This window comes from Mustelus asterias, chromosome 25, assembly GCF_964213995.1.
Source record: "Mustelus asterias chromosome 25, sMusAst1.hap1.1, whole genome shotgun sequence".
In the NCBI taxonomy this organism is placed as follows: Eukaryota; Metazoa; Chordata; class Chondrichthyes; order Carcharhiniformes; family Triakidae; genus Mustelus; species Mustelus asterias.
In genome coordinates this window covers 47,236,698-47,380,876 of record NC_135825.1, presented here as the reverse complement: position 1 = coordinate 47,380,876, position 144,179 = coordinate 47,236,698, and the positions used below count along the sequence as shown (strand labels likewise).

Genomic DNA, 144,179 nt, shown 5'->3' with positions numbered 1-144,179 from the left:
TTTCTTAAATCTCGTGACAAAGGTTTGATCTTGAGTTGCAGAGTATCACCATCAATGGAATTGGAATGGAAGACAAACGATCCAAATTTAACCGCACATGTTAGTTATTAGTCTTGTTTTTTTCTCTGTAATTTATGAGCTCACTGTATTTCTTCAACATTCATAAATTGCACAGATGTCTAGGTAACGTCTTCCGTAACCTGATAGAATTTGTAGAAAGGGATCACAAACCAAATCAAACTGTTTCCATGAACTGCAGTCTACGTTACAAATATATAACCATCAAAAAGGACCTTTTGCAAACAAATAATCTTTAACAGTTAATGGATTGTCCTATCTTGAGCAAACACGCACTTCACCACTCCTATGTGTCCATTTACACAGTAACAGCTTTATCTTGTGTTGCTCCCAAGCTTACATCACTCCATTGAGGGCCTCTGGGCTGCTTTTCATTCACATCCACCCAGATCCCAGCATTTAAATGGAAAATGGTCAATAATTAACCACGGCAACAAGTTTCAACTTCCGAATACATGGCACAAACCCCAGAATACAGATCTCCTAAAGCTTCAGCAAACATTGGAATCCCCTCTGACCCCGTCAGTGTAAACACATCAGAAAAAGCAAGTGCCGAACATAAAGACACGATCGATGAAGTTTAGATGGGGAAATGGTGGTATCGTGGTATTGTCTGCAATTAAAAATCTAATGATGACCATGAAATGTTTGCCATAAAAACCCAATCTGCTTTGCAATCCTTTAGGGAAGGAAATCTGCCGCCCTCGCTTGGCTTGGCCTACATGTGACTCCAGACCCACAGCAATGTGCATGACTCTGAAGAATGACCTCTGAATAGCCTATTAAGTCACTCAGTTCAAGGGCATTGAGGGATGGGCAATAAAGGTGGCACAGTCAGCGATCCCCTGAATGAATAAAAGACAATGGGTAAAACCTTGTTGGCGTGGGGCTGGTCACAGCAGGCCCTGGTGGGTAGATTTCCTTATGCACCTATGTTCAGAGGCTTTAAAGGTTTTTGCCCGTAAGATTGCTGGAACAAAGGTAGCTGGGCATCTGAAACATGGATGACCACTTGGGCAAATGGGCATCTGCTTTACCAATGAAAGTATAAAATTGAGAAATGGACAGAGGGTGTAGGGTCCGTTTATTCCTCAGAATTGACAAAGACAGCACTGATACGATGAATGTCTTTTATTGAGCAGAATTTAAAATTAAAACATTGCAGAAAGTGAACTGAAAAGAATTACTGGGAGAGAGAGAGATAGAGATACTGGCAAAAACCAGTCCTGTACTGGTCAAAGAACTCAAAACATACTGACCAGGCCTCGTAAACAGACTGCTAGCTACATATGTTAATCCTTATCTCATATTGAAATTGTTTGGTACATGCTGTCTCTGTCTGCAAAAGCAGGTTTTTGCAGCTTGTTGTGAAATCTTGCAGCTGTTTATGAAAAGCTTTGTTTCGGTTTGAGAGAAAGCCTGTTTCTGCTTGCATTGTACTTTCAAAGAATACAGTCAATTTTTCTCGCTAATCCCAGCATGCCTGCTGAGTCTTAAAATGTGGTCAAGTTAGCTTGAAAAGCTTAGCATTTAAATGTGATTGCATAGGCAGGAATATCTTAAAATGAAGCCTTTGCATTAATGAAGCAAACAGAGCTAAACATGCATAGGATCCCTCAGAAGGAATCATAGAATCTCTACAGTGCAGAAGGAGGCCACTTGGTCCATCAAGTTTGCACTGACTCTCTGGCAGAGTATGTTGCCCAGGCCCTCTCCCTGCCTTATCTCCATAGCCCCACACATTTACCATGGCCAGTCCACCTAACCCACACATCTTTGGACACTAAGGGACAATGTAACATGGTCAATCCAGCTAAACTGCATATCTTTGGACTGTGGGAGGAAACTGGAGCACCCGGAGGAAACCCACGCAGACACGGGGGGAATTTACAGACTCTGCACAAACAGTGACCCGAGGCTGGAACTGAATCCAGGTCCCTGGCACCCTGAGGCAGCAGTGCTAACCACTGTGCCACCGCACTGCCGTGAATTAGATTAGGTGAATTCAATATCCAATCGGGTACAGAGAGAAATAAACGGGAGAAAGGAAAGATTGAAATAACAGATAAAAGAGATTGAAATGAAAAGTAAGAGAAAAAAATTAAATGTGAAGTTTGCTGCAAACAATTCACAACTTTATGAAATGAGACACCAATACTTTATAATAAAAACAGAGATTCTGTTTTTAGATTAGTGTCGGTGACGGTGTCAGGCGGTGTCAGGTCACACAGCACCTGTGGATCAAGCTGAAACATCAGTGCTGATTCTCTCTGCAGATGCTGCCAGACCTGCTGAGGTTTTCCAGCACTTTCTGTTTGTATTTCAGATTTCCAGCATCCGCAATGTTTTGCTTTTCCCTATAATCATTCACTTTCTGGGCAAGAGAAGGTAAGTTCCAGTCACTAACCATTATCATGTCATTAAAAGAATAATTAGCCTGTTAATTATTAGACTCAAATCTTTGCAGTGAGTTTAATGAGCGATTAACATGAATATGCAACACCTTCAATCAAAGTCACAAGGAGGTTAAGCATGTGATGCTGTTTCCATGAGGCTAACTGTTATGATGGCCATAAAGGCTAAGGGGGATAACTGATAGATCTCCCTGGGGGGGATCATTAATAGATCTCCCTGGGGGATCATGATAGATCTCTCCAGGAGATTATCAATAGATCTCCCTGGAGGATCGTTGATAGATGATCCATGCCAGAGAAGGTTAAAACTGAACTCGGGCACCTTGAAAGCTTCAGTATAATAAGGTCTGTGCAATTTGCAGAATGGGCTGTACCTGTAGTCTCTGTTCTTAAGCCGATAAATCAGTTTGTGGGAATGATAAACTAACAGTCGGATCTCCAAACTCGATAGGTACCCCACGCCCCGAATTGAAGATTTGTATACTAAGCTAGCAGGACATTCTCCAAGTTGGACATGAGCCAACCTTATCTTCACCTTGAATAGGATGAGCTCTCTCTGAAACATGTGATGATCAACACACTAAAGAGACTCGATGAGTATACCCATTTGCCCTTTGGCGTCTCATCAGCGTGTGCGATTTTCCAAAGAGTTCAAGGGGTACCCACGGCAGCAGTATACTTAGATGACGTCTTTGTCACGGGGCTTCAGAATAGGAACACCTGGCCAATCTAGAAAAAGTCCTGCAGAGATTTTCTAGAGTATGAGTTCACTTGAAGAGGGAGAAATGCATTTTCCAAGCGGCTGAAGTAACTTATTTAAGTTACCGAGTAGATGGCAAGGGGTTATGTCCAGTAGACATAAGGGGTTATGTCCAGGGGTTATGTCCAGGCAACTGAAAACAGATGGAGCTCTGGAGGAATACAGAGAGAGTAGGAAAGAACTCAAACGGGGAGTTAGAAGGGCAAAAAGAGGTCACGAAATGTTCTTGGCAGACAGGATTAAGGAGAATCCTAAGGCATTTTATTCATATGTTAGGAACAAAAGAGTTGTCAGGGGAAAAGTTGGACCTCTCAGGGACAAAGGAGGGGAATTATGCTCAGAACCCAAGGGAATAGGGGAGATCCTAAATGAATACTTTGCATCGGTATTCGCAAAGGAGAGGGACTTGTTGACTGGGAGTGTCTCAGAAGGAGGTGTTGACCCGTTAGAGAGAATCTCCATTACAAGGGAGGAAGTGTTAGGTTTTTTAGGTAACATTAAAACTGACAAATCCCCAGGGCCTGATGGCATCTATCCTAGACTGCTCAGGGAGACAAGAGATGTAATTGGTGGGCCTCTGACGGAAATCTTTGTCTCTTCGTTGGACACAGGTGAGGTCCCTGAGGATTGGAGGATAGTGAATGTGGTACCATTATTTAAGAAGGGTAGCAGGGATAACCCGGGTAATTATAGGCCAGTGAGCTTGCCGTCCGTGGTGGGGAAGTTGTTGGAGAGGATTCTTAGAGACAGGACGTATGCGCATTTAGAACGGAACAATCTCATTAGTGACAGACAGCATGGTTTTGTAAGAGGGAGGTCGTGCCTTACAAATTTGGTGGAGCTTTTTGAGGAAGTGACAAAAGCGGTTGACGAAGGAAGGGCCGTGGATGTCGTCTATATGGATTTCAGTAAGGCATTTGACAAAGTCCCTCATGGCAGGTTGGTTAAGAAGGTTAAGGCTCATGGGATACAAGGAGAGGTGGCTAGATGGGTAGAGAACTGGCTTGGCCACAGGAGACAGAGGGTAACAGTCGAAGGGCCTTTTTCTGGCTGGAGGTCTGTGACCAGTGGTGTTCCGCAGGGCTCTGTACTGGGACCTCTGCTATTTGTGATATATATAAATGATTTGGAAGAAGGTGTAACTGGTGTTATCAGCAAGTTTGCGGATGACACGAAGATGGCTGGACTTGCGGATAGCGATGAGCATTGTCGGACAATACAGCAGGATATAGATAGGCTGGAAAATTGGGCGGAGATATGGCAGATGGAATTTAATCCAGATAAATGCGAAGTGATGCATTTTGGAAGAACTAATGTAGGGGGGAGTTATACAATAAATGGCAGAGTCATCAAGAGTATAGAAACACAGAGGGACCTAGGTGTGCAAGTCCACAAATCCTTGAAGGTGGCATCACAGGTGGAGAAGGTGGTGAAGAAGGCATATGGTATGCTTGCCTTTATAGGACGGGGTATAGAGTATAAAAGCTGGAGTCTGATGTTGCAGCTGTATAGAACACTGGTTAGGCCACATTTGGAGTACTGCATCCAGTTCTGGTCGCCGCACTACCAAAAGGACGTGGAGGCGTTAGAGAGAGTGCAGAGAAGGTTTACCAGGATGTTGTCTGGTATGGAGGGTCTTAGCTATGAGGAGAGATTGGGTAAACTGGGCTTGTTCTCCCTGGAAAGACGGAGAATGAGGGGAGACCTAATAGAGGTATACAAAATTATGAAGGGTATAGCTAGGGTGAACAGTGGGAAGCTTTTTCCCAGGTCAGAGGTGACGATCACGAGGGGTCACGGGCTCAAGGTGAGAGGGGCGAGGTATAACTCAGATATCTGAGGAACGTTTTTTACATAGAGAGTGGTGGGGGCCTGGAATGCGCTGCCAAGTAGGGTGGTGGAGGCAGACACGCTGGCATCGTTTAAGACTTACCTGGATAGTCACATGAGCAGTCTGGGAATGGAGGGATACAAACTAATGGTCTAGTTGGACCAATGAGCGGCACAGGCTTGGAGGGCCGAAGGGCCTTTTCCTGTGCTGTACTGTTCTTTGTTCTAGACGATAAAGTAAAGGCCATCATGGTTTGTTACCCGTGCCACGGGATAGTGAGGAGAGGAATAGGGCGAGAGAGCAGTTGAACACGTGGTTACAGGGATGGTGCAGGAGGGAGGGTTTCAGATACCTGGACAATTGGGGCTCTTTCTGGGGTAGGTGGGACCTCTACAAACAGGATGGTCTGCACCTGAACCAGAGGGGTACCAATATCTTGGGGGGGAAATTTGCTAATGCTCTTCGGGAGGGTTTAAACTAATTCAGCAGGGGGGTGGGTACCTGAATTGTAGCTCCGGTGTACAGGAGGTTGAGAGGAGTGAGGTCATGGATGAGGTTTCAGGGTCGCAGGAGTGTACCGGCAGGCAGGAAGGCGGTTTGAAGTGTGTGTACTTCAACGCCAGGAGCATCCGGAATAAGGTGGGTGAGCTTGCAGCATGGGGTGGTACCTGGGATTTCGATGTTGCGGCCATCTCGGAGACATGGATAGAGCAGGAACAGGAATGGTTGTTGCAGTTTCCAGGGTTTAGATGTTTCAGTAAGTGCAGGGAAGGTGGTAAAAGAGGGGGAGGTGTGGCATTGTTAGTCAAGGACAGTATTACGGTGGCAGAAAGGACATTTGATGAGGACTCCTCTACTGAGGTAGTTTGGGCTGAGGTTAGAAACAGGAAAGGAGAGGTCACCCTGTTGGGAGTTTTTTATAGACCTCCGAAAAGTTCCAGAGATGTAGAGGAAAAGATTGCAAAGTAACAGGGTAGTTGTTCTGGGGGACTTTAACTTTACAAATATTGACTGGAAAAGCTATAGTTCAAGTACTTTAGAGGGGTCAGTTTTTGTCCAATGTGTGCAGGAAGGCTTCCTGACACAGTATGTAGATCGACCAACAAGAGGCGAGGCCACATTGGATTTGATACTGGGTAATGAACCAGGCCAGGCGTTAGATTTGGAGGTAGGTGAGCACTTTGGTGACAGTGACCACAATTCGATTACGTTTACCTTAGCAATGGAAAGGAAGAGGTATATACCAAAGGGCAAGAGTTATAGCTGGGGGAAAGGAAATTATGATGCGATTAGGCGAGATTTAGGTGGCATAGGTTGGGGAAGGAAACTGCAGGGGATGGGCACAATTGTAATGTGGAACTTGTTCAAGGAACAGCTACTACGCATCCTTGATAAATATGTACCTGTCAGGCAGGGAGGAAGCAGTCGTGTGAGGGAACCGTGGTTTACTAAGGAGGTTGAATCTCTTGTGAAGAGGAAGAAGGAGACTTACGTTAAGATGAGACGTGAAGGCTCAGTTAGGGCACTTGAGAGTTACAAGTTAGCCAGGAAGGACCTAAAGAAAGAGTTAAGAAGAGCCAGGAGAGGACATGAGAAGTCTTTGGCAGGTAGGATCAAGGAAAACCCTCAAGCTTTCTATAGGTATGTCAGGAGTAAAATAATAACTAGGGTAAAATTAGGGCCAGTCAAGGACAGTAGTGGGAAATTGTGCGTGGAGTCTGAAGAGATAGGAGAGGCACTAAATGAATATTTTTTGTCGGTATTCACACAGAAGAGACAGTGTTGTCGAGGGGAGTACTGAGATGCAGGCTGTTGGACTGGACGGGATTGAGGTTCATAAGGAGGAGGTGTTAGCAATTCTGGAAAGGGTAAAAATAGATAAGTCCCCTGGGCCGGATGGGATTTATCCTCGGATTCTCTGGGAGGCTAGAGAGGAGATTGCAGGGCCTTTGACTTTGATCTTTGTGTCGTCATTGTCTACAGGAACAGTGCCAGAAGACTGGAGGATAGCAAATGTTCAAGAAGGGGAGTAGGGACAACCCTGGTAATTTAGACCGGTAAGCCTTATTTCTGTTGTGGGCAAAGTTTTGGAAAGGATTATAAGAGATAGGATTTATAATCACCTAGAAAGGAATAATTTGATTAGGGATAGTCAGCACGGTTTTGTGAAGGGTAGGTTGTGCCTCACAAACCTTATTGAGTTCTTTGAGAAGGTGACCAAAGAGGTGGATGAGGGTAAAGCGGTTGATGTGGTGTATATGGATTTCAGCAAAGCGTTCGATAATGTTCCCCATGGTAAGCTTTTGCAGAAAATACGGACACATGGGATTGAGGGTGATTTAGTGGTTTGAATCAGGAATTGGCTAGCTGTAAGAAAACAGAGGGTGGTGGTTGATGGGAAATATTCATCCTGGAGTTCAGTTACTAGTGGTGTACCGCAAGGATCTGTTTTGGGGCCACTGCTGTTTGTCATTTTTATTAATGACCTGGATGAGGGCGTAGAAGGATGGATTAGTAAATTTGCGAATGACACTAAAGTCGGTGGAGTTGTAAACAGTGCGGAGGGAAGTGGCAGGTTACAGAGGGACATAGATAAGCTGCAGAGCTGGGCTGAGAGGTGGCAAATGGAGTTTAATGCGGAAAAGTGTGAGGTGATTCACTTTGGAAGGAGTAACAGGAATACAGAGTACTGGGCTAATGGTAAGATACTTGGTCGTGTGGATGAACAGAGGGATCTGGGTGTCCATGTGCATAGATCCCTGAAAGTTGGCACCCAGGTTGATAGGGTTGTTAAGAAGGCGTACGGTGTGTTAGCTTTTATTAGTAGAGGGATTGTGTTTCGGAGCCAGGAGGTCATGCTGCAACTGTACAAAACTCTGGTGTGGCTGCACTTGGAGTATTACGTACAGTTCTGGTCGCCGCATTATAGGAAAGATGTGGAAGCATTGGAAAGGGTGCAGAGGAGATTTACCAGGATGTTGCCTGGTATGGTGGGAAGATCGTATGAGGAAAGGCTGAGGGACTTGAGGTTGTTTTCGTTAGAGAGAAGAAAGTTAAGAGGTGACTTAATAGAGGCATACAAGATGATCAGAGGATTAGATAGGGTGGATAGTGAGAGCCTTTTTCCTCGGATGGTGATGGCTAGCACGAGGGGACATAGCTTTAAATTGAGGGGTGAGAGATATAGGACAGATGTTAGAGGTAGGTTCTTTACTCAGAGAGTAATAAGGGCGTGGAATGCCCTGCCTGCAGCAGTAGTGGACTCGCCAACATTAAGAGCATTTAAATGGTTATTGGATAAACATATGGATGATATTGGAATAGTGTAGGTTAGATGGGCTTTAGATTGGTTTCACTGGTCGGCGCAACATAGAACATAGAACATTACAGCGCAGTACAGGCCCTTCGGCCCTCAAGGGCCGAAGGGCCTGTACTGCGCTGTAATGTTCTATCAAGGAAGCACCAACTCCAAGGAATACTATGGAATTTGAATCCTTCTTGGGACTAGTAAACTATTTTGGAAAATTTATCCCAAACTTGGTTTCCATGCTGGCCCCTTGCTCACCCTACTGTGAAAATACCAGAGATAGTCCTGGGGAGCACCGCAGGCAGAGGCTTTTTCTAATGTTAAAGTCAGCGACTGTATTCTAACCTACTGGTCCATTTTCACCCCAAAAAAGGACTTACATTGACTTGACCCATACAGAGTTGGTGCAGTGCTGTCACATTGCTGGAAAGACTGGACAGAAAAGCCCGTTGCATATGCCTCCAGGACCCTTTCGGATGTGGAGCAAAGATATTCTCAGATTGAGAAAGAAGAGTTAATGGTCATATTTGGTGTGAAAAGGTTCCATCAATTCGTCTACCGTCGACGGTTTTTTTATTGTTACCGATCATAAACCGTTATTGGGCCTTTTCAAAGAGGAAAAGGAAATCCCCCCCCATGACCTCCACTTAGACGCATTGAGTCTCGTTATTCCTGGCCTATAAATATCTTCTGGGACACCGCCCTGGAACCCGGATAGCTAATGCTGATCCACTGAGTCGCTTCCCATTGCCCACAAGTCTGCCTCCTTTACCAGCATTAGAAGAGATTGTGATGACTCTGACATTTTTGGAGACTTTGCCAGTGTCTGCAAAATAGATAAAAGCCTGGATACAAAAAGATCCAACCCTACCTAAAACAAGGCACATGATCCTACACGGGGGGATTCCAAGGATGACCCTCTGAAGGAATGAAACCCTACCTCATTAAGAAAGGTGAACTTAGTGTTGGGGACGGGATCATTCTGCAAGTGTCCCGAATAATTGTTCAGCCTCCAGGACGATGTCCAATATTAATGTGGGCGGCACGGTGGCACAGTGGTTCAGGGCGGCACGGTATCACAGTGGTTAGCACTGCTGCTTCACAGCTCCAGGGACTTGGGTTCGATTCCCGGCTTGGGTCACTGTCTGTGTGGAGTTTGCACATTCTCCTCATGTCTGCGTGGGTTTCCTCCGGGTGCTCCGGTTTCCTCCCACAGTCCAAAGATGTGCGGGTGAGGTTGATTGGCCATGCTAAAATTGCCCCTTAGTGTCCTGAGATGTGTAGGTTAGAGGGATTAGCAGCTAAATGTGTAGGGGTATGGGGATAGGGCCTGGATGGGATTGTGGTCGGTGCAGACTCGATGGGCCGAATGGCCTCTTTCTGCACTGTAGGGTTTCTATGATTCTATGATTCTACATAATGGCCACCTGGGAGTATCCGAAATGAAAATGCTGACCAAGAGTTACATCTGGTGGCCAATTTTGATTCTGACCATGTGATCGGTGCCAGGAAAAACAGTCTACATCCATGAGAATGGCCCAGCCATATGGTTCACATGAGAAACTTCGGGATGGTCCCAGTTGGGTCCCTGGGATTGTTATGGGAAAAACAGGATCAATATCTTACAAGGTCAAAGTCCAGGGTAAAATCTTAAAGAAGCACTTGGACCATCTCAGAGCCAGGGAGTCCATGGTTGATCTGGTTTCACTACTGGCCGTGGAGTTGGTTGCCGCCGGTGTCAGCCCTCATCTTGAAGCTGACTCCGCATTAGCCCCTCCCGACAGAGAAGATACAGACTCGGAGATGGAAGCTGAGGAAGTGGACCCTCCAGGATGAAGTGGAACCTGAGGAGGAACCCGGTAACCCTGCAATGCTTCATCTGGAAATGAAGGTTCCCTGTCCAGTTTACACCGCCTGAACCAGCCCTGTCTTCGATGGACCTCCAACCAACCGCTAAGCAACAAAAAGACGTTCTTGCAGTGGGAGTGCTGGGAGAGACATGGACCTGATGGGGAGAGATGTTATGATGGCCACGAAGACACGGGGGATCATTGCTAGATCTCCCTGTGAGTTTCATGGAATGTGAGCTTTCCTCATTGAGCCAGCGGAGGCTTGCCCAATAATAAGACATCAGCAGGGATTTGAATAGTGCGACTCGACCTGGATTGGCGTTGTAGGTTCCAAGGTGTACATTGTCTAGCTGTAAGCCTCAGGCAATGCCCTTCTCTTTGGTACATAGTAGAGGGTGTTTGGTGATGGGAAACTGGTACGTGACTGAATTGCTATATTAACAAAGCAACACAAATCACCTAGCAGCATGGGGTAATTCCAGTTCCTGGACAATCTCTTTCTCGCTGCAGGTTGAGGACTGATTTTCTGGCATGGAACCGTTATTCCACCAAAACCCCGGCAAACTCCAAATGTTCAGATTGGAGCTCAGAGTGTGCCTTGAACAGCAGAACCTACCATCCACGTGCTGTAAATGTATATAACCATAGCAATAATGGACTCGATTCGAACCCTGTGTAAGTGGATGGGTTTAAATAAGGTAAAAATCTCGTCCTGTGTGCCTGATATTGCTTTCCAAAAATATAGTCTCTGCCTTCCGAATGTCCCCAAAGGCTGCGTGTTGAAGGAATATTGTTCTCTTATCCACTTTGATGATTTTTGAATTTCATCGCAATGGTCAACAGTAATCAACTGACTTTGTCTGGATCGTGCAGCCAGCTACCCAGATATCAGCTGTGGCTCATTGTCGCTGCTGTTACAGCTGTGGCAGGAGGTCACGGGTTCAAATCCGACATCAGAGCCAATATGTCATTTTTTAAGAACAAGTTTGAAAAGGACTTTTAAGGGTTTGTATAAATTGTGAAGGGATCAATGAAAGTTTTTTTGTAATAAGAGATACCCGTTCATGTGACCTCCTTGACCTGGAAGCAGTGCCAAGAGGAAGGAAGTTAAACACACACGAGCTGATAGCAGACACAAAGATGAGAGCTGGAGAAACAGAGGGGGTGGTCAGCAAATGGAGTCAGAGGTCTGGATTGGAGACGTTTAAGACTGGTGCCTCTGCTTCTTTCATCTCCGAGTGATTGAATGTCCGGATTCAGCTATACTGATTGGATTTATTGTTGTCACATGTATTAGTATACAGTGAAAAGTATTGGTTCTTGTGTGCTATACAAAGCATACCGTACATATGTACATATGTACAAGGCATGCAAGACAGCTCAATCATTTCCACATGACTTGTCTTCGTAGAATATCACACATCAGATGGCAAGACAAAGTACCAGACACTGACGTTGTCTCTAGAGCAAGTCTACCATCAGTCCACACACTGCTGATGAGAGCACAGACCCGGTGGGCAGGTCATGTCATCCGTGTGCCGGACGAGCGCATCCCCAAGCAGCTCCTTTTTGGGGAACTCTCTGCTGGAAGACGCTCGCATGGAGGGCAGAAGAAACGTTACAAAGACACACTCAAGGCCTCCCTGAAGTCGCTTGACATAGACACGACCACCTGGGAAACGCTGGCACAAAACCGCCCTACCTGGCGCAGCCTCATCCACAAGGGCTGTCAAGCTTATGAAGCAAGGTGCAATGCTGAAGCACAACTTAAGCGCGAGCTGCGCAAGTCCAGAGCCACCAGTGCAACAACTGCAGCGCCTACACAGGTTTGCCAATATGTGCCAGGACATTCCGTGCCCGAATTGGCCTGATCAGTCATCTTCGGACACACCGCATCCAGCCTCATAATGACTAATGGTATCGAGGTCCTCATCGACGACGATGGACGAACAACAACAACTATACATAGGGAAGGAAAGGAGAGGGTGCAGAATGTAGTGTTACAGTCGTAGCTAGGGTGTAGAGAAAGATCAACTTAATGCAAGGTAGGTCCATTCAAAAATATGATAGCAGCAGGGAAGAAGCTGTTCTTGAGTCATAAGAACATAAGAAATAGGAGCAGGTGTAGGCCATCTAGCCCCTCGAGCCTGCCCCGCCATTCAATAAGATCATGGCTGATCTTAAGTGGATCAGTTCCACTTACCCGCCTGATCCCCATAACCCCTAATTCCCTTACCGATCAGGAATCCATCTATCCGTGATTTAAACATATTCAACGAGGTAGCCTCCACCACTTCAGTGGGCAGAGAATTCCAGAGATTCACCACCCTCTGAGAGAAGAAGTTCCTCCTCAACTCTGTCCTAAACTGACCCCCCTTTATTTTGAGGCTGTGCCCTCTAGTTCTAGCTTCCTTTCTAAGTGGAAAGAATCTCTCCACCTCTACCCTATCCAGCCCCTTCATTATCTTATAGGTCTCTATAAGATCCCCCCTCAGCCTTCTAAATTCCAAAGAGTACAAACCCAATCTGCTCAGTCTCTCCTTATAATCAACACCCCTCATCTCTGGTATCAACCTGGTGAACCTTCTCTGCACTCCCTCCAAGGCCAATATATCCTTCCGCAAATAAGGGGACCAATACTGCACACAGTATTCCAGCAGCGGCCTCACCAATGCCCTGTACAGATGCAGCAAGACATCTCTGCTTTTATATTCTATCCCCCTTGCGATATAGGCCAACATCCCATTTGCCTTCTTGATCACCTGTTGCACCTGCAGACTGGGTTTTTGCGTCTCATGCACAAGGACCTCCAGGTCCCTCTGCACAGTAGCATGTTGTAATTTTTTTCCATTTAGATAATAATCCAATTTGCTATTATTTCCTCCAAAGTGAATAACCTCGCATTTGTCAACGTTATACTCCATCTGCCAGATCCTTGCCCACTCACTCAGCCTGTCCAAATCTCTCTGCAGACCTTCTACGCCCTCCACACGATTCACTTTTTCACTTATCTTTGTGTCATCTGCAAACTTTGTTATCCTACACTCAGTCCCCTCCTCCAGATCGTCTATATAAATGGTAAATAGTTGAGGCCCCAGTACCGATCCCTGCGGCACGCCACTAGTTACCATCTGCCAACCAGAAAAGCACCCATTTATTCCGACTCTCTGCTTCCTGTCGGATAGCCAATCCCCAATCCACGCTAACACCCTACCCCCAACTCCATGTGACCCAATCTTCTTCAGCAACCTTTTGTGAGGCACCTTATCAAACGCCTTTTGGAAATCCAAAAACACCGCATCCACCGGTTCCCCTCCGTCAACCGCACGAGTCACATCTTCATAAAAATCCAACAAGTTCGTCAAGCACGACTTTCCCCTCATGAATCCATGCTGTGTCTGCTTAATCGAACCATTCTTATCCAGATGGCCTGCTATTTCTTCTTTAATGAGTCGGTTGGTACGTGACCTCAGACTTTAGTATCTTTTACTGTGCAACGGTAAAGGTGATTCTGGTAGATTTAAGTGACCTCGACTAATGGAAGCTGAAAGTTGAGAAGGTTCCAGAAAGGAGTGTGCCATTGTGTAGAAGATTGCGGTGGTAGAACCCTGTTTATATGGAAGCTGTTGCTTGCAGAGAATTGGCTAAGTCCTTAGAGGAAAGGGACTGGAAACCTGCCCAAGGAAGATTGGAGCTGGGAACAACTGTGAAACTAGGGCCATACAGGCTTATAGGAAATTCTGTAGGTAGTCTTTATGGTATCTACTACTCCATGTGTAATTTATAGACTGATTTGCCTGTTAATCTATTTTTAATTTACATTGATTCTGATTTGTATTAAATTAAAAGTTACAAAAAGTGAAACTTTGGTCATTTCTGCCTTTGGGGAGGGGATAGTTTGGTAAATTTGGTCATTTTGGATTATGCGTTCCCACAGGGATCATAACACCTGCCACTTCACTGCCTCTGCTGTCCCTAATTAGACTGTGAATGTGTTTCCAGCCACTGATTGGCTGCTTCCTTGTAAATTGGGTTGGATGTCAGGCACCGTGGTGAGGGACACCCGGAAACAGACTCTGAAATGAAGATCTGGCCTGATATTTCAGAAGTTGCACAGCACTTTGAGACATCCTGAGGTCATGAAAAGCTTTATATAAATGCAAGTTAATTTTCTTTCTTTCCTAATAAAACGAAACCTTGTGAAAATGACAATTCTGTGTCTGATTTTCTGGTGTCATTACGGTGCATTGTGACCATGCTGGCTGGCTGTAGAATATTCCACTGCCCATCTACAGTCTATTGTCGGCTTCAATATCCTTCCCGTAATATTATCCACAGCTCTATTACCCTTTGGGTTTTATTAAAAAAACTCTCCCGCTTGGTATTCTTACTGCCAAGTTCCTCATTTTAACTTTTCTCCAAACTGAACCATTTTCCCGGAACAATTGTTGTCTAATGAGTCACTCTGAAGACTCTTTTATCTTTCCAAAACAAAACGAAGCCAAGTTCTTGAAGCTACTTTAACAATTTAAATCCATAACTCTCATTCCCATCTTCGACACTTGGCACTGACCGTGAGCGGCCCCTGTCCCATTATTCTAATTAACTCAAGGAAGCTCATTTTTAGGGTAAGTTGCCATGCGGAAACCAAGAAATGAAACATTGGGAGTTGACGGTTTATTCATCGCGTGATATTCACTCAACACAAGTCTGAAGTGCTGGCCCCTTCCACACAGTCACCTTTCATTTGGCTTGCCAGAGCAATATTAAACTCACCCTGCCTAATATAACAATAACTTGCATTTACATGGCATCTTTGACAGGATGTGGAGATGCCGGCGTTGGACTGGGGTGAACACAGTAAGAAGTCTCACAACACCAGGTTAAAGTCTAACAGGTTCATTTGGTAGCACAAGCCACTAGCTTTCAGAGCGCTGCTCCTTCATCAGGTAAGTGGGAGTTCTGTTCACAAACAGGGCATATAAAGACACAAACTCAATTTACAAAATAATGGTTGGAATGCGAATCTTTGCAGATAATCATACAAAATAATGGTTGGAATGCAACAGACACTTCCAGACGCTGAAAGATGCCCTCATAAGAACAGGATATGGCACTCGACTCATCGATCGACAGTTCCGACGCGCCACAGCGAAAAACCGCACCGACCTCCTCAGAAGACAAACACGGGACACGGCGGACAGAGTACCCTTCATCATCCAGTACTTCTCCGGAGCGGAGAAGCTACGACATCTTCTCCGGAGCCTTCAACATGTCATTGATGAAGACGAACATCTCGCCAAGGCCATCCCCACACCCCCACTTCTTGCCTTCAAACAACTGCACAACCTCAAACAAACCATTGTCCGCAGCAAACTACCCAACCTTCAGGAGAACAGTGACCACGACACCACACAACCCTGCCACAGCAACCTCTGCAAGATGTGCTGGATCATCGACACAGATGCCATCATCTCACATGAGAACACCATCCACCAGGTACACGGTACATACACTTGCAACTCGGTCACGTTGTCTACCTGATACACTGCAGGAAAGGATGTCCCGAGGCATGGTACATTGGGGAGACCATGCAGACCTACACAACAGATGAATGAACACCGCTCGACAATCACCAGGCAAGAGTGTTCTCTTCCTGTTGGGGAGCACTTCAGCAGTCACACGCATTCGGCCTCTGATCTTCGGGTAAACGTTCTCCAAGGCGGCCTTCACAACACACAACAGCGCAGAGTCGCTGAGCAGAGACTAATAGCCAAGTTCCGCACACATGCGGACGGCCTCAACCGGGATCTTGGGTTCATGTCACACTATCTGTAACCCCCACGACTTGCCTGGGCTTGCAAAATCTCACTAACTGTCCTGTCTGGAGACAATACACATCTCTTTAACGTGTGCTTAACCCTCTCTCCACTCACATTGTCTGTACCTTTAAAACTTGATTATCTGTAAAGACTCGCATTCCAACCATTATTTTGTAAACTGAGTTTGTGTCTTTATATGCCCTGTTTGTGAACAGAACTCCCACTTACCTGATGAAGGAGCAGCGCTCCGAAAGCTAGTGGTTTGTGCTACTAAATAAACCTATTGGACTTTAACCTGGTGTTGTGAGACTTCTTACTATCTTTGACAGGCACATGGGGAGATGGTGGTGTGGTGCCAATATCACTAGACTCGTAATCCGGAGGCCTGGGCGCATGCTCTGGGGAAAAGGATTCAAATCCTGCAGCTGGTGGAATTTTAAATTCATTTAATAAAAGGTGGAATTGAAAAGCTAGTCTCGGAAATAGAGACCATGACAACTATCAACGGTTGTTGTAAAATAAAAACACTTCTGGTTCATTAATGCTCTTCAGGGAAGGAAATATGCCAACCTTACCTGGTGTGGCCTAAATGTGACTCCCAGATCCACCAACAATGTGGTTGATTCTTAAAAGCTGTCAGGGGTAATTAGGGATAGGCTACAAATGCTGGCCTTGCCACTGATGCCCATATCCTATGGTAGAATTTTTAAAAAAGTGTTAACAGACAAATCTTGACACCAAGCTAAAGGAGATTTTAGGACCAAGAGTGAAAAGTTTGGTCAACAGGGTTGGTTTAAATGATGGTCATAGTGGAGAAGACTCTAGACTTCAAGGTTTGACTGTTCAAATGAGCTCCTGGCTACCCCAATATTCAACATGCCATAAACTTGAGGTCTTCGAAAACTCAGGGAGATGGTGGCATCCTGGTATTGTCCCTGGACTCATCATCCAGAGAACCAGGCTAATACTCTGAGAACGTGAGTTTGAATCCCACTATTGTGGAATTTGAATTCAATAAAAAGCTGGAATTAAAGGTCTAATGGCAACCATTGTTGAAAACCCATCTGGTTCACTAATGCCCTTTAGGGAAGGGAATTTGCCATCCTTACCTAGTCTGGCCTACATGTGAGTCCAGAGCCACAGCAATGTGATTGACTCTTTAATGACTTCTGAAATGGCCAAGCAAACCACTCAGTTCAAGGGTAATTAGGGATGGGCAATAAGTGTTGGCCTTGCCAGCGATGCCCATGTCCCATGAATGAATAAAAGACGATAATTCCTGTTCACCATCACTCCTGCGTTTGCTGATCTGCACTGGCTCTCAGTCAAACAATGCCTCCGTTTCAAAATTCTCATTCTTGTTTCAAATCTCTCCACGGTCTCTCACCCCCGCCAAGCCCCCTAACCCGAGCAAACTCTTCCAGCTCCGTAAGCCTCCAAGATATCCGCACTCATCTCATTCCGGCCTCTTGAGCATTCCTGATTTTAATCACTTCCCTCAGTCCTGTGTGGTGGCTGCGCTTTCAGCCAGTCCCTCCCTCCTAAGGATGGAGTCCTCTGAGGCAGGAGACATGTAGGGAATAGCTGCAGTCATGTGACTGCTGAACAATCTTTATAAATAAATCCTTCTTGTGTTCATTAATGATGTCTGTGAAAGTGCATCATTCCAACCTCTCTACCTTGTATTCCGCCAGAAGGTGCTCCGAGCTCTGTGACCAACATTTTAGCCATCTGCCTAACTACATTTCAGGCCGATGATCTTTGTCAGAGTTCTGAGGAAAGGTAATTAACTGGAAATGTTAACTCTGTTTCCCTCTTCACAGGTGCTGCCACAGTGGTTGAGTCATAGTGTCACAGAAGTTTACAGCATGGAAACAGGCCCTTCGGCCCAACTTGTCCATGCCACCCAGTTCTTACCACTAAGCTAGTCCCAATTGCCCGCATTTGGCCCATATCCCTCTGTACCCACCTTATCCATGTAACTGTTGTGGTGAACCATAGATGGTTATCACTATGGGTACTGAACCATAGATGGTTATCACTATGGGTACTGAACCATAGATGGTTATCACTATGGGTACTTGTACATATGTTACTCTTGTTACTGTTGGGGTTAGGGTTGGGGTGTTCCACCTGTTGGTATTGTTCTGTGGTACACTCCGGTTGGCTCCGCCTTCCTGTAGGAGTATAAAGGTCACTGCACTTCCTAGTGACCCTTTAGTCTGGGATTGTATTGTTAAGCAGTATGCTCTATTCTTGTTGCTAATAAAAGCCTTTATTTCCCGGGTACGATCCAGCCTCCCAAGTGAATTAATCACGCATCAACTGTCTAAATGCTTTTTAAAAGACAAAATTGTGCCCACCTCTACTACTACCCCTGGCAGCTCATGCAAGGCACTCACCACCCTCTGAGTGAAACACCACTCTTCTGAGTATTCTCAGAATTTTTGTTTTCATTCTTATCATAGCATGGTTCTGTATTGGTCATTAGTGTGGTCTCTTTGGCCCACGAAATTCACAGGATCGAGGTATTTCACCAACTGGTGGAATCATTTCCACTGTGAGTTAGAGTTCCTTCACATTCTCTTTACTAAAGGGAAATCAGATGCTGCAAACATGTCCGAGGCCTTCCTTTAGGCAGTTGCATCTCCAGATACCCTTGCCCAATCATCTGCTTTGGCTAGCATGGAGTGCCTTTCTCTAAATTCCTTCACAAACTCTATTCCAAGGGTATCTGAACTAGCATGCAAGAGACATAACCATGTTAGGGTCATAGAGTTGGATTAATTGGAACCTTCAAGGCTAAGTTTGATAGATTTTTATTGGCTAAGTGTAGAAAGGGACATGGAATAAAGACAGGCAAAAAGGGTTGAGGTACAAATGAAACCCTGATCCAATTGAATGGTGTAGCAAGCTGGAGGGACTGATTGGTCCACACCTGTTCCTATGTTCCCAAATGAGAAATCATTAATTAATTGATGCATTGTGGAATCATTGCCATGAAAGAAGTGACAAGTGCGATACTGACAGGGCATAGCCTTCTCTACAGGAAACCCAATTTCGACAGTCAGCTTGCAAGTATTTTAGCAATGATTTTTTAAGAACTAAAATATTTTCCAAAAGCTTTGGCCTGATTGGGCCTAATTTGTGTCGCCCAGATTTAAAACCTCATTATTAATTGGGTGCACTCCCTCAATGCATCTTCTCAAGTGAAGATCTGATTTTTAATAACTTCTCGTCTGGATTCTGCTATAGGTTAATATTGGCCAACTCACTATACAGCAAGATAAAAGGATGAAAAGATTGTTACATGGTGGGTAACTTAACTAGTTAGCGCCGTGTTATTAGATAGGTGTTGCTTGCTTACAACCCAGCATGGGAGAGGAAAAAATCTCCCAAATGCCTCTGATGATGTCACACTAACACAGAGATGCATCCCTCCCCCTTCTCTCCAATATCATAGAATCATAGAAACTCTACAGTGCAGAAGGAGGCCATTCAGCCCATCGAGACTGCACCAACCACAATCCCACCCTAGGCCCTATCCTCACAACCCCACACATTTAGCCCGCTAACCCCTCTAACCAGCACATCCCGAGACACTAAGGGGCAATTTAGCATGACCAATCAACCTAACCCGCAATCTTTGTACTGTGGGAGGAAACCGGAGCACCCGGAGGAAACCCATGCAGACACGGGGAGAACGTGCAAACTCCACACAGACAGTGACCCAAGCCAAGAATCGAACTCAGGTCCCTGGAGCTGTGAGATAGCTAACCACTGTGCCACCATGCCACTCAGTACTACGACAATTAACATTAACTTCAATTCTTACTCACTATAATAATTGGTAAAACAATAATTATTTTACCAAGTATCATTATATACAGTTTAATATATTTAGACAATCAATACATGAGTCTTTCAGCTGGACATCGGTTCCGCTTAGGCAGAATCTGTTGTTAAAGAGTATTTGCTTTCATGCTCTCAGTGGTCTGTTCACCATTTGGCTCAGCCTTTATCATCTGATAAAGTTGGTTCTTCTTCAGCTTCTGCAAATGCTGTTGGTTCAACTGGTATAGAATCTGAGTTTGACTCAATCGTGATCATAGGGATTTCCAGACCTTGAGTGTCAGACATTGGCCTTTCAGATATCAACTCCACAAATTCTCTTTCTGAAGCGAGGATTTGATTGGTGCGTCTCTTGCAATCTTTCTCACCATTGAATTGCACCACATAAGAAATGGGCCCCACGTCTGTGATGATTGTGGCAGGTACCCACTTCTCACTTGAAGAATAGTTTCTCGCTAAAACTCCTTCTCCTTGATCAAAATGTTTTGGATTCGATGTCTGTTCACAGTGAGTGACTTGGTTTTGTTGTTGTCACTCTACACTGGTAGAAATATCCGGCGGTAAGGGCGAACCAAACTTGGTTCTCAACTTCCTTTATAAAAACAATATTGCCGACAAGTTTTGAGTTGTTGCATGGGCTATGTTTCTGTAGGATATGAGAAATTTGTTTGTTCTTTTGACTAACAAGTGAAGTTGTTCCAGTATATGATCTGCAAGCATGAATGATCACTCTAACCCCCCCATAGAGGTACTGCATTTTGTACCCTTATTTTAAGTTCCCTTGTTCAGTACAGCTTGAATTCTGGATCCCTCCTCTGTTTATCCAGTGGTTTGCTTTCAAGATCATGTCCCTGACCTGCCGCAGCACCAGATCTGACCTTGTGCGTCTTTGCACTTGAGAGGCTGTAATAGATACATTATCAACCTGGAAAAAGTACAAGAAGTTCACATAGTCCTCCTCTTTGACCCGAATTGGTAGGTATGATAGAGCCTTGATGTCCGCATGTTGCTCAGATCTTCTGTATTTAATGTCATTATTACGTGCTGATAAGATGAGGGACAATCTCCACAAATGACTCATAGCTAGAGGTGTTATTCCCTTGGATGGACCAAAGATCGCTGTTAGAGGCCTGTGGTCTCTTAAGAAGGTAAAAAGTCTTCCATACAGCGAGAGATGAAATTTCTTGATTCCAAAAACCATACTCAGGACTTCTGTTTTCCGCTTGAGCATCATTTTGTTCAGCGCTTTGCAACATTCTTGAAGGAAATCATAGAATCCCTACAGTACAAAAGGAGGCCATTGGCCTATTGAGTCTGTACCAACCATAATCCTACCCAGGCCCAATTCCCATAACTCTGCACACTTACCCTACCAATCCCCCTGACACTAGGGTCAATTTAGCATGGCCAATCTACCTAACCCGCACATCTTTGGACATTGGGAGGAAACCAGAGCATCTGGAGGAAACCCACACAGACACGAGGAGAATGTACAAACTCCACACAGACATCGACCCGAGGCCGGAATTGAACCCGGATCCCTGGCACTGTGAAGCAGCAGTGCTAACCACTGTGCCGATGAGCTGTTGGTCTTGGTCTCCATTTGGCATTACATGAGAGACAACTGTAACAATCCCATTGGATGATGTGTTATGACCCAGGCCAGAAACTCCAAGGTGTTTTATGGAGTTAGCCTAGACCCTAGGTCTTTACATTTAATTTTGGCATGGGTGAGCATAAGGTATTTCACTCCAGGTATGATTCAAGTGACCCACTAGGAAACGTAATCAAACAAAATTTATTTAAGAACACGGTTAAAATATAATAAAAAGAATTAGCATAACTTTTACCAATTACAAGATTCAAACATGATACAATATAAGCTTTAACAGCTAGCTATCTATGATGTTCCAAATCAAAAAATATCCCATAGACATACTCTTTTTCTGGACTTGCCACAAAAAGCAAATATGCTCGTGTGAAACTGAATCTTCAGTTTTTTAAGACCCGCTGCGAATTGGTTTTTTGAATGTTGGGTTAAATCTCTGAGGCTTCCGAGTTCTTTGGCTTTCCAAAAAGCCTCTGAAGAGAAAGGGACTGCTTCCACCAGCTTCTAACAGCAACTAAACTGAAACTAAAAATTTGGACTTTTCAGTGGAAAATAATTGTCCCCAGGTATCACCTGATCTGTCATCCTCAAATCAAGCTCCACTCATCAATCCCCAAAGGACCATAAAACCCCATAACACTGCATTAGCCCAAATTAAATTAAGTATGAAGACCATTATATTGCTTCAGTAACAATTAGAGGACACCGGTTACAAACATCTCAGTGCCAAAAACTTCCAGCACCTGCTAGAAACATCCTGCAAAGGAACATGATTCAAATATATTTCTTAAAGGCATAGTATCACCACAGATGTGTCACATGTGAATTGTATTTTTAAATTATCGAAATGAACTAAGGTTTCTGATTTGTTGAGCATATTTTTGACTTCATTATATGCCTTTTTGGCAGTCTTTTGTCCAAGGCTGGTGCTAATGTTGTTCCGAATGGTAGACAATTATACCGGAATAACCCTTTGGGTGTAACAATCGTTAGCAATGGTTGAGACACCATTTGGAACAAGTCAATCTTACTGAACTGCTAACTCCTGACAATCCAGTGAGTATGTCCTCAATTAATAGTAAGGGGTACTAATTGATACACTGCACTGGATTTATTGTCATTTTAAATTCACTGCATATTCTTATGGAACCATTTAGTTTAGTGACTGGAACCATTGGAGTTACCCAACCGCTCATCATCACCGACTCGATCACTCCCTCTTTCATAAATTTCTCCAGCTCCACTTCAACTTTTGGTTTGGTAGCGTATGTCACAATTCTTCTTGCCTTTAAGCATTTTGGGATGCTATCAGATTTTATCTGGAGTCTTGCCTCGACTCTGGTCATTTCCCCTAAAGTATTTTCAAATACTTTCTTGTATTTTTCTAAGAGTTTCTGTAATGTGTTCCTTCCATCATTCAGTTAGGTAGCTGCTTGCCAATTTAGTTTGATTTTGTTTAAACATGCTCTTCTAAGAAATTCAGAAAGCTTTCCTTTCACAACATATATTGGTTATTTTTCAGATTGATAATTTGTTTCAACTTGCACCATGATGTAACCACCCCTTCCATGTAAATTCTCAGGATTATATTAGACGGCTTTAATGGTCTGTTCTTGAGCTTTATCTAATATAAATTTTCAAAGACAAGAGAGACAGTGGCTCCCATATCTATTTCCATTTTAATTTTGTTCCCGTACAGTTTCAGATAGATCCAAAATCTCTGTACATCACCCTGCATTGATAATACACCGAGCATGAGTTCTTGAATCTTCCTAGACATTGTGTCTCCCTGGGAATTTTCACTGTCTTTGGTCATTCTATAGACTTGCATGGTGAGAGATTTTCTTTTCTCAGTATTCATCTTGTATATTTTGGCACCAGCTCCAATTTGGGAAGCTTCTTTAGTGGCCAATACCATGCGATCTCAACAGAGAGGTTGTACTCAGGAGCTTTCTGTCAGCAACCATCTCTGAATTGCCCCATTTCTCAATCTGCACACAAATCTGTCTCGCAGCATGTCCTCAAGGGTTTGTCCAAACTCACAATTCTTTCCTAGTTTCCATGGTATGGCTACAAATTGTGGAATAATTACACCCTCTTCTTGGCTCCATCAATGAAATGTGAATCTCTGCGCAATGATTAAAGGTTTGTGCGAGAAGTGTTCTTCAAAAGTCTTAGTCAATTCCTTGTAAGGTTTTGTACAAGGCTTGTCAGGATGGACAAGGCTTTGTAATAGAGTGAGGGTTTTCCATCCTATTACACTCAGGAAAGTTGCTGCTTTAATTTCAACCAGAATCCTGTTTGCAGCAAAATAATATTGAAATCTCTTTTCATAGACACTCCACGATTCCACATTATCACCGAATGGTTCTGTGGTGCCACATTTTCCTGCCATCGCAGTTATCTGTTCTTATGTTGGATTACTTTCTTTAACTTTTCCTCCCCTCTAATTTCTTTTCTCTTCCTATTTATTTTGTTATTTTTTTCTCGGTTGGACTGTAGCTTTAAGAACATTTTTTTAACTTGTGTTTGTAAACACCAATTTGTTTTAAAACCAGGAGATTTAAGCTTTAAATCTGCCTAAACTTGGTGCTTATCTTGTTTTTTTTCCCCTTTTGAGCAGTTGTTTTTCTGAAAGCAGGTTGCTCTCTCGTTCTTCGAGGGACTAGACTCTACAGCCCTGCCATGTACAAAGTCCCCCAGCTGGAAAAGGTACCCCCCTCCCCCTCCCCAACCCCACCCCACAGCTTTGATAAGTAAATTTGTTTTTACAGAGTCTACTCCCTTATTTTCTTACTTTCCTCTTTTCGAGGAGATTTTGAGCCCAGTGATTTATGTTAATCAATTAGTACTACCATCGACCCGCTGGCTGGAGATCTTTTTCTTTCTTTTCCCACCTCCGACTCTCTGAGAACTTCTGAGCATGGTGGCACAGTGCCTAGCACTGTTGCCTCACAGCGCCAGGGACCGGGGTTTGATTCTGGCCTCAGGTCACTGTCTGTGTGAAAGTTTGCACATTCTCCCCGTGTCTGCCTGGGTTTCCTCCGGGTGCTTCAGTTTCTTCCCACAGTCCAAAGATGTGCGGGTTAGGTTGATTGGCCATGCTAAATTGCCCCTTAGTGTCAGGGGCTTAGCGGGGGTAAATATGTGGGGTTACAGGAATAGGGCCTGGGTGGGGTTGTGGTCGGCGCAGACTCGATGGGTTGAAAGGCCTCCTTCTGCACTGTAAAGATTCTATGATTCTGAGGTTATAGTCGAATGAAAGAAATTAAGGAATGGTCCAGAGTTCTTTATCAATTTTATAATGAATATACACCCTTAGCAAAGGCTAAAAACCCATTTCCAATGGCCAAATTTACTGCACTTCAATCGATGATGGAGTGGTCTCCTGAAAGTCGATCCTTGACTTGAGGGCCAGGTCTGAATTGTTTCTTCTGACTGTTTTTACTGAAAAACTATCTTCATCACCAGTTTTCTCTTCTGCTGCATATTAATGTGGTCAGCTCACTTGTACAAAGAGAACAAAGAACAAAGAACAGTACAGCACAGGAAACAGGCCCTTCGGCCCTCCAAGCCTGTGCCGCTCATTGGTCCAACTAGACCAATCGTTTGTATCCCTCCATTCCCAGGCTGCTCATGTGACTATCCAGGTAAGTCTTAAACGATGTCAGCGTGCCTGCCTCCACCACCCTACTTGGCAGCGCATTCCAGGCCCCCACCACCCTCTGTGTAAAAAACATCCCTCTAATATCTGAGTTATACTTCGTCCCTCTCACCTTGAGCCCGTGACCCCTCGTGATCGTCACTTCTGATCTGGGAAAAAGCTTCCCACCATTCACCCTATCTATCCCCTTCATAATTTTGTATACCTCTATTAGATCTCCCCTCATTCTCCGTCTTTCCAGGGAGAACAACCCCAGTTTACCCAATCTCTCCTCATAGCTAAGACCCTCCATACCAGACAACATCCCGGTAAACCTTCTCTGCACTCTATCTAACACCTCCACGTCCTTCTGGTAGTGCGGCGACCAGAAGTGGACGCAGTACTCCAAATGTGACCTAACCAGCGTTCTATACAGCTGCATCATCAGACTCCAGCTTTTATACTCTATACCCTGTCCTATAAAGGCAAGCATACCATATGCCTTCTTCACCACCTTCTCCACCTGTGTTGCCACCCTCAAGGATTTGTGGACTTGCACACCTAGGTCCCTCTGTGTTTCTATACTCGTGATGACTCTGCCATTTATTGTATAACTCCTCCCTACATTATTTCTTCCAAAATGCATCACTTCGCATTTATCCGGATTAAATTCCATCTGCCACCTCTCCGCCCAATTTTCCAGCCTATCTATATCCTGCTGTATTGCCCGACAATGCTCATCGCTATCCACAAGTCCAGCCATCTTTGTGTCATCCGCAAACTTGCTGATAACACCAGTTACACCTTCTTCCAAATCATTTATATATATCACAAATAGCAGAGGTCCCAGTACAGAGCCCTGCGGAACACCACTGGTCACAGACCTCCAGCAAAGATAAAAGAAAGAAAAGGTTGCCACACAGTGTGTTACTTAACCAGAGAGTGGAGCTTTATCAGATAGGTGTTGCATGCTTACAGTCATAGAATCCGTACAGTGCAAAAGGAGGCCATTCGGCCCATCGTGCCTGCACTGACAACAATCCCACTCAGGCCCTATCCCCATAACCCCACATATTTACCCTGTTAATTCCCCCTGACACTAAGGGGCAATTGAGCATGGCCAATCAACCTAACCCACACATCTATGAAGTGTGGGAGGAAACCGGAGCACCCGGAGGAAAGCCACGTAGACACGGAGAGTTCAGGATGGAAGAGAGGGAAAATCTCCCAAGTACCTCTGATGATATTACCACATAACCATGTGACACAGTAAACCGAGATGCAATGGTTTACAATACATAACAGATTCTCATCAGCCCCATCCCCTCATTGACAAACCTGATGAATCTAAATTGCACTGATGTCACCCGAGCTACATAATAAACTTTCCATGCTTACTGGAGTATATTTTATATATCTCAGAGTAATCCAGAGATGACACTAGTTTCGAAGTGTGCCACAGGTTTATTTACAGGAGGTTAAGGTATCTCTGCAATCATAAAATGTTTGCACTCATGCAACTCAGCTCATGTGATGTAACTTTACTTTGCTCGGGGTCAATGCCCAGGCTTAACTAATCAAGCACAGTGGGCATAGATCAGTAACCAGACTCATATAATCAAACACAGAACAATTGAACGCTACACTGACTACTCCTCCCCAACCCTACACCACAAAAATCTCCCAGGATTAAAGTAATACTCTCAGTTAATGCTCTCAATTTCCAATGTTACAGCACAAGTTGTTCCTTTACATTTTTTCCATTTGGATACGAACTCTATCTTTTGGTGTTAAAGACTGAACTCAGCCAGCTTAGATACAAGAGACAATGGGTCCTCAATTTTCATACAGTCTTTGATTCCAAAACTTGTTGAAGCTGAATTTAAATTCTCAAACAGCCATGGTGGGCTTTCAATTCACAATTTACTGCATCAATCGTCCAGGGATCTGGAACCAATTAACAGAACCGCTGAGCAGTAATGAGAGATAATATGATGCAGCTGATGCCAGCTCAGCAGACGTCAGGTGCTTGGGAGCCAGAGGAGTTTGCTTACTTCAGCTGGGAATGAATCTGTGGAAGAATTCTGTTGGCCTCCTGCCTAGGCCGCCCTACGTCCAAGAATCAGAAACTAGCAGGAAATTATTACCTGACCTCCAGACACACTGAAGGAATCTCAGGAGCAGCTAAGGCATTCCTGAGGGGCATACATAGGGAAATGAAATACTTAATATGTCCCATAACTGACAATCGTTGCAAATGAAACCTGCCTTAAATCCAATAAGATCAACACCTCACAAGAACGCAAGAAATAGGAGCAGGAGTAAACCATTCTGCCCTTCTAGCTGGCCTTGCCATTCAATACAATTATGGCTGATCTATACCGGCCTCAGCTCTTTTTTTGTCCCCATCACCCCCTATTCCTCCATCTTTCAAATATTTATCCACCTCCACTCTGAATATTTCTAATGATCCAGCCTCCACCACCCTTTGGGGCAGAGAATTCCAGAGATTCACCACCCTCTGCGAAAAACAAAATTCGACACACTTCAGTCTTACATGACCGGCCCTTTGTCTTTTAGCTTTGTCCCCTTGTTCAAGACTCTCCCACTGGTGAAAACATCTCACCATCCACCCTGTCAAGCCGCATCAGGATCTTATATATTTGGATAAGGTCAACTAAATATCGGAGAGATAAATCAGAACAGGGTGTGGGGCAAGGGCATTGATAGGATGTCATTGTCACTGAACATCTACACGGGAAAGGTCAGGACTGTAATAGAATACTCTCCATTTGCCTGGATGGGTACAGCACCTAAAACACTCAAGAAGCTCGACACTATCTGGGACAACGCAATCCACTTGATTGATACCCCGCCCACCACCTTCAACATTCACTCCCTCGAGCAGTGACGCACAGCAGCAGCTGTGTGTACCATCTACAAAATGCACCTCATGAACTCAGCAAGGCTCCTCAAACAGCACCTTCCAAACCCCTGCACTCCACCAGGTAGGACAAGGGCAACAGATACCTGGGAACACCACCACCTGGAGGTTCCCCTCCAAGCCATTCACCATCCTAACTTGGAAATATATCACCGTTCCTTCAAAATCCTGGTGCTCCTTCCCTAACAGCACTGTGGGTGTATCTACACCACATGGACTGCAGTGGTTCAAGAAGGCAGCTCACCATCAGCTTCTCAATTAAGAGTGGGAATGAATGCTGGCCTCGCCAGCGACGCTCACATCCAATGAACGAATTCTAATACATTCAGGGTGATCAATGCTTATGAAATAATATAATGGACAGGGTGATTGGCGGAGTGGACTGCTGGTCACAACAAGAGCTGGGGTTGAGGGGGATGGGGGAGGGGTGGAGAGTGATCAAACTTCCCCCTGGTGGCCAATAGCCACAGTTTGCACATTCAGACATAAGAAAATAGGCAAGGACAAAGAGATTCTCAGGATAAGTCTCCCTCAGGCCATCCTGGAAATAAAGGGACAAGACGTAGGATAATCAGTAAAAATAAAGGACAATCCCTTAAAAACACAGGAGGAAAGGAATACAAAGGCAACACTTATCCTGCACTAATGGTCACTTGATACATCTTCTGCCCTAAGTATACCTCCCAACGGGCCTGTCCTAAAGGGAGCAATAGGAACATTCAGCATTAACAACAAGGAGGGGGATGGATGCTCTTTATAAGATTGCCATTAATTTTCCGCCTTTCTCCACACGAAGCTGTTTTACACCATGGTTCCGATTTCAGAACCGGATCAGTTGGAATGAGACAACTTCTTGCGAGCTGTCTCCAGCATACCCTCTAACTCTTTTACTCTCGTTCCATGCTTTTAAAATGAAACTCTTCCTCTTTTAAGAAAATAAGAACTAGGAGCAGGAGTCGGCCATCTGGCCCCTCGAGCCTGCTCCGCCATTCAATAAGATCATGGCTGATCTTTTCGTGGACTCAGCTCCACTTACCCACCCGCTCACCATAACCCTTAATTCCTTTACTGTTCAAAAATTTATCTATCCTTGCCTTAAAAACATTCAATGAGGTAGCCTCAACTGCTTCACTGGGCAGGGAATTCCACAGATTCACACCCTTTGGGTAAGATTTTCCTCCTCAACTCAGTCCTAAATCTGCTCCCCCTTATTTTGAGGCCACTCCCCTAGTTCTAGTTTCACCTGCCAGTGGAAACAACTTCCCTGCTTCTATCTTATCTATTCCCTTCATAATCTTATATGTTTCTATAAGATCTCCCCTTATTCTTCTGAATTCCAATGAGTATAGCCCCAGTCTACTCAGTCTCTCCTCATAAGCCAACACTCTCAACTCCAGAATCAACCCAGCGAATCTCCTCTGCACCCGCTCCAGTGCCAGTATATCCTTTCTCAAGTAAGGAGACCAAAACTGTACACAGTACTCCAGGTGTGGCCTCACCAGCACCTTATACAGCTGCAACATAACCTTGCTGTTTTTAAACTCCATCCCTCTAGCAATGAAGGACAAAATTCCATTTGCCTTCTTAATTGCCTGCAAACCAACTCCTTGTGATTCTTGCACAAGGACACCCAGGTCCCTCTGCACAGCAGCATGCTGCAATTTTTTACCATTTAAATAATTGCCCATTTTGCTGTTATTCCTACCAAAATGGATGACCTCACATTTACCAACATTGTGCTCCATCTGCCAGACCCTCGCCCACTCACTTAGACTATCTATATCCCTTTGCAGACTTTCAGCATAAGAACATAAGAAATAGGAGCAGGAGTAGGCCATCTAGCCCCTCGAGCCTGCCCCGCCATTCAATAAGATCATGGCTGATCTGAAGTGGATCAGTTCCACTTACCCGCCTGATCCCTATAACCCCTAATTCCCTTACCGATCAGGAATCCATCTATCCGTGATTTGAACATATTCAACTAGGTAGCCTCCACCACTTCAGTGGGCAGAGAATTCCAGAGATTCACCACCCTCTGAGAGAAGAAGTTCCTCCTCAACTCTGTCCTAAAATAACCCCCCTTTATTTTGAGGCTGTGCCCTCTAGTTCTAGCTTCCTTTCTAAGTGGAAAGAATCTCTCCATCTCTACCCGAGCATCCTCTGCACACTTTGCTCTTCCACCCATCTTAGTGTCATCTGCGAATTTTGACACACTACACTTGGTCCCCAACTCCAAATCATCTTTATAAATTGTGAACAAATGCGGTCCCAACACTGATCCCTGAGGCACACCACTAGTCACTGATCGCCAACCAGAAAAACACCCATTTACCCCCACTTTTTGCTTTCTGTTAGTTAACCAATCCTCTATCAATGCTAATACATCACCCATAACACTGTGCACCTTTATCTTATGTCGCAGTCTTTGGTGCAAAATCTTGTCAAATGCCTTCTGGAAATCCAGACTTAAACTCTCTAATAATGTTCCATTTCAATCTCTTACAGATTTGGCAGAGCACTCCATTCTACACCCTCTCCTTTCCTTCTCCCCTACGTACTCTATGAATGGTATGCTTTTTCTGTGTAGCGTGCAAGAAACAATACTTTTCACTGTACACTAATACACGTGACAATAATAATCAAATAGTAGTTTCAGTTACATGGGTAAGATGGGTATAAAGGGATATGGGCCAAATGCGGGCAATTGGGAGACTATCTTCGTGATTCAAAAAAAAAGGGCGGCATGGACAAGTTGGGCCGAAGGGCCTGTTTCCACGCTGTAAATCTCTATGACTCGAAATCAAGCAGGAACATCCCTTATATTCACTGTGTAATACACAGCCCCTATCCTCATACGCCATCTGCTGTCCACCTGCAGCATCTTCATCCATATAGACCTCACTGCCAGTTTCCTCATGTGAACAATGAGCTGTCGTGGCTGGTGAAATATAACCCAGACCTCCATTTTATTTAAGAGAATTTTTTGCAGCACCCCTTCCCCCCTGCCCCGCTCCCCCCCCCCCCCCCCCCCCCCCCGCCCCCCGCCTCCCTGGGTGGGTTCTGAGGCAGGGAAGAGTAAAATTGCGTAGATGGGATAACCTCGATGATCCCATCCATCTCAACCCAGATATGATGTTGGAGTGTTGTGAGTAGGCCCTCGGATGGGAAGCCCACCCCAGCACCACTAAGACCCTTAATGTCCCCTTAAGGACTTTTTCCGATCCAGCCTCACGTTTTAGGCCGGTGAGAGCCTGATGACTGAGGGTGAGAAACTGTAAGAGTTCTCATCCTCGATCTCAGGTGGGAAATGAGGGAGGGGGGACTCGAATGGAAAGCCCCTTCAGACTGGAGCATCAAGGACCTGGGAGCTGCAGTCCTCCCTGCCTACCCACCCCTCTCCCAGCATATACCCGATTATGAGATTGCCCACTTTCCCGGGGGTCCCCGGGGCATCCCCTACCCTCCCCTCCCCGTGGCCCTGAAGTGTGGTCCCAGGACTTAGTCTCAGGCACTGTGCTGCAGTACCTCTTTTGACCCACTGAAGCACTGTGCCTGGAGGGGCTGGGGGGCTGGTAGCCAATCTGGTTGGTCGGCAGCTCTCCAAGGAGGGATTTCCATCCAAGGGCAGACAGAAGTCCTGCCTGCTGTCAGTCTACACTCAATCGAGCATCAAATGCCAGTGGGCCTGTCAGAGAAGGCAGGGATGCGTTCCCTGCCAACCCTCAGGATGGTGGACATCCTGGAAATTCAGGCCAGAATATCCCAAAGCACTTTTCAGCCAATGAAGCATTGTGATGTTGGAAGTGCCATTCTGGCACAGCAAGCTCCCACAAACAGCAATATGATAAGCTGACATTCTGTGTGTTCTAAGGGTCTGGCATGGAAAGATTTGTCATCCATGCAGATGCTACAACAACGGATGAATGAACACTGCTCGACAATCACCAGGCAAGAGTGTTCTCTTCCTATTGGGGAACACTTCGGCGGCCACAGGCATTCGGCCTCTGATCTTCGGGTAAGCATTCTCCAAGGTGGCCTTCACGACACACGATGACGCAGAGTCGCTGAGCAGAGACTGATAGCCAAGTTCCGCACACATGAGGACGGCCTCAACCGGGATCTTGGGTTCATGTCACATTATCTGTAACCCCCACGACTTGCCTGGGCTTGCAAAATCTCACTAACTGTCCTGTCTGGAGACAATACACACCTCTTTAACCTGTGCTTAACCCTCTCTCCACTCACATTGTCTGTACCTTTAAGACTTGATTACCTGTAAAGATTCGCATTCCAACCATTATTTTGTAAATATTGTTTGTGTCTTTATATGCCCTGTTTGTGAACTGAAATCCCACTCACCTGACGAAGGAGCAGCGTTCCGAAAGCTAGTGGATTTTGCTACCAAATAAACCTGTTGGACTTTAACCTGGTGTCGTGAGACTTCTTACCATGGAAAGGTTTAACATGGGGCCGAGTACAGGATTGCCCTCACTGTGACCCATATTTAGGGGGACAGAAACGCGTGTAGATAAGCGCGGAGACAGCTTCTTATGCTACATTATGTATATAATCATTAGCAGTTAATAAACACTTACTGCTGAACTCTATAAGATTCCAAATCTCTTCATGAGATCTACTGAACTACACACAACATCTTACAACTATCTGTTTTAGTGATCTCAGTTGTGGGATAAATATTGGCCAAAACACAAGGAAGAACTTCCCTCCTTTTCTTCAAATGATGCCTGGTATCTTTGATATCAACATGAGAGGGCAGACAGAGTCTCTCTTTTCATGTCTCAATCAAAAGGCCACAACTTTAGAAGTGCAGTACTCCCTCAGCACTGCACTGGAGTGTCTTCCTAGCTGTTGTGCTTCTGACGATGGAGTGGGACTTGAACCCACAACTTTCTGACTCCGAAGCGAGACTTCGACTGAGCCAAGGTGCGTTAAATAGTGGACCTAAAGCTTCACCAATGTGATTTTAAGGATAGTCTTGAAGTTGGAGTGAGAGATGGAGTTAGTGAGGAAATTCCAGAGCATGGGGATGTACATGGTTGAAGATGCCTGCTGTTGATAGGCAGAGGAATGGAGGATATACCATATTGTTGCCAGATGCTGCTCAAGCTCTCAAACTCCTCAAGCTGACAAAAATGTTCCTCAAGTTCCCACGTGGCATAGGATATGCATTCAAATGCCTGAGATGTCCTGCCTCTATTTTTGAAATATTAACTATCAGAAATAAATTTTAAGATTTAAAAATATTATTATTCGAAGCTTAAAATATCGCACTTTTTAAACCCAGGTTTAATTACTCCAGTTCCGTCTGTTAAATCCTTACCTCTATACTAACCTTCAATCATAACCTAAGTTCCCTTGGGCTCAGCTCCTACTCCTCAGGTTCGATATGACTTCACTTTTTCATTCTATTGATTTGTGATGTTTCCTGTCATTCTCTCCATGCCTGTGCTTTATTTATACTCCTTAATTCTTCCAAGACTCTCTCTTGCATAGCTCAATAGTTGTATCCTTTTTTTAGATTTATTTGTTCTGGAGATGTGGGTGTCACTGGCTAGGCCAGCATTTAGTGTCCATCTTTAATTGTCCTTGAGAAGGAGGTGCTGAGCTGCCTTCTTGAACCGCTGCAGTCCATGTGGTGTAGGTACACCCACAGTGCTGTTAGGGGGGGAGTTCCAGGCTTTTACCCAGCAACAGTGAAGGAACGGCGAGATATTTCCAAGTCAGGATGGTGAGTGTCTTGGAGGGAAACCTCCAGGTGGTGGTTGTGGTAAACCACTGTTAGCTTATTACCTGTATATGTGACATGCCTGGACACATCCCTGCCAGCCCTACCGAGATTCCTCCACCCCCCCCCCCCCCCCCCCCCCCCGGTCCAGGTATAAAGGCGACTGCTCCCCACCCCCCTGGCTCAGTCTGGACCAGTTCATCGGTATGGGTGTGCTCCAAGTCTTTTGCTAATAAAAGCCTATTTGTTCTTGCATACAAACTAGTCTTTGCTCGATTGATGGTGCATCAGTGGTGTTCCTACCACCTTTGTCCTTCTGGGTGGTGGTGGCTGTGGGTTTGGAAGGTGCTATCTAAGGAGCCTTGCTGGGTTCAAAATCATTTAGGGAAGTGAGGACTTTGAGGCAATTTGATAGATGCCCACAAAATAATGAAGGAACTTTTCTTAGTGTGTGTGGTGATCACCAAGTCGGGCAATAGCTTCTGCAATGGCTAAATAGAGCTCTCCGAGCCCAGCACTGAATTTTCTCAGGGGGTGGTCTTCAATGATGAGTCACTGATTGGGGTGCACCACAGCTCCCTGCAAGTTTCCATTTGTGCCGATTTGCTGCGTAAAGGTCTCAGCCAGTGCGCAAATGGTTGAGGAATGCCCAATGTTGACATGGCAGGTTGAAACCAGTGAGCAGGATCTGCGACCTGTGATGAGAAAGTCGCTTTTATTGGTGGTGTGTTGGTTCCAATCCTGCTGCCATAGGGCCTCTGATGTTATTCCTTGTCACCGTGGGACTAAGTTGTCTTCACGAATGATGTCAAGTAGATATGCTTGGAAGGCTCAGCATTCGTAAGTTATGCAACAGCATGTTGGGCAGTTCTTCTACTCCCACAGAATGGAACAAATTTCCAACTAGAATCATGAGTTCTGATTCACGGGATCAAATCATAATCAGAAGATTATAAAATCATACAGTGTAGAAGGTCATCCAGACACTTTGAAAGATCTGTCCAATTAATCCCACTCACTAGCTCTTTCGCCACAGTCCTGTAGATTCATAGAATATCTTCAAAGAGAGTTGATGGATTTCTAGCTGGGGCAGAGATTACAGATACAAAATGCGATTGACATATAATGTAATAAGAACATAAGAACTAGGAGGCCATCTGGCCCCTCGAGTCTGCTCCGCTATTCAATAAGATCATGGCTGATCTTTTCGTGGATTTAGCTTCACTTACCTGCCCGCTCACCATAACCCTTAATTCCTTTACTGTTCAAAAATTTATCTATCCTTGTCTTAAAAACATTCAATGAGGTCGCCTCAACTGCTTCACTGGGCAGGGAATTCTACCTCAACTCAGTCCTAAATCTGCTCACCCTTATTTTGAGGCTATGCTCCCTAGTTCTGGTTTCACCTGCCAGTGGAAACAACTTCCCTGCTTCTATCTTATCTATTCCCTTCATAATCTTATATGTTTCTATAAGATCTCCCCACATTCTTCTGAATTCCAATGAGTACAGCCCCAGTCTACTCAGTCTCTCCTCATAAGCCAACCCTCTCAACTCCGGAATCAACCTAGTGAATCTCCTCTGCACCCCCTCCAGTGCCAGTATATCCTTTCTCAAGTAAGGAGACCAAAACTGTACACAGTACCCCAGGTGTGGCCTCACCAGCACTTTATACAGCTGCAATATAATCTCGCTGTTTTTAAACTCCATCCCTCCAGCAATGAAGGACAAAATTCCATTTGCCTTCTTAATAATTGCTGCACCTGCAAACCAACTTTTTGTGATTCTTGCACAAGGACACCCAGGTCCCTCTGCACAGCAGCATGTTGCAATGTTTTACCATTTAAATAATTGCCCCTTTTGCTGTTATTCCTACCAAAATGGATGGCTTCATATTTGCCAACATTGTACTCCATCTGCCAGACCCTCGCCCACTCACTTAGACTACCTATATCCCTTTGCAGACTTTCAGCGTCCTCTGCACACTTTGCCACTCATCTCAGTGTCATCTGCGAATTTTGACACACTACACTTGGTCCCCTACTCCAAATCATCTATGTAAATCGTAAACAATTGTGGTCCCAACACTGATCGCTGAGGCACACCACTAGTCACTGATCACCAACCAGAAAACACCCATTTATCCCCGCTCTTTGCTTTCTGTTAGTTAACCAATCCTCTGTCCATGCTAATACATTACCTGTAACACTGTGCACCTTTATCTTATGCAGCAGCCTTTGGTGCGGCACCTTGTCAAATGCCTTCTGGAAATCCAGATACACCACATCCACAGGTTCCCCATTGTCCACTGCACACGTAATGTTCTCAAAGAATTCCACCAAATTAGTCAAACATGGCCTGCCCTCCATGAACCCATGCTGTGTCTTCCCAATGGGACAATTTATATCCAGATGTCTCACTACTTCTTCCTTGATGATAGATTCAAGCATTTTCCCTACTACAGAAGTTAAGTTACCCGTCTTTTGTCCACCTGCTTTTTAAACAGCGGCGTCACATTTGCTGTTTTCCAATCTGCCAGAACTGCCCCAGAGTCCAGAAAATTTTGGTATATTGCCACGAGTGCATTTGCTATTTCCCCCGCCATCTCGTTTAGTACCCTGGGATGCATTCCATCAGGACCAGGAGATTGTCTACCTTTAGCCCCATTAGCTTGCCCAACACTACCTCTTTAGTGATAATGATAGTTTCTAGGTCCTCACCTGCCATCGCCTTCTTGTCATCAATTTTTGGCATTTTCTAATGTTTATTTATTAGTCACAAGGCTTACATTAACACTGCAATAAAGTTACTGTGAACTTCCCCTAGTCACCATAGTCCATCGCCTGTTCAGGTCAATGCACCTAACCAACACGTCTTTCAGAATGTGGGAGGAAACCGGAGCACTCAGAAGAAACCCATGCAGACACGGGGAGAACGTGCAAACTGCACACAGACAGTGACCCAAGCCAGGAATCGAAGAAATGAAGGAGGGTATCAAATTGAAAGAAAATGCATCCAAAGTGGCAAAGATTAGTGGGAAACTAGAGGATTGGGTCCCTGGCATTGTGAAACAGCAATGCTACCATGCCGGCCCATTTGTGTCTTCGTGTCTTCCACTTTGAAGACCAATACAAAATGCCTCGGCCATTTCCAGTTATTACATCTCCCTTCTCATCCTCTAAAGGACCAATCTTTATTTGAGCCACTCTTTTTTCTTTTATATATTTGTAGAAACTTTTGCTGTCTGTTTTTATATTCTGAGCGAGTTTACTCTCATAATCCATCTTACTTTTCTTTAAACTTTTTTCATGGCTTTCTTTTGACCTTTAAAGATTTCCCAATCCTCTAGTTTCCCACTAATCTTTGCCACTTTGGATGCATTTTCTTTCAATTTGATACCCTCCTTCATTTCTTTAAATATCCATGGCTGAATATCCCTTTTTCTACGGTCCTTCCTTATCACTGGTATATACGTTTGCAGAAAAATCTGTTAAAAATCGCTTTGAAAGTCCTCCACTGCTCCTCAATTGTCCCACATAAAGTTTTTGCTCCCAGTCTACCTTAGCCAACTCTTCCCTCATCCCATTGTAGTCTCCTTTGTTTAAGCACAAGACACTGATAATGGATTTTACCTTCTCACTCTCCATCTGTATTTTAAATTCACCCATACTGTGATTGCTTCTTCCGAGAGGATCCCTAACTGTGAGATCATTAATTATTCCTATCTCATTACACAGGATGTGGAGATGCCGGCGTTGGACTGGGGTAAACACAGTAAGAAGTTTAACAACACCAGGTTAAAGTCCAACAGGTTTATTTGGTGGCAAAAGCCACACAAGCTTTCGGAGCCTTAAGCCCCTTCTTCAGGTGAGTGGGAATTCTGTTCACAAACAGGGCATATAAAGACACAAACTCAATTTACAGAATAATGGTTGGAATGCGAATACTTACAGCTAATCAAGTCTTTAAGATACAAACAATGTGAGTGGAGAGAGCATCAAGACAGGCTAAAGAGATGTGTATTGTCTCCAGACAGGACAGCCAGTGAGACTCTGAAGGTCCAGGCAAGCTGTGGGGATTACAGATAGTGTGACATGAACCCAATATCCCGGTTGAGGCCGTCCTCATGTGTGCGGAACTTGGCTATCAGTTTCTGCTCAGCGACTCTGCGCTGCCGTGTGTCGTGAAGGCCGCCTTGGAGAACGCTTACCCGAATATCAGAGGCCGAATGCCCGTGACCGCTGAAGTGCTCCCCAACAGGAAGAGAACAGCCTTGCCTGGGGATTGTCGAGCGGTGTTCATTCATCCGTTGTCGCAGCGTCTGCATGGTTTCCCCAATGTACCATGCCTCGGGACATCCTTTCCTGTAGCGTATCAGGTAGACAACGTTGGCCGAGTTGCAAGAGTATGTACCGTGTACCTGGTGGATGGTGTTCTCATGTGAGATGATGGCATCTGTGTCGATGATCCGGCACGTCTTGCAGAGGTTGCTGTGGCAGGGTTGTGTGGTGTCGTGGTCACTGTTCTCCTGAAGGCTGGGTAGTTTGCTGCGGACAATGGTCTGTTTGAGGTTGTGCGGTTGTTTGAAGGCAAGAAGTGGGGGTGTGGGGATGGCCTTGGCGAGATGTTCGTCTTCATCAATGACATGTTGAAGGCTCCAGGGGAGATGCCGTAGCTCCTCCACTCTAGGGAAGTACTGGACGACGAAGGGTACTCTGTCCACCGTGTCCCGTGTTTGTCTTCTGAGGAGGTCGGTGCGGTTTTTCGCTGTGGCGCGTCGGAACTGTCGATCGATGAGTCGAGCGCCATATCCTGTTCTTGTGAGGGCATCTTTCAGCGTCTGGAGGTGTCTGTTGCGATCCTCCTCATCCGAGCAGATCCTGTGTATACGGAGGGCTTGTCCGTAGGGGATGGCTTCTGTAACGTGTTTAGGGTGGAAGCTGGAGAAGTGGAGCATCGTGAGGTTATCCGTGGGCTTGCGGTACAGTGAGGTGCTGAGGTGACCGTCCTTAATGGAGATTCGTGTGTCCAAGAATGCAACCGATTCTGGAGAGTAGTCCATGGTGAGTCTGATGGTGGGATGGAACTTGCTAATGTCATTATATAGTTGTTTCAGTGATTGTTAACCATGACTCCAAAGGAAGAAAATGTCATCAATGTATCTAGTGTATAGCATCGGTTGAAGGTCCCGTGCGGTGAAGAAGTCTTGTTCGAACCTGTGCATGAAGATGTTGGCATATTGAGGTGTGAATTTGGACCCCATGGCTGTTCCGTGTGTCTGGATGAAGAACTGGTTGTTGAAGGTGAAGACATTGTGGTCCAGGATGAAGCGGATGAGTTGTAAAATTGCATCTGGAAACTGGCAGTTGTCGGCGCTGAGCACTGAGGCCGTTGCAGCAATGCCATCGTTGTGGAAGATGCTGATGTAGAGTGCCGAGACATCCATTGTGACGAGGAGCGCTCCTGGTTCAACTGCTCCATGTGTGCTGAGTTTCTGTAGGAAGTCCATAGTGTCGCGACAAAAGCTGGGGGTTCTTTGTACAATGGGTTTCAGGATGCCCTCGACATAGCCGGAGAGGTTCTCACACAGGGTCCCATTGCCCGATACACTGGGACAGCCGGGTGTGTTTGCCTTGTGTATCTTCGGGAGGCAGTAGAGATCTCCAACACGGGGAGTACGTGGGACGAGAGCACGGAGGGTGCTCTGACGGTCCGGATCAAAGGTCTTGACCAGAGTGTTGAGTTGGCGGGTGTGTTCTTTGCTCGGATCTGCGGGTAACTGTCTGTAGTGTTCCTCGTTGTTTAGTTGTCGGTACACTTCTTTTGCAGTAATCGGTTCTGTTCAGTATGACGATGGCCCCTCCTTTGTCTGCTGGTTTGATGACAGTGTTGCGGTTGGTCTTGAAAGCGCGGATGGCGTTGCGTTGTGCTTGGGTGATGTTCGGGGCTGTCTTGTGAGTGCGGCTGATGAATTTGGTGTTGACGCACCTCCTGATGGCTTGGGCAGACATGTCAAGTCGAGGGCAGCGGCCCTCCGGAGGAGTCCAATTCGACTCTTTCCACTTCTCCAGCTTCCATTCTAAACACGTTAAAGAAGCCATCCCCTACGGACAAGCCCTCCGTATACACAGGATCTGCTCGGATGAGGAGGATTGCAACAGACACCTCCAGACGCTGAAAGATGCCCTCACAAGAACAGGATATGGCGCTCGACTCATCGATCGACAGTTCCGACGCGCCACAGCGAAAAACCGCACCGATCTCCTCAGAAGACAAACACAGGACACGGTGGACAGAGTACCCTTCGTCGTCCAGTACTTCCCCGGAGTGGAGAAGCTACGGCATCTCCTCCGGAGCCTTCAACATGTCATTGATGAAGACGAACATCTCGCCAAGGCCATCCCCACACCCCCACTTCTTGCCTTCAAACAACCGCACAACCTCAAACAGACCATTATCCGCAGCAAACTACCCAGCCTTCAGGAGAACAGTGACCACGACACCACACAACCTTGCCACAGCAACCTCTGCAAGACGTGCCGGATCATCGACACAGATGCCATCATCTCACGTGAGAACACCATCCACCAGGTACACGGTATATACTCTTGCAACTTGGCCAACGTTGTCTACCTGATACGCTGCAGGAAAGGATGTCCCGAGGCATGGTACATTGGGGAAACCATGCAGACGCTGCGACAACGGATGAATGAACACCGCTCGACAATCCCCAGGCAAGACTGTTCTCTTCCTGTTGGGGAGCACTTCAGCGGTCACGGGCATTCGGCCTCTGATATTCGGGTAAGCGTTCTCCAAGGCGGCCTTCACAACACACGACAGCGCAGAGTCGCTGAGCAGAAACTGATAGCCAAGTTCTGCACACATGAGGACGGCCTCAACCGGGATATTGGGTTCATGTCACACTATCTGTAACCCCCACAGCTTGCCTGGGCCTGCAGAGTCTCACTGGCTGTCCTGTCTGGAGACAATACACATCTCTTTAGCCTGTCTTGATGCTCTCTCCACTCACATTGTTTGTATCTTAAAGACTTGATTAGCTGTAAGTATTCGCATTCCAACCATTATTCTGTAAATTGAGTTTGTGTCTTTATATGCCCTGTTTGTGAACAGAATTCCCACTCACCTGAAGAAGGGGCTTAAGGCTCCGAAAGCTTGTGTAGCTTTTGCTACCAAATAAACCTGTTGGACTTTAACCTGGTGTTGTTAAACTTCTTACTGTCATTACACATGACCAGATCGAGGATAGCTTGCTCTCTTGTAAGTTCCATTACATACTGTTCAAGGAAACTATCATGGATACATTCTATGAACTCCTCCTCAAGGCTGCCTTGGCCTACCTGGTTTGACCAATTGACATGTAGATTAAAATCCCCCATGATAACTGTTGTACCAGTTTTACATGCATCAGTTATTTGTTTATTTCTCACCCCAGCATGATATTATTAGGCCGATAGACTACGCCTATCAGTGACTCTTTCTCCTTACTACTTCTCATTTCCACCCAAATGGATGCAACCCTTTTCTCTAAAGAACCTATATCATCTCTCACTACCGACCTGATGTCATCTTTAAATTTCAGAGCCACACCACCTCCCTTACCTTCCTGTCTGTCCTTCCGAACAGTCTGATACCCCTGGATATTTAACTCCCAGTTGTGACCACCCTGCAAGCATATCTCTGTAATGGCCACCAAATCATTCTCATTCGCAATGATTTGTGCCGTCAACTCATTTACCTTGTTTTGAATGCTACGAGCATTCAGATAAAGTGCCTTTATGCTAGTTTTTGTACCTTCTTTTTGAATCCTAACACCTCCATTAATAGCATCTCCTGATTTCTCTGTCCTTTAAACTTTTTTCCTGATTATCGATGTAATTGGAACCTTCTCCCCACATGCTAACCTGCTGCTTTGTTTTCTATTAATTGCTATACTTCCTGTAGCTTTACCCTTCCCTTCCCCCCAGTTTGCTAGTTTAAAGTCCTTGTGACTACCCTATTTATCCTTTTCGCTCGGTGAAGACTGTCCCGTTGGGACAGTCTCCTCCGGTTCCAACACTGATGCCAATGCCCCATGAAATGGAAGCTCTCTTTCCCGCACCATTCCTTTATCCACTATCATGATCACCTCCTGCACTAGTTTTGATTGCCTTAGAAGAATCATGAGGGAATTCTGAATATTTTTTCCCTATTTGTTTCTCCAGGGAAATTGCATGGCTCATGATGAATAGGAAGTGTCTGAATCATGCTTCCTAATGCGTCACCAAAGTACACAAGTCTGGATGGCTCAGATGGACTTCTGTTGCGGGACATTGGTCTCTGCCAGAATTATATTTACAAAGAGAGGCCAAGTGAGAGGAGTCAGAGAAAAGCTAGAGAAATGAGTTCAGGTCTAGTCTTGGAGAAGTATCTGATTAAGAGGAAGAGAGAGTTGTATGAAATGTACAGGCAGCAAGGAACACATCAGATGCTCGAGGAGTATAAAAAGTGCAAGAAGCTACTTAAGAGGGAAATCAGGAGGGCTAAAAGAAGACATGAGGTTGCTTTGGCAGACAGAGTGAAGGAAAATCCAAAGAGTTTCTATAGGTATGTTAGGAGCAAAAGGATAGTGAGGGATAAAATTGGTCCTCTTGAAGACCAGAGTGGTAGACTGTGTATGGAACCAAAAGAGATGGGGGAGATACTAAATGGTTTTTTTGCATCCGTATTTACTGAGGAAACGGGCATGGAGTCTACGGGAATAGGGCAAACAGGTAGGGAGGTCATGGAACCGTTACAGATTAAAGGGGAGGAGGTGCTCGCTGTCTTGAGGCAAATCAGAGTGGATAAATCCCCAGGACCAGACAGGGTATTCCCACGGACCTTGAGGGAAGCTAGTGTTGAACTTGCAGGGGCCCTGGCAGACATATTTAAAATGTCAGTATTCACGGGGGAGGTGCCGGATGATTGGAGGGTGGCTCATGTTGTTCCGTTGTTTAAAAAAGGTTCCAAAAGAAATCCGGGAAATTATAGGCCAGTAAGTTTGACGTCGGTGGTGGGCAAGTTATTGGAAGGTGTGATAAGGGATAGGATCTACAAATATTTGGATAGACAGGGACTTATTAGGGAGAGTCAACATGGCTTTGTGCGTGGTAGGTCATGTTTGACCAATCTATTAGAGTTTTTCGAGGAGGTTACCAGGAAAGTGGATGAAGGGAAGGCGGTGGATGTTGTCTACCTGGATTTCAGCAAGGCCTTTGACAATGTCCCTCATGGGAGGTTAGTTAGGAAGGTTCAGTCGCTAGGTATACATGGGGAGGTAGTAAATTGGATTAGACACTGGCTCAGTGGAAGAAGCCAGAGAGTGGTTGTGGAGGATTGCTTCTCTGAGTGGAGGCCTGTGACTAGCGGTGTGCCGCAGGGATCGGTGTTGGGTCCATTGTTGTTTGTCATCTATATCAATGATCTGGATGATAATGTGGTAAATTGGATCAGCAAGTTTGCTGATAATACAAAGATTGGAGGTGTAGTGGACAGTGAGGAAGGTTTTCAAAGTTTGCAGAGGGATTTGGACCAACTAGAAAAATGGGCTGAAAAATGGCAAATGGAATTTAACGCAGACAAGTGTGAGATATTGCACTTTGGAAGGACAAACCAAAGAAGAACGTACAGGGTAAATGGTAGGACTCTGAAGAGTGCAGTTGAACAGAGGGATCTGGGAATACAGGTACAGAATTCCCTAAAAGTGACGTCACAGGTGGATAGGGTCGTAAAGAGTGCCTTTGGTACATTGGCCTTTATAAATCGGAGTATCGAGTATAAAAGTTGGAGTGTTATGGTAAGGTTATATAAGGCATTGGTGAGGCCGAATTTGGAGTATTGTGTACAGTTTTGGTCACCTAGTTACAGGAAGGATGTAAATAAGGTTGAAAGAGTGCAGAGAAGGTTCACAAGGATGTTGCCGGGACTTGAGAAGCTGAGTTACAGAGAGAGATTGAATAGGTTGGGACTTTATTCCCTGGAGCGTAGAAGATTGAGGGGAGATTTGATAGAGGTGTATAAGATTTTGATGGATATAGATAGAGTGAATGCAAGCAGGCTTTTTCCGCTGAGGCTAGGGGAGAAAAAAACCAGAGGGCATGGGTTAAGGGTGAAAGGAGAAAAGTTTAAAGGGAATATTAGGGGGGGCTTCTTCACGCAGAGAGTGGTGGGAGTGTGGAATGAGCTGCCGGATAAAGTGGTAAATGCGGGGTCACTTTTAACATTTAAGAAAAACTTGGACAGGTTCATGGATGAGAGGGGTGTGGAGGGATATGGTCCAAGTGCAGGTCAGTGGGAGTAGGCAAAAAATGGTTCGGCACAGCCAAGAAGGGCCAAAAGACCTGTTTCTGAGCTGTAATTTTCTATGGTTCTAAGTCTTGGGAATGTTTGGTTTGGTGAACAAAGAGAGGGGAGGGATGTAGCAGACACAACTGAATGGATGGTTTTGATCTTAGAAATAGAGGAGCTCATTGACACTTGCTGTTAGAGGTGAAGTTGGGGAAAGAAGTTTTAAGGCAATGATTGATCATTGAGAAAAGAAGCTGGGTTTCTTTACATTCTCCAGGATTATCCTGAAATAATGCATGTGTATGATCCAGACAGATCTGGGATTTGATGGCTAAACCACTCATGTGACAGATATGCTCCAATGTGTGTCCCTCACACTAGAGGGAATGACGATGAGGGTCATATCAGGTAGAGCAACCAGAGTGAGGGAGTGTAAGAGTTTTACATCAAAGAGAGGGGCTAAGCAGATGGAGACCTACGTAATTATTATGGCAAATAGAGGGCCAAAAGCTATAGAGATGGGAGATTACGGATGCAGTTGCAAACAACTTGATGGAGCATTTACTTCAGGTGTAGATGCAGATGGAAGTGGGGTTGCAAGATGATATTGATGGTAAGAGTTATAAAGAGAGGCTCAGAGTGCACCTACACCTCAGGAACTGCAGTGGTTCAAGAGGGCATATCACTACCATCTTCTCAAGTGCAATTAGGGATGGGCAATAAATGCTGACCAGCCAGCGACACCCACATCCCATGAATGATTATTTTTTAAAGCATGCCCCTCGCATGTATTCCTGGACCATGAAACATTGAAGTCTTGGACATCTTCTTGCTCTGGAAAGGGGCAAGTTTCAGATTTGAATTTTAAAAGGCCCCTTTGACTAAATTGACCATCCATCAACAGTTAGTTGCTGTCTCGCCATTGCCAAGAATTGGAGATTCTGCAAGCATTTACTGAGTCAGCATGTACCTGTTTCCTCAGATCGATCATCAACATCAAGATAGTGGGAAGAATGCGACTTCTCAACACAAACACATTTTCAATTGGAGTTCTGGTTGATTGTTAAATCTGATTTGATTTGATTTATTATTGCCACATGTATTAGTATACAGTGAAAAGTATTGTTTCTTGTGCGCTAAACAGACAAAGCATACTGTTCATAGAGACGGAAAGGAGAGAGTGCAGATTGTAATGTTACAGTCATAGCTAGGGTGTAGAGAAAGATCAACATAATGCGAAGTACATAAGAACATAAGAAATAGGAGCAGGAGTAGGCCATCTAGCCCCTCGAGCCTGCCCCGCCATTCAATAAGATCATGGCTGATCTGAAGTGGATCAGTTCCACTTACCTGCCTGATCCCTATAACCCCTAATTCCCTTACCGATCAGGAATCCATCTATCCGTGATTTAAACATATTCAATGAGGTAGCCTCCACCACTTCAGTGGGCAGAGAATTCCAGAGATTCACCACCCTCTGAGAGAAGAAGTTCCTCCTCAACTCTGTCCTAAACTGACCCCCCTTTATTTTGAGGCTGTGCCCTCTAGTTCTAGCTTCCTTTCTAAGTGGAAAGAATCTCTCCACCTCTACCCTATCCAGCCCCTTCATTATCTTATAGGTCTCTATAAGATCCCCCCTCAGCCTTCTAAATTCCAACGAGTACAAACCCAATCTGCTCAGTCTCTCCCCATAATCAACACCCCTCATCTCTGGTATCAACCTGGTGAACCTTCTCTGCACTCCCTCCAAGGCCAATATATCCTTCCGTAGTAGGTCCATTCAAAGGTCTGATGGCAGCAGGGAAGAAGCTGTTCTTATAGAGGTTTACAGCATGGAAACAGGCCCTTTGGCCCAACTTGCCACACTTTTATTTTAACCACTAAGCTAATCCCAATTGCCCGCATTTGGTCCATATCCCTCTATACTCATCTTACTCATTTAACTGTCTAAACGCTTCTTAAAAGGCAAAATTGTACCCGCCTCTACTACTACCTCTGGCAGCTTGTTCCAGACACTCACCACCCTCTGTGTGAAAAAATTGCCCCTCTGGACCCTTTTGTATCTCTCCCCTCTCACCTTAAACCTATGCCCTCTAGTTTTACATTCCCCTACCTTTGGGTAAAGATATTGAATATCTAGCTGATCTATGCACCTCATTATTTTATAGACCTCTATAAGATCACCCCTCAGCCTTCTACGCTCCAGAGAAAAAAGTCCCAGTCTATCCAGCCTCCCAAAGAACAAAGAAAATTACAGCATAGGAACAGGCCCAATGGAAGAGAGTATGTCCGGGGTGCATGGGGGTGCATGGGGTCCTTGATTATGCTGGCTGCTTTTCCGAGGCAGCGGGAAATGTAGGTGAGTGGGAGGCTGGTTTGAGTGATGAACTAGGCTTCGTTCACGACCATTTGTAGTTTCTTGCGGTCTTGGGCAGAGCAGGAGTCATACCAAGCTGTGATACAACCACAAAGAATGCTTTCTATGGTGCATCTGTAAAGGTTGGTGAGAGTCGTAGCTGACATGCCAAATTTCCTTAGTCTTCTGAGAAAGTAGAGGCGTTGGTGGGCTTTCTTAACTATAGTGTCGGCATGGGGGAACCAGGACAGGTTGTTGGTGATCTGGACACCTAAAAACATGAAGCTCTCGACCCTTTCTATTTCGTCCCCATTGATGTAGACAGGGGCATGTTCTCCTTTACGCTTCCTGAAGTTGATGACGATCTCCTTCATTTTGTTGACATTGAGGGAGAGATTATTATCTTCACACCAGTTCACCAGATTCTCTGCCTCATTCCTGTACTCCATCTCGTCATTGTTTGAGATCTGGTGTCATCAGCAAACTTGAAAATTGAGTTGAAGGGGAATTTGGCCACACAGCCATAGGTGTATAAGGAGCATAGTAAGGGGCTGAGGACACAGTCTTGTGGGGCACCGGTGTTGAGGATGATCGTGGAGGAGGTGTTGATGCCTATCCTTACTGATTGTGGTCTGTGAGTTAGGAAGTTCAGGATCCCATTGCAGAGGGAGGTGCCGAGGCCCAGGCCACGGAGTTTGGAGATGAGTCTCGTAGAAACAATAGTGTTGAAGGCTAAGCTGTAGTCGATAAATGGGAGTCTATCATAGGTGTCCTTGTTATCTAGGTGTTCCAAGGTTGAGTGCAGGGCCAGGGAGATGCTGTCTGTTGCGGACCTGTTGCGGCTATCGGTGAACTGTAGTGATCCAGGCAATCTGGGATGCCAGAATTGATCTGTGCCATCACTAACCTTTCAAAGCACTTCACAGATTCATAGAATCTACAGTACAGAAGGAGGCCATTCGGCCCATTCGAGTCTGCACAGAAAACAATCCCACCCAGGCCCTAATCCCGTAATCCCACACACCCTCCCTGCCAATCCCCCTGACCATCATAATGATGGATGGGAATGTTGAAGGGAAGATGGTGCTCTCTGATGGAGGGTGGGTACACAGGTCTGCAGAGCTGCTGCATAGAGAGCGCAGGCGCAGCCAGACTGCACCCTGGGCTTTGTAGTTCATGCTCCTTCTGTGTACTGCAGCACTGCGCATGTCTCGGACTACAATCCCAATAGACATTGCGGCCGGTCAGCAGAATAATGGACAGCTCCGTGGACCAATCAGACAGTGGATCGGGGGCGGGGCGGGCAGTGGCCAATGGGCAGAGGCCGGGGGGGCGGGACTAGCCGCTGCTGCTCCCTGGCCTGAGGAGTGGGGAAGCCTGAGGCTCGCGTTTCAGCTCCTTGTCGCTGCCTGTGAGGAGTGAGGTCATGGCGGCCGGCACCGTGCTGGCGGTGCTGTACCTGCTGGTGGTGTTGGTGATGTCTGATTCCTCCAAGGTAAGGGGCTGGTGTCCGGGCCGCAGCTCCAACCTTGTCCCGGTGCTGGGAGAGGCCCCATTATACAGACCGGCCCCCAGAGTGCCCGCGACCCCCAGAGTGCCCAGAGCACCCAGAGTGCCCGCAGTGCCCAGAGCACCCAGAGTGCCCACGGCCCCCAGAGTGCCCGCAGTGCCCACGGCCCCCAGAGTGCCCGCGACCCCCAGAGTGCCCGCAGTGCCCAGAGCACCCAGAGTGCCCGCAGTGCCCACGGCCCCCAGAGTGCCCGCAGTGCCCACGGCCCCCAGAGTGCCCACGGCCCCCAGAGTGCCCACGGCCCCCAGAGTGCCCAGAGCACCGAGTGCCTGCAGTGCCCAGTGTCCGTGGCACCCAGAGCACCCAGAGTGTCCGTGGCACCCAGAGCGCCCAGAGCACCCAGAATGTCCGTGGCACCCAGAGCACCCAGAGTGCCCATGGCACCCTGCGGTGCAGCAGGACTCCATTCTTCCCATCAAGTCTGCACTGACTTTCTGAAAGAGCGTGTAACCCAGGCCCTTTCCCTGTAACCCCACGCATTTATCTTGCTAATCCCCTTAACCTGCACATCTTTCAGACTGTGGGAGGAAACCAGAGCACCCGGAGGAAGCCCACACAGACACAGGGGAGAATGTGCAAACTGAACCCAAGGCCAGAATTGAACCCGGGTCCTTAGCACTGTGAGGCAGCAGTGCTAACCACTGTCCTGCCCAGGGTTCATCCTTGGACACTTAATCTGCCCGTTGCCACTATAAGAAGTCTCACAACGCCAGGTTAAAATCCAACAGGTTTATTTGATGGCACAAGCTTTCGGAGTGTTGCTCCTTGTTCAGGTGCTATGAAATAAACCTGTTGGACTTTAACCTGGTGTTGTGAGACTTCTTACTGTGCTTACCCCAGTCCAACGCCGGCATCTCCACATCATTGCCACTATGCCATCCACATTATATATTAGTGATGTAGATGAGGGAGCTAAATCTCCAAATTTCCAGATGAGACAAAGTTGGGTGGGAGGGTGAGCTGTGAGGAGGATGCAGAAATACTTCAGCGTGATTCGGACAGGCTGAGTGTGTGGGCAGATGCAGTATAATGTGGATAAATGTGAGGTTATCCACTTCGGTAGCAATAATAGGAAGGCAGATCATTATTTGAATGGGTGTAAATTGAGAGGGGTGGATACTCAGCGAGACCTTGGTGTCATTGTGCATCAGTCACTGAAAGTAAGCGTGGAAGTACAGCAGGCAGTAAAAAAGGCAAATGCTATGTCGGCCTTCATACCAAGAGGATTTGAGTGTAGGGATAGGGATGTTTTACTGCAATTATAGAGGACGTAGGTGAGGCCACACCTGGACTATTGTGTGCAGTTTTGGTGACCTTATGAGGAAGGATGTGCTTGCTATAGAGGGGGTTCAGCGAAGGTTTACCAACGTGATACCGAGATGGCAGGAATGTCATCTGAGGAGAGAATAAATCGATTAGGATTATATTCATTGGACTTTAGAAGAGTGAGAGGGGATCTCATAGAACTTTATAAAATTCTAACAGGATTATACAGGGTAGATTCAGAAAGAATGTTCCCGATGGTGGGGGGAGTCCAGAATTAGGGGTTATAGTTTGAGGATAAGGGGTAAACTTTTTAGAACTGAGGTGAGGAGAAATTTCTTCACCCAGAGAGTGGTGTATGTGTGGAATTCACTGCCACAGAATGTAGTTGAGGACAAAACAATTGTGTGATTTCAAGAAGGAATTAGATATAGCCCTTGAGGCTAAAGGGATCAAGGAATATGGGGGAAGGGGAGATCAGGGTATTGAATTTGATGATCAGCCATGATCATAATGAATGGCAGAGCAGGCTCAACTTCTATTTTTTATCTACGAATGTTGATATATTTGTCTACTGGGGCTGTGAACAACTATATCAACACAGGCTCTGTGATTCTAGTTATATATTATTTCTGTTGAAGATAAGATGTTTTCATATGTATATATTATATCTTTTTGTGTGCATGGTCTGTGCACACAGCCCCTCTCAGTACTGTTGTGGAGTTTGGCTGAGTCATTGTAGATGGAAGAGCTGCAACAGAACAAGAAAATCTGCCATCCCAATGGTATTCCAGCTTGTATCAAAACTCCACTGATTCGTCTTAAGGATTTGGGAGGAAAACACCCCCCACCCACTCCAACCTCAGGAATGTGACTATTGTAATTATCTTCAGGAAGGGAGATAAATTATGCTGTGGAATCTTATCGAGGTATCTCCTGCTTGCCCATAGCAGGGGAAATCCCGACACATTCTCCTGAATCGCCTCCTCCTTGTGGTCGAGGAAATCCTCCCACAGATACCTTCCAGAAGAACCTCTAACATGGTCTTTGTTGCCAGACGAATCCAAGAAAAATGTCCAGAGCAGCATCAGCATTTCTTTCATCAAGCTGACTGAAGCAGTTGACTCTGAAACTGATGCCTTCAAAATCCAGAGCAGTATCAAGCATGGTTGTGTGGTAGCCCCATGCTGTTTGCAATCTAACTGACAATAGACATTCACTTCTTCAAAGATCAACTGTCCTCTGGTGTCTGTGTAAAGACGGTCCAGATGGAAAACTCTAACCTCCATTGCCTCCGTGTCAGAACCAAACTCACCACCATAGATATACAGTTTGAAGATTGCTGCAATTTAATTGCCCATTCTGCAAGCTATTCTCAATCTCTTCAATTCTACATGCATTAAATCTGGCCTGACTTGAATGTTGCCAAAACAAAACTCATATCAACCCACACCTGGTCAGCCAAGGATTCCATGTTCATACATGTTGAAAGAGACACTCAGGAATATGTCGAGCACTTCTCATACCTTAGCAGCCGCCTCTCTCAAATGGCTACTATGATCAGCACAGATCAGCTGCGCTAGCTCAGCCCTCTACAAACTTTGGCGGCGAGTGTTTGACAAGAAAGACCTCCAAACATCCCAGTGTGCAGAGCAGTTGCTATCACCACGCTCCTGTACTGCAGTGAGGCCTGGACTATGTATCACCGACACACAAGGCAGCCAGAGTAATTCCATCAGCAATACCTCCACCAGATTCTCCAGATTCAATTGGAGGATCATCAGATAAACTCTGATGTCCTTCTTGAAGCCAGCTGTATAAGCATTCAGACAAAACTCCTGCAAAATTAACTTCAGTAGACTGGACACTGTACAGGTGGCCAAAAGGGTCTTCCCCGCCAGGTCTCGTTTCCTCAACTCTGAGATGGTCAGCGTTCCAGGGAGGACAAAGACACTCTGAAGCTCCTCTTGAAGTGTTGAAGCACTGGCATTAATGACTGGGAGGCGTTTTCCTTCAGAATAGCAACAGCTTTTCCATCAGTCTTTGAGTCACAGCATCTGAGTGATGCGGCAGGGGAGGAAAGACAAGGAAGCAAATCCTGCACTCCAGATCCCAATACCTTGTGGAATGTCATGCCCCATGTACTCAAAGATCTATGATCTGTGGGCCGAGAATTGGCCTGCTAAGTCGAACGAAGATCTACGCAGAAACCTGTGAACCTCCCCGCCCCCCCCAAGTAGGTGTTATCCTCAAACTTTACAATGGCTCAGTTGGTAGCATTCTTGCCCTTAAGTCATAAAGTTGCAGGTCCAAGCTTCACTCCAAGGCTCGAGTACAAAGATCAAGGCCCACATTCGGGTGCAGTTCTGAGGGCTGAGGATATGCCCTCTTTTTTGGATGAGATCTTAAACCGATTGCCTGTAGGGCTGGAATGCAGAAGATCCCATGGCACAATTTCAAGGAAGAGCAGGGGATTTATCCCTGGTGTCCTGTCAATATTTATTCCTCAATCAATTTGACAAAAACAGAATACTGTTTGTGGGCGTTTGGCAGAATGCAAGTTGGTTGCTGCATTCCCTACATTACAACAGTGGCAACACTTCAAAAGTATTTTATAGGCTGTAATGCACTTTGAGATGTCCAGCGTTTATGTATTATATATAAATGCAAGTCTGTCTCTCTGCTATACTGTATATATTATACATTGTTTTGTGAGTGTGTGTGTGTGTGTGGGTTACAACATCTTTATGGGTGGTATTTTGCTGTCAATAGCTAAGTGATGGCACTTGCTGCTGACCTCCAAGAGCTGCCCGCAAACATCTGCCAAGTTCAGTGCCATGGATTTGCCCTTTTCTGAGATTAGTTTTATTCTGGCATCAGCTATCCGGGACCTCTGGCATCGCACTACATTGATACTATCGAGCAAGTGAAACTGCCAGTTACAATGGTGAATTTTCAGACACATACCAGGAAGAAAGAAGAAAGTCTGTGGAACTTCTGTCATGGAGTGGAGAAAATGACATTTCACAAATATGCAATTAGCTTTAGAGGAAGTAAATGTTTGAACTTTTCAAATGGAAATAGGGAACAGAAAGCAACTAAATTAATAGTTGAAAAAAAAAGACAGGTTACTGGTCAAAAATCATTCATCAGAACTACGGACTTCCAGAAAGCGTTTGACAAAGTCCCTCATAAGAGATTATTGTGCAAGATCAAAGCGCATGGGATTGGGAAAAGTGTATGGAGGTGGATAGAAAACTGGTTGGCAGAGAGGAAACAAAGAGTAGGAATTAATGGGTGCTTTTCAAATTGGCAGGCAGTAACTAGTGGGGTGCTACAGGGATTGGTGCTGGGACCCCAGCTATTCACAATATTTGTTAATGATTTGGACGAGGGAGCAAAATGTAACATCTCAAAGTTTGCAGATGATACCAAGTTGGGTGGGAGGGTGAACTGTGACGAGGATGCAGAGATCCTTCAGAATGATCTGGATAGGTTGGGTAAGTGGGCAAAACAATAGCAGATGCAATATAATTTGGATAAATGTGAGGTTATTCATTTTGGAAGCAAAAACAAGAAGGCAGATTACTACCTGAATGGTTGTAAATTGGGAGAGGGGAGTGTGCAGCGGGACCTGGGTGTCCTTGTGCACCAGTCACTGAAGGTAAGCATGCAGGTGCAGCAGGTGGTAAAGAAGGCAAATGGTATGTTGTCCTTCATTGCGAGAGGTTTCGCGTACAGGAGCTGGGATGTGTTGTTGCAACTATACAGGGCCTTGGTGAGGCCAAACCTAGAGTATTGTGTGCAGTTTTGGTCTCCTTTTCTGAGGAAGGATATTCTTGCTCTCGAGGGAGTGCAGTGAAGGTTTACCAGGCTGATTCCGGGGATGGCGGGACTGGTGTACGAGGAAAGATTGACTAGGTTAGGATTGTTTTCGCTGGAGTTCAGACAGGCTGAGTGAGTGGGTGAGGATCTGGCAGATGGAGTATAACGTTGACAAATGCGAGGTTATTCACTTTGGAGGAAATAATAGCAAATTGGATTATTATCTAAATGGAAAAAAATTACAACATGCTGCTGTGCAGAGGGACCTGGGGGTCCTTGTGCATGAGACACAAAAACCCAGTCTGCAGGTGCAACAGGTGATCAAGAAGGCAAATGGGATGTTGGCCTATATCGCAAGGGGGATAGAATATAAAAGCAGAGATGTCTTGCTGCATCTGTACAGGGCATTGGTGAGGCCGCAGCTGGAATACTGTGTGCAGTATTAGTCCCCTTATTTGCGGAAGGATATATTGGCCTTGGAGGGAGTGCAGAGAAGGTTCACCAGGTTGATACCAGAGATGAGGGGTGTTGATTATGAGGAGAGGCTGAGCAGATTGGGTTTGTACTCGTTGGAATTTAGAAGGCTGAGGGGGGATCTTATAGAGACCTATAAGATAATGAAGGGGCTGGATAGGGTAGAGGTGGAGAGATTCTTTCCACTTAGAAAGGATACTAGAACTAGAGGGCACAGCCTCAAAATAAAGGGGGGTCAGTTTAGGACAGAGTTGAGGAGGAACTTCTTCTCTCAGAGGGTGGTGAATCTCTGGAATTCTCTGCCCACTGAAGTGGTGGAGGCTACCTCGTTGAATATGTTTAAATCACGGATAGATGGATTCCTGATCGGTAAGGGAATTAGGGGTTATAGGGATCAGGCGGGTAAGTGGAACTGATCCACTTCAGATCAGCCATGATCTTATTGAATGGCGGGGCAGGCTCGAGGGGCTAGATGGCCTACTCCTGCTCCTATTTCTTATGTTCTTATGAATGAGGAGGGACATATAAAACAGAGACTTATAAAATTCTAACAGGACTAGACAGGGTAGATGCAGGGAGGATGTTCCCGATGGTGGGGGAGTCCAGAACCAGGGGTCACAGTCTGAGGATTCATTTAGGACAGAGGTGAGGAGACATTTCTTCACCCAAAGAGTGGTGAGCCTGTGGAATTCATTACCACAAGAAGTAGTTGATGCCAAAACATTGAATGTATTCAAGAGGTGGCTGGATATAGTACTTGGGGCGAATGGGATCAAAGGTTTTGGCGAGAAAGCAGGATTAGGCTATTGAGCTGGACGATCAGTCATGATTGTAATGAATGACGGAGCAGGCTCGAAGGGCCAAATGGCCTCCTATGTTTCTATGTCATATTCCAAAACACAACTCATTTACATTAGAGTTCTCACCAGGCATTCCGTATCTTAATGATCCCCTTTCCTCTCTCTCACTTCTCCCGTCTGTGAGATTTTCCTTTTTTTTTCTTTGTCCCCTTCTCTCCCCGTTGCTCTGTTGATGGTCATCTGATTGCAACTTTCCAGAAATTTCTGTTTTTAATTTCCGATTTTGAACTTGTGGTTTTCTTTATATTTCAGTTTCAGCCGCCTTGCTGCTCCTTTTATGACCCCACTTTAGGGTGAATAACGAAGCAGTTATCCGAAGCTTTTTATCCTTCTGACTGATTCTGTAGTGCTAGGAACAAGAATGTAGAATGTACCTTAACTGAATTTTAGTGAAGGGATTCTTAACCAATTTCTGACTCTTTCTCCAGAGTTCTGAAGATGTGAGATGCAAGTGCATCTGTCCTCCCTACAGGAACCTGACAGGCCACATTTACAACAAAAACGTCTCCCAGAAAGACTGGTAAGACATGGTCCTTATATCTCAAGAGTGCAGTACTGTTAACAAGAGCGGACTTTCAGATAGTGCAATTGGGACTAGGGATCAATTTAAATCAGTGAATGATTTCATTGCATGGATCGTGGGGATTTTTGCTGGTGCTTTGTGGATTAATTTCAGCATTTTCATAGAATCATAGAAACCCTACAGTGCAGAAAGAGGCCATTTGGCCCATCGAGTCTGCACCGACCACAATCCCACCCAGACCCCAGCCCCATATCCCGACATATTTTACCCACTAATCCCTCTAACCTACGCATCTCAGGACACTAAGGGGCAATTTTTAGCATGGCCAATCAACCTAACCCACACATCTTTGGACTGTGGGAGGAAACCGGAGCACCCGGAGGAAACCCACGCAGACACGAGGAGAATGTGCCATCTCCACACAGACAGTGACCCAAGCCGGGAATTGAACCCAGGTCCCTGGAGCTGTGAAGCAGCAGTGCTAACCACTGTGCTACCGTGCCGCTACCGTTCTTCCAAAAAAACCTGAAAATCAGAGGCCTTGGACATCAGTTGTTTATCAGAAAATCCCAGTAATACTTGTGAGTGAATGATGCAGGAGATTGTTATTGGATAGGATGCCTGAAGTAGCTTGTGTGAACATAGTTCTTCCCCTCCAGTGGTCCAGCTGCCTTTTACTTGTCACGTTCCAGACAATGTACGAACTAGACTATTGGGCCCTTAACCTGGGTCGAACATTTAAAAAAATGGACCAAAGGCTGACCCAGCCGCAGACTCGAGTATGACTTCAGTTGGCTGGAAACAGCTTTTAAAGCTGATTCCCATGCAATGGAAACTAAGTTTGCTCCGAGCTGCGAATAAGGACTATGGACTGAAACTGAGGATGGTGCAGGTGAAAGCTTCTAAACTTCTAATAGTTTGGTAAGGTGTTAGAACAAAAGCAAATTACTGCCTCTGCTTGAAATCTGAAATAAGAAGACAGAAAATGCCAGAAATACTCAGCAGGGAATTCAATGGGGAAAGGTCACTTGGTCACTCATCCGATACGTTAACTCTTTCCACAAATGCTGCCTGACCTGCTGAGCATTTCCAGGATTTTCTGCTTTTATTTGGGATGATGTTTTGATGAAATGAAATGAAAGATTAAAAAGTGCATCGGAATGCAGAACAGGGGGACCAGTGGAGTTGACATTTTTAGTTGAGTTTTGTGTGTTTATTTCCATTCTGTACAATTAACTCCACACAAAATGTTCCGAACCGCACTGCAGGAAACCCCTCTTTATACAGCTGTGGAAACTAACCACTCACCTTAGCTGAACTTGTTGACTTCAGAGTGTTAACGAAACGAGTCCAGTGAGAGGGAGGCTGAAGCTTTAGATAATCTAATGGTGTCAGGTTATCACTGCAGCAGGCTGTAACTCAATAATGGAAAAACAACTCGCAGGATAAGGCTCTGATGTAGAATGGAAACTAATAGTCATGGTTCATTTTTATGTAAATCCAACTTTCAGGTATTTCACGCAATAACATGCGTCCCTGTCTTAAACTCATTCTGCTTTGCTGCTTTTCCTCCTCAACTGTTCTTTTCCAGGCTGCTGCTGGTTCAGGGATCCAACGAGCCCTTAAGTTGCATCTTTTTAAAACTAAAAATCATATTATGGTTTGGAAAGCTTCAAGGGCGGCACGGTAGCACAGTGGTTAGCACTGCTGCTTCACAGCTCCAGGGACCAGGGTTCAATTCCCGGCTTGGGTCACTGTCTGTGTGGAGTTTGCACATTCTCCTTGTGTCTGCGTGGGTTTCCTCCGGGTGCTCCGGTTTCTTCCCACAGTCCAAAGATGTGCGGGTTAGGTTGATTGGCCATGCTAAAATTACCCCTTAGTGTCCGGGGATGCGTAGATTAGCGGGTAAAATATGTAGAGATATGGGGGTAAGGCCTGGGTGGGATTGTGGTCGGTGCAGACTCGATGGGCCGAATGGCCTCTTTCTGTACTGTACAGAACTGTACTGTACTGTACTGTTCTGAGAGTTTCTAAGGCACACAAGGTTCACGAAGGATTAGGTTGCTGCTATTTATTGCGCTTATCAGAATAGTTATAAGTAGCCAAAGTTTATTAATGGCCTAATAAAATTCAACCACAGTCGTCTTTCTGGAAAACGCACCAAGTCTTTTAAAAAGCATTATTGAGCACAAGAGGTGGCGTGGGGGCAGGGGGGAATTGCTGCATCATTTTAACTTCTTTGGTGGGAATGTGGCAGGTTTGGGCTAGATTCCCCATTCAACCTCTTGCCTGACATTACGCTGCTTTGCAGTCACTGGGCCATCATATCAGAAGGGGTGTAAAACTTGCATCTGACTCAGTTCCTGCTGGGCCAATTAGGCTAAAATTATCCCCTAGCAGTCGGTAAGTTCAGGTTCTCTTTGTTACTTTCAACTCTTGAGAACTGTTCCACAATCGAAGGAATTCTAAAGATGCAGAAGTTGCCTTGGACAATGGCGAAGTAGTGGAATGGAGTCAGAGCTAGGTAGCAGTTTGTCAAAGGCAGTGGCTTCCATCCCCAGTATTTAATTGGAGAAAATTTCTTCTCGCCTGCTACTTCAGTTTGGACAAGCCACGTGACGAATCAGAGGTGGGGGTCAAGAAGAGTGTTGTTAATTTACTTGTGGAACCTGATGTATTTTCTGATGATGCCACTGAAGTGCAACATGTCGATGAGAATTACGAGGGAGCCAAGGATCGATCCAGAGTAACAGAGCAGGCAGAGATGTCACTGCAGGTGATTCTCTGGCTGTGGTTGGGTGGTTAGCAATGGGACCAGCCTAGGGCTGTCCAAACTAGCTGGATGACCAAGAAGAGGTGTTGGAATGGTGTGGCCAATCCTGTCAGAGGCTGCAGATAAGCTGAAAGGGATGAGGAGAGAATACGTTACCTCAGTCATTGTCACCTAGGATGTCATTGTAACTTGGAGGGCCGTTTCAGTACTGTGGTAGAGAAGGAAACAATGGTATTTGGCTGAACTGCCTTTTTAGCGACCATAAATCACAGCATTTAAGTCGGGCCAGTTTATGTGACAACCCCATTTTCCCAGCCCCAATAGTTAAATTTTTGCATATACTCAGCTTACAGGTCAACTCCCCTTTTTCAACCATGAGAGACCTGTATTAATCATCAGCTTTCACCCCATAAATGCATGCTTTACTTATCTTGGGCCCAGTTACAAGGCACTGGTATCAAGCAGGGGGTAGGGACTGTGTTGTGAAGATGCGCAGGAGTTTGAGAGAGTTACCCCCTACCCCCTCTCTTTGTGAGATGACATTTCAAAATGTCGACCACCCACACAAGCCATACTCAGCATGTCAGCCCCTATTTCTGGAGGGATTTTGAGGCTTCAAATGTTGACTTGAATACCGTCATCTGTGGTGTTCAGGGTAATTACTGCGATGTGATCAGATCAATAAAACATGTAGCTATGTTGAAACATAGGCAGTTAACTTAGTCCACAGTATAATAGCCACCAGACAGGTAAAGTCATCCACTGAAGAGGGATGGTTCATTGCAGATAAGGCTCACCTTGCTTCTGGTAATATCATAGGATGCTGTCCACTTCAATGTTTTGCTTTCCAATCATTCCTTTCAAAGTAAACAGACTTCCAGGATCCAGTGTGCCTTTAGGTTTGGTTAAAACATGTTAGCTGACAACATTAAAGACCCATTATCTCTGGATGTAGAAATGGGAAATTTGTATTGTTGCTTTTCCTTCTATATGTCGGTTCTTCACCAAACCACAATTCTTTGTGGGAACTTTCAGCAAATAAAACAAACTGGTTCTTTTGATAGAAATTTGATTAATTTGGCATTGAGTACTTGATTTGTCAGTCCCGATGCTAGTGCTTTAATGTAACTGAGGTAAAAAGGAAATGGATTCCAGTCTATTACCCCAGGCCATAGTAATTCTATTTAGCTATGAACATGAACAGATTAAAGCAACGTGCAGAAAAGCAGGATCTATATTATGTATGAAAATCACTGAATGGATCACTAAATTTTATGCATGCGGCACTGTAATAGTTTCAACTATCTGCAGTATTGTTCTCATCGGTAACAACACGTTTCCTATCACCAAAAAGATTGACTTCAAGTTGTTGTCGGGAAATTATCTGTGAAAGGTGACTGATCATAGAGAGCTGGCAATGATATTTTTAATATATACTCATTACTTTGCAAGGCCAGCATTTCTTGCCCATCCCTACTTGCCCTGAAACTGAGTGGCTTGATAGGGCCATTTAAGAGGGTAATTAAGAGTCAAATACATTGCTGGGGGACTGGAGTCACATGTAGGCCAGACCAGGAAAGGACAGCAGATTTCCTTCCCTCAGGGCATTAGTGAACCAGATGGGTTTCTACATCAGTCGATGATGGTTTCATGGTCACTTTACTGAGGCTGGCTTTCAATTGTGTCAATTAAATTTGAATTCTACCAGCTAATCCTCATTCCCCCACCCCAGATTAATGGTGTAGCGATAATACCAGTAGGCCATCGCCTCCCTAAAACCTAGAATTGGCCATGTTAATAAGAGCAAACTAATAGGAGCAGGAGGAGGCCATCCGGCCCTCTGAGCCTGCTCTGGCATTCCATATGATCATGCTTGATCTATTTCAGCTCCACTTCCCTCACTATCCCAATGTCAACCACTATGGGAATTCAGGGGTAAGAGTTTTGAATACTATGTTGAATATACCAAGCGACTGAGCGTCTACAACTCTGAGATAGAACATTCCAAAATTCCACAGCCCGTTGACTGAAAAAAGTATTTTGTCTCTGTCTTTGTACTGAGCATGTGACCCCCATTCTGTTTAATGTACACGTGATAAATATAAGCCTGCCTAAGGTATGGATTTTTATATGCACATATTAGAAATTCTGATGAAAATGTCAACTCATTCCTAATTATCTCTCCCAGTTGAAGATTGAGCGGCTGTACATGACCAGAATTTGCTGTTTTTATTTCAAATTTCAAGTATTCACATTGTTTTCCTCCTCTTCTGACAGAGAGATATTACCGACCCCTCAAACATGTGACTCCAGCTTGTTACTTTTCCAAGCACCTTAATAGCAACTCCTGCTATGCTGCAGTCTTGAGAACTAGTAGGGATCAAGAGCAGGAATTCTATTTGATGTGAAAGATCAGCCTACATAGGACATATAATCTCGTCATTTTACTGCATTATATGAATTTTATAAAATACCTAATGATACCATTCAAGCTTTCCTCCAGCTCTGCAATTTGGCTCCACAAAGAAATAGTCTTACTAAGCAGATCAAATCTCCTAGGAATTGAAACCTCGACCTTTTACACATGGTATGTGTGATGTAATGTATCATGGTTGCCCCTTCTCATGGTAGATCGCACTAAACACCAGGTGGATAACACACCACATTTTCCTGACTTTGCTGAAGGTAGTAAATACCTCACTACTAGACTATTAGATTCAGGCTAAAACTAATAGTTGAGTTTATGTGCAATTTAGTTGTTGCACAGATGCTATACAGCAATGTACACTCCCTTAAAACAAAGAAATCAGAGTCATTTGAGGATAATTTATATTTTCTACACACATTCTGCATTACATATAAAACTTGTCACGTCTGATAACTTGTAATAGATATATTAGAATTCTCAGTGACCAACTTGAAGAAATTGCACAACGCTTCGAGTTTTAAGATGTTTACTGTAACAAAGTAAAAGCAACTCGACTGAACGTTACTTAGTAGGAAAATAACTACAGAAAATATCACCTTTATTAATGTGCTGATATGACTGTTAACTCAATGCTTCAGGTACAGTAGAATCTCCAAAGGATTGCAGTCTTTACAGGAAACATTCCACAGCCACCCCAGATTCCAGAGGATATATATCACTTTCTTTCGCCATCTTGTAACATTGAGGAGAGGACCAGGAAGAGGGTCACCTCTCAATGGAAACATTGAGAGGTGACCTTCTTCCTGGTTTCCCCCACCCTTTCCTGGTTTCCTGCCCCCCTCCCCCCCCCTTCCTGGTCTCCCCCCCCCCCCCCCTTCCTGGTTTTCCCCCCCCGCCCTTCCTGGTTTCACCCCCCCCCCTCCTGGTTTCTCCCCCCCCCCCTTCCTGGTTGTGCCCCCCCCCTTTCCTGGTCCCCACCCCCTCCCTCCTTCCTGGTCCCCACCCCCTCCCCCCTTCCTGGTCGTCGTCCCCCCCTTCCTGCCTCCGAGTAGAAGCAAAATGCCCTTCGTTTTGGATTTCCTCTTTCTTTAATCTTATGAATATTGAGACTCAATATCACAGTGTGTAACTGCAGTGAGTAACTATTTCATAGAGAACAGGAAGGTCAGATTCGACCTGTGGTCTGCGCTGAGTTAGATGGAAGGATGGTACCATTGACCTCAGTACCTCTCGGTCAGTGAGAGGAAAATCTGTACACAATTGCTGAGCACCATCTCTTGGTGAAAGTGCCGTTGGTTAGAGAGAGCGCTGCTTATTAGGCCAAGCAGCTCGAGTCTCCAAAGAAGAATATTTAATACCAACCTCCTGGTTTGAACTATTTGATACTATATATACACCATTTGCAGCTCTTAATGTGAGTGAGTTTCATATTCCTTCTTTATTTGGACATATTCTCGACATAAAGAAGCTTACATTAGATATTCATTAAAGCAGTATAAAAAGCACCACAAAAATTGTTGTAACCTGACCCTTTTTGATTGAAGTGCTTCAGACAGCAGCTGTAGTAAATTGTGTAAAGGTAATCATGACATTTTATCAGACATATGAAAGCCTTTGAAAAAAGAAATAAAAGGGTCTCCTTATTTACACTTTTGTATTTGTTTGCATTTAATTGATGTTTTTACATTTTTTAAAAAACTTCTTGCGTGTGGTCCAACAAGCGGTGAATATGCGGCGCACATAAGTGTAAAAGCTATTTGGCAACTCTCCCCCCCCCCCCCCCCCCCCTCTGCTACCCCCCATTTCTCCCCAAAGGATGGAACTTATTTTAGTTGGGACACAGTATTTTGGGGATTCTCCTCCCCTGCCGAACCCGCGCCATATTTCTAGTACGCCACCCTCATTGCCACTTATCATGTTGATCGAGACCCCAACTATCAGCAAACTATTTGAATCCAAACCTACCCTGATCTAACCCCCCACATGAGGCAAGTGGCAGCAGAAATACTTCTGGTTTACCTTTTTATTGCTTTTCCTTAACCCAGTTTGTCAAGATAATTTGTAATGGCCAAGTAGCATTGATGAGGGAGTGAATCTGACCATAATGGATGTACCTGATGAGCCGGTGGCTCCGTACACGATCCTAATTTTAAATGCAGAAGAGAGGAATTGTGGAACAAAGAAAACCCGATGGAGTAACTTACCTAAACCTTTCAAATAAAGCCCACTGATCCACTCTGGTTCCTTGCTGGCTTGGTATCAGAAGCATTGAAGCTCTGTTATCTGTCATTCTGAGACGGAGGTGCACCATTTCCCTATAACATAACATGAAATAATATCAGCACATTGGTTGAATACTTGAATAGGATATCAGTTTGGGTGGGAACGCTCCATCAGCAGACCTGCAATTTATTTTTATATGGCATTTTTGCCACACTGGAAGGGGATTTTCACAGTAACTTCATTGCAGTGTTAATGTCAGCCTACTTGTGACTAATAAATAAACTTATAATTTATAAATCTCAGTCTTTACTTGCTCTTTAAAAAACTGGAATGAGTGATGGCTCCAGTGTAGAGTTTAACTAATAGAAGCAAAGGTGTGTACATGGCTGTACAACTTGCATCTTTGCCAAGGCAGAAGCCAGACAGGGTGTGGGAGGGAGTGGAAGTGGAGGATATGTTTATGGCATGAGTTCAGAGGTTACTTTGCTTTTGCTGAAAAGTCATTGAATATCTTAATGAGATGAATAATTGCTACTTCCACATCAAGATGCAAGTGAAGAAAAATGCACTTTTATTTTCGAATATTTTCGTCTCGTTCGTAGCTCACGTATTCCGTGACAGCCTCTGAAATTGTGGTCGGCCTCGTTGTTTCAGGCAGGTAAAGTAAAGTTTATTTAGTGTCAGACCGGCATCTGTTTGGGTACACTGAGGGAGAGTTTAGCATGGCAAATGTACCTAAATGCATCTTTTGGACTGTGGGAGGAAACCGGAGCACCCGGAGAAAACCCACGCAGACACGGGGAGAACGTGCAGACTCCACACAGACAGTGACCCAAGCCAGGAATCGAACCTGGTCCCTGGCGCTGTGAGGTCGCAGTGCTAACCACTGTGCTGCCCAATGGTAACCCCATAGCGTTTATACATTGGAAGAGTTGTAAACCATTGACAATCAGTGAAGGAATGTTTATACAGTCTGGGCTCGTTGCAATCCTTGTGTGACTGACTGATAACACTCCTTTCACCAGATACAGCGCTGTCCCCGTGTACACATGATGCAGCACCCACTCTTTGGAGTAGTAAATGCTCCATTTTGTGGCACAGCCAAACAAAAGGTGCATCAATTGTAATCTTTACAGAATCATAGAATCCTGCAGTGCAGAAGAGGCCATTCAGCCCATCTAGTCTGCACCATATCTCTGACAGAACATCTTACCTAGGCCCTCTCCCCTGACCTATCCCTGTAACCCCACACATTTTTAGTTGCTAATCCATCTAACCTACACATCTTGGGCCACCAAGGGGCAACTTAGCATGGCCGATCCACCTAACCTGCACACCTTTCGATTGTGTGTGTGAGGGGGGGGGGGAGCAGAGCACCCGGAGGAAACCCACGCAGATACGGGGAGAACGTGCAAACTCGACACAGTCACCCAAGTCTGGAATTGAACCTGGGTCCCTGGCGCTGAGAGGCAGCAGTGCTAACCATTGTGCCACCATGCCTCCTTTTGTCTCACAGTGTGATATAAAGGGGCTCTGTTGACCGAAGCTGTAAATGGGAATGATGGTCAGGAGAGCTGATTGTTTGGCATAGTTTCTGAAATGCGTTTTTCAATATTTCTGCTCAATAGTGAAAAGCTGTGTCTCTGTTTGCAGGGGGCTGCAGATTTCCTGTTCTTGCTGTCTTTTCTAATAAACCCATTGGATTACCCAGAATCTGGGAACTTCCAAGAAACCTATAGCCTGGGTAGTCTTGAAATCAAGTTGGGCTTCTTCTGAGTCTCTCCGTCAGATGGCTGATCAGATGGTAAAATTGTGAATCAGACCCACTTCAAGATGAATTTTGCTCATCTCTTTAAAACAGAATTGAGAAGGGTTTAATGAAGGGTTATCCAGACTCGAGACAGTAGCTCTATTTTCTCTCTCCACAGATGATACTGTGCCTCCACAGGGCGGCACGGTAGCACAGTGGTTAGCACTGCTGCTTCACAGCTCCAGGGACCTGGGTTCGAATCCCGGCTTGGGTCACTGTCTGTGTGGAGTTTGCACATTCTCCCTGTGTCTGTGTGGGTTTCCTCCGGGTGCTCCGGTTTCCTCCCACCGTCCAAAGATGTGCGGGCTAGGTTTATTGGCCATTCTAAATTGCCCCTTTGTGTCCCGGGATGCATATGTTAGAGGGGTTAGTGGGTAAATATGGAGGGATATGTGGATAGGGCCTGGGTGGGATTGTGGTTGATGCAGACTCGATGGGCCGAATGGCCTCTTTCTACACTGTAGGATTCTATGCTGACAGACCTGCTGAGACTTTCCCGCATTTTCTGTTTTTGTTTGAGAAGGAAGGTAGATCTCTTTTCTCACAACCAATAAGTACTTGGTGTGTAGTCCAGGATCATTCAGGTATGATCACCTAAACCGACACCATGTCATAATTAAGCCTGTGAAATGTAGGTTTGATTGGTTCTCCACCTGGACAAGTTGAAGAGTCGTTGATACCCAAGCCAGATCTCTGCCTTTATACCAAGGATGCACAAAATCCTTCAGCGTTTGATCCGTGGAGAATGATCACTTGTAATGCCAGTGCCAAAAGTTCTATTTGGCTTGAGGAATCTTCTCGTAGGTCAGATCTTTTGAGTGGATGAGTTAACTGAACCAGGAAGTTGGAGCTGCCTTTAACCCAAGACATGTAAAGATCTTGTTCTGCTAAATTCTACAAGATCTTTCGCAGTTGCCCAGTCTTGGCTGCACCCAGTTGCTACCCCAGTGAATGTACAAAACCTCAGAAAATGGAACCATGTGAAGACCAGCTGAAGCTGTGAAATCTGTGGGTGAGTGACATTGCGATTGCACTTGCAACTCATCCAGAGAATGTATAATTAGAAGCTGAAAGTGGATATTTACTCAGTATCTGCTCATCTAGGTGTGTCTCTTATATATATATATATATATATATATATATATACACACACACACACACACAGACGCAACAGAGGCAGAAATCTGATCATATTCATATTCCGATGTTTACTTCAGGAAAGGCAGCTGTAACCCATGTTTATATTTCAATAATTGAGCCACTTTTTGATTTCCACAAGAAGTTGCTGATATTGAAATTAAAAATCGGGAGATGTCAAACTTGCTAAATAATTACTTTGTATTGGTCTTCAAGATGAGGGTAAAGAAAAATCATAACCACACAAATTACAGCTCAAAAGGAGGCCATTCAGCCCATTGAGCCTGTGCTGGCTGTCTGGAAGTTTTCCCTGTAGCCTTGCACATTCTTCCTTTTCAGATAATCCAATTCACTCTGAAAAGCCTTCGCTCTGAAAAGCCTCCACTCTGAACCGGCCTCCACCATACACTCGGGCAGCGCATTCCAGATCCAAGCACTCGCTGAGTAAAAATATTTCTACTTGTTTATTGCTGATTTTGCCAAAAACCTTAAATTTGTGCCCTCTTGTTCTTGATCCTTCCACCAATGGGAGCAGTTTCCCCCTAGCTATTCTTTCCAGACCCCTCCATGATTTTGAATACCTGCATCAAATCTCTTCTCCAATCTATCAAAGTAAAACAGAAGTTCCTCACCTCTGGAACCATCCTCATGAATCTTTTCTGCACACTCTCTCGCCACTAATGCCTTCACATCTTTCCTAAAGTGTGGTACCCGAACTGGGCACACTTACTCACAAGGCGGCACGGTGGCACAGTGGTTAGCACTGCTGCCTCACAGCGCCAGGGACCTGGGTTCGATTCCCGGGTTGGGTCACTGTATGTGCGGAGTCTGCACGTTCTTCCCGTGTCTGCGTGGGTTTCCTCCGGGTGCTCTGGTTTACTCCCACAGCCCGAAAGATGTGCTGGTTAGGTACATTGGTCATGCTAAATTCTCCCTCAGTGTACCCGAATAGGAGTGTGGTGACTCGAGGATTTTAACAGTAACTTCATTGCAGTGTTAATGTAAGCCTACTTGTGACACTAATAAATAAACTTTAACCTTTATTCCAGTTGAGGTTGAACAAGTACGCGACACAAGTTTAACATAACTTCCTTGCATTTGTACTCCGTGTGTCTATTAATAAACCCTAGCATGCTTTATTAACCATGTTCTCCACCAGTTCTGCCACCTTCAGTGATTAATGCACAGAGACATCCTGTCTGTTCCTGTACCCATTTTAGAATTGTGCTCTTTGTTTATATTCTCTCTCTGTGTTCTTCCTACTGTAATGAATCACTTCACACTTTTCTGCACTAAATTTCATCAGTCACTTATCTGTCCAATCCACCAACCTGTCTATGTCCTTTTGAAGTTCTACACTATCCTCAGTTCACAGCATTTCCAAGTTGCGTATCATCTGCAAATTTTGAAATGGTGCCCTGTACGATAAGGTCTAGGTCACTAATAAATATCAAGAAAAACAGGGGTCTAATACCAACCCCAGGAAAGTCACGACAATCCTTCCTCCAATCCGAGAAACAACCATTAATGTCCGTCTCCTGTCACTCAGCCAATTTCACATCCATGTTGCTACTTTTACTCCATGAGTCTCAACACAGATCTGTCGAGTGACACTTTATCAAATGCCTCTGGAAGTCCATGTACATCACATCAACAGTATTGCCCTCATCAACCCCTAAACCCACATTAGCCAGTGATGTGAGCAAGAGTAAAAATTAATCAAGTAGAGGAATTTACTGGTTTAATATTTTTCTTAATCACTCAGGAGACTGACATCCCAGAACATTGAAAGAAATAAGCAAGGAAATGAGAGGCACTTTGGTCTTACATTTCAAACCACACACATCGACACTCACACTCGCGCTCGCTCTCTCTCTCTCATGCTCTCTCTCTCCTCTCTCTCATGCTCACTCTCTCCTCTCTCACGCTCTCTCTCTCTCTCCTCTCTCATGCTCTCTCTCCTCATGCTCTCTCTCTCCCACGCTCGTGCTCTCTCTCTCTGTCCTCTCTCTCATGCTCGCTCTCTCTCCTCTCACACGCGCGCTCTCTCTCTCCTCTCTCTCTCTCTCTCATGCTTGCTCTCTGTCCTCTATCTCACGTTCGCTCTCATGCTCGCTCTCTCTCATGCTCGCTCTCTCTCATGCTCGCACTCTCTCTCTCTCTCTCATGCTCGCTGTCTCTCCTCTCTCTCTCGTGCGCGCTCTCTCCTCTCTCATGCTCGCTCTCTCCTCTTTCTTACGTGCGCTCTCTCTCTCTCTCTCTCTCCCTCTCTCCCATCTCTCAGGATTATCCCCTTCAATTGCCAACATGGCTCCATTACTTAATAAGAGAGCGGGTGATAACCTAGAAAATTAGAGGCCTATTTGTCTAATGTCTGTTGAGAGAGAGTTGCAATAATCTATTATTTGGGACAGTGTGACAGAGTACTTGGGCAGATATGAACTGAGTAGAGAGATCTAGCATGGATTTCTACAGGTAATTCTTGTCTAATGAGCCTATTGAATTTTAAAGGTCTCTGGGCATTATTTATGTCGAGTTCCAAAGGCATTTGATAAGGTTCCACAGGTAAGGTTGCTAATTAAGATGAGAACATATTGGCAGTTTCCTGATATGGGTAGGGAATTGATTAAGAGTTGGACGACAGTCAAGATAATAGGTGTGCACTCTTGTTGATAGGATGTGACTATTGGTGCTCCCACAAATCTGTACTAGGACCTCAGTTTTACACCATTTATCCACGACTCTTCATCCAGGTTTGCTACTAACACCAAATTAGGTAAATAGTATAGATGGAAGGAGGGGTTCGGTTAGCTCGGTTGGCTGGACAGCTGATTTGTGATGTAGAGTGACACCAACAGCGCGGGTTCAATTCCCGTACCAGCTGAGATTATACATGAAGGCCGAGACTATGGCAACTTTACATTTAGATGGAAAGAAAGTTGCAAAGAGACGTCAGCAGACTAAGCAAGTGGGCAAATCTATGGCAGATGGAGTTCAATATGGGGAAATGTGAGTTCATCCACTTGATCTGAAAAAGAATGTATCAGAGTATTTTCTAAATTACAGTAAGCAAGGAGCTGTGGAGGAACAGAGTTAGGCATCCTGTACGAGAAACATTAAAAGCTATTGGAAAGGTCCCAAAAGTTATTTAAAATGCTCATGGAATGTTGACTTTTATATCAAGTTCTTCCATCCATACTTTCCAAACTATTTCCTAGAAGATGTCTAAATTAAAAACCCTCTGGGCTCTTCTATACGAGTATGGCCTGACCATTGAAGCTATGCTCTTGCACATGTAGCCTCATTCTGTCATTTCAGGCACAGGACACTCCTCTGAAGAAGAATCAAATGGACTCAACGTTAACTCTATTTCACACTCCAGTGACGCTGTGTGCTGTTCCATCGTACAACACCAAGTTTTGCATGTTCATGAGGGCCACCCTACTTGTAGTGAAGGCCTTGCAAATTGCCTCACATACAGCAGTTAAATTGTCAGCGAGTGAGGGCAGATGGTGCCTCGCTGCCTCCCTGCACACCATCCATGCTCCCTACCATTGGTCCTAGTCATAGTTTGGAAGAACAGTTTGATTATACTTCTTGGTGCCTTTCAGACTTTGCAAATCTTTCTCCTGCCCGTCTTTCTTGTTTAATCCATCCCAGTGATCACGAGTTACTCCTTCACATATACCTCTCAAGTCTGTCTTGTTTTCTGTTCCCAGTTGCGGTTTATTTTAAGCATGCAACTTCTATTGTGTCTGCATAATGGACAGACCTGAGAGTGCCACTAATTGTTCAGCTAATATATTCTTTTTCACATATTGCACTCACTAGCTGTCAGTGTAGTATGAATAGAGTGTCATGCTTAAGTCCTTTAAGCTGTTCTGTATTTGATGTAAAGCAGTGCAACACCAATTAGTTTCAATGCTACATCTTATGGACAATCAGACACTTCAAAGGTATCCTTTTGTACTGAGGTTGTTTTGAACGGAAGAAATGTCATTCAGTAACCTCGGGCAAGATAGGTTCCTAAAACAAGTTATTATTCAGTTTGTCAGTTCTTTAGACTGAGAACCTTTGGGAAAAGAGCCTGCTATCTTTCCAGAGGGGAGAAATCCTCGACTAACTTGCAATGTACAAGCATACATCAGGTTAGTATTCTAGTTATGTGGCACAACTGTATTGTGTTTTTTTTAATATTGAATTACTTGGAAATTGCAGCACAGGAATAGGCCGAATTGGCCGATGCTCATGTTTATTCTGCAGTCAGCCTCTTCCCACCCAACTCCACCTAGTATGAAAGAGAATCCAAAACTGTTCCTTAGGCATATAATTAGTACAAGGAAAAGACTTGTAAACCAAAAAAGCGATTTATGCTTGGAAGCAGAGGGCATGGCTGAGTATTAAATGGTTATTTTCCTTCTGTCTTTGCCAAGGAAGAAGATGCTGCCCAATGCCATAGTGAAAAAGGAGACAGTTGACACACTGGATGAGTTAGAATTGAAGAAGAGAAGATATTAGATAGGCCGAGTGTACTTCAAGTTGATAAGTCACCAGAACCTGGTCAGATGCATCTGCAGAATTACTAGTCATAATCTCCTAATCCCCCTTTGACATAGGTGTTGCCTGTAGAATTGCAAATGTTCTGTCCTTGTTCAAGAAAGAATGTACGAATAAACCCAACAAGTACAGGTTTAACAACAGTGGTGGGGAAGCTTTTAGAATAATTCGGGGCAAAATTAGCAATCACTAGGGCAAACGTCAATCAATTAATGAAATCCAGCACCGATTTATTAAAAGCAAATCATGTTTAACTAAGTTGATTGAGTTTTTTTTATTGAGGTAACAGTGATGGCTGATGAGGGTAATGCGTTTGAAATGGTGTACATGGACTTCCATTGATAAAGTGCCACATATCAGACCTTGGAATGAAGGGGACAATGCCAGCATGGATACAGAGTTGGCTAAGTGACATTAAACAGAGTAGTGGTGAGCAGTTGTTTTTCAGACGAAGGTTTAGAGTAAGATTCCCTAGCTGTCCATGTTAGGACCACTGTTTTTCTTAATTAATGAGTGCAGGTCAGAATTTCAAAATTTGCAGATGAGATTTGGAAATAGTGTGAATTGTAAGGTACGTGGTCAAGAGGGCACTGATAGGTTGGTAGTATGGGTGACATGTGCCAGATGAAAGTTAAGGCAGGGAAGTGTGAAGAGATGCTTGTTGATTGAGAGGCAGTATAAAATAAAGGGTACAATTCTAAAGGGGGTTGCAGGAGCAGAGGCACTGGAGGTATATGGTGACAAATTATTGACCGTGGCGTGGGTTTGACAAAACAGTTTAGAAGTCCCAATCCTGGACTTTGTAAAGAGGGGCATGAGATACAAGATTAAGGCAGCTCAACCTTTTATAAAACACTGGTACTCCTCAGCTTGAGTTGTGTGTCCCAATCTGGACTTTTGATTCACTTATTTGCTGCAGGGTTAGGTACAGTGTCTGAAGTACTTGCCCTTTCTTCAGGGATGCAGTGCTTCATTCTGGGAGAGGCCTGCACCCTGCTTTTATTGGCAGACTGGGAGTAAAGCCCAAAACGTACAGTTTGGGACCCTCGAGAAAAGTTCCTTAGTCTGGGAGAGGATTATCAGCTCCACCCTGTGATTGGGCAGACTGGGTTAAGAGTTCAGTGATCAGGATGGTTAGCTGGGGGTGGGTTTGAGACTGGGAGGCTTGAGTGATAAACAGTTAGAGATTGGGAAGAATGAAGCCTCCTTTGAAGGGTCTAGTGGGAGTACTGCTGCCTCTCCTGGCCCCCAAGGAGTGCTACAAAGAGCCAATAAACTTCGAGAATTGCCTCGGAACATCTGCAGAAATTCTAGAGGTCGGCCACCGCCATCCTCATTTATTAAAAGTTACAGTTCCATTACTGTGTATATATACAATCAGACTGTGACAGGAGGACAGTGGCAGTATTACAGGCAGCTGAAGGCAGTGTACATTCTGAAACCTGTAACATAGAGCAAACAGTTCTTTCCAAAGTGGCAGAATGGTTTTTGTCCAGCAAGAGACACCACAGATGTAACCTTCATTGTCTGACACATTCAAGCAAAATGCACCAGCCATTTCTAACCCACAAAAGCCTTGATTCTTTCAACCGTGAGGGTTTACGGAGTATCCACCTCAAATTTGTCACCATTCTCTGCTTGCTCCCCGTGATCCGTCCCAAAGGGAGGAATGCAAGCCATGATCCTTCCCAAACAAGCAACATCAAGAATGGAGCAAAACTAACAGTTTAATGCCACCAGCATTTAAAAAGGCATTTCACGGGATGTAACCAGATGAGCAGTTTTTAGACAGACCAGAAGATTACATCGTCCTGCTAGGAGGAAACACCTTAGTTAGATGATTGAACTATCAAGGGGAGGCATACATATGTTAATCTTTTGGAACCACAGAAGCTGAGAGGACAGACAACCAAAGAACCATCAAAGGAAAAAAATAGTATAATTGCCAGTCTTTTGTGGAAACAGGGAGGCAGTTTCCATCCAGCAGCCTGTAGCCAAGTTCTAGCTGCCAGACCAGAAGCAAGAGTGCAGAAACCTTTGTGGAGGCAGTTAAAATTATATCTTTGCTGAACCAGGAAGAGACCTTCTCGTGTACAGTGCAGTAACTATAAGCCGGCCTTTACTTATAGATGTATTGGATTGGATGTTGTTTGGGAAGAGGGAAGTCCTGAAAGAGTTCAGATATTGCAAATATACTTGGATCAACAAAAGGGTAATTTCTACGTCAACTGTATGGGTGTGTTTAGTAGTTCCTACGTAACTGTCTTAGATCGTTATAGTCCTGTTTGTGTATAGATGTCTTTTCTTTATTGTAATAAATAGTCTTTAGTAAGTGGTATACTACGACTGGGCTGGTTACTGTTCTCACTGGGTCTTGCACATGACTCCTCACACCATTCCCGTAAACAAAATTATACACCACCATGAACTGGTGTTGCAGGTTTGGGGGCACTCTCACAGATAACATCAAGCCAGGTTCATGACAATCACTATGCAGTTAACTGCCTGACCTGAGTATTTCCAGCATTTTCTGTTTTTATTATAGCTAAAATAAATAAATGCTGATTTGAACATTGAAAATTTGAGAGTTATAGTGTAGCCGCACACTGCACTAAAGAGTTTTCAGTGAGAGATTGCCTCGAGGGTGGCACAGTGGTTAGCATGGCTGCCTAACAGCACCAGGGACCCAGGTTCAATTCCTGCCTTGGAGTTTGCATGTTCTCCCCGTGTCTGCATGTGTTTCCTCCGACAGTCCAAAGATGTTCAGGTTATTTGGATTGGCCATGGTAAATACACAGGGTTACGGGGACATGGTGGAAGTGAGGACCTGGGTAAGATGTTCTTTAGTAGAGTTGGTGGAGACTCAATGGGTCAAATGGCCTCCTCCTGCACATTGGGCGTTCTATGATTTATTGTAACCAGCCTCAAACAAGCTGGCATGGAAGCACTCCTCTTCCTCAACCTAAAAATGGAGGAGAACTTCTTGGGAGGAAAGAGCCACTTTCCTGCACTTTACAATATACATTGGATCAGTAGCTGAACATTGTGTTAAAGTTTAAAGTTTGTTTATTAGTGTCACAAGTAGGCTTACACTAATACTGAAATGAAGTTACTGTGAAAATCCCCTAGTTGCCACACTCCGGTGCCTGTTCGGGTACACTGAGGGAGAATTTAACATGGCCAATGCACCTCACCAGCATGTCTTTCAGACTGTGGAAGGCAACCGGAGCACCCGGAGGAAACCCACACAGACACGGGGAGAACGTGCAGACTCCGCACAGACAGTGACCCAAGCCGGGAATCGAACCTGGGTCCCTGGCACTGTGAAGCCACAATGCTAATCACTGTGCCACCTTGTAATGTATCTATCCTTAGTATGTGATCATGTTTTCACATGAGTTACTTTGGGGGCTATTTCTTCTGAGCTCCAGAGCAATGTATCTGTGGGCTCCCCCAAAGATGTGTTGTGGGGAACTACCTCTTCCCCAGAGTTTCCCAGGTAAGGATTGTATGGCAATCACCTGGGAAGTGCAAACTTCCGATGGGCGAATGCCCTGCAGTAGGAACCATCCGATAATGTGATTTAAATTGCAAACTTTAGATGGTTCTGACCCCTCCATCCCTTCGACCCTCCCCTGACACAACCCTCCCCAGGCCTGATCTCTTTTTCCACAGACACACACCCCTTCCCCCCCCCCCCTCCCCCCCCCCAAATCATATCCACCTATACACTTGCTTCTCCCTGGCTTGTCAAAGTTCTGTAAGCCTGGCTGGATCTCTAACCTTACCTTGGTTCTCCAGCTGTATTGTATCTGCTGGCATTGTCGCCTGCACAGGCACAATGATACGAATGGCAGCTTCCTATGGTGCATCTGTCTACCATTGGATGTGCCCTGTACATTTCAGAATCTGGAGCCCTTGCAAGCTCTTGTGGCAGGTTGTCAGAAATATAGTGAACCTAAGAGGGGGCAGCACAGTGGTTAGCACTGCTGCCTCACCATTGCCAGGGACCCAGGTTCAATTCCCAGCTTGGGTCACTCTCTGTGCGGAGTTTGCATATTCCCTCTGTGGGTTTCCTCCGGATGCTCTGGTTTCCTCCCAGAGTAAGAAGTTTAACAACACCAGGTTAAAGTCCAACAGGTTTATTTGGTAGCAAAAGCCACACAAGCTTTCGGAGCTCTTAGCCCCTTCTTCAGGTGAGTGGGAATTCTGTTCACAAACAGGGCTTATAAAGACACAGACTCAATTTACATGAATAATGGTTGGAATGCGAATACTTACAACTAATCAAGTCTTTAAGAAACAAAACAATGGGAGTGGAGAGAGCATCAAGACAGGCTAAAAAGATGTGTATTGTCTCCAGACAAGACAGTACACATCTTTTTAGCCTGTCTTGATGCTCTCTCCACTCCCATTGTTTTGTTTCTTAAAGACTTGATTAGTTGTAAGTATTCGCATTCCAACCATTATTCATGTAAATTGAGTCTGTGTCTTTATAAGCCCTGTTTGTGAACAGAATTCCCACTCACCTGAAGAAGGGGCTAAGAGCTCCGAAAGCTTGTGTGGCTTTTGCTACCAAATAAACCTGTTGGACTTTAACCTGGTGTTGTTAAACTTCTTACTGTGTTTACCTCAGTCCAACGCCGGCATCTCCACATCATTCCTCCCAGAGTCCAAAGGTGTGTGGGTTAGGTAGATTGGCCATATTAAATTGACCCTTAGTGTCAGGGGGATTAGGAGGGTAAATACGTGGGGGTTACAGGGACAGGGCCTGGGTGGGATTGTTGTCAGTGCAGACTTGATGGGCCAAATGGCCTCTTTCTGCACTATAGGGATTCTATTTTATGAATTGAGAAACCTTGTAAGAATAAACTCTGTTGAATACATGCTCCTTGGGCTGTCCAATGCCTTCACTGAGTCCTCATCAGGCAACTCTGAATGTTTGCAATCTCCAGTCCCAGTGATGATTGTCAAGGAAATCCATTATTATTCTCATAACCAACTTTCTTCAGGACCTTGCAAATGTTACTGATGCTGACCACTAGGTGGTACACAAGACTAAATTGTGACTTGCTGGAAGTATCTTGTCTGAGATTGCTGTGTCTCAGAGTATTGTCTGTGAATGGGAGCTCCCGCTGAGAACCAGCATCTTTCAGCTATGTTATAGAGTCACAGGATCCCTACAGTGGAGAAAGAGGCCATTCAGCCCATCAGCATCAATCCTCCAAAAGAGCATCCCACCCAGGTCCGCTCCACCTGTCCCATCCTCATAACCCTGTGTGTTCGCCATGGCCAACCTATCCAATCCACACATCTTTGGATATTATCGTGAGTTGGACTTTATCAAGCTTGTCTATGCATTTGATCCTAAAAAAGATGTGGGTTATGCAGATCCGTTCTCTTCTGCTCTATCCTGTCCGTTCTCTTCTGCTCTATCCTGCACAGTGTGCCTAGGAGTGCCCGCAGCCTGGGGCCTTCAGTGCCTGGGGCTGCACACAGGCTGCGGCCTTCAGTGCCTAGGAGTGCCCGCAGCCTGGGGCCTTCAGGCCTAGGGCTGCACACAGGCTGCGGCCCTCAGGGCCTGGGGCTGCACACAGGCTGCGGCCCTCAGGGCCTGGGGCTGCACACAGGCTGCGGCCCTCGGGGCCTGGGGCTGCACACAGGCTGCGGCCCTCGGGGCCTGGGGCTGCACACAGGCTGCGGCCCTCGGGGCCTGGGGCTGCACACAGGCTGCGGCCTTCGGGGCCTGGGGCTGCACACAGGCTGCGGCTCTCGGGGCCTGGGGCTGCACACAAGCTGCGGCTCTCGGGGCCTGGGGCTGCACACAGGCTGCGGCCCTCGGGGCCTGGGGCCACACACAGGCTGTGGCCCTCGGGGCCTGGGGCCACACACAGGCTGCGGCCCTCAGGGTTGCCAATCTGATCCCAGTGAGCCGATGGAATCTTTGATTTCTCTCCATCAGTCATTAGATTGTTGCATTTCTCACTATGTTTTTGATTTACTGTCACTATTACTGTGTGTTAACATATTAACATTTTCTACAATATTCATTTTTAGGGTTGCTGACATTGTCAGAACCTGGCTGTATCAGTATTTTCCCTGAGATTCCTACTCAGAGAACTGTCTCCTTTGTCCTGTTCTCTCTACCCAGTTTTGAACTCTTAAATCCATCAGAAATGAAATGGTTGCCACGCAAGTGGCCATTTGGCCCATCATAAGAATGCCAGCTCTTCCCATGAGCCACTTAACTAGTCTCACTCCCTGTCCTTTCGCTAAAGGCCTGCAGTTTTCTTTTACATTTCAGGTGCTTATCCAATTTGCATTTGTATTGAGTATTTCCAACATTTTCTGTTTCTATTTCAGATTCCCATCATGTGCACATGGAGTATTTTGCTTTTGTGGAAATCTCTACAAGTTTCTACAAGACAGAATAGCTTTAGACTTGATTAAACCCATCAGAACTATTTGCATATCCACTCACCTGATTCAATTGTTAAATTTCCAGTCTGCATCCAGCAGGATATAAATATAAAAGTTTGGAAAGAGCCTTATAAATAATGACTCCTGAAGACACAACAGAAATATAGTCCTTTCATATAAATACCCCTTCTATCACTGGGTTAATTATCTTGCTGGTTTATTGGCCGGTACAAATAGGTCCCAGATTTCAGGCAACTAGAACTTGCTGCCTCCTATTACTGCTAATGTGCCTGAATATCCCAAAATTGAGTTAAATCTCAAGTAGCAATGTGGTAACTTTTATCATCAAATGAGTGTAGTGATGTGATATTGCCCTGCTGCAGAGGTTCAGTGTACCACGCTGTTTATTACAGCAAAAAGGAAGCTGTTGGATGCTCTCAGCGTCAGGAAAGCAGCATCTGTGGAAAGAACAGAAGGCAATGTTTTGGGTGTAGACCCACAGACATTGCCTGACCTGCTGAGTGCCCCCAGTGTTTTCTGTTTTGATTTTGGATTTGCAGCACCTGCAGCATTTTGTTTTTTATCCACCTGTTTATTGCATGTCTCATTTGCACCTAAATATGCTTTGAAAGGTAATGATAGGTACAGTGTAATTGCTTCTTCCTCTTCTATCACCCCCACACACGCATGCATGCACACACAGGCACGCGCACATGCTTGCACACACAGGCACGCGCACATGCTTGCGCACACAGGCACGCGCACATGCTTGCGCACACAGGCACGCGCACATGCTTGCGCACACAGGCACGCGCACATGCATGCACACACAGGCACGCGCACATGCTTGCACACACAGGCACACGCACATGCTTGCGCACACAGGCACGCGCACATGCTTGCGCACACAGGCACGCGCACATGCATGCACACACAGGCACGCGCACATGCATGCACACACAGGCATGCACACACAGGCACGCGCACACAGGCACGCGCACGTGCATGCACACACAGGCACGCGCACATGCATGCACACAGGCACGCGCACATGCATGCACACACAGGCACACGCACATGCATGCACACACAGGCACGTGCACATGCATGCACACACAGGCACGCACACATGCATGCACACACAGGCACGCGCACATGCATGCACACACAGGCACGCGCACGCGCACACATTTCCCCAAACTCTTGCAGAGTACTGCTTCCAGCAGGGTAACAGGAATACATTCATTAATAAAGAACCATAGAAAAATTAGTCAATCTATTACAAGTACTGATGAAATTGGATTGCACCATAGACGACATGCTTTCCAGCTACATTTGGTGGAATGTATTTGAAAACCAAGGGAGGGAGAAAACAGGGAATTATAGAAAGGTTAGCCTAACATCAGTAGTAGAGGAAGTGTTAGAGTCTGTTATAAAGGATGAAGCAACAGGATGCTTAGAAAATATCAACGTGATTAGACAAAGTCAACATGGATTTATGAATGGGAAATCGTGTTTGACAAACCTACTGGAGTTTTTTGAGGATGTAACTGGTAGAATGGGAAAGAGTGAACCAGTGGGTGTGGTGTATTTGGCTTTTCAGAAAGCTTTTGATAAAGTCTCACATGAAGTTAGTTTGCAAAATTAAAGCACATGGGATTGGAGGTAATATATTCACATGGATTGTGAATTGGTTAGCAGACAAGAAACATAGAGAGTAGGAATATATGGGACTGTTTCAAAGTGTCAGGCAGTGACTAGTGAGGCCACAACATGCGTCACTGATTTGGATGAGAGATCCAAATGTAATATTTCCTCGTTAGTGAACTAAATGGGTTTTTATGACAGTCGACAATGGTTTCATGGTCATCATTATTCAAATTTCACCACCTGCCATGGTGGGATTCGAACCTGGGTCCCCAGAAGCATTACCCTGGGCCTCTGGATTGCTAGTCCACTGATAATACCACTACACCACTGCCTCCCCTTGGGTCAACTGGTCCTAGATTCAGTGGAGTTTAGAGGAATGAGAGCGGATCTCATCGAAATGTATAACATTCTGACAGGGCTGGGCGGACTGGATGCAGAGATGTTGATTCCTCTGTCTGAGGGAGGGGTGGGGGGGATCCAGGAAAAGGGGTCACAGTCTCAGGATACGGGCTAGGCCATTTAGAACTGAGATGAGGAGAAATTTCTTCACTCGGAGAGTGGTGAACCTGTGGAATTCTCTACCACAGAAGGCTGTGGAGACTAAGTCACTGAATATACTTAAGAAGAAATAGGTAGATTTCTAGACTAAAGGTGTCAAGGGGTATGGGGAGAGCGCAGGCATGTGGTGTGGAGCTGGAGGAGCAGCTATAAATAGTTGAATGGCACTCTTGAATGGCCTGATCCCATTTCCAATGTTTCTAACTACATGTTAAAAGTTGTATTTTTTGTTGAGAGTCCTAGTTGTTCAGTAATATAAGACGTTGTTTTGTGTTTTCAGTAACTGTCTGCATGTTGTGGAGCCCATGCCAGTTCCAGGCCGGGATGTGGAGGCTTACTGTTTGCTGTGTGAGTGTAAATATGAAGAAAGAAGCACCACTACAATCAAGGTACAGCCAAGCGTTCTGCATGTCATCTGATTGATTCAGTTTCCCCATTCTAAAGCACACTGTCCACCTGTAAGAATAACTTTGAGCACAATTGCTCATCAAGGCGACTCTTTGTTTGATGTCTTGGAGCTGATTTGTTGAAGTGTGCTTTGGATTTATTTCGTACTTCTGTTCATGCTTAAAATCATACAGCACAGAGGGAGGGAGGGAGGAGGCTATTTGGTCCATTCTGTCAATGCCAGCTCTTTGAAGGAGCTACCCAATCAATCCCACTCCTGTCATTCTCCTAGCCCTTCGTGTTTCTCCTTTTCGAATATTCAATGAGCTCCCGCCATTTGTGGGGGTTCCGTTCCCACAAATTCATGCAAAGTGTGAAATCGTGAATGGCAAGCTAGCGCACCTGCAGAGTCGGCTTATGCGCAGTGCGTGCTTTATACGTGGGAAAGGTGAGAGTTTAACATTCTAAGTTGTGGTTAACTGATGTTCTGGGGCCATGAACCACGATTGCATGTACAACACATGTATGAGTAGACTAATTTGTGATGGAGGAGGTCGCGAATGACAGGAGTTGACTGTATATCCAATTTTGAAAAATACTATTTCATGTCCTTCCACCATTGTTTTGAGACAGTGCGTTCCAGTTCCCCGTAACTCAGTGCATTAAAAGAATTTCTAACTCTCCCCACCGTTACTTTTGGCACTTATCTTAAAGCTGTATCCTCTCAAACTGACCCATCCGCCAGTGGAAACAGTTTCTCTCTCGTCAAAACCCATTCACAATTTTCAATACTTCTTATTAAATATCTCCACAACATTCTCTGCTCCAAGGGGATTGCCCTCCTTGGAGCAGAGAATATTGTGGAGATATTTAATACGGTCCTTGCTTTCTATATCTGCCATTTCATTTGGTGAGTGAAAACAAACTGAGAAGAAAAACATTAAATTAACTCAAGTCATAAAAAACCAGGGATGTCATAAGCTTCAACTTCAGCCTATACTGGGTTTGCTGACTTACAACCAAAACACAACCTGTCATGCTGCAATTGGCTTTGTTACGGGGGAAAGAATATAGCCAGAGGTTCCTGCTCAAGGTGACCATTGTGAGACCTTTGCTGGAATTGTCTGTGTGGAAATCGGGTGAAGAGAGGACTTGGCCTTGGCCATGATGCTTCCTGCAGTTGAATAACCTAGTTAGGCTCACTATTAAAGCATTACATGCATCATGGTCAGTTGGATTGTCAACACTTGTTGGGAGAAGTAAGGAGGAAAGGAAAGAGCATCTAGTTCATTAGTTTTGGGGATCATGGATGCAGTTTTGAGTATTAGTGCTGTGTGATACATAACAATAACACTCCACAATGCTGCCTTCATTCTAAAGATTGCTTTTGAAAATTCCTGATTGGCTCATTGCCTAACTGTGGGAGATGAAGTTGAAGTTAATCGTGCAATGTTTCTTGTTTAAAGGAGTCCATTTGTATCAAAAGCAGGAATGCAAATGTGAGCTTGCTGTTTATGAACAATCGCAGATACGTTTACTCTTTTTAAATCTTGATTTGACAGGTAACAATCATCATTTACCTGACTGTTGTTGGAGCTCTGTTGGTGTACATGGCATTCCTGATGATAGTGGATCCACTTATCCGAAAGCCAGATTCCTACATTCAGCCTCTGCACAATGAGGAAGACACTGAGGTAAGAAAAGTGAATTCTCGGTGGATTTATTAAATATGGAGATTACTCACCATTTCATGGTGAATATGTTCCAGGTGCGGGCACTTTGTATTACAGGGTCTGATTTGCAAACACAATTTATTTTTATACTTTGTATTTTGTTAGTAATAAGTTAGCCTCTTTAATAGAGAGTGTGATATATTTTTTCTTTTGGATCTTTCAAGCTGTCTTCATTACTTCCCATTGACTTTGAGAGTGTTACAGATTAAACAGATAGTGATACTGTCTCGAACAAAGTTTATTTAGCTACGTTCCTTCCATGGGCAGGATTTGCACTTAAACCAAAAGGTGCAGAAATCACATTGAACATAGAAATGGATCTTAGCTCACGTACAAAATCAGAAACTGAACACTCGTGAGAAATGTAGTGTAAGGGGAGGTGGTGGCATAATGGTATTGTCACTAGACTAGCAGTCCAGAGACCCAGGGCAAGATCTGGGGAAGATCATCCATGGCAGAGGGTGAAATTTGATTTCAGTAAAAATCTGGCATTAAATTGTTGACGGTCGTAAAACCCCATCTGGTTCACTAATGTCCTTTAGTGAAGAAAATCTGCCATCTGTGCCTGGTCTGGCCTACACGTGACTCCAGACCCATCACAATGAATGGAGAGCAGTTAGGGATGGACAATGAATACTGGCCCAGCCAACAATGCCTACATGCCCCAAATGAACTTTTGAAAAAAAGGATGGGGGATATAATGAATACAGTCCGGAGCTGAGTGTGTTTTGGATTCTTTTGTTTCTACGCTATTAATGATCTTGTTAATGGATCACCAATCCCCTTGTGCAGATAAATAGCAAATAAAAATGAACATTGATAAATGCATTGTAACAGTTGAATAAATGTGCATTATAAGGACAGTGAATGGAATTGATTTGGACGAGAGAGACTTGGAAAACGATTTAGGAGTGTGGAGACATCACATGAATATACGGCCAGAACGGTGGAGTACTAGTTTCCGGAGGTTACACTCTGGCTTTAAGCTGCATGCATTCATCTCCAATATAATATTATCACCAGTTGCCATCTCACTAACCATTGTAATATTATCATTAAACACTCAGTACCTCACTCTCCAATGTTAATGTTAATTACTCAGTACCTCACTCTCCAATGTAATATGATTAATCACTATCTCAGCAGCTTCTAAAGTCCCAAGTTAAAAAGAGTGAATGTGTTGCAGTACCTTTTGAAAGTTATGTATTCCACATATGGCAGCAACGCACTGGTGTTTTGGCCTATTGATTTGTATGCTGTGAACACAAGAAATCTATACGTAGACTACCTGACCCCGGAGTACTTATGGAAGTGGCCCTGGAAATAGTAGATCCATTGGTCATTCTCCAAATTTCTTCGGGCTCTGGACTGGTTCCTACAGATTGGAGGGTAGCTAATGTAAGCCCGTTATTCAAAAAAGGAGGTAGAGAGAAAATAGGGAAAGTAAGCCTAACTTCAGTATTGGGGAAGTTGCTGGAGTCCATTATCAAGGATTTCATAGCTCAACATTTGGAAGGCAGTGGTATAATCAGACAAAGTCAACATAGATTTACAAAGGGGAAATCATGCTTGATGAATCTATTGGACTTTTTTGAGGATATAACTAGTAGAGTTGATCGAGGAGACCAGCGGATTTGGTTTATTTAGACTTTCAGAAGGGTTTCGACAAGGTCTCACATAGCAGACTACTATGTAAAGTTAAAGCGCATGGAATTGCAGTTAGTGTCTCGGGATGGATCGAAAGCTATTGTATTGTGGAATACAATACATTCACTCTTTCTTTTTATCTTCCTAGCAGATAGGAAGCAAAAGAGTTGGCATAAATGGGCATTTTTCCGATTGGCACACAGTGATTAGTGGGTAATGCAGGGATCTGTGCTTGGACCCCAACTATTCACATTATATATAAATGGTTTAGGAGAGAGATCTAAATGCATTATCTCCAAATTTGCAGATGATACAAAGTTGGGTGAGCTGTGAGGATGCAGAGATGTTTAAGCATGATTTGGACAGACTGAGTGTGTGGGCATATGTATGGCAGATGCAGTATAATGTGGATAAATGTTAAGTTATTCACTTCTGTAGCAAAAGGCAGATTATTATTTGAATGGGTGTAAATTGAGAGAAGTGGATACTCAACGATACCTCGGTGTCCTAATGCATCAGTCACTGAAAGTAAGCACACAGGTACAGCAGGCAGTAAAGAAGGCAAATGCTATGTTGGCCTTCATAGCAAGAGGATTTGAGAATAGGAATAGGTATGTTTTACTGCGATTGTACAGGGTGTTGGTGAGGCCTCACCTGGAGTGTTGTGTGCCGTTTTGGTGTCCTTTTCTGAGGGAAGATGTCCTTGCTATAGGGGGAGTGCACTGAAGATTTACCTGGCTGATTCCTAGGGTAGCCATGGTGTGTAGATGCCTGCGTTGGACTGGGGTAAGCACAGTAAGAAGTCTCACAACACCAGGTTAAAGTCCAACAGGTTTATTTAAATAAAGATTTCTTATGATTCCTGGGGTGGCAGGTCTGTCATCTGAGGACAGACTTAAGTTGGTTAGGATTGTATTCATTGTAGTTTAGACGAGTGAGAAACTTATAAAATTCTAACAGGATTAGATAGATTTCAGAAAGCATGTTCCGGGTGGTGGGGGAGTCCAGAACGAGGGGTCATAGTTTGAGGATAAGGGGTAAACCTTTTAGAATTGAGGTGAGGAGAAATTTCTTCACTCAAGAGTGTTGAATTTGTGGAATTCACAACCACAGAAACTGAGGGCACAACGTTGTCTGATTTCGAGAAGAAATCGGATATAACCTTTGGGGTTAAAGGGATATGGGGTGAAGGTGGGATCAGGACATTGATTTTAATGATCAGCCATGACCATAATGAATAGTAGAGCAGTTTCAAAGGGCCGAATGGCCTACTTCTGCTTCTAGTTTCAATGTTGATGGCTTAGTGAGTCATGCACTGCACAATCCAGAAAGGTCCAATGTTTGACTTGAGGACTGTGCTCTGTTGACTAGAGAAACAGTTGGGAAACTGTAAATGACTGTGCTGCCTTCAGGCTGAAGAGCAATAAGTAAGACATCTTTCTGCTTCTTGCAGCCTGGTCGCCCCTACTGGAAATTGCACATCCTTAAATTTGTAGAAATTGTGATTTCATTACCAGATCCCTGAACTGTGAATAGCATGGTAACGTCAGAAGCAGCAGTGATAGGGTTAATAATAGGGTCCAAAGATGTGCGGGTTAGGTTGATTGGCCATGCTAAAATTGCCCCTTAGTGTCCTGGGATGCATAGATTAGAGGGATTATTGGGTAAATATATAGGGATATGGGGGTAGGGCCTGGGTGGGATTGTGGTCGGTGCAGACTCGATGGGCTGAATGGCCTCTTTCTATGCTGTAGGGTTTCTAAGATTCTAAGATAACTTCACTGTCACCAGAATGATGAAGAGAAAAACAAGATAGCTTGTCACCTTCCGATCCCTCTGGTAGAAAGGTGGTATTAGTGGAGGAAGAGGATAGAGGTGGTGGCATAGTGGCATTGTCACTGGTGATAATCCAGAGACTAGGTCAATTCTCTGCAATCTTGGGTTCAAATTCCACCGTGACAGATGGTGATATTGAATTCAATAATAATCTGGAATTAAAATCTTGACCATGGAATCATTGTCGATTATCTCAAAAACCCATCTGGCTCACTAATGTCCTTTAAGGAAGGAAATCATCCATTCATACCTGGTTTGGCCTACACATGGCTCCAGATCCACAGCAGTGTGGGTGACTCTAAAATACCCTCTTAAATGGCATAATAACCAATCAGTTGAAGGGCAATTAGGGATGGGCAATAAATGCTGGCCCAGCCAGTGACACCCTGAGCCCATGAACAAATGAAAAAAGAATAATCTACTCTCCACCTAAAAACGTTGCTTGAAACGTTAGGTTGATTGGCCAGGTTAAAAATTGCCCCTTAGAGTCCTGAGATGCATACATTAGCGGGTAAAATATGTGGGGGTAGGGCCTGGGTGGGATTGTGGTCGGTGCAGACTCGATGGGCCGAATGGCCTCCTTCTGCACTGTAGGGTTTCTATGATTTCTATGATTTCTATGAAACCATACAGTCGTAGGGAAGAGAGGGAAAAGAGGAACCTCTCCTCACCCGCTTCACCCAGCCCCAAGATCTGCGCCACCAAAAAAGGAGAGCAGTAGTGTCACGGGTACGCCAACTTTTGCAAGTTCCCCTCCAAGTCACACCACATTCTGACCTGGTCATATATCCCAGCTACTTTCTCAAAAACCTGGAATTCCTGCCAAGCATCATTGCCATTGCTGGAGTCATTTTGGGAAAAGGCTCTCCGTGCACCTTCTCTGGCTACCTGAGAAAAGGGTAAGAGTTTTAACAACACCAGGTTAAAGTCCAACAGGTTTATTTGGTGGCAAATACCATTAGCTTTCGGAGCGCTGCTCCTTCATCAGATGGAGTGGAAATCTGCTCTCAAACAGGGCACAGAGACACAAAAATCAAGTTACAGAATACTGATTAGAATGCGAATCCCTACAGCCAGCCAGATCTTAAAGGTACAGACAATGTGGGTGGAGGGAGCATTAAGCACAGGTTAAAGAGATGTGTATTGTCTCCAGACAGGACAGCCTGCAAGTCCAGGAGGCAAGCTGTGGGGGTTACTGATAATGTGACATAAATCCAACATCCCGGTTTAGGCCGTCCTCATGTGTGCGGAACTTGGCTATCAGTTTCTGCTCAGCGACTCTGCGCTGTCGTGTGTCGTGAAGGCCGCCTTGGAGAACGCTTACCAGAAGATCAGAGGCCGAATGCCCGTGACCGCTGAAGTGCTCCCCAACAGGAAGAGAACAATCTTGCCATCTACCAGGTACACGGTACCTACTCTTGCAACTCGGCCAACGTTGTCTACCTGATACGCTGCAGGAAAGGATGTCGCGAGGCATGGTACATTGGGGAAACCATGCAGATGCTGCGACAACGGATGAATGAACACCGCTCGACAATCACCAGGCAAGACTGTTCTCTTCCTGTTGGGGAGCACTTCAGCGGTCACGGGCATTCGGCCTCTGATATTCGGGTAAGCGTTCTCCAAGGCGGCCTTCACGACACACGACAGCGCAGAGTCGCTGAGCAGAAACTGATAGCCAAGTTCCGCACACATGAGGATGGCCTAAACCGGGATGTTGGATTTATGTCACATTATCAGTAACCCCCACAGCTTGCCTCCTGGACTTGCAGGCTGTCCTGTCTGGAGACAATACACACCTCTTTAACCTGTACTTATTGCTCCCTCCACCCACATTGTCTGTATCTTTAAGATCTGGCTGGCTGTAGGGATTCGCATTCTAATCAGTATTCTGTAACTTGATCTTTGTGTCTCTGTGCCCTGTTTGAGAGCACATTTCCACTCCATCTGATGAAGGAGCAGCGCTCCGAAAGCTTATGGTATTTGCTACCAAATAAACCTGTTGGACTTTAACCTGGTGTTGTGAGACTTCTTACTGTGTTTACCCCAGTCCAACGCCGGCATCTCCACATCATACCTGAGAAAACACATTGGATGTGACAACATTGGAGTGGTCGCATTTATTGTTGCTGTCCAGACGGCTCAGTATTGAAGCATAAAACAGGAGCTATACTTTTAGAAACATTCACATAGGTGCACATTACGAATATGTCCCTCTAAATACAAACCCTGGTCTTATTCTGTTCCTATTTTTAGGATTCCAAGTGAATTCTGATTTAATGTTCATCATCTTCATCCAATTAAAGACAATTAATATACCGCTCGCATCTGAGACATTTTTAGAACAAGATCAAGTAGCTAAGCTTATGGCTTAGACTGTCTCCCATTTCAGCTCAGTGTGACTGAGGGAGGAAAATATGTAGGATTGACAGGAAGAATTCTAAATAAGAATTCTGGATTTGCATTACAATGATGAGCTGGAGCTTTCCCCCATTGTAAAAACATGGACTCCTGCCCAGATATAAATTAAAGTCAGTCAGCGACACTTTTTCAACTGGATCAGAAGGCTGTGGCCTCCAGGTTCATTCAGGCTATTGACAATATAGACTAATGTTTCAGTGCAGCACTTGGGGAGTGCTGCATTGCTAGAGATGTATTCATATAAGGTGTTAAACTTAGCCCCTTGCTACCTATCTTGATTCAAGTGAGTATTAACAATTCTGAGATACTCCTCTTCAAAGAAAAGCACTGAGTTCACGCCATTCTTCCCTCGACCAATGCCAACACCTCGCTGATATTTGTGGACATTTTCTGGTAGAGAATGATGGTGCTTACAGAGCATATATAAGCAGCATATTATGTGCACGAAATGAGCTGATAGTGTGCTATACAAATGTGAGCCTGTATATAATGCTTGCGTTTTCTACTTCTGCCTAATTGTCCAATCACTGAGGCCGTTGTCTCGAGCCTTTGCTTTTGGGATTATTTTTGTTGAGCGTTGTCACCTTTTATTGTGGGGAAGGTATGTTTAATCTCCAACTGACTTTTGCTTTGTGAATTTCCCCATTTAATGGTTGTAGCTTTTAAAATTACCTGTGTAATCTAAAAATAAAACGTATATTTAAGATCAAACATCTGAAAGAAGCTTACCACACTTCCTGCCACTCCCGTTTTAATAGATTTATTGCAGTCGTTTCCTACTTTGTTTACTGTGTAGTGATGCTCCTAATACCAGGTTGGGGGAAATTAATTCATGCCAGTCTGTGTGAGGGCTGATGAGAGCCACTGTAGGTGGTCTGATGGTAACGAGAGGAAATGAAAAATGATACAAGTGCTTATTATGGAGTAAGAAATGACAATGTTAGGCTGGTCGAATGTCGGTGAACAACACCCGGTCAGACACTTGCAGGATATCATTACCAGCAGTAAAAAGATTGTGTCTAAAACAATCTCTGGACAAAGCAGGTTGTCGCAACATGCAGCTTCTGTGGCTGCGCCGTAGTGTTGGATAGCGTCTGAAACCCGACACTTCATTTTGTTGGCGGTACCTGTGCTTTTTGAAGTTAATGATCATGAGTAGTTAAAACAAAGCTGATTTCCATACACCTGTGATGTGTCTGATTGAACATAAAGAAGTCTGTGGCTGAGCTCCTCTTTGCTGTTGTGGGCGATGCCCCTAGGATCAGAAGGATGCCAAGTTTAAGTCACGGCCTCAGCTAAGTTGACCAGCACAGCGATTGGAGGCTTTAGTACCCCAGGGCTGAGGGGAACAGCCAATTTTCTTGCTCCTAGTTGTTAGCTGATAACCCTTGCTGGGAAGCATGTGTCCGTGGTTGTTGCTTTGAGGTTGGGATCAGGTTCAGTTGTGCTGCTGTCCCAGTCAACTAACTGCCTACACACATTCAGACACACTCACAAATAATAACCCTGATAAGCTACCAGAGAGCTGCTGGCACTTATGGTTCCTTAACCTAACAATGATTTGTGCCTTCAGGGTGAGAGGGGAGGAGATAGACCAAGAAAGATTATTCTACTTGTGAAAACAGCACATGTATTCCTTGTTTCAGCAGGGTGAAGGATCATAGAGTGTGGACGCTGTGTAAATTCTTGGATTTTGTTTGACCTGAACGCTATATTTCTTAACCTAGAGTCATTGGGTTTTACAGCACAGAAAGAGGCCCTTTGGCCCATTGTGTCTGCACCTGTCCCACTTACAATGAAAAACAGGCCTTGCAATTTGTTTTAAGAAGGTGTATCCATCTACCAGCACTCGCTGTCACAGAGGTTTGCAGCATGGAAACAGGCCCTTCGGCCGAACCTGTCCATGCGGCCCTCTTCTTTTAACCACTAAGCTAGTCCCAATTACCTGCATTTGACCCATATCCCTCTGTACCCATCTTACCCATGTAACTTTCTTAACACTTTTTAAAAGACAAAATTGTATCCGTCTCTACTACTACCTCTGGCAGCTTGTTCCAGACACTCACCACCCTCTGAGTGAAAAGATTGCCCCTCTGGACCCTTTTGTATCTCTCCCCTCTCACCTTAAACCTATGCTGTTTAGTTTTAGACTCCCCTACCTTTGGGAAAAGATATTGACTATCTAGCTGATCTATGCCCCTCATTATTTTATAGACCTCTATAAGTTCATCCCTAAGCCTCCTGCGCTCCAGAGAAAAAAGTCCCAGCCTCTCCTTATAACTCAAACCATCAAGTCCCATAGCATCCTAGTAAATCTTTTCTACACTCTTTCTAGTTTAATAATATCTTTCTATAATAGGGTGACAAGAACTGTACGCAGTATTCCAAGTATGGCCTGACCAATGTCTTGTGCAACTTCAACAAGATGTCCTAGCTCCTGTATTCAATGTTCTGACCAATGAAACCAAGCATGCTGAATGCCTTCTTCACCACTCTGTCCACCTGTGACTCCACTTTCAAGGAGCTATGAACCCTGTACCCCTAAATCTCTTTATTCTATAACCCACCCCAACGCCCTACCATTAACTGAATAAGTCCTGCCCTAGTTCGATCGATCAAAATGCATCACCTCACATTTATCTAAATTAAACTCCACCTGCCATTCGTCAGCCCACTGGCCCAATTGATCAAGATCCGATTGCAATCCTGGATAACCTTCTTCACTGTCCACTATGCCAATACACACAGGCCTAGAATTCGACCTGGATTAATTTCTATGTTAAGATAGAGCACAAAATAGATTCTGGCATTACCTTTGGCTGGGAAAAAAAAGATCAGTAAAACTAGAAGGAAGGAAAGCATGATTTTAATTCTGACACAGTGATAAAACCATATGATATGGCATAACATGGCCAGATGGGGTCTAGCCCAGAATGTTGAGAGAGGCGAGGAAAGAAATTGCTGAGGTCTTGGCCAAAATCTTTGTATCCTCTTTAGCCATGGGCGAGGTACCAGAGGATTGGAGAGTAGCTAACATTGTTTCTCTGTTTAAGAAGGGCAGGAGAGACAATCTGGGAAATTACAGGCCTCTGAGCCTAACATCGATGGTTGGGAAATTATTGGAGAAGATTCTTAGGGACAGGATGTACTCACACCTGGAAGAGAATAGGTTTATCAGCAACAGGCAGCATGGTTCTGTGAAGGGGAGGTCGTGTCTCACAAACTTGATTGAGTTCTTTGAGGAAGTGACAAGAAAAATTGAGCAGGGCAGGGCAGTGGATGTTGTATACATTGACTTTAGTAAAGCCTTCGATAAGGTTCCTCATGGCAGGCTGATACAGAAGGTGAAGTCATATGGGATTGGAGGTGAGCTGGTAAGAAGATCCAAAACTGGCTTGGGCATAGAAAGCAGAGAGTAGCAGTGGAAGGGTACTTTTCTAACTGGAGGTCTGTGACAAGCGGTGTTCCACAAGAATCAATGCTGGGACCTCTGTTTGTAATATATCTAATGATTTGGAGGAAAATATAGGTAGCCTGACTAGTAAATTTGCAGATGATACAAAAATTGGGGGAGTAGCAGATAGTGAGGAGGATTGTCAGAGGATACAGCAGGATATAAATCAGCTGGAGACCTGGGCTGAAAGGTGGCAGATGGAATTTAACCCGGATAAATATGAGGTGATGTGATTTGGAAGGCCTTCTGCAGAAGGAAAGTATCCAGTAAATGGTAGAGCCCTTAGAAATATTAGCCTACAGAGGGATCTGGGCATGCAGAGCCACAGTTCTCTGAAGGTGGCAACTCCAGTGGACAAGGTGGTCAAGAAGGCGTATGGAATGCTGCCCTTCATCGGTCGGGGCGTTGTGTATAGGAATTGGAAAATCATATTGCAGCTGTATAAGACTTTGGTTAGGTCTCTTTTGGAGTTTGGTGTACAATTCTGGTCGCCACACTAACGGAAGGATGTTATTGCATTGGAAAGGGTGCAGAAGAGATTTACCAGGATGTTGCCTGGTTTGGACGATATGGACTATGGAGAAAGGTTGAACAAACTTGGATTGTTTTCATTAGAGCGTCGGAGGATGAGGGGCGAACCTGATAGAGGTTTACAAGATTATGACAGGTTTGGATAGAGTGGATAGTCAGAGTCTTTTTCCCAGGGTCGAAGGGTCAATTACTCGGGGGCATAGGTTGAGAGTGAGAGGGGGAAAGTTTAAAAGAGATGTAAGGGGCAAGTTTTTCACACAGAGGGTGGTGAATGCCTGGAACATGCTGCTGGCGGAGGAGGTGGTGGAAGCAGATTCTATAACAACGTTCAAGAGGCAACTGGATAGATACATGAATAGTCAGAGAATAGAGGCATATGGACCATGTGGAGGCAAGAAAATATTAGATTAGAGAGGCATCTGTGTCAGCACATAGTGGTGGGCTGAAGGGCCTGTTCCTGTGCTGTACTGTTCTTAGTTCACACATACACTCGCCACAAGAGAGAGTCCTTTGGTATTTTTCAGTGACTCATTCACCTGATGACGCCCCAAAGCCTTGCCACCATCTCCAAGGTATAAGTCAAGAGTGTGATGAAATACATTCAACTTGCCTGGATGAGGGCATTTCCAGCAACACTCATGTTAAAATCTTGGAACTCCATCCTTAATTGCATGTTGTGGGAGCAGAGGTTCAAGAAAAAAGCAAGTATAGATGGAATCACTGCCCTTGCTAGCAAAGCCCACATCCTATAAATTACTTGAAAAGGGATTTGCAAACAAAACATTACATTTACAGTAAATCCTCAATGATCTTGCAACTACACTTTAAAAATCCTCAATGATTTTGCAAATTTGTACAAAAGTGTCAGCATAATCAAATTTTACTGCCTTCGAGCTTTACACCCGTCTGTGTTCACATCATGTACACCTTAACCCCAAATCTAGCTTTAATGTACAGAAACTAAAGCAGTCTAGTACTGGGTGGCAGTGAGAAATGTCAGACAATAAACTGAAAATGCAGCATTTAAACATTTGACCACTTCAAACTGAACCGTGCTGGAGTCCAGTGTGTGGGTGGTCTTTGAGATGTATCAAAACATTGTGTATCTTTCCCCCTCGCTCTGGGCAGTCATGGCTCCAACACAGTTTGACAGCAGGCTGCTGCAATTGTGAGACATGATCTTCTAAGCAGTGCTAGCTAGTAACAGCTTTTTACAAGAATATCACCATGCGTGTGTCTCTCATGATATGAATAATTGCTGAGTATTTGGTGTTTTGACATTCTGCTCTCCCTCAGTATTTCTGAGTTTGGGATTACTTGTGTTTCTTTGAGTGTGCTGCGTTTGATTGAGTAAAGTTCAAGCTGTCACCTTGAAGGAAATCTGCTTGTTTTCAGTTATGCAAATACTATTAAGATATGAATTAATCCTGTGAGTGCTGGGTGGAGATTTGAGTGTGTCTGGCAGTTTGTCTTTGTCGCGGGAGATTTGAATTGCCCTTATTACCATGGATTTAGTATCTTACTGGCCAGTTTTTCTTTGTAATTGGTGACTTGTTGTGGAGGCTCTTTGAGCATTGTCCTATTTTTCACGGTTAGTTGCGAAGGTAGTGAAATCCTATGGATTCTAACATGGTTTTTAAAAAGAGCTCCGCTAAACTAGTTGTCTGTTTGCAGTCATAGCTAGTATTTAAATATTGAAGAAAAGTAAACCTTAAAAATTTCTCATTGATCCCACCAAAAATCTTATAAGGACCAGACTTTGTCTCTGGGATCAGAACAATACAGTAAGAAGTCTCACAACACCAGGTTAAAGTCCAACAGGTTTATTGGTAGCAAATGCCACTAACTGTCGGAGCGCTGCTCCTTTGTCAGGTAAGTGGGAGTTCTGTTCACAAACAGGGCATATAAAGACACAAGCTCAATTTACAAAATAATGGTTGGAATGATATTATTAACTGATAGCCAAGTTCCGCACACATGAGGACGGCCTCAACCGGGATCTTGGGTTCATGTCACACTATCTGTAACCCCCACGACTTGCCTGGGCTTGCAAAATCTCACTAACTGTCCTGTCTGGAGACAATACACATCTCTTTAACCTGTGCTTAACCCTCTCTCCACTCACATTGTCTGTACCTTTAAGACTTGATTACCTGTAAAGACTCGCATTCCAACCATTATTTTGTAAATTGAGTTTGTGTCTTTATATGCCCTGTTTGTGAACTGAAATCCCACTCACCTGATGAAGGAGCAGCACTCCGAAAGCTCGTGGCATTTGCTACCAAATAAACCTGTTGGACTTTAACCTGGTGTAGTGAGACTTCTTACTGTGTTTACCCCAGTCCAACGCCAGCATCTCCACACCATCAGAACAATACACAGAGTAATGTCCCCAATGAATTGTTAAGCAGATTTTTTTTCTGTTTATATCCAATTCAATCCAGTCAAAGTCCAGTTCAAAGTCTCAGCAAGTGAGACATTTCAGATCCAAGCTCACAAGACAGGCTCACCACTTCCTGTCTTGGGCTTGATCTACATGATCCAAGCTGATTGGAGCAGGCATTGCACCTCCTCCAAGGCTCAATCTCATTTGCATCTTAGCCAAAAAGCCTAGATGTCGCTTTAAAAAATTGCTTCAAATGAAGCCTCAGTGTAACCTCATGACCTCAACCAAGTGCAGGATGCCAAAACTACACTTGATCTTAGCCAAAAGGCCGAGAAGCTAAGCAGAGAGGATGGAGAAACTAGGAGCAGTGAGGCTATTGTGATCATGTGTGAAGAGCTAAGTACTTCATTATGTCGATAAACTCCCAGTGGGAAAACCTGTACCAATCAGGGGATTCATTCACAGCTCTCTGGAAGAATGGTAAATTATACCTCCGTTGATGAAGCTGCAAGATAGCACTGCAAAACAAAATGATGCATCAGTGCTAACAGAAAAGAGGTTATGGCATTCTCTGGAATTCATAAGTACCAAGAAACTGAAAATATGCAACATATAGTCTTTCACTCTCACACTGGCCCGAGAATGATTGTTAGAAGTCTCCGAAGGGTCAGATGATGCCGAAGAAAAGTGGACCTTTAGCAGTTTACCACTTGAAATATGAGATCCAGTTATTTTCATTGTGCACTTGGCATTTATAGGAGAACCAATTTTGCCCAAGTGAACTCTTGGCAAACTGCTGTATTCAATATTTTTATTGTCTGCTGATGTTTTATTGCAGATTTGCCCTTCTTGTGACTGCAGGAGGGGCAAGAATTTAATGGAAATCCATGTGTGAAGCAAGCTTTAGCCTGGAGCTTCCAGGTTTACTGCTGCGTGTCTTTTGGTTAATTCAGTAAGCCAGAGAGTCGGGCCTTTATGACAGTGTTACAAAAGGGGTGAGGGTAATAGAAAATCCCATAGTGCTGATAAGGGAAGGTTGGCTGCTGATGCAGATTTGGAGTTTGCAAAGAAATATCCTGTGCCAAATTGGTGAGCAGGTTGCCTCGTCAGCACAACTGCTCAAACGTAGACAGGCAAAATCTGCTTATTTTGTTTTTTGGTTGACATCAAACGTGTTATCAATCATTCCCAAAGCTTGAGAACTGTTATGTGAACTGCACGGCTTGGTGTGTCTTTGATTGAATAAGGGTTGTTTTGTAGATTGTGCCAGGTTGATTCCGATCTCTCTTATGCAGCTGGCTCTTGTGTACTGCACTGGCAGATAGTGAGTCAAACATTGGCCCGGACCTTCTGAAGGTAACCCTTGGAAATCCCCCACGCACTGACTACACAGGAATTGCCCAGGACATTTCAACATGTGTTGGGCAATTGCCTTGTATGTAGAGTAAAAGAGCCTTCCAAAACTCCAATTTGGAGTCAGAGGGGGCGATTTTTGAGTCTGTGTTCGCCATCAGCATAAACAGCGACACGGGCCCAAAATCTCATGAGGGTGGGAAAATGAGAATCTCACTGGTGAGATCTTTCCGATTTTCTGCACCCCTCGCCAGTGATGTAATGACTAGGTGGGAACCTCATTTTAATAAGTTTAAATATAATTAAAGGTTCTCCCCACAATATGTTCCCCCCTCATTGAATATTCATTCCTCACATCGGCGAGGTTCACAACAGGTTTTTAAGAGCTTGAAGCAGCCAAGGGGAACCTCCTGGGAGTGCAAGGGTAAGCATGTCCCCCAGGGGAAGAGGGGCATGCCCAAACAGTGCCTTGGCACTCCGATACTTGCGAAAGGGCATCACCCTGATGCTTGTGTGGGGATGGGGGGAACAATGCCCCCGACTTGCCCAAATCCCTCAGCCACTTATACACTTGCCTTCTTTTCTAACTTGTCCAAATATCTGGGACATTTAAACCTATCAGTATTATTTATTTATTACTCACAAGTAAGCCTTACATTAATAATGCAATGAAGTTACTGTGAAATTCCCCGAGTTGCCACAGTCCAGCGACTGTTCGGGTCAATGCACCTAACCAGCACGTCTTTCAGAATGTGGGAGGAAACCGGAGCACCCGGAGGAAACCCACGCAGACACGGAGAATGTGCAAACTCCCCACAGACAGTAATCCAAGCCGGGAATCGAAGCTGGATCCCTGGCGCTGTGAGGCAGCAGTGCTAACCACTGTGCCACCGTATTGCAACTGGTGCCATAAAAAGGGGCCATGGCTTCACTTCTCTCAACGCTCCTGTACTCTGAGGGAAGGCCTCCAGGAACAACTCCACTCCACGTTTCTCAGCAAGCCCAGGTTGGAAGTCTGGGTGAGAAATGTGGCTCTCCATTTCTCAATAAGAAATTAGGAGCAGAATGGTAATCCATCGGTGATTTCTACTCCATCGAAGATTTAACCCATTGTTTTTTAAAAAAAATAGGGTTCTTATCAACAAAGGTTAACGAATAAGGTATTGCAGGAAGCGTCTAAAGGACACCACAAATAAGCGCAGCTGTAGCCCATGTGGCCCATCGAGCCTGCTCTGCCATTCAATACCATTGTGGCTGATGTTAGGCTTCAACTCCACTTTCCCACCCATTCTCTATTTCCTTGCATTTCCTGAGAGACTAAAAATGTGTCTATCCCAGCCTTAAATGTATTCGACTCTGGAGGATCCATGGTCTTCTGGATTAGAGAATTCCAAAGAATCACAACCCTTTGAATGAATTAATGGGCAACGCGGTGGCACAGTGGTTAGCACTGCTGCCGCATAGCGCCAGGGACCCAGGTTCGATTCCTGGCTTGGGCCACTGTCTGTGCGGAGTCTGCACATTCTCCCCGTGTCTGTGTGGGTTTTCTCTGCGTGCTGTGGTTCCTTCCCACAGTCCGAAGGACGTGCTGGCTCGGTGCATTGGCCATGCTAAATTCTTCCTCCGTGTACCTGAACAGGTGAGTGTGGCAACTAGGGGATTTTCACAGTATGTTCGTTGCAGTGTTAATGTAAGTCTACTTGTGACACTAATAAATAAATTTATAAACTTATCTCAGTCCTAAATGATCGACCCATTGTCCTGAGATTGCCCATCTTTTAGATTCCCACCTACAGGGACTGTAAGGCTTTCAATATTTTTAGGCTGTGACTTATTGGCATCACAAAACATAACAGGTTAGTCTGAACCTGTCAGTATGGCCATCCCCACAGGAAATGTTTACATAGCAATTTTCAATAGATTGTAAGACCCATGTAAGAATTGTGTATATAATTTGATAAAATAATATCTGCACTGACTTGCTATCCAGAGCTCATTACTCCCAGCCATGGTCAGCCATTTTCAATTCCTGTGTTACCAACACATCGAGATACAGAAGAGATTTCAAAGGATGTGACCAGGAATGGAGAATTTTAACTGAGAGAAGATTGAATAGGCTGAAGTTTTATCTTTGGAACATGGGTACTAGAGGGTCCCAGGTTATCTTTGGAACATGGGTACTAGAGGGCCCCAGGTAGAGTGGGTAGGAAAGATCTGTTTCCATTAGCACAATGTTCAATCACCAGAGGCATAGTTTTAAAATAATTGGTAGAAGGTTTAGAAGGGAATTGAGATGTTTTTCACCCAAAGTGTGGTGGGGGTCGGGTGGTCGACGCAGAAACCCTCATCGCATTAAAAGAAAATTGGATATGCACTTGGCCTATGGAACCACTGGCCAATAGATAGGAGATGAGATTCGGCTGAAAGACATATTTGCAGCCATCACATCCACAGTGGACTGAATGACCACCTTCTGGGCCATCATTTTTCTGTTACATTAGATGCATTGGTCATGCTAAATTCTCCGTCAGTGTACCCAAACAGGCGGCAGAGTGTGGTGACTAGGGGATTTTCACAGTAACTTCATTGCAGTGTTAATGTAAGCCTACTTGTGGCACTAATACAATAATAACGCTGTTTAACTATATCGTTAAATTTATTCTCTCGTTACTGAATTGTGGCAGTGTGATTTTTCCAGATTGTATGCAGTTCATGAGTCAGCATGTTTATGTGCTGGCTAACTACAGTCTTTGGCAGTATTAATGTTTCTATCGACAGTAGTGTAAGAGTCTAACACACAATGTGTGTGTTTTTTGTTACCCAAAGCCAGCAATAACATTTTTGCAGATTAGATCTTCATTTGACTGATTTAAATGACTTCAGTTTTGTCTTGAATTAACAGGCAGTTAATTTGGAAATCCTATTTATCAAAATCTTTCTTGCAATACATTTTGTGAAGATTGTTTTAAAACCTGCTCCTGCTGCATTTTGACATGCTTGTGAACATGGGGACTGTGTCCAGTGCGTATGGAGCAGAAGATGTGCCCCTACCTAGATTAACAAGACCCTATATGCACCCTGTGCAGTTCATAGAATCCTACAGCCCATTCAGCCCATCGAGTAAGCACCGACCACAATCCCACCCAGGCCCTATCCCCATAACCCTGTGCATTTACCCTAGTTAGTCCCCCTGACACTAAGGGGCAATTTAGGATGGCCAATCCACCTAACCCCACACATCTTTGGACTGTGGGAGGAAACCGGAGCACCCGGAAGAAACCCACACAGTCACGGGGCGAATGTGCGAACTCCACGCAGACAGTGACCTAAGCCGGGAATCAAACCTGGGTCCCTGGTGCTGTGAGGCAGCAGTGCTAACCACTGTGCCACCGTGCCGTCCCATTCAGTTAATCATATTGATCTGGATGCAGGTTCGGAAATTAACCATTTTAATGTGTCCATAATCCTGAAGGAAACTGGATTTTTGGGTGAATCCAGACTTCAGTTTTCAGTACATACTGTGAGGGTAAACTTTATCCTTCATTTCCTCCATTTATGACTTGAAAGGCTGATTTTGAGCTGCTGTTCCACAGGACAATGCGGGTTCCGATTGTCTGGTAATATTTAATTAATTTCATAGGAAGTGAGCCGTACAATTCTGTAGAGACAAAAACTCATTGTTCCACTGTGCTTCTACGTGTCAGGAAGGGTTCATTGTTAATCTAAATAATGAAAAGATTTTTAGAAACAGAAAAGCAAATTTCAAAGCCTTTGCCATGATCCTGCAAATGTCCAGATATCTCCCAGAATTCCCGAGATTATAGAATGATCCCTGTGATTTGGAAGATAACAAACGTATCTCCCGTTATTCAAGGGAAGGGTGGGGGAGTGAGGAAACAAGGAACTACAGACCCACTTGGCATGACATAAACTAGAAAGGAAAATGCTACAGTTCAATATTAGGGACATGGTAACACTTGGAAAGTCAGTATAATCGGGCTAAGTCAACATGGTTTTATGAAAGAAAAATAGTGCTTTGCAAATCAGTTCATTTTTTGAGGACATAACTGGTAGGATGGAATGGGGAACAAGTGGATGCAGTATATTTAGAACATAGAACATAGAACAGTACAGCACAGAACAGGCCCTTCGGCCCACGATGTTGTGCCGAGCTTGATCTGAAACCAAGATCAAGCTATCCCACTCCCTATCATTCTGGTGTGCTCCATGTGCCTATCCAACAACCGCTTAAATGTTCCTAAAGTGTCTGACTCCACTATCACTGCAGGCAGTCCATTCCACACCCCAACCACTCTCTGCGTAAAGAACCTACCTCTGATATCTTTCCTATATCTCCCACCACGAACCCTATAGTTATGTCCCCTTGTAATAGCTCCATCCACCCGAGGAAATAGTCTTTGAACGTTCACTCTATCTATCCCCTTCATCATTTTATAAACCTCTATTAAGTCTCCCCTCAGCCTCCTCCTCTCCAGAGAGAACAGCCCTAGCTCCCTCAACCTTTCCTCATAAGACCTACCCTCCAAACCAGGCAGCATCCTGGTAAATCTCCTCTGCATTTGAATTTTCAAAAAGCATTCCAGAAGGTGTTTCAAGAGGTGAGGTTATTACACCAACACTCTCAAAGGATTGGGTATTAAAAATGAATGGATTGAGAATTGCTGAACTGGTGGAAATGAATGGGCCATTTTCATTGGGAGATTATAATTAGTGATAATGATTGGCAGACCCGGCTCAAATGGCCTACTCTTGCTCCTATTTCTTGTGTTCATTAGTTCTTGTGAGGGAGCAGCCAAGAGCTTAATCATTAAATATTGGAAGCGTGATGAATATGTTCAGGATTTTCTCTCCACTTGATTTGTGTTTGTTTTAGAATTTGATGTGTAGTTGGGATAATTATGTGCTGAGACTTGAAATTCTCACTGCCTGGTTTACTACTCCAGACTTGCGTAGTATTAATTTTGTCTTTGTCACACAAAATTGTAACTTCCGTGCTTTTTTAAAAGAAATCAGGACAATATAGAGAGTTAACAAATAAATAAGGAAAAATTCCTCCTTCACTAGAATGAACTTGACAAAATCAAATGCTTGAAGCTGATAAAAGCAAGTATTTAATAAGCTAATATTGGCTGGAAATGATTATAAAGTTACTGTCAGTGATTCACAGTATCAAATACAGTGGGGACAGTATTTTCCCATAGCTCAGTATTTATCAAGATTTCCCTTAAAAGATGCAGTGGTGACTGTTTCAACCACCCCATACTCCATATTGCATCAACCTCAGTGTGAGATCCTTTGGTTCAATGTCCTTTTTTAATGAGTATCCAAGCTGCACAATTCTGTAATTGTAACCTAGCCAGTGCATTGTAGAAAATCATCATTATTTCTATACTGTACTCTATGCTGCCATTTATACAATCCAGACTTGTACTGTCTTTAATTACCTGTACCTTCACTTTTGTGAAATGGTGTATTTAAACCCCAGGACTCTTAGTTCATCCACATCTTACAATGTATTTTATCCCAATTAAAATACACTTGCCCGTTCTGGTTATCTTAGCCTTTATAACCTTCCAATTGTACCAAAATTCCTCCTTCAGTGCCATAAAGTTTGAGATTGTGTTCCCTTCATCCCGTGCCCAAATTATCTATAGATACCAAAGAAAAATGAATTGCAGACTGGAGTACACTGCTAACAGTCTTTCTCCTATCCAAACAATATCCATTTGCCTTGCTTCCCGTTTATTAATCAAACTTTATATTCCTGCCAATACATTTTGTTATGCCGTACGCCTGAATTTTTGAAACAAACACCTTGGGAGGCACTTTATGAAATGCCTTCTGTAGATCCGTACATACTACATCGACTACATTCCTTAATCTTTCCAATTGGTCACATCTTGAGAAATACTCTGAGAATGAGGGACGGGTGCAGAGGCGTTTTAATGAGGTAGCAGTTCCTTGGAGATAATGTATAATGTTTACACGCTACCAAGGTCCTCCAACCAGCGAGTTGATGTGGAAATGACTAGATGATACCCTTTGAGAACTGAAGTTCCATTTAAGATCATAAGAAATAGCGGCATGAATTTGGCCCACCAAACCTGCTTCGCTATTCAATAAAATCGTGGCTGATCTGATTTTGGCCTTAAGTCCACTTTCCTGCCTGTTTCCCATAACTTTCGACTCCCTTGTCAACATGGTTATTTATGTGGGTGTCTTTCACAGAACACTCTACACATATGGTTGCGTTGTTAAAAGAAGGCGGAGTGCACAATAAGTATGTAATGACAATCTTATACTCTGTTTTGAGCCATGATAGGTCTTGCTCTTTAAAATAACTAAGTATGACTGCAAAAGGCAAGAAAGTGGAGTTGAGGCTGACATGAGATCAACCATGATTGTATTGAATGGTGGAGCAGGCTCGAGGGGCTGAATTGCCTACTCCTCAGGGCTTTACTTTGCATTCGCACTGTGTGTACCTCCCATAAGTTCATAAGATATGGGAGCAGAATTAGGCCATTGGGACCATGTGGTCTGCTCCACCATTCGATCATAGCTGATATGCTCCTCATCCCCATTTTCCTGTCTTTTCCCCATAACCCTTCAACCCATTACCAATTAAAAATCTCCTTAAATTTACTCGCTGTCCCAGCATCCACCGCACTTTGGGCTAGTGAATTCCTAGCCCATCAACATCAAAATCTCAAAAACGTGTAGGTGTTAGTTGGCAGGAATAGTGTACACCTTTATTTTTAGACTTAACTCTTCCAGCTAACTCCTGGCTGGCCTCTTACCTGCCAGCCTCCATAAGTGTAAGTCAAACAAAACTCTGCTGCCCATACCTTGACTCGGAGCAAGCCCATTCAGCTACAGCCCCTATGCTCACTGATCTACATTGGTTCCTGGTTAAACAACACCTCTATTGTAAAATTCTCATCCTCCTCCTCTTTCAAGTCCCTTAACCTCCCCATCTTTGTCATGTCCTCCAGCCCAACAACCTTCCGAGATATTTACGTTGCTCTGGTTTTGGTTCCTCGTGCATCCTGATTTTAGCTGCTGTACTATAAGTGACCGTCAGCTAAATGCTTAGGCAGTGGAATTCCCTCCTTGAACCGTGCCATCTCTTTCTTCCTTTCAAGACGCTCCTTAAAACCTACCTTTTTGGCCAAGCTTCTGATCATTTGTCATAATATCTCCCTACGTGATTCAGTGTCAGGTTTGTTTACTGCTCCTGTGGGGTTTCTTCAGTCTCTTTACCATATTAAAAGTGCTATATAAATGCAAACTGTTGTTGTATTTGAAGAAATGCGAGCTACTGCATCTCCTTCACTAAGAGGGTATTCAACATTTTGTTCGATGATTTGAAAGAAGCAACTATTGTACTGTAAAGATTTGTGCATTCACATGTTCCTCACATAAGTTTAAATACGGTTGTGTCCACTAATCTTTTTTCCCTCTCCCTTTTCCCTTCTGCTGCCTCAACTGCTGATGGTGCTGACTGACGTTGGGGTGCAGTTCGACAGGCACTCGGAGCCTTCCGGTACCTCACCAAGTGGCCATTTGCCATGTGTGAATGTGAGTGACAAATGGCTATTTAATCATGGAGGATAGCACTGTGCAGTCCAGCATGGAGGAATAGCTGTCAGATGTAGGAGCCTTAGCTAATTCTTCTCTTGATCTCTGTAACCCAGGCCGTTGAAACCATTGTTCATATTCCTGCTGCCAGCACAGAAGAACTCGACTGACTCGATGGGGACCAAAGTTAAACTTGGACGTGACATTCCTGCTCTCTGAGGGACATAGCGGGCTAGGAGATGCTTAACAATGAGCTGAGGCACCAGAGTAGTTAGTGAGACTTTTCAGTTTACCACTGTGACCTCAAGAGCCTGGAGATTGTGCAATGGAGATTGTTTAGTGAGGACCATAAGATATTAATCCCAGTTATCCATTTTTAAAAGATATTGCCGATTGGGAGGGGGGGGAAATACCATTATTACCTGCTCAGAAGTGATGCTGTTCCAGTGACTGGTGAAGTTTGTTTATGCATATGAGAAACTGGATGATGGGGCTTAAGCTTCAAACTGCCCTACTGTACATTGATTGATGCAATAGGTGTATGATGATCATTCTTGAAAGCTCCATTTAAATCTAGCCTTTGATATTTGGTGCTCTGTGAAACCTCTCCTTTGATAAAGTCACTTCCCATTTAATGTTGCTGCTGACAGAAGCGCAGCTCTCTAGAACTGTTTCATGTTTCCAGACCTTTTAAGATGAATTTTTCTCAACTGCAGCATGTGTGTGTCTGGTGTGAAATGTGTCCCGTTGATGGACGTGCCTCTGATCTCTGCAAAGTGTTGAGATCTATAGATTCCTCGCCACTCTAGGTATCAACGCTTCTTTGACCCTGCTGCTCACTAGTCAGTATTTGTATTAGTCACCCCCATCCAGTAATCAAATTCACCGACCGACTTAAACGAACCCTGGATGTTATTTTTTATTGAATTGACACAGAGCTCTTCATCCCTTCTTTAATATCAGTCCCGATGTTCCCAGCCTCCTCTGTGAAAACTGGAGGCGAGTGTATGTTGGGAGACTATAGACATCACAGTTACAACTTGCATTGTCATGAAAAATTAGAACGCTTTATAGTTATATAATGTCATGAATGCAGTAATTGAGTTCCCTTGGAGAGTCGCAGTGCTGATGAGTAGCAAGAGACAAGATCAAAGACATAGATTCAGAAGATGCTGTTGAAAGTGGGAGGAAAAGTAACAAGCTGGTGTGATTTAGGAAGAGTGATCCAGGTGGAGAGGTCAAAGGCTGTACCATCAGTGATGAGGAAGTGAATAAGAAGAGCAGTGGATGTGCACTGCCATAGTTCCCTGGGACAGATTGCAAAAAATGGAATGGACTAAGACCCAGCAAGGGAATAAAGATTTTAAGTTCGTACCTTGGGGAGTGAAGAGCTCTTCGAGACTGATGAGAGCTGTAATGTGAGTGGTATGGAGGTTAATGAAATAGGATAGAGTTGGCAGAGTTCTGGACAAATTAGATTTAATGTGGTTTAGATCACAAGACTAAAGAAAACACTGCAAGATAAGCCTGGAAACAGAGGCTTGGCTGGAGGTTTGTGTGGGGATGAGTGATGTTGAAGAACTATAAACATTCCTGTTGGCAATGGATGCAATATTGGAACTCGATTCAGCATCAAGCAGGATGCCAAAGTTCCATACTGTCGTGTTTTACCTGAGCAAGCAGCTGGAATAGGGGAATGGGGTTGGGAGCTCAGCGGCAGAGGTTTTGACGGGAGCCAGATAGCATACCTTGAACATTGACAAGTTAGAGAGGAATACTGGTGATTCACAGCTTTCCGTCAGATAATGCTGGCTTAATGCTCCTTTTCATGACTTCTTTCAATGAATGAATACACAAAATATAGTTATCAATAATTAACCAATTTTAATACAGAGAGTCAGGTCAACCAACCAATTCCAATCAGGTTCAAATGTATTTAAATGTCAAGAGCAGAATGGTTTGATGCACGTTGGCCTGGACTTTGGGGAGCAGCAAAGCAATGGCACCTGCCACTGACCTTGAAGAAGCTGTCCACAAAGATCTAGCAATTGCTGTGGCATGGATTTCCCCTTTCCTGGCATCAGTGTGAATCAGAAAAGGGAATCTCCAGGTGTCTGGTAACAATGTCATCAATCATCTCTCACAGACAGCAAAGCAAGGAAATTAAAATGCACTGAACTTTTCACTTTTAATTAAAAAATTTTAAAGGAAAAGTGAATGGGACATACACATGTGATTGAGATAAAAGCCGAAATAACATTTTAAAAAAATAAAACTTCTTAAAAAAACTTTTAAAACAATGCTTTTTAATAATGGCAAAATTTGACATTCTACAAAAATGAAATGTTTTTCTGTGTGGATAAGGCAATTTGATATTTCTGGACCTTGTACACTGTTAAAAAGTTATCCTCACTCAATAGGGTTTTTATAGTGAAACTAATAGTGTAAAAGGACAAGTTTTTGACCCAGTTTATGGTGATTTACAGTTTGATTGCAGTCTGGGGGATTTCCTCCTGTGACGAGCTATGGAAGTGTAGAATCGCTGACAGCACGTTCTGTATTTCTACATTATTCTACACTTGTGTAAACTCCAGATATTCCTGTCCGTTTCAGTGAATTAATTCATTGCCACTGCAAAACCATTGTATGAATGATACAGGTGAAACCGTTTTGGTGCTGGACACCATGCCAACCTGGTTCACGTAAATATCACAATGGCTCAAGCCTGCCATTTAGCCCCTGGATAGTATTCAGTAAACTTCATTCCAGCCTGCCCTTACCCAGTCTGGCTAACAGGACTCATCAGTGGATTTGTTCTAAAGCTTTCTAGCAGTGCTACTGATCACCTTTGCATTACAAATCTATTTCTTATAGATACTACATCTGCAACTCATACAAGGTAAAAGAATATTTAACTAAATCGTGGAATTGCAGTGAAGGTTCTTCTGGTAAATCCATTTGCCTGTTGATGGGAGGGACAAGGCAATTGTACAAGAGAGAATGCTGTCGATAAGGCTGGGCAGTTCTTCCATTTGATTTGATTTATTATCACGTATTAGTATACAGTGAAAAATATTATTTCCTGCATACCGTTCATAGAGAATGAAAGGAGAGAGTGCAGAATGTAGTGTTACAGTCGTAGCTAAGGTGAAGAGAAAGATCAACTTAATGTAGGGTAGGTCCATTCAAAAGTCTGATGGCAGCAGGGAAAAGCTGTTCTTCAGTCGGTTGGCACGTGACCTCAGACTTTTGTATCTTTTTCCCGACGGAGGGAGGTGGAAGAGAGAATGCCTGGGGTGTGTGGGGTCCTTAATTATGCTGGCTGCATTTCCGAGGCAGCGGGAAGTGTAGACAGAGTCAATGGATGGGAGGCTGGTTTGTGTGATGGATTGGGCTACATTCATGACCTTTTGTAGTTTCTTGTGGTCTTAGGCAGAGCAGGAGCCATACCAAGCTGTGATACAATCAGGAAGAATGCTTTCTATGGTGCATCTGTAAAAATTGGTGAGAGTCGTAGCTAACATGCCAAATTTCCTTAGTCATCTGAGAAAGTAGAGGCATTGGTGGGCTTTCTTAACTATCATGTCGGCATGGGAGACTAGGACAGGTTGTTGGTGATCTGGACACCTAAAACTTGAAGCTCTCGACCATTTTTGCCACTTTGGTATATGGCTCATGGTCCCTTATCGATCTGCAAGTTGCCATTGATCTCTATCTCGCTTTGTTGTATAACATTCTTCTGTTGAACGGTCGTGCTGTTAAATAGTAAAAATAACACACAATTTCAACACTGCAGATCTGGGGTCAGAGTACTAAATGTAGAAACGTTAAATGTAGAAAACAGAAGGGTAATTTAACGGAGGCCTTTAAAGGGGCAAAAGGTTTGATCAGGTAGACATGGAGAAGATGCTTCTACTTGTGGTCAAGTCCAATTCCATTGGACAAAGGATTTAGTACGCCTTGTTGTAAAGGAAGTGTTCTGTCCACTGCTGTCAAACTAATCGCTGACTTTTAAATACCCAAAGGAACAAACCTGTGAGCAATTTTCTGTTTCTGGCTCTTTTCAATTTTCTACAAAGTGTTGAGTTTGGGTTCCAAAGATTAATTCACCTTCTGTTCAAATGCCTAAAGGTTAAATATCAATTGCATCAAATTTCGCACTGCAATTAAGATAAAACCTTGTAACTACAGCATACTTTCATGTAAATTAATTTCAAGACATCCTATGCTGTCTTCTGGCCCACCTGCAAATAATTGGCAATGTTGCAAGTCAGTGAACTGGGACTGAGGTTGTTCAGCAATAATTTGTATACAGGCTTCTACGTCATACTGGATTTACTGCTGAGGACTCGGCCAGAACTGATGGTGAGGAAACACTTTGTTATCGGATTCAGCGGGCGGGATTTTATGGCCTTGCTCGTCGCGAAACTGTAAAATCCCGCCTGAGGTCAACAGACTTTCATGCTCGGCCCCTTGCCCGCTCCAATTCCCGTGGCTGGTGGGCCGGTAAAATTCCGGCCAACGTGTGCTTGAGATGGAGATGTGAGAGTTACAAAGATGATTTGGAAAGAATGAGACATAAACTGACCATAATAAACTACATTGACGATGGGTAAACCTCTCTCTCTCCTCTTCCTTCTCCTCTCTCTGTTTTTATTCATTCATGGGACATGGGTGTCACTGCCTGGCCAGCATTTATTGCCCTTCCCTAGTAGCTCTTGAGAAGGTGATGGTGAGCTGCCTTCTTGAATCGCTGCTGTCCACGTGCTGTGGGTTGACCCTCTCCTCTCCTCTCTTTTTTTTCTTCTCTCTTTTTCTCCTTCTTTCTCTCAGGGCCAGTGAATGTGTTTTTCAATAATTGTGAACTTGGTACGCTATTTAAGAACGCAGTTTCACCTCACTCAACAGGGTGAAACTTACAGGATTTTGACATCAAGATGAACAGCGTAAAAGTGAAAGTTTTCATCCATTCACTGATTTCTCAGGCACTGTACTCTGGGAGAGCCAATTCTCTGCATGTGCCCACTCTCAAGTTGCTGCAGTTTCACTATGATTGCAGGCACTAAATCCAGGCCTATTTTTATATGTATATTTAATGTATATGTCTACACATACATTAAATATGGGGGAATCATGCAGGATAACACTACTGATACGTTCATGTTCATGCATTGTGTATAAGCTGAGTTAATATATTTGTGCCAATGCACTCCAAGGAAACCTGTACTTCAGCCAATATGTTTTAATGGTTGAATTCTTGTTATACTCCTAACATCTGGATCGAGCTGACCTTTTAATATAAGACACTCAACATCTGTAAAAATGCCTTTGAGAGGTATGTGATAGAAAAAGCATCTAATAACTTGTGTCAAGTTGCTCCCTTCACCACCAATGGCCGTGAGTGCTTCACTCTGTTGTGGCGTTTGCAATCCAAGTTTAGACAGGCAAATTCTACAACTGAGAAGTTTGCACAGTTCTAATGAACTCTTGCTAACATCTCACATGCTGCCATTACACTTTTTCAGAAATAGCTGTGGTAACACAGGGAAAATATAAATTGGAATTTCACTAATAAAGAATATTGGGAAAAGGCTTCATTTGACTATGTCACCATCAGGAAAACAAGTCCGAGAAGGTTCTGATCAGTGTTACATTCAATCACAGCTCGAGTTCTTTGACCTGCTTGAGTTACCACAACACGAGAGAGGCATTCAAAAACCTGAGGCAGTGTAAAGAAGAGCTACGGTCTTGGACTTCCAAAAATAATTTGGAAATATAACAAAGTTCTTTGCAAAGTGATAACCCATGGAATGGCTTCCCATATAAAGTAGCAAAACACAAGCCATTGCGTACTGTAGTGGGGGGGGAATTATGAATCATTATGGATAGAAGAATTAAGTTGGGCTATACAATATCCACATTTATCATTTTGCCAACATTATAATATTGTATCTAGAATAATTGGAGCTTTCAAATGTGAAGTTAGATTTTTGTTGGGTAAGGGAATCGAGGGATATCAAACCGAGGCAAGTAAGTGGAATTGAGGTTCAGATCAGTCAGAATCTCATTGAATGGTGCAGCAGGCTTAAAGGGCTGAATAGCTACTCCTGTGACACCTGGAGCAGCACTACACCAGATCTTGCTGCAAACTGGATTTAAGCCAGGCCCACCGCAAATCATGTACTGGACACTGGTGTGGGGCTGTTCATTTAAGAACCCTCCCTGGAACCATGTACAGTACTGAGTGCATTTTCTCTTGTCCTGAGTCAGGACATTGATAACCTGTCCAGGACCCTGTGAATTTTATCAACTCTTAAAATAATCCAGGAAGTGCTAATGGTAATTCTCTGTGTAATTCGCTGGTAATCAACTAGTGAGACCTGGGGAACAGGGAATCTGTTACCTTTCTGTGGTAACTTCTTTAGCCCAAGGCTGTTCAGATCTTAGCAGCGGAAACGGATGCAGCAGATAACTTTTTCCCACACCCATGCCTGAGGAAATGCTACTTGGGTGAATGACAAGAGTTTCACTCAGGCATTTTAATGTAGTATTTTGGATCATCCAGTGATTTTAAAATGCTTGGCTACAGGAGCTTGACAAGACTGGTACAATATGCACAGTTATAGCGGAAAGGTCACCAGGAAAGGATGCTAGAAATTCAGGTTATTGCAGTGCTTTTCTTGCTGCAAGTTTATCTTATTGATACTGCAGAGTGAATTCAGCTTCCCTAACCTATACAAGATTTACATAGGTACTTCCAAATAATTGTGCGTCAGTTGTATTGTACCTTTCATAACAGCACTGCACAGCCAATTCAATACTTCTGATGTGTAATCACCCCCCGTTGTAACACAGGGAAGGCGTCCGCAAGAAAAAAATAACATTGTTATATTGACCAACTAATCTGTTTTCAGATGTTGGCTAAGAGTTGAATATTGGCAGCACACCTGGGAGAACTCCCCTGCTCTTTAACATAGTCATGATGTGGAGATGCCAGCGTTGGACTGGGTTAGGCACAGTAAGTAGTCTCACAACACCAGGTTAAAGTCCAACAGGTTTATTTGGTAGCACGAGCTTTCGTGGGTCCTGATGAAGGGGCAGTGCTCCGAAAGCTCGTGCTACCAAATAAACCCATTGGACTTTAACCTGGTGTTGTGAGACTACTTATTGCTTCAACATAGTGGTTTAGGATCATATGTATGCACAGGAGGAAGGGAGACAGGGTCTCAGTTTAATATTTTGGCCAAAAGACAGCACCTCAGACAGTGCTGCATCTCTCAGTTACTGCACTGGGGTGTGTCAGGCTGGCTTATATACTCAAGAATCTAGATTTGAACTCATAACTCCCTGACTTAGAGAGTGTTACTATGACCCACAGCTGATAGTAAATAGTCAAATTCATTGTCCTTTCCTTCAAACTGAAACTTCTGCTGTTGTTGGAAGAAGCACAGTAAATATTGGATTCTGTAGATCAGCTGAGAGGTTGGTATGTCTGCAGGCAGCTGGACAATGAAGCATTGACACAATGTCAGCTGTTTGCTTTTTGCTACAGTAAGCACTTTTCTGTCGCAGCCAGATGGAAGCTGGAGGAGGGAACCCTCCTTACCAAGGCTTTGACCTCTGTAGCATTGCACTGCAGGACAACCCAGTGAAGTATAGAGGTTGTCGCTCGGTCAAACTCCTGGAACTAACAGTATTGTGAGAGCATCATCAGCATATGCGCCGCAGTAGCTCGGGATAAATACACAGCACCACCCTGTCAAGGTAGCCAGGCCGCAATCAATGCTGGCCTTACCAGCAATTTGCTTGATTTTCGTTTTAAACTAGTGCATGTTTTCACGAAATGCTGCTCCGTTCTGCCACAGTTAATTTTTACATGTTAAACACTTAATACAATTGGTGCTTTTGTTTTAATCCCAGTTTCCACCCTTGAATTAGCTTGTGGTGAATGTTTGTCCAGCTCTACACCCCAACCTTGTTCTTGTGTGGAGCTTATATTCTTATTGGAAGCTGATGGAACTTAGGTTTTAAGATCACGTACAAGCTATACTCTACCTTCTGCGTAAACTAGAGAGCGTCTCCTCCAAGTTTTCAATCGGATAAGATGCCTAAATGAATTAAGGAGTACAATCCAGCAGACGTAAGGCTCTCTGAGGAGAGATGACTGAAGTTGTTAAAGTGAAGTTGTGCACTGCCAGTGAGCTGGATTAAAGGTGAGTTTGGAAAATAGAAACAGCAAGATTATGGTTAGCAAAAAAGGTATGGGGCAATTAATAGCTGAATCCTGGTGGACTGCAGCCTGTGCTGATAATGTATGTAACTTATACAATCAATGGTGCCTTTGATAAAGTCACAGCTGTTAATGATGGGAGATGTGAGCAGCGTAGACACACCTGAAGGAAATGAATCCAAGTGTATTTAGGTGGACGAGCTGAGGATTGATCTTTGGAAAATGTAACATAATACATTGCAATCAGGAAAGCAGAAGGTTAGACACATTGTAAATCTGCTGTCAGACATGGAAATGGACATAAATTTAGGTGAATTGTTGGCTATCCGTGAGAACTATCCACTTTGAGGTTCCTATTGGTACTTTCCAAATGTGGTGATGTCTATCAGGGTCACTACAATATTGGTTATTTTAAACAGGAGAATTCGTCGCTCACGTTGCATGAAATTCAGATCACTTTTCCTTTCAAACAGATCTGGATGTGTTGGAAGAGTCAAAGAAAAGTAGCAAAATATATTTCTTAATACTGAGTAGACAAGAGGTGACCTGTTGTCATTTGAAAGTTCTCTTGCAGTTTTGCCAATAGGTTATTACTTCATGTTAAATGTTCTTGCATGCTACACACAAAGTAATGTAGCATCATCACCAAATGTCACTAGAGACCAATGTGGTTGACTCCCAACTGCCCTCCAAGGGCAACTATGAATGGGCAATAAATGCTGGCCAGCCAGCAACACCCATGTCCCATGAATGAATTTTGTCACAGTCCGGTACTTACCCAGACAGTTAATCTGTGTACTGTCACAGATTTCGGTGAGCTGAATGAACTTGCTGTTGCAGTCTTGGAGCTTGCAAGTTAGCACAGGCTTCACCACAAGTGACTGAGAACAATACAACTTCCTTTCCTTGAAGCACAGTGAAATTTGAGTACTACATTATCAAACAAAGCGAATAAAATACTGGAGGATAAAAGAACTCCCAATTTCAGGGATACATTAGCTTTGTTGGAAAAGTTAAATAATCAAAAATATCAGGAGGATCTTGAAGAATTTAAAACTTAAACATAATATTTATTTCCTAGTAACCTAGTAAAAGCTTCCCACCACAGACGTCAAGCTCACTGGCCTATAATTTTCTGGATTATCCCTGCTTACTTTCTTAAACAGGGGAGCAACATTGGCTATTTTCCAGTCCTCTGGAACCTCGCCTGTGGTCAAAGAGAATGTGAAGATATCTGTTAAGACCCCAGCTATTTCTTCACATGCCTCCCGCAGTATCCTGGGATAGATCCCATCTGGCCCTAGGGACTTGTCTACCTGAATGCAATTTACGATATCCAACACTTTCTTCCTCGATATATTGACATTCTCTCGAGCGTACAAACACCCATCCCTGACCTCAACATCAGTCATGTCTTTCTCCCTGGTGAATACTGATACGAAGTACTCATCAAGGATCTCACCCACTTCCTGTGGCTCCACGCATAACTCCCCTCCATTGTCCTTGAGTGAGCCTACTCTTTCTCTTGCTATCCCCTTTGAGTAAGCTTTCAATTTTTAACTTTTATCGTTGGGTTTTCCTTCATCACTAACTGAATGTTGGTTTCTGATTATATATTTACATCTGACTCGAACTTCTTGCACATCCCCTCTCTCCATCACTTTATCATTGGCAGCTGGGGTCTAAGCTCTGAAATCCCTCCCTATAATCCCTAAACACACTCTCCTTCCTCTCTTCAGATTCTCCTTAAAGCTTATTTCTTTGTCCAAAACTGTCTTAATATCTCCTTACATTGCTCAGTGTCACGTTTCATTGGACAATGCTCCTCTGAAGCACCTTGGAACCATGTTAAAGATACTGTGTAAATTCATGTTATGTATCTGTTGACATTTGTATGATTTACACTGGAAATGTGTACAATTGATTATTATAATTATACAGAAACCAAGTAAGAGACCAGTTAAGGACGAGTAGCAAAAGAGATGAGGTAAATCAGAAAGAATGACTATGGAATAAGAAATTTGAGATTTAAAGGATTTATGATGATAGGAATAATGAAAGTTGGGGCAAGGTATGGTGCGATCTGAGCTTGAGTAGTGAATTGCATTGTCAACACCTGGAGCAGGAACTATGTTCAGGGTCTTGCAATGGATAAAAGAGCATGAGAAGTATTGAGCATGTGACTAAATCAGACTTGGAAAAGGAAGGTTTAATAAATGCAATGAGATATAATCATCCATTTTAATTTATTGCAGGATACGCGCCCATTTGCTCCATCCCATGGACAAGCCCGTGCCAACACTGTTCTCGAGAGAGTGGAGGGAGCCCAGCAACGCTGGAAGCGTCAAGTGCAGGAGCAGCGGAAAACTGTCTTTGACCGACACAAGATGCTTAGCTAAACGTCACCTCTTTCAACTCCGTGATTCAGGCCTAGTCATGTTGTCACTTTGAACCGTGAAAGTTGGTGTTAGTTCTGAAAACTTAAAGCCGTCTCCCAGGTTTATTTTAACCAGTCCGGTTATATGCATCACACATCAAAGTGAAGCATTTAAACAGTTTGCATGGTGTTCCCTTTGAGGATGTGTCTCTGTAAAGTGAATCCCCTGATGTCCCCTTTAAGTACAGCTCCCTAATTAAATGTTCAAAAGATTAAAACCCTGCACGTGTGAGGAAGCTTTGGCAGCAAAATATATAATCGAGCTTGACTGCCAAAACGCACTCCAAATTCTCCCTGCTTTTTCTGTTAAAGGGATGGGATACTCTACTCAATCCGTCTGCCCCCTCCTCTGACAATGTGATTAAGAGTGCTGCCCAAAGCCTTCTACCCCATTTACATTGTAACTAAAGGGGACTTTCTTGATCACATCCCCAAGGAGCCTCAAGATAATAGTTCAGAATCATCAAGTATGGAGAAGGGAGGCCTGACAGACAGCAGTAAGTGTACAAATCTTCTCTTTCCTTTCTCTCTGTTTTTCTTTTTCTTTCTCTCTCTCTCCCCCCCCCCCCCCCCCCCCCCCTTCCCTCTCTATCTCTCTCTCATGTTTAGGATGACAGGCCAGTATCATATATACTGCACAGTTACCCTTTGTGTTAGAAACGCTTTTCTCTTCTGTATCCTTGACACTGCAAGGTGACGGCACTTTTTAATTAATTCCCCCCCACACTGGAAATGTTTCACAGGAGGTAAATTAAAGGAACTTGTGTTATGAGTGGAAAAGAAGTTTGGCTTACTGTAAAACATGGGCTTTTGGTTTAGCTTCACTATGGATGATGGAGTGGGTCATGAGGCACAAACTCCTCCTCATCGTTAATGAAGCTGAGTTTTACAGTGCTACATGGTGTCAATGTTTTCCTGTTGTTGCTTGGTGCCAGTACTGGTATTCGAATGCTAAACGGTGCATGTTTCCTATTGACATGCTCTCCCTATCCTAATCACTCCATGATGTTCTTTATTAATAATGTCGAGCTCAGGTTTGGACCACTTGAACCCTGGGTTCTATTAATTTTCAGGCATTTTGAAGTATTGTGTTACTTTGGGAATTTGCTTTAAAGGATTACTGTGGGCTAAATCCTAGTATTTACTTTTTGTTGAAAGAAAATACACGGAAACTCTCTTTGAGGTGGCTTGCTCTTAGATTAAAGGGCTGCTGTCTTTCTGTACATGATTTAAAGGCCACTGCTCCTAGCTTCCAGGCCGCTCCGGTGAGATGCCTACTGCCCTGGCTGGGAGAAATCCAAGCACAGGCGTGCTGGTCATCTTGCAGAGCTGTCTGTGTTTGAGAATGAGCCCAGAGCTGAATGGCGTGATTGGCTGCCAGCTCCTTTCAGGAGGAGTTTCTTGATGTAGCTTCACTCCTTTGCTTCTCTCACATCTAAGTGTAATTGTTACTGTGGAAAGCCTGCAGCTCACTGAAGTTTATAACGCCCAAGAGCACAGCCTGTTTTATTCAGAGGTGACATATGAATGATAGATTTGTGTTGGAGTTAAGAGTATTATTATGTTATTCTACAGTGCTGATAACATGTTACCATGACAAAGAGCTAATGATGCAGATTGTCATGTCCATTATTTTACACAACTATTCATTTCTATACGATTGACCAGTTGGAGCAATTGTTTTGTTGGCTCTTAAGGAGTAAAGAAGTTATTTTGAAATGCTTCAGCACTCCTTCCAAACAAGCAGCCAGTGGAACTTAGCCTCTGTTGACATATTAAGCTGAGATGGAGACTACGTTACTCAAGTTTTGTATTTATGGGGATCCAGACAGAAATTGATCATTTTTATTAAGATGGATGGCCGCAGCAGATGCCTCTGTGCTATAATAATCTGTTTTCTTCTACCATGGAATGATTGGACACAAATTGGTTTCTGATATTCTTGTGCAGTAAGTTTCCAGCCACAGCTAATGTACCAGTAGGAACTGGGAGTATTGGCATTGGTTAAGGTCTGAGGAACAGGCTTCCCTGTTACCTGTATCTGCTCTTAGATCCCATGTAATGTACCGTAGCATAAGGCAAAGAAAGGGCAAAAACCAATCATTAGAATGTTATCATTGAAAATCATCTGCAGTTAGATTTTCTCTGCTGGGGACAACTAACTAACCAAATGGAATATGTTTCACTTAGACAATCTACTGATTCTAGTTGAGCAAGTAATATCCAATTGAACAGGCCTCTATCATACAGACTGGAGTAAAGGAGGGTATATTCCTGTCCTGTATCTTGTATCAGCCCTTAAAGGAGAAGGCTGCCACTCCAATGGAGATCCAGTAGGTCAGTCAGCTCCTCTTGGAGACTTTGTGGGAATTCACCAAATGCACTTCTTATTCCTGAAAAATGGGTTCTCTAATTTTAATTAAAGGAACACCATCTGAAAGAGAATTAAAAATACTATAAAGCGACCCAGTAAAGCAAAGCCAAGAGCCAAAGTTGAAGCATTAAATGTTAAAGGTGCCTGCAAACTGGTGAATTGCATGTTTTTAAGGTTTGTTCACAGTTTGTTGGTACTTGCCCTGAGCAAGTTGGCACGAGAAATTCTGTGACAATTGGTGAAAGACTTTGAAGTGTTCACTCTTTTTGTCTCGCCTCAGTTTGGCCTGGCTGTCCCCATGAAATCTTCCTGCCTCTTTGATCACACTTTAACAGTAGCAGTGAGGTGACTAGTTTTGCGATCAAACTCTGCAAGTCCATGGACTCAATAATGTCTGGACCTTATTCCTGTCATCAGTTATCAGTTGATTTCCAATATCTAACCTTTGAGAGTGGGAGAAGGGAAAGAAGATAAACGGTATCATTGCTATCTTTGTCCAGTGTAGCTACACATTGGGCTCGAGTCATATTACAGTCCTATCTTTCAGGAAGTCTGAATCTTTATGAAGACCAGTAGTTGACGAAACTTGTCCAGGGGGTCAGTGCCCAATTAAATCAAAGCTTCTCTAATACACCACTGGGATCTCCTGGCTACTCGAGGTTTATGTTGGTCAGTAATTAATGTTCATTATGCTGGAAATTTCTCTGTTGCATTTTTGTGAAAAAAACAAGTGGATTGCAAATTGTTTTGTGAAAACTATTTTTCACAAAGTACTTTGGAATGTGATATATAGAAACTGACTTTTAACTGAGACTTCTTGGTCTGCTAGTGGCAGGAATCTCTGAATGTGAAGCAGTGGACAGCCTGAGTAGTGAAGTCAGTATTTATTTTGCTACACTCCTGTGCTGGCAATATTTGAAAATACATTGGAGATTGTGCGCATTCAACATACAACATCGGCCAGTGCTTGTGGCAGGGAACACTCAGCAGGCCATCACCTGCTGACATTAGTAGACAGATGTAACATTGCCATTCCCCTCAGCTCGACGTGACTTTGAGAGCTCTTTAATCTGTGGATCAGCTCACATTTTTGTGTAAATGTTCAGGTTTGTCAGGTCTGTTTAATTTCTCTTGGCTTGTTTTCCGCTGAAAATCAAATTAGCCGCTACCTATAGGCTCTTACTGCTAAGTTAAACAGCACTCCATTGCTATGTCAACTTTTTCTGACTTAATGAAGACACATTGTAAATGCTACTAGATTCCGCTTAGCTCTATTAGCTTTTTTCATGAAATGACTCGTTGCAGCGACATTGTTAATTATTGCCTACATAATCACTATAGTTAATATAATTCATTTTATGAAGTGTTTTGAGATTCTTCAATGTGATAATGCATTGTAGAAAGATGCAAATTAATATATACCCTAGTCGTTGCACAAATCGTTGCTTGTACAAATCTACTGGAAATGAAGTACTTGAGGTTGTATATTTGTTAACCAGGATTTTTTTCTGAACTGTGATTCACATTTTAAATAGAAATATGCTGCATCAGCTTTCTTTCTGAGAGTTATATTCCCTCTGATGCTGTCCTGTTACATGTATTCTGGATAAGTCTCTGGAATTGCAGCTTTTGATTCATAGTATACCCAGTATGGATTAACACGCCTGAGACAAGAACTCTGGCACAACAAACATATTCCGCCAGGGGATGGGGTACGTATTAGCATGGGCCTTGAGCATGTTAGATCACATGATCTGTGCTATTTGTGACGGAGGGAGAAGGCAGCAATGCACTTTGGTCTGATCACCTCACCACACACGAGTACATGGCAGTGGACTACACACTAAGGCAGGAATCTTTGGAGCTCTGTAGGCTGAGCAGTTTAATCTGGGTGCAACTTGGTAAGTGTGTTTATTTCAGTGGGAAATAAACTTTGTGTAAAAGTGCCGCATTATCCCCCAATCGCTTCTCTTTCTCGGTCTTACGGAATCAATGGTCTCATCAAAAGCTAAACATCTCAATTTTTCCACGTGAATTACTGACTTTAGAAGTGGAAACCATTTTGTTGTGTGTTTGTGTTTTTATCCCTGTGGAAACAATCTGTGTTATTTTCTATTTTATGCACTGCAAGAGAAGTCCAATATCTAATAAAGATTACTAGAAGCATCAAGTGTTTGGTAGTTTATTCTGAAAGAAGACTGCTGTCTTCTCCACTGAATAATTCCTGTCTTCCTATTATCATAGCTGCAACTCATGCCATCGTACAACAATCTGACATTCTCTACTTCCTTTTATTTTAACTGTTACAGAGAACTGTTAAGAGTCAGCATATAGGTGATGCATTCACTGGGAACATTATCTAATAATTATCTGACAATTTTATTGTCCGGGCCAGGTTGGTAGAGAAAACTCTGAAGCATCCAAACCCAAAGATGTGCGGATTAGGTTGATTAGCCATATGCTGAATTGATCCTTAGTGTCAGGAGGATCAGCAGGGTAAATACGTGGGGTTATGGGAATAGGGCCTGGGTGAGATCGTTGTCGGTGCAGGCTCAATGGGCCAAATGGCCTCCTTCTGTACTGTAGGGGATTCTATTCTGTTCATCCCAATGTGCAAGGAGGGGCAGGGAGTCTGCCTGTAATGATTTAGATTCGTGGCTTTTAGTTTGTGAACCGGATCCTCCTCTGACTGACTGCACTGTGGTTAGCACAGACTATGGGTTCAGATGATAACAAGCCATGATATGTTGTCATATGGGTAAAATATCATTAACATTAAACAGTAATTATTGTGTTTATTATTACACTGCAATGGTATAATTAACATAATTTAAAAAGAAAATTAATCAGCAGGTTAACGCCCTGTTCTTGATTTGCAAAGCTGATTTCAAGGTCTGCTTGGTAACACCAGATCTAAAATCTTTAATATTAAAGCCTTGGTATGCAAAACAAACACGCTTTGTGGGTGCTCAGTGTGGTATGTTTGTGCTCTTCAATTTCCTGTCCTTGGGCTGCCATCTCTCATTAGGTTCTGGTTCTAATTGCCCTCCAGAACTTGATATCTCACATCAGCGACTGGACTGGCACATTCAGAGTGATGATCTGGATGATTTTTTTAAACTCATTTGTGGGACATTTATCGCCCATCCCTAGTTCCTCTTGAACTGAATGGCTTGTTAGGCCATTTCAGAGGGCAGTTGAGAGTCAACCGCTTTGCTGTGGCTCTGGAGTCACATGTAGGTCAGACCCGGTAAGGACGGCAGATTTCCTTCCCTAAAGGACATTAGTGAACCAGATGTACTAAAATCATAGAATCATAACAGTGCAGAAGAGGCCCTTCGGTCCATTGAGTCTACACCAACACGTTAATGTTATGACATGCCAAGTAGGGAAATAATGCTCGGGCCTGCTTCTCGAGAAAGGGACAAGAGAAGAGGAAGACAGCAGAAAAGCATCCTCTTATAATTACCTGGGCATGGCCTTAAAATTGGAATCCTCACTCTCATCTTTATTTATCTAGCCGCCTTACTGTTGAGTACATCACATGGGGGAACCTAGGACTGCAACCTGTTTACCAGAAAAATCTGTTCACTTGACATTTAATTATTTAGAAGAATACATCTGTATACAACTGTTACAGCTATAGAAAGCCCTGGCTGTTTAGACCACATTTCAGTCTGAATGACAAGGGGACATCACCCAAGGCAGACCTTTCAGGCATGAAATTCAGAAACACAATTCTTCATACAACTGATGCTAGACCAGTTTTCAAGCTTAAAACTGCGATTGATGTTATCTGAAGGTATTAAGGGCTATGGAGTAAAGGCAGGTATAGGAAGTTAAGTTGCAGATCAGCTATGATCTTATTGAAGGTTAACAGAACAGTGACCTTTTATTCCAATATTTCCACACTCAGGCTGATGAACAGTATTTTGGCCCAGAGCCCACAGACTCGATGGTCTGGGACTTCACTAGATCTGTGCTTGTAGCAGAGAGGATTGAAATATCTCTCCTTGATATTAACTGGCCTTACCATTGTTGAACCCCCACTACCAACATCCTTGGGGTTACCATTGACCAGAAACTAAACTAGATTAGCCAGATAAATACTGTGGCTACAAGAGAACATCAGAGACTGAAATTTTCCTACGGTTCCCATTGGTGGCAGAGGGTGTAAACAAGAAAACCCATTGACAGCAGCAGGACCAGAAGATCCTGCCACCAGCCAATGGAGGGCTGCTTCCCCCACCACAAAACATGCTGTGGGGTGTCGGGAGCAGAAGATCCCACCCTAGGAATCCAGTGACAAGTAACTCTCCTCCTGACTCCCCAAAGCCTGTGCACAAAAGACAAGTTAGGAGTGTAATGGAATACTTACCACTTGCCTGGATGAGTGCAGCTCCAACAACACGCAAGAAGTTCAACACCATCCAGGCCAAAGCAGCCAACTTGATTGGCACTCCAGTCACACAAAAAAATACAATCCCTCCATCACCGGCGCACAGTGGCAGCCGCGTGTACCATCTACAAGATACACTGCAGGAACTCATCAAGGTTCCTCAGCTAGCACCTCCCAAGCCCACGACCACTACTATCTAGAAGGACAAGAGCAGCAGATACCTGGGGTCGCCATCACCTGGAGGTTCCCCTCCAAGTCACCCACCATCCTGGCTTGGAAATACATCGTAAGAAGTCTCACAACACCATGTTAAAGTCCAACAGGTTTATTTGGTAGCAAATACCATTATGGTATTTGCTACCAAATAAACCTGTTGGACTTTAACCTGATGTTGTGAGACTTCTTACTGTGCTTACCCCAGTCCAACGCCGGCATCTCCACATCTTGGAAATACATCACCATTCCTTCATTGCTGCCGTATCAAAATCCAGGAATACTCTTGCTAACAGCACTGTGGTTGTACCTGCATGGCATGGACTATGGCAGTTCAAGAAGGCAGCTCGCCACCTTGTCAAGGGCAATTAGGGATGGGCAATAAATGCTGGCCTAGCTAGTGATGCCCACATTGCATAAAAGAATTTTAAAAATCAATACAGTTGCCTGTGTTCATGCTAGATATGGATATGAATTAATCTGAGGAAGTGCTAAATAATTTGTTTATATATCGCAATTGATTCTTTGACAGCAAATGATTTAAATATCCTCCAAGATCTGATAGAAATGGGTAAGCTGTATGTTAGTACTCATGGCATCTGTCCTCTATTAATCTCACAGTTAAAGACCCCTGACATTTACCTGAATCCTTGCAGCTCAGGTAAGCAGGCAGATGTTACCTATTCAAAGTAACTCCAGAAATCACAGATCTCTGACTGGGGGTTTTCCTTTCCTCTTGGAGCTGCAGGTTTATAACCGTGTGTTTTAAAGGAATGTCACCTAGAAATACTTCACAAAGATTCATTCACAAACTTTCACCTAACTTCCCAGAATTATTCCTGGCTGCAGTATTTTAATAAGAAGGGCACATTAAGTAATTCCTGTATCATAGAATCCTTACACTGCAGAGTAAGGCCATTCAGCCCATTGAGTCTGCACTGACTCTCCCGAAAAAGCATCTTACCCAGGCCCACCTCGCACCCTATTCCCGTAACTCCACATATTTACCCTGACATTCAACAGTGTTACCATCACTGAATCCCACACGGTAAACATCCTTGAGGTTACCATTGACCAGCAACTCAACTTGACTCATCACAAAAACACAGTGGCTACAAGGATAGGTCCGAGGCTAGGAATACTGTAGCGAGTAACTCACCTCCTGACTCCCCAAAGCCTATCCACCATCTACAAGGCACAAGTCAGGAGTGTAATGGAATACTCCCCTCTTGCCTGTGTGGGTGCAGCTCCAACAACACTCAAGAAGCTTGACATCATCCAGGACATAGCAGCCCACTTGATTGGCACCACATCTACAAACATCCGCTCCCTCCACAACACTGTACAATCTACAAGAAACACTGCAACAATTCACCAAAGATCCTTGGACAGCACCTTCCAAAACCATGACCACTTCCACCTAGAAGGACAAGGGCAGCATGGGAACACCACTTGCAAGTTTCCCTCCAAGACACTCACCATCCTGACTTGGAAATATATCGCCATTTCTTTGCAGTCACTGGGTCAAAATCCTGGAATTTCTTCCCTAACGGCATTGTGGTTCAACCCATAGCGCATGGACTGCAGCGATTCAAGAAGGCAGCTCACCACCACCTTCTCAGAGGCAACTAGGGATGGGCAATAAATACTGGTCGTCCAGCGACGCCCATGTCCCACAAATGAATAAAAAAAACTCTCCCTACCTACACATGTTGGGACACTTAAGGAGCAATGTAGCATAGCCAATGCACCCAACCCACACATCTTTGGACTGTGGGAGGAAACCAGATCACCCAGAGGAAACCAATGCAGACACGGGAAGAACGTGCAAACTCCACAAAGTCACACAAGGCCAGAATTGAACCTGGGTCCCTGGTGCTGTGAGACAGCAGTGCTAACCACTGTGCCACCGTTCATATCACAGTGACTATAAAAGCTAATTCACGAAAGAGTGGATTTCCCAGCAGAGAATCTGAGTGCAATCGTATGTATAGAAAAGCTCAGACTAACAGTGTTAGCATAGCAGACAAGACCCATACCAGACATCAATCTGAACTGTATCACTCAGTTACTTAGCCAATAAATGCCTAATGGGTTCAAGCCTATCCTTTCACCACCTCTAGATCCAGGGTAGACTTGAGAGAATGTTGAACGACCATTTGTGTTAGATCTCTGTATTCCATGCAAATCTTTAGTTTTGTTCATACATGATTCTTTTCCATATATAATAAAAGCAAATTATTGCGGATGCTGGCAAGCCGAAATCAGAACAAAATGCTGGAAAATCTCAGCAGGTCTGGCAGCACCGGTGGAGAGAGAACCAGAGTTAACATTTCATGTCCAATCTGACTTCCTTGGAATGCAGAATACAGTACAGAAATGAGTCACTTTGGACTTGAAGCATTATGTTTCTCGCTCCACAGATGCTACCAGACCTGCAGCGTTTTCCCAGCATTTTGTCTTAAATCCGCCTACCCGACCCTTCAGGCACCACTTGCCCTGCGTGTGGCAGTCTGCAGATCGTGCATTGGACTTACCAGCCATCTCAGAACCCACCAAACCAGACGGATCCTCAACCCAGCAGCATTGACTAAGAGGAAGTTCCTTTTGTTCTCTCTCTCTGCTTTCTGTTGTGCATTCTCTATTATCTGTTCTCTTGCTGTTTTGTTTTCTCTGTGTTGCTGTCTCTGTTCTCCATGTTGTTCTGTGACCCCGTCTGCTCCCCATGTTAGTCTCTCCATTCTCTCTCTTACCTGTATTCTCTCTCTCTATGTTGGTCACAATTTTTTCCTTTGTTTTGAGTTCCCGCGTATTGTTTGTTGATTTCAGAGATGTCAAGGCTCTCCTCTGGTTTTCCTTGATCTTTCTATTGTTCGCTCTGATAAAGTATGTTGATAGGTGTTTTCTACACTACCTCATGCATCAGTCTACTCTCCCACCTCCAATCTTTTTCAGGCATTTGGGTCTGTGGAAAATTAGTAGATAGACTCCGACATAATCAAGTAAAACTCAATGGGACTTCATGTGTACTGGAGACTTTAAAATGCTCTTCACCTACAGGAATCTGGTACAAGATGACAGAGACAGGAGCCAGCCTAACTTGGGATGCAGGTACATTTTGCTGCTGCAATGAGTCATAATGCTACAGAAGGAGGCTATGACACAAAGATGGGTGGGAAGGTGAGCTGTGAGGAGGATGCAGAGAAGCTTCAGCGTGATTTGAACAGGTTGAGTGAGTGGGCAAATGAATGGCAGATGCAGTATAATGTGGATAAATGTGAGGCTATCCACTTTGGTAGCAAAAAACAGAAGGCAGATTACTATCTGAATGGCCATAAATTAGAAGAGGGGAATGTGCAACGAGACCTGAGTGTCCTCATATACTAGTCACTGAAGGTAAACATGCAGGTGAGGCAGGCAGTAAAAAAGGGCAAATAGTATATTGTCCTTCTTAGTGGGAGGATTCGAGTACAGGAGCAAGGATGTCTTGCCGCAATTATACAGGGATCTCATAGAAACCTATGAAATTCTAACAGGACTAGACAGGATAGATGCAAGAAAGATGTTCCTGATGGTGGGGGTGTCCAGAACCAGGGGTCACAGTCTGAGGCTACAGGGTAGACCATTTAGAACAGAGATGGGCGGCACAGTGGTTAGCACTGCTGCCTCACAGTACCAGGGACCCAGGTTCGATTCCCAGCTTGGATCACTGACTGTGGAGTTTGCACATTCTCCCCATGTCTGCGTGGGTTTCCTCCGGGTGCTCCAGTTTCCTCCCACAGTCCAAAGATGTATAGTTCAGATGGAGTAGCCATGCTAAACTGCCCCTTAGTGTTCCAAGATGTATAGGTTAGGGGGATTAGTGGGATAAATATATGGGGTTACAGGTATAGGGCTTGGGTAAGATGCTCTGACGGAGAGTTGGTGCAGACTTGATGGGCTGAATGGCCTCTTTCGACACTGTAGTCATTCTATGATTCTATATAGCTCTTGGGACAGGGGAACGAAACTTAAATCCAATAAAATTCTGGAATGAAAACTCTAACAATGACCATGAAACTATTGTCGATTGTCATTGAAAAACCTCATCTGGTTCACTAATGCCGTTTCGGGAAGGAAATCTGCTGGCCTATCTTGTGACTCCAGATCCACAGCAATGTGGCAGACTCTTAAAGGCTTTCTGAAATAGCCTAGCAAAGCCACTCTGTTCGAGGGCAATTAGGGATGGGCAACAAATGCTGGCCCAGTCAGCGACACACACATCCCATCAACAGATTATTTCAAAAGCAAAAGCAGATTAATTGAAGACTTAACTCACTACTGTTTGCGGAATCTTACTGTTAAACTGGCTGCTACATTTGCTGGTCTAACAATAGTCATTTAACTTCAAAATTAGCCATTTGTTACTTGAGGTGCATCAGAAAGCATTCTTTCTGGTTGTATCACAGCTTGGTCTGGGCTCCTGCTCTGTCCAAGACCACAAGAAACTACAAAGGGTCGTGAATGAAGCCCAGTCCATCACACAAACCAGCCTCCCATCCATTGACTCTGCCTACACTTCCCGCTGCCTCGGAAAAGCAGCCAGCATGATCAAGGACCCCACGCACCCCGGACATTCTCTCTTCCACCTTCTTCCATTGGCAAAAAGATTACAAAGTCTGAGGACATGTACCGACCGACTCAAGAACAGCTTCTTCCTGCTGCCATCAGATTTTTGAATGGACCTACCTCACACTAAGTTGATCTTTCTCCACACCCTAGCTATGACTGTAACACTACATTCTGCACCCTCTCCTCTCCTTCTCTATGAACGGTATGCTTTGTCTGTATAGCAAGCAAGAAACAATACTTTCCACTGTATACCAATACACATGACAATAATAAATCAAATGAAATCAAAATCAAATCAAATCAAATCCTGGAACTTTGAAAGGTACATTTGTTACTGCTGTCTAGTAACAGTAATTTTACTTCCAAATTAGAAAAGTGTTTTTTTTTTAATTCAGGTTGTTTCTTTCATGCGCTTTTTTCCCAATTTTGTCTTTTTCCATCAGTTTCCCACGTGTTTATTTTACCCGTTCTATTCCCTACATCATCACTGTTGAGAATGATGTCCATTTTCCTTCCAAGCTCTGTCCATCCATTTGTCCATGTTTTAATCAACCTCTATCTCTGTCTATTTGTTTCTGCTTCTGACTATTTTGTGTGTCAGTTATTTCTCTATCAGCCTCTCTGTCCAACTCTCTGTCTTTCAGTTGCTTGCCTGCTGGCATCTCTTTGTTTTTACCCTACACTGTGCAGCAGACTCCAATTTTGGGTTCTTTCTCCAGCTCCAGTGTGACTCAGACAGAAGCCCTGCCCTGGGGGCGTAAGAGTGTTTGAAGTGAGATCAGGTATGTGATTGTTCTGTCGGGACACCCAACTGACAACAGGATATTAATCAGAACCAGTAAGTCTTCTGCCAATGTGTACACGCGCACAGACACACACACACACCTTTCCAACCTGCAAGGAGGAATATACTGACACCAGCAGAGTCCGGCTACATTGCAGTCCTTCCTCACATTGACTGTCCACAGCTGGGATTATAGAATTACTCAAATTCACCAGAAGAAGCACAGAATGTTGGATCTTGGAGACTGAAAAAAGAACAGGAAAATATATGCAAGGTAAGTTCATATACCCTGTCTTAAATTGGGAATGTCAAGTGTGAAGTTAACAAGACTGCCTTTTATTTCACTAGAACTTAGTTTTAAAACAAAAAGTCATTTATTTTTAATCTCTATTTTAGAATAATATTGGAGAAGAGGTGATTTGAAAGATAAGCAGGATTTGGAGATGTCTATCACTATCTCTTACATTCAGAACACAGTTATCCTATTCGTCTTGAGACTTTATCCTGAGGGAGAATGTATTCCGGACAGGGGTCTCGAGATACAGATTGAGACTTTGTCCTGAGGGTGAGGGGCAGTGTGTCCCGGACAGGGGTACAGATTCAGATACAGATTGAGACTTTGTCCTGAGGGTGAGAGGGAGTGTGTTCTGGACAGGGATACAGATTCGGATACAGACTGCGATACCCCGAGAGGAAATACCATTCAGCTGTAGCTTGAAGATTGATGTAACTTTCTCAGTTATGGAGATCTGAACATGCACTATTCAGGAAGAGCTAAAATCCTCTCTTTATCATGCTATTCAGAGATGATAAGGAGTACATAATGTATACATTTTCAACTTAATACTTAATATTACATTGAGCTGGAATTAGTAATGATTCTGGCTAAGAACGCCTATATGATCAGTCAGTCTCTATCCCCTGTTCTATATGATCAGTCTGTCTCTATTCCCTGTTCTATATGATCAGTCTGTCTCTATCCCCTGTTCTATATGATCAGTCTGTCTCTATCCCCTGTTCTACATGATCAGTCTGTCTCTATCCCCTGTTCTATATGATCAGTCAGTCTCTAACTCTTGTTCTATACACTTGATGAATCTCATGTTTGGTCAATCTACAGAACCTTTCTGTATATGATGTGCTGCCTCACTCACTTAGATTGGCAGAGCCACAGAGATGGGGAAGATCTTCAATTCCATTTACACATCTGTGCCTGAGATGTGGTTCTGCTGGGGCCACAGTAGCGATTCTATGATAGAAAGAAAATCATTTGCCAGCTGTGGTGTCGTACTGAGAGAGTGCCATGCTGTCGCGAGTGCCATTTTAGGATGAAATCTCCCTAGTGGCAGTAAAAGATCCCAAGACAATGATTGAAGAAGGGTTGGAGAAATCTCCCTGATCCCTTGGCCAATGTTTATCTCTCAACCAACGTATAAAGCAGATGATCTTGTCATTTATTTCATTGCTGTTTGTGGGAGCTTGCTGTGTACAAATTGGCTGCCGCCTCCCTTGCATTACAACAGTGACTATGCTTCACAAGTTCAATCGAGGCATTCAAGAGGGCATTAGATGATTATTTGAATAGCAACATTATTCAGGGGTACGGGGAAAGGCAGAGGAATGGCACTAAGCCATGATAATCGTTTTGAGAGCTGAAACAGACACAATGGGCCAAATGGCCTCCTTGTGCACTGTAACAATTCTGTGATTCATTGGTTGTAAGCACGTTTGAACATTGAGGTTGTAAAAGATCCTATAGAAGCACAAACCCTTCCTTTATTTTTCCCTGCTTTAGTCACTACCCTGTGTGTGGGGCTGTACAGCAACTGCATTAACCTGGGCCCTAATACCATATTTTTATAAAAGAGATAATATTTGAGTAGGGTGAGAGACTGGAATTGAAAAGCACCTATTGGATTATACCTCAGTAAGCAAGCAACGCCATCAACTGAGATGTCAGGGGATAATGATCAAAACCTGCCCAGTCCACAGAAGGAAAGGAACATTTCACAACCAACATTACAATTTGAAAATTAATTTTCTACACTCTTGCTTTGGGGGTGTTTTTAACACCAACATTCACCCCAATCCCTCATCTACCAGGCTGCAAATATAGAGGATTGGCTAAAAGCAAAATACAGCGGCTGTGGAATCTGAAACAAAAACAGAAAATGTTGGAAAAACTCAGCAGGTCAGGCAGCACCTGTGGAGAGAGAGAGAGAAAACAGAGTTAATGTTTCCAGTCTGTATGACACTTCAGAGTCCTGAAGAAGAGTACTTCAGACTTGAAACGTTAACTCTATGTTCTCCCACCTCAGATTTGTCTTCCTTTTACTTTGTTGGACATCAAACGGAATGTCTGCACATACTCTCTCATCCATCCGTCCACCCATCCCTAGGACGGCACGGTGGCACAGTGGTGAGCACTGCTGCCTGACCCACAGAGGATTGATTGATGGATGGATGGACGAAGCATAGGATAGAATCCCTACAGTGCAGAAGGAGGCCATTTGGCCCATCGAGTCTGCACCGACAACAACCCCACCCAGGACCTAACCCTGCAACTCCCGTTTTTACCCTACTTGTTCCCCTGACACTAAGCATGGCCAATCAACCTAAACTGCACATCTTTGGAGTGTGGGAGGAAACCGGAGCACCCGGAGAAAACCCACACAATCACGGGGAGAATGCGCAAACTCCACACAGACAGTAACCCGAGGCAGGAATTGAATCCAGGTTTCCTGGTGCTGTGAGGCAGCAGTGCTCACCACTGTGCCACCGTGCCGTCCTAGGGATGGGTGGACGGATGGATGAGAGAGTATGTGCAGACATTCCGTTTGATGTCCAACAAAGTAAAAGGAAGACAAATCTTACTTAACTTCAGCCAAAATATTTCAAGTTGCCTTTCACCTGAGGCATTTGTCCTTATGGTTGCAGTGCGTGTTAAACTGAATCAGGGACTTGGGAGGTGATTAAAGAAAGCATACATCCTGTCTCATCACCTCTGTGAAAGCCACATCCAATACTCGAACAGACCTTAACATTCACAAAACTATGAGGAGTAGGTAGATTTTAAATACAGAGAGATAACTGGGCTGTGGCTGGAGTTCACACTGAGACGTCTGCACTCAGGATATTGGGATTACTGAGTGGGTTAACGGGTTCACTAATCAGGAATACTGAGCTATTAATGAAAGTAGTGATTATAGAAAAGACAAAGGGCGGGATTTTCCCATTCCTCCTGACAGCGGGATTATCCCGGTCCGCCGAAGGTGACCCTCCACCCTACCCCCCCCCCCACCCCCCCCCCCCCCCCACCCCACCCCCCGGCAATCCTGCGGCGGGGTCCCAAGCAGCGGGATGAGCGAGCCACACAAAACGCCATAGACATCAGGGGGACTGGAAGATCCCACAGGCAGCCAATGGCGAGCCGCCTCCACTGGCGGAAAACACACCCCAGGTGGGGGTCAGGAAATTCCCACCCAAAATCTCCTGAAAACACAAAGCCTCCAGTGTCTGAAAGAACTACCTCATGTAAGTGCCCACTGTTCACATGTAACACTGGGTGGTATGGAGACTGTTCAAATGTGGGGTCATCAGAGCCAAATCTGACTTTGACCCCACCTGACTGACCTCCACAGTCATCATGACCATTCTTCAGAAGTGGGGAGGGGGGGGTGATACTGGGGGTGATGATGGCTCCATCACTCACTGCTTCAACCAGTTGAACCAACTGGGGGGCCTATTATTATATTTTATCCGGCAAATTCATTTCCATTTAATGACAGCAGAGATGATGTGTTGAATTTGCATTTCCAGGCAAAGCTCTGAGCAGAACCATTGGTTACAGCACAGAAAGAGGCCATTCGGCCAGTTGTGCCTGTGCTGACCATGTGTCTATAAACATGAACGAGCCCAGAGTTTAGGAGGTTACATTTGTAATGTCTGTTAATGGCCTGGAGCAGTATCAAAGAATATTCGATAGTCAGAGAATGTATCCAACGTCGTGGGACCCCGTTGATCTTTTGTTGAAAAGTTAGGTGATTAACCAAATGTACAACACCACTGAAAAACAAAAAGATAAAATCAGAAGTTAGTGGTCAGATATGACCCAGATTCGATTTTTAAATGCTATAAGTTAAGATAATTAGGAGAAAGGGAATTTGCACTGCGTGACCTCAATGCAAATGTATAATTTACATTATCGAATCATGTACATTCCGTTCCCAAGCATTCCCACACGTGTGTCTTTGTGTATACAGCTGTGTCACTGTGATTGTGTGTCTCTGTATGATTTACTGTTTGTGTCTCTGTGTGATTGTGTGTGTCTGTGTCTCTGTGTGATTGTGTGTGTGTCTGTCACTGTGTCTCTGTGTCATTATGTGCATGTCTGTGTCTCTATGTGATTGTGCATGTCTGTGTCTCTATGTGATTGTGCATGTCTGTGTCTCTATGTGATTGTATGTGTCACTATGTGTGTGTGTATTTCTGTCACTGTTCGCCTCTGTGTCATTATGTGATTTTTGTGTCTCTGTGTGATTGTTGTGTGTCTGTGTCTGTGTGATTGCGTGTGTGTCTGTGTCTGTGTGATTGTGTGTGTGTCTGTGTGATTGTGTGTCTCTGTGTGATTGTGTGTGTCTGTGTGATTGTGTGTGTTTCTGTGTCACTGTGTGTCTCTGTGTCATTATGTGTGTGTGTCTCTGTGTGATTGTCTGTGATTATTGTGTGTCTTTGTGATTGTTGTGTGTGTGTGTCTCTGTGTGATTGTCTGTGATTATTGTGTGTCTTTGTGATTGTTGTGTGTGTGTGTCTCTGTGTGATTGTCTGTGATTATTGTGTGTCTTTGTGATTGTTGTGTGTCTCTGTGTGATTGTCTGTGTTTCTGTGTGATTTTCTGTGTGTCTCTGTGTGTTGTGTCTGTCTGTCTGTGTGTGCCACCAGTGATTGAGTGTGTGTGTATGTGCACAGGTGTTCCTGTGATTGGCTACACGTTGTGCATGTTTTTCTCTATTTTTACATGTGGCTGTATTTGAATGTCTGCATGTGTTATGATGTGTTATGATGTGTGTGTGTGTATGATGTGTATGATGTGTGTGTATGATGTGTGTGTGTTATGATGTGTTATGATGGAAGAATGTGTTTGAGGGACTGGGGGTAGATCTTGACTCTGCAATAATCTACCATGTCTGACTGTGATTCAAGCGACTTTCCCAATTCGACTCACTCCACGTGATATCAAGAAACAGCTGAAAGCACTGGATACAGCAAAGGAAATGGGCCCTGACAATATTCTAGCAATAATACTGAAGACCTGTGCTCCCAAATTTGCCATTGCTCCTAGCCAAGCTTTTCCAGTATAGCTATCCAGTATACCTATAGCTAGCTAGTATAGCTAGCAGTATAGCTATAGCAATGTGGAAAATTGCCCAGGTATGTCCTGTACACAAGAAACAGGACAAATCCAAGCCTGCCAATTACCACCCCATCAGCATATACTCGATCATCAGCAAAGCTATGGAAGGGGCCATCAACATCAACAAACAGCACTTACTCAGGAATAACCGGTTCACAGTTGCCCAGTTTGGGTTTCGCCACGGTCACTCAGCTCCTGACCTCATTACAGCTTTGGTTCAAACATGGACAAAAGAGCTGAACTCCAGAGGTGAGGTGAGAGTGACTGCCCTTGACAGGCTGCATTTGACCGAGTGTGGCATCAAGGAGCCCTAACAAAACTGGAATCAATGGGAATCAGGGTGAAAACTCTCCGCTGGTTGGAGTCATACCTGGCACATAGGAAGATGGTTACAGTTGTTGGAAGTTAATCATCTCAGCTCCAGAACGTCACTGCAGGAGTTCCTCAGGGTAGTTCCTAGGCCCAACCATCTTCAGCTGCTTCTTCAATGACCTTCCTTCCATCATAAGGTCAGAAGTGGAGATGTTCACTGATGACTGCACAATGTTCAGTATAATTCACAACTCCTCAGATACTGACGCAGTCCATACCCAAATGCAGCAAAATCTGGACAATATCCAGGTTTGGGCTGACAAATGGCAAGGAACATTCACGTCTCATAGGTACCAGGCAATGACCATCTCCACAAGAGAGAATCCAACCATTGCTCCTTGACATTCAATGGTATTATTTACCATCACTGAATCCTGCACTGTCTGAATACTGGGCTTTACCATTGACCAGAAACTGAATTGGACTAACCACATAAATACTGTAACTACCAGAGAAGGTCAAAGGCTAGGAATCCGGATGGAAAGTAACTCACCTCCTGACTCCCCAAAGCCTGTCCACCAAGGCTCAAGTCAAAAGTGTAAAGGAATGCTCTCCACTTGCCTGGATGAGAGCAGCTCCAAAAACACTCAATGCCATCCAGGACAAAGCAACCCATTTGGTTGCTACCCTTAGAATCTCTACAGTACTGGAGAAGGCCATTTGGCCCATCGAGCCTGCACCGACAACAATCCCACCCAGGCCCTATCCCCACAACTCCACATATTTAACCTGCTAATCCCCCTAACACTAAGGGTCAATTTAGCATGGCCAATCAACCTAACCCGCACATCTTTGGTCTGTGGGAGGAAACTGGAGCACCCGGCAGAAACCCACGCAGACAGGGGGAGAATGTGCAAACTCCACACAGACAGTGACCGAAGGCCAGAATTGAACCTGAGTCCCTGGCGCTGTGAGGCAGCAGTGCTAACCACTGTGCCACCATGCCGTCCTAAAACCCTTCCACAAACATTCACTCCCTCCACCACCCAAACAATGGCAGCTGTGTGTACCATCTACAAGATGCACTGCTGAAAATCACCAAAGATCCTGAGGCAGCACCTTCCAAACACATGACCACTACCATCTAGAAGGACAAAAGCAGCAGATACCCAGGAACACCACCACCTGGAGGTTCCTCTCTAAGTCACTCACCATCCTGACTTGGAAATATATCACCGTTCCTTCACTGTCGCTGGGTCAAAATCCTGGAATTCCCTCCCCAGCAGCACTGTGGATGTACCTACATCTCAGGGACTGCAGCGTTTCAAGGAAGCGGCTCAGCACCAACTTGTGAAGGGCAACTAGGAGTGGGCAACAACCAGCAGCACCCACATCCCGTAGATTAATGTCTCTGAGCCACAAGCTCTGAATTCAGGTCCCACCCCCAGACTTGGTGGCCAGGGAAGGCGCATTAATAACACAGTCAAACTGGCTGATTATCAACTTGTAAATTCTCGCCAGTGGCAGGTGGTTAGAGTGGGAGGGATTCCTGTCAGTCAGGGGAGACTCTACCATCACTACCCATAGCTCCAGACTACGACATGCATGTGTTGCCACAGCAACTTGAGGGACCCCGTTGAGGGAGATGGGTGGCTCAGTTGGTTGGATGGCTGGTGTAGATCAGTTGATGCCAACAGCATGGGGTTCAATCCCCATTCAGGCTGGGGTGGGTTCAGGAGCTGACCCCTTGCCCCAGCCATGGTGGAGGTCGCGGCACTGTGGGCTGGACCTGCCTTTGGGAAGAGAACTCAAAAAGAACGATATTGTTAGTGTTGGGGGAGAGTGAATTCTGGAGAGTGAATTCTGATGATTTTGATTTCTCTGCTGATAGGACTTCCCATTTTTAGACCCAAACAATCTCCAAGTAGCAGGGCCAACAGACTAGTCCAAATCCTCTGCATCCTGGCCCCAGAGTTATGTAGAGCAACGTGGACCATTCTTTTCACAAGCATTTTGCCATCAGATGCACAATAGTTTCATACAGATCAACGTGAATGGAGGTTTTGAATAAGAAATGTAGCAGACAGTGATTCCGCTTATTGTACAGTGTACCAAAGATCAAAGCATTTCAAGACCTTTGATTTATCCTGTGGAAAGATACATATTTGCATTTGAGTGAGTTTGTGAAACCACGTTGACAGGCTCCTGCCCAGACTGTAGAATTTCCACTTTGGGAAAATCTCTCCTGAAATGTTTTGATATTGCGTTGGTCCAGTCAGGCTTCAAGTTTCCACTTTGCAGAATCACCAATATAAAACCGCCCACATCCCAGGGCAATCAGCAGGGAGACGGAACAGAACGGTTTCATTTCTCTACATTCAAGAGGGGTATGATGGCACGGTGATAGATTGAACCGAGACGAGACGAGGCTCAAGTGGACTAGAACAATCTAACGGCCTGTTTCTCTGCTGCATAGTATGTAGTACCCCTCGAAATATTTCAGAACATATAGTTTTATTAAAACAGCTGACCGTGCGTTTAGCAAATTAGAATGTTTAATAAGGGTGTCCGCTGATTTGAAATCAGTCAAAATGACTTAAAAACCATATACCATTTAGTATGTGGTTTCATTATGTCCACTGGTCAGTTTCTTAGTAAATTGAATATTTCTTGATATGAAAAGAATGTAAACCATACTAACTAGTGCCTGAGCATCAAAGAAGATGAGTGGAGTTTGTTGCCCTCGTCAAGCTGGTAACTCCTGTTGATTTAGCAAACAGCAACAAGTGGAAACTTGGCCCCTGTACCTATTTATACTGGTGGAAGTAAAGATGCAGCAAATGTTTTGTGTATTTACACTACATCACCCAAAGGACTGGGGTGGGTTCCAATTTAGGCAAATTGGATTGCACGATGTCTGATGTGTCTACAAACACACACGCACAGACACACACGCAAAGACATAGACACACAGACACACACGCACAGACACACACGCAAAGACATAGACACACAGACACACACGCACAGACACACGCGCAGACACACACGCACAGACACACACGCAAAGACATAGACACACAGACACACACGCACAGACACACGCACAGACACACACGCACAGACACACACGCAAAGACATAGACACACAGACACACGCACAGACACACACGCACAGACACACATGCACAGACATAGACACGCAGACACACACACACAGACACACACGCAAAGACACACACACAGAGACACACACGCACAGACACACACGCACAGACACACACGCAAAGACATACACGCACAGACACACATGCACAGACACACACGCACAGACACACATATGCGCCACACGCAGACAGACACACACATATGCGCACACGCAGACAGACACACACATATGCGCACACACACAAGCTAGACACGCACACACACTGACACACAGATACACACACAAACACGTTACTTGACTCACAACTAACATCTCACCTGTGAATCAAAAGGTCATGGTTTAAATCCTACTTTCGAGACTTGAGCATGTCACCTAGTCTGTCGTTTCTGTGCAGTACTGAGGGAGTGCTGCACTGGCAGAAGTGCTATCTTCCAGATGAAACATCAAAGCCAAGGTTCCACCTTCGCTCTCAGGTTAATATTGCACGACGTTATTTTAAAGGAGAGGAGGGGGTCAACTGATTTTTGTTCAAATCAACAGCCTCAAATCAGACTATCCGGAATCATGCTGTGCACAGATTGGTTGCCGTGTTTCTTACGTTACAATTTTGGTTGCTCGTCAAACATACTTCATTGGCCATGAGGAGCTTTGGGTCACCCTGCAATACACTACGTATTTTCAGGTTTCTAGATTTAAATATACAATATCTCTTCCTGTATTTCATAGAATCCCTGCAGTGCAGAAGGAGGCCACTCGGCCCATCTAACCTGCACCAACAACAATCCCACCCAGGCCTTATCCTCGTAACCCCAAGTATTTACCCTGCTAATCCCCTTAACACTAAGGGACAATTTAGCATGGCCAATCCACCTAACCCACACATCTTTGGATTGTGGGAGGAAACCGGAGCACTCGGAGGAAACCCACGCAGACACGGGGAGAACGTGCAAACTCCACACAGACAGCGACCCGAGCCAGGGAATCGAACCCAGGTCCCTGATGTTGTGAAGCAGCAGTGCTAACCATTGTGTCACCGTGCCATCCACAATGTCTAAATATCTATTCAATGTCTAAATATATTGTATCTTCTGTGTAACATACAGGCCTATATTTAATGTATCTCCCTAACGATTACATATACTCACCGGAATTCTCCGGTCTCCTTCACCCTGTCACTGTTGTTGGCGAGAATTTGGCATTCAGCCAAAACTCCATTCGCTGCAGTGGGACTGGAGAATCCCAGCCGCAAGCGAGTCGGAGAATCCCAGCCGCGGGCGAGTCGGAGAATCCCAGCCCCGGGCGAGTCGGAGAATCCCAGCCACGGGTGAGTCGGAGAATCCCAGCCACGGGCGAGTCGGAGAATCCCAGCCACGGGCGAGTCGGAGAATCCCAGCCCCGGGCGAGTCGGAGAATCCCAGCCACAGGCGAGTCGGAGAATCCCAGCCACAGGCGAGTCGGAGAATCCCAGCCACAGGCGAGTCGGAGAATCCCAGCTGCGGGCGAGTCGGAGAATCCCAGCCCGGGCGAGTCGGAGAATCCCAGCCCGGGCGAGTCGGAGAATCCCAGCCCCGGGCGAGTCGGAGAATCCCAGCCCCGGGCGAGTCGGAGAATCCCAGCCGCGGACGGGGTCGGAGAATCCCAGCCCCGGGCAGGGTCGGAGAATCCCAGCCCCGGGCGAGTCGGAGAATCCCAGCCGCAGGCGAGGTTGGAGAATCCCAGCCACGGGCGAGTCGGAGAATCCCAGCCCCGGGTGAGTCGGAGAATCCCACCCCTGGGTGAGTCGGAGAATCCCAGCCGCGGGCGAGTCGGAGAATCCCAGCCGCGGGCGAGTCGGAGAATCCCACCCCTGGGTGAGTCGGAGAATCCCAGCCGCGGGCGAGTCGGAGAATCCCAGCCCCGGGCGAGTCGGAGAATCCCAGCCACAGGCGAGTCGGAGAATCCCAGCCACAGGCGAGTCGGAGAATCCCAGCCACGGGCGAGTCGGAGAATCCCAGCCACGGGCGAGTCGGAGAATCCCAGCCACGGGCGAGTCGGAGAATCCCAGCCGCGGACGGGGTCGGAGAATCCCAGCCCCGGGCAGGGTCGGAGAACCCCAGCCCCGGGCGGGGTCGGAGAATCCCAGCCGCGGACGGGGTCGGAGAATCCCAGCCGCGGGCAAGTCGGAGAATCCCAGCCCCGGGCGGGGTCGGAGAATCCCAGCCGCTGTATCTATGTATTATTAGAAAGGTGTAATTTCACCAGTTTGTACCTTAGCAAGGATCCTCCCCCTTCGCCCAGACCCCACTCGGATCCTGTGCTGAAAAGTTGAACAGACACTGCACGATTTAAGAATCGCTACAGTGCAGGAGGCCATTCGCCCATCAAGTCTGCTCCAACTCTGACAGGGGTTACCACCCAGACCCTTTCCTGTAACCCCACAAATTAATCCCGTTAATCCCCCAACCTTCACATCTTGGGACACTAGGGGTCAATTTGGCATGACCAATCCACCTAACCTGCACATCTTTGGACTGTGGGAGGAAACGGAGCACACGAAGGAAACCCATGCAGACACGGGGAGAATGTGCAAACGCCACACAGACAGTGACCCGAGCCGGGTATCGAACCCGGGTCCCTGGCTCTGTGAGGCAGCGATGATAACCACTGTGCCACTGTGCCATCCCGGTATAAATGGTTGCAAATTCTGCACAGCAAGTCCTACTTTCCCACGTGTAGTCCCAATTCTCTGCCAAAAAAGGACAGTTGAAAATTAAATCTCTCACTCACCTGCCTGAATGGTGATTGGGTTCGGAATGTCAGCTCTTGGCCTTTATGTGGAGTGAAGCAGGTTCATCCAACTTCTCGTTGGATTTGAGCTGTGAGATGGCAGGAGAGTGTGCTCACCCATTCTACTATCCTATCCCTCATTTAGCATATATCACAGCTCTGCTTACATCTTATTTTTCAATTGAGGAACCTAGGTGAGGGTCCCAGACCCCTCACACAGATACCGCCAGGACTGGAATGATCTGAAGATCAGATGGAATAAATGAGGGTGGAGTGATGTGGTGAACACAAGTTTGGGTTTTGACACCCTGTAAATTGTAAAGGAGGGGAGTTGAGGTCTTGTAACAATGGGTTCCATTTGGAGATCTCTGTGGCTGGAATTTTCATATCCTTGCCATGGGAATGGTAATGGGTGGGAAAGGACCATACAAAGGTCCAGTGACCTCGAGCGGGATTTTCCAATCTTGGGGCCAGCGCGGCCGGAAAATCCCGCCTAACGCCGAGCTTTAACTTCAAGATACTAAATATGAAGGGAGTAGGAAAAATTAATCAGGTTTTCAATCCCAGAATCCCTACAGCGTAGAAGGAGGTCATTCAGCCCATCGAGCCTGCACCAACAACAGTGCCACCCAGGTCCTATCCCCGTAACCCCATGCATTTACCCCACTACCAACCCCCCCCCCCCGCCCCCCCCGCCGCAACACTAAGGAGCAATTTAGCACGGCCAATCAACCTAACAAGGAACAAGCAAGGAAAGTTCAAAGAATCCAGACTACAGACAGACTGACAAAGGTGAGAAAATACAACCTATTGGGTCAGATTTCATGGCCTCTCTCAACCCGAGACCGGAAAATCCCACCGGAGGTCAACGGATCTTCCCGTTGTCCGCCCCTCACCCGTTCCAATCCCCATGGCGGGCAGGACGGTAGAATTCCAGCGATTTGTCTATTTTCTACCAAATCTGAGTCTGTGAGCCATTCCTCATTCAATGACTGTTCGTTAATGCGAATGAACTTGTTACGTATTGTCAACCAGCGCATCCCTGTTTGATTAATCGCGTGACACGTAGTGATGTTATCAGGGACATTCACTGATTATTCCTCTCTGCCATCCTGGACTCTAAGCAAGCAGCATCTATCTAATAAAGTTCCACTAACTGCTAAAGTAACTCACCGTATGACGATATTTTCATCTTTTTGCTGTGTATGTAGCTGACCACATTAATATATAACGGAGCTAAATTAAGACACCGGACAGAGATAGTACACTTTTCCTGATGGTGTTAAGGATACTTTTCTTTTGTATTTTCCCAGCTTGAGTTTCATTCATCAAAGCTCGGGCATGGTTACATACAGTAATAGTTTTAACAACACCAGGCTACAGTCCAACAGGTTTATTTGGTAGACACATTTTGTGTCTCTGTGTGCCTTGATTGGGAGCAGATATCCACTCCATCTGACGAAGGAGCAGCGCTCCGAAAGCTAATGGCATTTGCTACCAAATAAACCTGTTGGACTTTAACCTGGTGTTGTTAAAACTATTACTGTGTTTACCCCAGTCTCCACATCATGGTTACATCCAACATCCTTTATGTTGCAGCATGTCCACAGCAGTTTGTGTTGTAACATTGCATAAAACTTGGAGATTTTCAGAACACCAGCATTCCAGGCGCAGAAAATGTGACTTGAAGCAGATTCCAGTCACTTACCAACAGTTCCATTCTCAATTCCTCTCATATCTGTTTTAATGGTGCCATCTTCCACACCAATCTTTCTAACATGTCTTCACTTTCCCCTCACCATGGAATCCCCTCCACTCTGGTTGACAGAGCCACGGGTCACTAGGAACAGGCTGGCTGCCGAATTATCTCCTCTGGCTATAGGTGCAATTATCTGTGTTTTTGAAGCTTCCCCCTGCCTGGTTAAAGTTTGTGTGGTCCACAGCGAGTGAGCTGGTTGAGGTTGGCAGAGCCCATGGAAGCTGGCATTCAGTGCCAAAAACTGCAACGCTGTGTGTGTCACCAACAGGTAAAGCTCTGTCATCAAACTCTCCAAATAGATACACAACCAGACCTGGGCATTCACCTTTAAGACAATCTGCAATGGAGATGCCACATCCAGCAGATAATATCCATGGCAAACAGGGGAAAACTTTAGTATTGAAACTAAAACATCAGAGTTACAGCTTATCAAACATTTGTTAGTCCGATCCTGGAGTATGTAAATTGTGTATGAGATCCTTACGTGGTGAGCGGTATAAATACCATTGAAGCAAAGCAATTCCTGGCTCAGGTCACTGTCTGTGTGGAGTCTGCACGTTCTCCCCGTGTCTGCGTGGGTTTCCTCCAGGTGCTCCGGTTTCCTCTCATAGTCTGAAAGACGTGCAGGTTAGGTGCATTGGCCATGCTAAATTCTCCCTCAGTGTACCCGAACAGCGACTAGGGGATTTTCACAGTAACTTCATTGCAGTGTTAATGTAAGCCTACTTGTGACACAGGCGCTGGACGAAATATACGCCACTACAAATAGGCTTGAGATGAAACACCCCGAGGTCTTGTTCATCGTGGCCGGGGATTTCAATCAGTCCAAACTCAAGAGCGTACTACCAAGTTACCACCAACACGTCTCCTGTTCCACCCGAGGCCCAAACATCCTAGACCACTGCTCCCCAAATATCAAACATGCCGACCGCTCTATCGCCCGCCCGCACTTTGGCAAATCAGACCACAAGGCTGTGCTCCTGCTCCTGGTTTACAAGCAAAAACTGAAGCGGGAGAATCCATCAAAGAAAGTAGTGCAATGTTGGTCTGAAGAATCGGATGATCTCCTACGGGGCTGCTTGAAGTCAGTGGACTGGTCAGTATTTAAAAACTCTGCGACCAGCCTGAACGAGTACGCCACTACAGTAACTGACTTCATTAGTAAGTGTGTAGAAGACTGTGTGCCAAAGAAGCAAATCTGTGTGTTCCCCAACCGGAAACCATGGATGAACAGGGATATCCACTGCTTGCTGAAGTCCAGGTCTGAGGCGTTCAAGTCAGGCGACATCGACCTATACAAGAAAGCCAGATACGATCTAAGAAGATCTATCAAAGATGGATCTTTTGGATCAAAAGACAGTACTGGACCAAGCTAGAGTCCCAGGCTAGCCACACAGACCCCCGCCGATTATGGCAAAGTCTGCAAGACATAACAGGCTACAAGATGAAGGCATGTAAAATCGCCGGCTCCAACGCATCTCTCCCTGATGAGCTCAATGCATTCTACGCCTGTTTTGAGCAAGAGGTCAGCGAGAGCATACCCTCCACCCTGGAAGCCTCGGATGAACCTGTATCTGGGGTCACCATTGCAGATGTCAGAACAACTTTTTCAAAGATCAACCCACGGAAGGCGACTGGCCCGGATGGGGTACCCGGACAAGCACTCAGATCCTGCGCGGGAGTATTTGCAGACATCTTCAACCTCTCTTTACAACAATCTGAGGTCCCTATCTGCTTCAAGAAGACGACCATCATCCCGGTACCTAAGAAAAACCAAGCAGCGTGCCTTAATGATTATCGTCCGGTGGCTCTGACATCCATCATTATGAAGTGCTTCGAAAGGCTAGTCATGGCACGTATCAATTCCAGCCTCCCGGACTACCTGGATCCACTACAGTTTGCCTAGCGTCGCAACAGATCCATAGCAGACACCATTTCCCTGGCCCTGCACTCAACCTGGAACACCTAGATAACAAGGACATGGGTGGCACGGTAGCACAGTGGTTAACACTGCTGCTTCACAGCTCCAAGGACCTGGGTTCGATTCCCAGCTTGGGTCACTGTCTGTGTGAAGTTTGCAGATTCTCCTCGTGTCTGGGTGGGTTTCCTCCAGGTGCTCCGGTTTCCTCCCACAGTCCAAAGATGTGCGGGTTAGGTTGATTGGCCATGCTAAAATTGCCCCTTAGTGTCCTGAGATGAGTAGGTTAGAGGGATTAGTAGGTAAAATATGTAGGGATGTGGGGTGGGGCCTGGGTGGGATTGTGGTCGGTGCAGACTCGATGGGCCAAATGGCCTCTTTCTGCACTGTAGGGATTCTATGATTCTATGATTCTATGACACCTATGTCAGACTCCTATTTATTGACTATAGCTCAGCCTTCAACACCATTATTCCCATGAAACTCGCCTCCAAACTCCGTGGCCTGGGCCTCGGCACCTCCCTCTGCGACTGGATCCTGAACTTCCTAACTCACAGACCGCAACACCTCCTCCATGATCATCCTCAACACCGGTGCCCCACAAGGCTGTGTCCTCAGCCCCCTACTATACTCCTTATACACCAATGACTGTGTGGCCAAATTCCCCTCCAACTCGATTTTCAAGTTTGCTGATGACACCACTTTAGTGGGTCGGATCTCAAACAATGACGAGACAGAGTACAGGAATGAGATAGAGAATCTGGTGAACTGGTGCAGCAACAATAATCTCTCCCTCAATGTCAGCAAAACAAAGGAGATTGTCATCGACTTCAGGAAGCGTAAAGGAGAACATGCCCCTGTCTACATCAATGGGGATGAAGGAGAAAGGGTCGAGAGCTTCAATTTTTTCGGTGTCCAGATCACCAACAACCTGTCCTAGTCTCCCCATGCCGACACTATAGTTAAGAAAGCCCACCAATGCCTCTACTTTCTCAGAAGACTAAGGAAATTTGGCATGACAGCTACGACTCTCACCAACTTTTACAGATGCACCATAGAAAGCATTTGTGGTGGACCTCAGTTGTGCCTTTGTCCTGTCTGGACCACCGTTGTTGTGTTTGTCATGCCTGGACACATCCCCTGCCGGCTCCTCCCCTCGTCACCTAGTATAAAGGTGGCTGTTTCCTCCCCCTTGTTCAGTTCGGGTCGGTTATCTGTTAGGATGTGCTCCTAGTTCTGTAATGAATAAAAGCCTACAGTTGTATTGGCACACAAGTAGTCTTTTGCCTAATTGATAGTGCTTCAGCATTCTTTCTGGTTGTATCACAGCTTGGTATGGCTCCTGCTCTGCCCAAGACCGCAAGGAACTACAAAAGGTTGTGAATGTAGCCCAATCCATCACACAAACCAGCCTCCCATCCATTGACTCTGTCTACACTTCCCGCTGCCTCGGGAAAAGCAGCCAGCATAATTAAGGACCCCACGCACCCTGGACATTCTCTCTTCCACTTTCTTCCGTCGGGAAAACGATACAAAAGTCTGAGGTCACTTACCAACCGACTCAAGAACAGCTTCTTCCCTGCTGCTGTCAGACTTTTGAATGGACGTACCTTGTATTAAGCTAATCTTTCTCTACACCCTAGCTATGACTGTAACGCTACATTCTGCACCCTCTCGTTTCTTTCCCTATGTACGTAATGCTTCGTCTGTATCGTGCACAAGAAACAATACTTTTCACTGTATACTAATACATGTGACAATAATAAATCAAATCAAAAAAGTAATAAATAAACTTTCAAAACTTTAAATGCTGCAAGATTTGCTTTTCCTCTTTGTTCCACCGGAGCAAGGGAGAGAGGAATGTTTTGCGAGTACACTAAAGAGGGTAAGACAGTGATTTTTTAACGTACTTTTTCGTGGGTTTTCGAGCGTTCGGGTTTTTAGAAGTTTAGGCTCGTTTTAGCAAAGCGGAAGTAGGCCGCCCGTGGGGCACTCTGGGAAGGCGTGTAGTTTTTTTTAAAATGCGCGGGATGTTTAAAAAGCAGGCCGCAGTGTACAGCGGGCAGCGTCGGGAGCGGGCAGCGGTGTGAGTGGGAAGCAGAGTGTGAGCTGTAAGGGCTTTGGCTCACAGGGCTTCGGGGGTTAGGGGGAGCAGGGGTGAGTTTTAATTCTTAGGTTTTAATTCTTATTTACTTTTCTCTGTGTACCTTGGTATAAAGGGTCAAATATGAGTGTGAAGCCAGCGTGTTGTTCCCAGTGTAGGATGTGGGAGGTCCTGGAGGCACCTGGCCTCCTGGACATCCACATCTGTGAGGGGTGTGTCGAGCTGCAGTTCCTGAGGGACCGTGTTAAGGAGCTGGAACTGCAGCTCGAGGATCTTAGGCTGTTAAGGGAGAATGAGGAGGTGATAGACAAGAGCTATCATCAGGTGGTCACACCAGGGCCACGGGTGGAGGCCAAGTGGGTGACGGCCAGGAAGGGTAAAGCTCGGGTGGTTGAGAGCACCCCGGTGGATGTGCCCTGACACAACAAGTACTCCTGCCTGAGTACTGCTGGGGGGGGACAGCCCGCCTGGGGGAAGCAGCAGTGGCCGTGCCTCCGGGGTGGAGTCCGGCCCTGTAACTCAGAGGGCTAAGGAAAAGAGGAGGAAGGCAGTGTTAATCGGGGACTCGACAGTAAGGGGGTCGGACAGGTGTTTTTGCGGAGGCAGGCGGGAGTCTCGGATGGTGGTCTGCCTCCCTGGGGCCGGGATCCAGGATGTCACTGGTCGAGTCCCAGAAATCCTTAGGGGGGGGGGAGAGGAGCCAGAGGTAGCGGTACATATTGGTACCGCTGATGTGGGAAGGAAGGGGGAAGGGGTCATGAAAAGAGAGTTTAAGGAATTAGGGAGACAGCTGAGAAGGAGGAAAGCAAAGGTAGTAATCTCAGGATTGCTGCCTGTGCCACGGGAAGGTGAGGGCAGGAATGGAGTGAGGTGGAGGATGAATGTGTGGCTGAGGGACTGGTGCAGGGGGCAGGGATTCAGGTTCCTGGACCATTGAGACCTCTTTAGGGGCAGGTGTGATCTGTACACACAAAACGGGTGGCACTTGAATTCCAGGGGGACCAATATCCTGGCGGGAAGGTTGGCTAAGGCTAGTGGGGAGAGTTTAAACTAGATAGGTTGGGGGGAGGGGATCGAGACGAGGTGACTGGGAGCAAGAAAGTTAGCTCGCAAACAGAGAAGTGTTATAGACAGTGCAAGAGGGAGGATGGACGGGGGATAGAGAAGGGGAGAGCTCAGACCAAAGGATTGAGATGTGTTTACTTTAATGCTAGGAGTATAGTGAATAAAGGGGATGAGCTCAGAGCGTGGATCGATGCCTGGAAGTGTGATGTGGTGGCCATTACGGAGACTTGGATGTCTCAGGGACAGGACTGGATACTCCAGGTGCCGGGATTCAGATGTTTCAGGAAGGACAGGGAGAGAGGCAAGAGAGGGGGTGGAGTGGCACTGCTGATCAGGGATAGTGTCACAGCTGTAGAGAAGGTGTATGCTGTGGAGGGATTGTCCACAGAGTCGCTGTGGGTGGAAGTTCGGAGTGGGAAGGGGTCGATCACTTTGCTGGGAGTTTTCTATAGGCCGCCCAATAGTAACAGGGAGGTGGAGGAGCAGATAGGGAAACAGATCCTGGAGAGTTGCAATAATAGCAGAGTTGTTGTGATGGGAGACTTTAATTTCCCAAACATAGATTGGAATATCCCTAGGGTAAGGGGATTGGATGGGGAGGAGTTCGTTAGGTGTGTTCAGGAGGGTTTCCTAACACAGCATGTGGTCAAGCCTACAAGAGGAGAGGCT

At 44.8% G+C, this 144,179-nt stretch overlaps 1 protein-coding gene across 2 annotated transcripts; it reads left to right on the top strand.

Annotated features, from left to right (window-relative positions):
• The first annotated feature begins 47,876 nt into the window (after window positions 1-47,876).
• tmem9 (transmembrane protein 9) lies at window positions 47,877-117,163 on the top strand. Of its 2 annotated transcripts, XM_078197708.1 has the most exons (6): window positions 47,877-48,033; window positions 54,959-55,050; window positions 78,890-78,998; window positions 80,559-80,690; window positions 101,897-101,956; window positions 112,442-117,163. In XM_078197708.1, the coding sequence occupies exons 1-6, from the start codon at window positions 47,965-47,967 to the stop codon at window positions 112,583-112,585; spliced, it is 606 nt and encodes a 201-aa protein (XP_078053834.1). In that variant the 5' UTR covers window positions 47,877-47,964; the 3' UTR covers window positions 112,586-117,163. The 2 variants fall into 2 exon arrangements, with proteins under 2 accessions (XP_078053834.1, XP_078053835.1); XM_078197709.1 differs by lacking the exon at window positions 101,897-101,956.
• Window positions 117,164-144,179: the final 27,016 nt, after the last annotated feature.

What these genes read in the sequence shown, in the direction of transcription:
- tmem9 (XM_078197708.1), top strand. Translation starts at nt 47,965, where the DNA reads ATGGCGGCCGGCACCGTGCTGGCGGTGCTGTACCTGCTGGTGGTGTTG. An exon ending in GAAGCACCACTACAATCAAG is followed by an intron (nt 78,999 to 80,558) that starts GTACAGCCAAGC and finishes TTGATTTGACAG; the next exon opens with GTAACAATCATCATTTACCT. An exon ending in GCCATTTGCCATGTGTGAAT is followed by an intron (nt 101,957 to 112,441) that starts GTGAGTGACAAA and finishes AATTTATTGCAG; the next exon opens with GATACGCGCCCATTTGCTCC.